The sequence below is a fragment of the Mustela nigripes genome, chromosome 14, assembly GCF_022355385.1.
Source record: "Mustela nigripes isolate SB6536 chromosome 14, MUSNIG.SB6536, whole genome shotgun sequence".
NCBI classification, from domain to species: Eukaryota; Metazoa; Chordata; class Mammalia; order Carnivora; family Mustelidae; genus Mustela; species Mustela nigripes.
The window spans coordinates 23,433,233-23,568,712 of record NC_081570.1 but is presented as its reverse complement, the minus strand read 5'-3'; the positions used below and the strand labels follow the sequence as shown (position 1 = coordinate 23,568,712).

Genomic DNA, 135,480 nt, shown 5'->3' with positions numbered 1-135,480 from the left:
GAATATGTATTTTTTGTTAGGAAAAGTCTTCTATATATGTACACGTCCTCTCTATGTACACGATGAAGTTTTTAAACTGTTTTTATCAGGGGCACGTGGGTGGCTCAGTCAGTTAAGCCTCTGCCTTGGGCTCAGGTCATGATCCCAGGGTCCTGGGATGAAGCCCCAGGTTGGGCTTCCTGCTCAGTGGGGAGCCTGTTTCTCCCTCTCCCTCCGCCCCTCCCCCGGTTGTGCACTCTTGTTCTCTTTCTCTGTCAAATAAATAAATAAAATAGCTTTTATCAAATCTTTTTAATCTTTACTATTTTGTCAGCCAGATTCATCAACAGGGAAGTATATTAACATTTCTTGCTATAATGGTGGATTTTTTTTCTTGCAGTTTTGTCACTTTTTGCTTTATATTTCTTGAGATTATGTTATTAGATGCTTATCGTTTAGAGATGTGATAGCTTCCTGGTGAAACTGCTTATCTTTATGTAGTGAGGTTTTTGCTCCTAGTTATTTTTTTCCTTGAAGTCTGTTTTGTCAGATATTAATATGGCTATGAAGCTTTATTTTGCTTGGTATTTGTATGTCCACATATTATTCTATTTTCTTCTTATACTCTTTTTTGCATTTTTTTAAAAGATTTTTATTTATTTAACAGACAGAGATCATAAGTAGGCAGAGAGGCAGGCAGAGAGAGGGGGAACCAGGGACCCTGCTGAGCAGAGAACCTGATGCGGGGCTCGATCCCAGGACTCTGGGATCATGACCCAAGCCGAAGGCAGAGGCTTTAACCCACTGAGCCATCCAGGCACCCTGCATTTTTGTATTTTAGAAGTGGGTCTTGGGGCGCCTGGGTGGCTCAGTGGATTAAGCTGCTGCCTTCGGCTCAGGTCATGATCTCAGGGTCCTGGGATCGAGCCCCGCATCGGGCTTTCTGCTCAGCAGGGAGCCTGCTTCCCCCTCTGTCTCTGCTTGCCTCTCTGCCTACTTGTGATCTTTCTCTCTGTCAAATAAAATAAATAAAAATTAAAAAAAAAAAAAAAAAAGATTTAAAAAAAAAAAAAAAAGATTTAAAAAAGAAGTGGGTCTTATAAGTATCCTTTAATTAGGTTTTTAAAAAATTTTTTTCAAAGACTTTATTTATTTATTTATTTGACAGACAGAGATCACAAGTAGGCAGAGAGGCAGGTAAAAGTGGGGGGGGCAGGCCCCCCACTGAGCAGGGAGCCAGGTGTAGGACTAGATCTCAGGACTCTGAGATCATGACCTGAGCTGAAGGCAGAGGCTTAGCCCACTGAGCCACCCAGGCGCCCCAGGTTTTCTTTTTTTTAAAGGCTTAATTTTTTGGTATTTATCTCAAGGATTGGCCCATTTTCATTTGTTGTAGCTACTCATTTATTTGAATCTATTCCTACTGTCTTATTTTGAGCTTTGCATATATACCCTGCCTTTTCTATACCTTTTTCCCTTTTATTGCCTCCTTTTAGATTGATTCTTTTTTTTTTTTTAAAGATTTTTATTTATCTGAGAGAAAGAGAAAGAGAGATTGAGAGAACAGATGGGATGAAGGGCAGAGGGAGACGCAGATTCCCTGCCAGAGCTGGGAGCGGATGCAGGACTCCATCTCAGGACTCTGGAATCATGACCTGAGCTTAAGGCAGATACTTAACTGACTGAGCCACCCAGGAGCCCTGATTATTTTTCCTTATTCCTTTTTTATCCCTCTAGTAGTTTGGAATTTTCTATGCCCTGTTTATGTTCTTTTGGTGGCAGTTCTGGAAATTTTAAAACCAATACCTAACTTGTCAAAGTTGAAAGGTAGTTACTACTATTACCTGCCTCTGAAATGACATAAGTACCTTGGGATGCTTTAATTAAGTCCAGTTAATTACATTTAATTGCTTTAAATGCACTTTCCCAATATATGTGCTATTATCCAGTAAATTGGCCCTATCTTATTTTTAATCCCCCAATTACACACTGTTAAGTTTCATATGATCAATGTTCATATAGATTTAACAACCTGCTTGTTATTTTCTTTGCTCAAAATTCCTCCTTGCATCTCGGCTTTTCTCTCAGGTATTATTTCCTTTTTTCTGCCTCAAGTTCATCCATTAACATTTTGTTTCTTGTGGGGCACCTGGGTGGCTCAGTCAGTTAAGTGTCCGCCTTTGGCTCAGGTCATGATCCCTGGGGTCCCTGGGGCCGCTGGAGTTGCCAGGATCAAGACCCCTGTCGGTCTCCCTGCTCAGCAGGGAGTCTGCTCTTGTCCCTCTCCCTCTGTCCCCCGCACCTCTGCGCTCTCTCCTTCTCACTCAATATATTAATTAATTTAAAAAACCATTTTCCTTTTTGAGAAAAATAAAATGATTAAGAATAACAATAATTCTCTTGGTTTTCACTAGGATATCTTTGTCTGGTCCTCATTCTCAAAAAATATGTTGTATGGGTCCCCAGTTGATAGTTATTTGCTTTAAGCACATTTGGAAATACTATTCTACTCTGTTTTGCCTTCCATTGTGACTATTGAGAAGTTAGTGGTTAGTCTAATTGCCGTTCCTTTGTAGCTAAAAATGTCCTGGTGAGAAGCCTTTATAGCATATGGTTAAAGGTGTGGCCTCTAGAATCAGACTGCCTGGATTTAAATCCCAGCTCTTTGCTCTGGTAGCTGTGAGATACTGAGCAAACTGATTAGCCTCTGAGTGCCTCTGTGTGCCTCAGTTTCCTCTTCTGTGAAAGGGGGACGATAATAGTAACAGTACCTAAGCTTATAGGGTTTTGGTGAGGATTAAATGAGCTAATGGAAAACATTCACAGGAGTGGGGGCACATTTTCAGTGCTATTAAAGTGTAAGCTGTCATTTTTTCTCTTTATGTTCTTAGGATCTCCTCCTCACTGGTGTTGGGCAATTTCACTACGTGGTACCAAGCTGTGGCTTTACTTTTTCTTCTCCTGTTTGAGATTCACTGAGCTTTTTGAATCTGTGAATTGTTGTCTTTTACCAATTCAGGAAAAGTCTAAGCCATATATCTTCACATACTGCCTCTGTCCGGCTCTCTCTCCTCTCTCCTTCTGGAACTTTAGTCAGATTTATCAGTCCTTTTCACTCGTTCACCGTGTTTTTGAGTCTCTGTGTTGTGAATACTCTGCATCATTTATTTATTTTTTAAAATATTTTATTTATTTATTTGACAAAGAGAGAGGGAACCCAAGCAGGGGGAGTGGGAGATGGAGAAGCAGGCTCTCTGCAGAGCAGGGAGCCCGATGTGGGGCTCCATCCCAGGATCCTTGGATCATGACCCCAGCCAAAGGCAGACGCCTAACGACTGAGCTGCCCAGGCAGCCCTACTCTGGACTATTTAAAATGTTTTCTAGTTCTCCAACGTATTCAGCTGTGTCTAATAGGCTATCAGACCTAGATATGGAGTCTTATATTTTCATGATTATCCCATTTTTACTTCCAGAAGTTGTGTTTGGTTCCCAACCAAATCTGCTTGGTTATTGTGTAATATCGTTTTGCCCTTCACTCACATGTTTGACTCCTTCTTTTGTTTTGTTAAACGTGTTACCCATATTTTGTATTTTAGTCTGATAAATCCAGCATCTAAAGTCTTTGTTGGTCAGATTCGGCTGCCTTTTGTCTTGGAGCCTTATAAAGCTGATGGACAGGCCCCCGAGACAGGGGCCAGTTAGAAAGTTTTAAGCCATGGAGGGCTGTTCTTAACATCTTTCCTGCTTTCCTTCCCAGATATCCCATTTTCTCCCCCATCCCTTTGCCTCAGTTTACTTTTTTGAAAGGCTGATTCATCCCCATGATTTAAAAAAAAAAAAAGTGAAAAGCCTCTTTTCCAGCTCCCTGTCCCTTTCCTACTGGCAGCCTCTGTTTTTAGGTTTATGGATACTTCCAGAGATATTTTATGCAGATTCAAGCAAATACAAATTTAAAAATTCTTTCTCTTTTAACGCAAATGGGAGCACACTACACACATTGTTCTAAACTTGTTTTTTAATTTTAAAAAATATGTTTCTGCTTATAAAAGAAATACATGCTCATTTTGAGTAACATAAGTACCCAAGTGTCTACAAGCGGAAACTGAAAGTCCCTCTGGAATTTCATTCCCCAGAGATAACCTGCCTTTTGCGTCTATAAATACATATTTACATAAATGGGCCTTATGCAACAATACTGCTCTGTAACCTATTTTTTTCCCTCCAAATAATACACCCTGACATCTTTCCATGAATCTTTCCGCATCTGTCAGTGCTGTCCACATAGCCCGCAGCTCAGTGCCTGGGCTTGAGTCAGACAGAAGTAGGCTCGAGCCCTAGCTCTGCTGCGTGGTAGCTTCGGGACTTTTCAGATCCTCTCTGACCCTCAGTTTCCCTCATCTGGAAAATGGGGGTAGAAATGGTACATACCATATGGTGTTGATCTGGGACCCGGAATAAGGTTTGTGTGATGTGTTTCCTTCAGGGCAGCTATGTTATAAGCCTCCGATGAATGATGTATTGATTTTATTATGACTCACTCTACTCGGTGGCCAGTTAGAATCCGCAGGATGATATCTGATGGTTTATTAATCATTCCCCCTTTGATGGACATTGGAGGGTACGCATTTATTTTTTTGTGGGGGCTTTTTGCCAATCCTGTGAACACTGAACTTCCTTTACCTTTGTGTGAGTGTCTTCTTGTGAACTCCCTCCAAAGGGGTCACTGGTCCTCTGAATCCTAACCTCTGCCTCCTTTCTCTCCAAGGAGGAAATGGAAATGCCCCATGGGGTGAAGCACGTGTGTTACGTAGGTTTTTGCTTTTACTTACTGCTCTTCTTCCTCCCTCTCCTCAGGTCTGGGGGGTTGGGAGGGGTCTTCCTAGAGGACCTAGAGTTAATCCTGCCCCCGCCCAACTCTCCTCCAGAGCATGGTAGCACTCCCCACCCCTGGTGGTGCTGAACCTCAGACTTCCAGTTTTCCCCGACCTTTGGAACCTGACCATTCATGAGAATTCAGCCAAAGATTAGATTTCAGACCCTACTTTCACAGTAGTTCCCTGTGGTTTGCAATAAATTATAAGAATCAAAACATACTTGAAACGGGATAAAAGCCTCAAGTTAGAGAAAAGGGGGAAGTGAAGGGGAAATCTTGGTATGACAACCTCTCACCCTCTGCCAATCCTGGAAAGGTATGACTGAGTGTTGGACTCTAAGTTAATGCTGAGCTTCCTGGCAGTCAGAGCAAAAAGGGGGAGCAGGAAAAGACCAAAAACCACTCTACCTTGAAATGCTCATAAGCGGCTGGAGTGAGCGGGGAAGGTGAGAGGCTGAGAATGAAGACCATCTCCTCTCCTGGCATGGAGACCCTTGCAGTCTGCGCATATTTCTTGAGTGCTACTTCGTGTCAGTCCTGTTCTAGGCATTGGGAATATAGTGGGACCAAGACATCCATGCTCTCTGTCCTCCTGCTGCTTACAGCACAGCGAGGAGAGAGACAGTAAGTGAGTGCAGAGCAAGTAAGCGCTCCAAATGGGCCTTCGATGATGCTGCTGCTCCTTGGTTCTTAGGTGCTTTCCTCCCCTCCCCCCCCCCCCCCCCCGCAGCTTGGTTCTGGGGCAGTGCTCCGCCTCCTGGGGGCCCTCCGCCGTGGCCAGGCAGGGGAGCCGCAGCCCCCAAAGCTGGAGGTGCTGGAGGACATGATGGAGGTCAGCTTAGCATCACCTGTCCAGAGACCCAGAAGGAAGGAAAGGCCCGTGGCCCAAGGCCCTGCCAGGTGCCAGGTACAGAGCAAGTTCTTCACATAGACAGTGTTCCATCATCCCTGCCCAGGGACGCTGTCACACCTGCCTCACAGAGATGTCACGGCCACCACACAGCTGTGACCTGCCCATGGTCACACTGAATGTGCTAGCCAGAGACGGGGTTAGACCCCCCCACTTGCCTGCTAGCGGGGTCTGTGTGCTCTTTGTCCAGCGCTCCTGAGCTTGACTGGAGCAAGGGAGGGGCCGAGCCTCCAGCGCATTTGGAGGGGGAGCAGTTGCTGACCTTTGTTCCTGGCTGACCAGCATGTTCTACCATCCGGAAGCCCTCTAGCCGCCTCCCTCTGAAGGGATGGCGTGGGCCCCTGGTGGCCTCTGACTTCGTCCGCTGTCGAAGCCATTCCTCTCTCTTTCAGGAGGGGACTCCTGTCTGTGAGGCCTGTGCTGAGTGTCCTGGCGTGAGTGCCTCTCTCCCCACTGCCCCCCTGCTGAAGCAGACAGAAGCTGGGGAGGTGATAATGGGGGGAGCAGTGCCCGCTGGGGCTGGGAGGCTACTCCCAGAGTCATGGCCTCAGTTCCTCTCCCCTTCCGGGCAGTGTGGCCCAGCGGAGGCTGAAGAGGAGGAGCCTGGTGAACAGGACGGGGGAGAGGACTCAGGTGAGATGCCAGGGAGAGAGTCCTCCCAGGAGCTGCTTCCAGCCCCTGCTAGGACTCTTCTCTCTCTCGCCCCATCCCCGAGTCCCACTGCCCGCTGTCCTTTCACAGAGGGATGGGGCTGCTAGCTGCCCAGGATTGGACCCAACGGCTCAGGTTCCTAAAGTTGGGAGCCCCCAACCTTGCCTACCTGAACCCTTCAGCATTGAGTCGCCCCTGCCCCTTGCTCCTCAGGCATCCCATGGGGGGTTTGTGACTCTTTCTCTCTCTTTCTCCCTCTCCCCCCATCCAGCTCAGCTTCGGCCCCAACAGGAGAAGCTGTCCCTGGATGTCGGGGTACGGGCTACGGTGGTCCATGCCTTACAGGAGGTGCTGCGGAATCGGTAAGGACTCGCTCCCCACTTCCCTGACCTCCCACGTCCTGAGAGCTGTCCTCGCCTCCCAGGCCCATGCTGCCATGTTCTCAGGGCTTCTGAGTGTGTGACGAACCCCATTTTGTAGCTGCGAGCTCATCTGCCTGTACAGCGAGCTGGTGGAGAGGTGACATTTGAACCTGGGTCTCTCTGGCTTCAAGGTCACGCCCTCCCCTTAAGCCACTGCTGCTGCTCCTGTCCTTGTGGTTGCCACCCACAGCAAATGATTTCAGACACAGTGAGACTGTGCATCTGAGAGCTCTGAGCCCAGAGCTCTCGTTTGCAATGGTGAGACCAAGGCTCAGAGAGGGTAGGACTTGGTAAAGGCCACACAGCAAGTCAGTGGCAGAGTCCGTGTTACACTGAGGGCCAGGGCTCAGTCCCCTGCCTGGCTGCTTCCTTCCCTTTTCCCCCAGGCTTCCTCCAACCCAGTTCCACTGGCCAAGGATAAAGCGTGGGCTGATCAGTCAGATCTTGCTTTGCCGCTTATCATGAGGCCTTGGGCAAGCACCTTATGTTCTCTGAGCCTTGCTCACCCCATCTGTAAATGGAGAATGAGAATATGGCTTGCTCACAGAGCTGGGGTGAGAATGAATGCGTATACATAGGGAGATGCACAGAATAGGACCCACAGTTGGTCCAGACCCTGCCCCATACTTTCCCTGTCTGGCGGAGGGCTTAGATCACTTCGCAGGCTCAGAGCCGTGGCTCCCGCAGCCTCCAGGACCTTCCAGATCTGGTGCTGAGTGAGGAGGCGGTGGAGGGCATCGCTGCTGGCATTGAGACAGCCCTCTTCGATCTGACACAAGCCACCAGCTGTCGCTACAAGACCAAGTACCGCAGCCTGCTGTTCAACCTGCGTGATCCCCGGAATCCGGTGCGTGGAGCTTGGGGGCAAGCCCAGACCCTCCCTTGGAGGCTCGAAGCCCAGGCAGGATATTGGGGTGGGGGATGCTTCTGGAGCAGTGTGGTGCAGCCCCCATGCCTACCTCTGCAGGACCTGTTTCTCAAAGTGGTTCGGGGAGATGTCACCCCCCACAACTTGGTGCGGATGAGCTCCACCCAGCTGGCCCCCCAAGAGCTGGCCCGCTGGCGGGACCAGGAAGAGAAGAGGGTGAGCTGTTGGGTTAAGTCAGGATAGTTGATGTGGGAGGGATCCAGGGAGGGGAGGGCCTGAGGGTGCAGCAGGGAGACAGAACAGAGGGGGAGGGGTGCAGTGAGATTTGGGGAGCACAAGACAGAGATAAAAAGGAGGAAATGGAAAGAAAGAGCAGGAAGACAAGGAGAGAGAGAGAGAGACAGAGAGAGAGACCTCTCTACAAAAAAAATGGACAAGAGGCAAAAGGAAAAGGCCTGGCGATGGAGAGCTTGGTGGAGTGGGGACCCTTGAGAGGTGGTATCTTCCATTTGCTTTTCTGCAGAGCTGGGCTGTGGGCAGGGGTGGGGTACTGGGTGTGATGGTCTGGGGTCTGGAGTCCAGGATTGTCATCCATCACTGATGGGGGTAGACTCCCCTGGGATGTCTCTGTTCCCACATCAGCATCAGAAGCCCCAGAGAAGTCTTCCTGGTGCCTCAGGCTGGGGGAGGGACCCCACAGACCTCATGCTTCACAGTCATGTCCTTATACAACCCATGTCCATGGGTCTCTTCCGTCTTGGGGATGGGTCGGGGACAGGGAAGGTATGGGCACTGAGCTAACTTTAGGGAATGCTTGCCGGGGCTCCCTGACAGAGAGGGGGCTGATCTCAGAGTAGGCTGGTGGGGCAGGGTGGGCTGCTGCAGCCTCCGTTCTGGAAGATACTAGGCTGATTAGATCCACCTGGAATCCACTAGGTGACTCTGTCCACTGTAGGCTGAGCTTCTGTCCAGGTACCTGTGGGGAACCAGGAGCAGGACCAGCTTACATATCTTGTGGGGGGCAGGGCCAAACAAAAATGTGTGGCCTTTTGCTCAAGAAGCAGTAAGAATTTCAAGATGGCAGCAACATGAAACAAGAGACCTTGTGAAGGGCCGTGGCCATGTAAGCGCGGGAGCCCTCAGCTGTGAGGCGAGCCCCGCCAGGGAGGACGGGACCTCCTCCAGGCTTCCAGGAAACATTTCAGATAAGATGACGTTGATCAACAATAAGAATGACAGGTAGCATTTACTGTGAGCCAGGCTCCAGCCAAGCATTCTACATTTGTCATTTAATTTAATGCCCTTAATTTAATTCCTCGAAAACAGATACATGGAGGCTCAGAGCAGTGAAGTGCTTGTCCAAAGCCACACTGCCTTGGGGGGTCTCTAGTCACGACCCAGCTGATGCTTCCGAGCCTACACTCTTCCCACTGCACCGTGTTCTTCCCAAGCCAGAGGGTGGGGCACAGTCAGAGGCAGAATTGACTTGTGGGAGAAGATGAAGTCCAAGAACGCTTGTTGGAGGAAGCAAGGCTCGAGTTTGGAGGGAGAATGAGTGAGCTCTGGAGCGGTAGGGCTGAGGGGGGAGGGCTTGTTAGGCATGGGGAAGGGTGGAAGCAGAAGTGTGAAGGGAGAGGAAGGGGTGGCCCAGGAGGGAGTCCGCAGGAGAGTGGCCTCCCCGGGGGAAAGTGAACACCGGGGTTCCTAGTAGACTGGGACCCCCTGATCTGGCTGAGTTGGGGCTACTTGCCACCCCCCCCAGGGCCTGGAGATCATTGAGCAGCAACAGAAGGAGTCATGCAGCCTCCCGGCCTTCAAACTGACCCACAAGGGTGAAGTGGAGATCCCGCGGGACGTGGACCAGACGCTGACCCTGGAGGACCTGGTGGTAAGCGGCTGCCTGACCTGGCACTGGGGGCGGGGAGGAGGGGTGGTCTGGTGCCCAGGGTCCCACTCCTCACCTTGGCAGCTGGGTGGCCTTGAGCCAAGTTGCTGGGCCACTGTGAGTGCCAGGGTTTTCACGGCGAACAAGGGGATGGTCGTTGCCATAGGGGTCCAGCCGAACAGGGGGCAGGACGGAACCCCTGGGACTGGCCTGTCCTCACCTTCTCGGTGGTCCCCTCCGTCCTGCCCAATGCCAAGTCATCCCATGGGAGTGAGAATGAGTCTTATCACTGCTGCTTTCTTCAGCCCCAATCGTTCTTGCCAGATCTCTGGTTGGGAAGAAGGAGGGTCACACTGTTTGAGTCAGCGACTGTTTTTGGATATGAGGAACAGAGACCTACTCTCTTTGGTAGCAGGACTTTGGGGTGCTGGGGGCGCAGAACCACCCAGAGCCCAGGGCTGTCACTATACTCCCCTTGCATCGCTGGGGATCTGCTCCTTCCTCCCTGTTGTGCACTGCCCCCCCCCCCCCCGCCTCCCTTGTCTTGCACGTGGCCTGTCACCGTGGCTCAGCAGTCCTCAAATCAATGAACTCATCACCAGCTCAGCCTCCCGCAGATGATCAGAACTCCCCCTCGGCTTATTTCAGTCACTTCCGGGAGGCTAGTCTGGTTTGGCTTAGGTGTTCGGTGGCTCAGATGCTCACCTGCCTCTAATAAGCTTTGTGTCCTGGGGTGGACAGTGTGGATGGACCCCGTGAGCCATGTGCTCTCAGTAAATGACAGTGAACGTGACAGACAAAAATCCCTGCTCCCTCCCGCTGCCTGCATGGAAGGAAGTTCCCAGCAAAACCAATCTGTATTCCCCAAATAAATGGCACCTAAGTGTAGAGGGAACTCGAAAACCCAGAAAGGAGCCCTCACCGGGGAGAGAATGGCAGAGAAGCGGAGAGGGGAGTAACATGTAATAACATCTTCACTCCTTATCCAGCCCCACTCTATGCCCCTTTGACAACAGTGCCTCGTTCAGAAGTCACAGTGACCTACGAGGTGGGTGATGCCAGTGTCCTGGATGAGGAACCCGAAGCCCTGTGCCCAGGGTCACTTAGTTGGTCCCAGAGGACCAACTGTGATTTGAGGTGTGTGCCTTGGTGCTACTCTGAAGGTGGTTTATGAGGCCAGAATGGAGCTTCTGAATCTTTCAAAACCTTCCTAAAGCTATGTTTGGTTTGTGTTTATTTTTTTTTTAAGATTGTATTTAATAGAGAGAGAGAGAGTGAGAGCATGCGCGCGCCTTAAGCAGCAGGGGGGAGGGGCAGAAGGAGAAGGAAGCTCCCCGCTGGTAGGGAGCCCCAGGTGGGGCTTGATCCCAGGACCCTGGGTTCTTGACCTGAGCTGAAGGCAGACCCTTAACTAACTGAGCCACCCAAGTGTCCCTGTTTTGTAGTTAAAGCTATTTCTGTTGTGAGGGAAAAAGGTGATTTGGCAATGAGCATCAAGTCTTAAAAATGTTCATTCTTGGGCTCCTGGGTAGCTCAGTTGGCTGAGCAACTGCCTTCGGCTCAGGTCATGATCCTGGAGTCCTGGGATCGAGTCCTGCATCGGGCTCCCTGCTCAGCAGGGGGTCTGCTTCTCCCTCTGACCTTCCTCCTCTCCTGCTCGCTGGCTCTCATTCTCTCTTTCAAATAAATAAATAAAATCTTTAAAAAAAAAATAAGATAAGATAAAAAAATGCTCATTCTCCCTGATTCTGCCATCTGCTTCTGAGAACTTGTCCCGAGGACAGAGATGAAAGCTTAGGAAAGTGCTCTCTGCATAAGGATGTCCTCAGTACTGTTTGTAATGATGAAACTCTGGGAATGACCCCACCATCCAGGAGTGGTGGCAATGCACATACGATGCCCCTCTCTACCCCCCCCATCTCCCCCCACCGCCCACTTACTCAGGTGCTGGGGAATACGACAGGCATCTCTGCTGTAATTCAGAGATGCGATGAGGAGACAGGCGGAATATATGATCCCAGCTTTTTTACTCAAAGGACCCCCGCACCCTGTGTGTAGGAAATCTGCTACAAGGACAAGTGTCTCTGAGTGCTGGGGCCAGGGGTGACTTTTCAGTGATTTTCAAATTTTCTGTATTTTCCAAATTTTCTCCACTACCTTTATCGTATCTCTGTAATAAAAAAATAAAAAACCTTATCCCCGAGGCTCCCTACGGATGGAGAGCTGCTGCCTTCTCTGGCACCTTGCCAGCCCACTGCTCTCTCCTCCTGTGCTTCCTAGGGACCCATGGTGTCCATAGATGACAGCCCACCAGCCCTGGCAGCCACGTCAAAGGCCACCACAGAGCAGGACGAGGACACCACGGGGCAGCACGAGCACCACTTCCTGGACCCCAGCTGCCGCATCTGCCTGGGTTGGTGGGAGACACGGGCTGGGGCAGGCTGGGGCTGAGTGGGGGCTCAGCAGCAACAGGGATCCATGGCCTGGGGAGAAGGTGGCAAGGTGGGCCTATCTGTGTCCCGGGTCACCTTGAAAGGAACCCAGTTCAAAGCCTGGCTCCAAAGCCCTAGGCTGGCTTCATCTAGCCGCCTGCCTATCAGCTTCTGCTGCTGTTCTTTGTAGACTGGAAGCCCTCGTGTGAGCTGCCAAGCTCTTTCAAAGCTACTACAAGGATAGGGGACAGTATCTTCGAGAGAGCTCCAAGCCCAGCCTTCCCATCCTCTCCAGAGACGCCCCAAGCTAGGGAGAAGCCTCCCACACAGCTCCAGGACAGGTGTGGGGCTGGGGCTGGGAGGGGTCAGTGGGGGCGGGGCACCCACCCGGGGGCAGAAGAAACAGTATGGCCTTTTCTTTCTTTGTGGCCTGGGGCAAGTCTTGCCTCTTCTGTGGGTCTCAGTTTCCCCATCTGTGCAGTAGAACCAGTCATCACCACCTGCTGGTTCCCCCAAGGCCATGCTCGGACTAGTGCTCCAGCACCCACATGGGGAACACAGGGCCTTCTCTGAAAAGTAGGGAGATGGTGACAAATGGCCTGATAACCTGCTCTGTCTGGGCCTCTCTGTCCCTCTCTCTAGGCTCCAGATGCCTGCTGGGCCCACAAAGGCTCTGCCAAGCCAGCCACCCTGGGAGGGAGCTTTGGACATGTTCTCCATCAAGCGGTTCAGGGCCAAGGCCCAGCTGGTGTCTGGAAACAGCTGTCGGCTCCTCACGGTACTCCGGCCCTGCTCTCCAGGGTCGTCCCCCTCACACACCGGGAGTCAGCTCCTCAAACTGCTTTCATTCTTTGATTCTCTTACTCCCTCGTTCTAGAACTAGGCATTGGGACCTCTCTGGGCCTGGCCCTGTGCTGGGCACGGGGCCAATGAGACACCAGCCCCACTCCTGCGGAGACACATGGGGGTCAAGGACTCCCTGTCACCGAAGGCATAATGCGAGAGGGCCCTGGGAGAGGAGTGTGGTGCCTCCCTGACCCCGGGGAAGGGGGGGTTTGGAGGGATGGTCAAGTGACTGAATGGTCAAGCTGAACTGAGGGATGGGAGTGGAAAGGTTAAGGAGGGAGGAAGGAGCTTCTGAGGAGCTGCAGGGGTGGGTCCAGGTAGGCTGTAGGCCTCCAGGGACAGTCAGGGCTTCTCAGGCTGCCACTGACCTTCCTGGGGTTCTGGTATACCATCCTTGTCACTGAAGGCTGTGGCTTTGCCTTGGCGGGTGTGGAGTGTGTGCTGAGTGAGTGGGAAGTTGGGGGCTGACTGGCTGTTCTCCCTGCCCCCAGACCCTGCCTGAGGTGATCCGTTCGGCAGGCTGCATCCCCTCTGGTACTGTCTGGGAACTTCTGGCCAGCGTCTGCCCGGCAGAGGCCAAGGTAACTGGCGTCCTCGGGCACCACCCTCTCCTCCTAGCAGGGGACCCCCAGCCCTGTGCTCCGTCTCTCTCCATGTCTGGAGCAGAGGCCCGGCTTAGGCTGTCTGGGTCTGGTTTCCCCTGTAATCATAGACACTCTGTGACCCTGGGCAAGTCCCTCACTTTCCTCCTCTGGAAAGGGGCACCTGCGTCCTCACAGGGTCGTCAGAGGTTTAGATGAGGGCGGGGTGTTCGCAGGAGGAAAGGATGGCTGCTCCAGAAGCCACCCTCCTTCCTGCAACTGCAGGACATCTGCGTGGTCAGACTGTGCCCGCACGGGGCTCGGGACACACAGAACTGCCGTCAGCTCTATTCCTACCTCAACAACAAACAGCGCCACGGCCTGGCAGCTGTGGAGCACGTGGGCATGGTCCTGCTGCCCCTGCCCGCCTTCCAGCCCCTGCCCCCCAGACTGCGCCCTCTTGGAGGCCCTGGTGAGTGCCCCAATGCGAGAACCAGACCCTGCCTCCCTTCCCCTGTGACCAGTGGGGAGGGCTGTTGAAGGTCACCCTGGTGTCCACGGAGGAGGCAAGCTCAGCTCAGCTCAGCAGGGAACTTCCTGACACTGGCACATGGAGGGACCATCATAGCTCTGTATTGCTTACTGGGTGCCAGGCAGTGTTCTAGAAGCTTCACTTCTATTAATTTATTGAGTCCTCGGAATAACCCCCATCAGAATGCTGATGTCATTTTCTCCATTTCACAGATGAGGAAACTGAGGTAGGGAGAAAGCTGGTGACTTGTCTGGGGTCACATGGCCAGTCAGAAGCGGGGCCAGGCCTCACAGCCGGGCGGCATGGCTGCAGAGACAGGGCTGCTGACCACCACACGGACTGCCTCTTCAACTAGGCATCCGGATTAGAAAGCCCTGGGGGGTCACAAGGAAGGCAGACACGGCGGGACAGAGGCAGGACCCACAGACAATCAAAAGCATCACCCAAGATGGGAAGGAGGGAGGTTTTCACTGCAGTGGTCCTAGGCCAAAGTTGGCCGTGGTGCACAGGGTGTGGCTCCAGCAAAGCCCCCGGGGGCGGGGGTGGGGGTGGGGGTCAGGGGGTTAGCTGCCTCCATTTCCAAGCAGAACACTTGGCCTTTCTGGGCTGCCGGTCCTGGGGACAATGTGGCAGACTGAACCCATATAGTCTTGAGGTCAAACCATCCATTGCCCTACCCTTCATCAGGGGAGTCCATTCCTGTGCCTGAGACAGGCTCACCGTCTTCTTACTATTCCCAGCATCTCATGGGCCCCCGTCTCACTGCTAGAAAGCTCTCCTTGGGGCCTCCTCTCCAGACCTGCTGCTGCCACAGTGCAGCTTCTGGGGACGGTATGCTCTCTCCTACCCTGCCCTTGGTCTCTCTGCTCCCTCTTTCCCCAGGCCTGGAAGCTGCTCATTCAAGCCTGGTCCTGGCTGTGCTGCTCCCCAAGGCAGGGCTTCGACACACAGCGGAGTCCAGCCCTTTGTGGGGGAAGGTTCAAAAGATGGTCTCCTTCAACAGAAAAGTGGAGAGGAGAAGCTATCAGCCAGAGGACAGGAGTCCCAGCATGGCCTTGAAGGGCTCCCCTTCCCCAAAGGGTGCTCCGCTGCCGAGCCAGGACGCGGGCAGCCTGGCTCCAAAGGGAATTTGTGCTTGGCACAGGCCTTCTCGAGGCAGGGAGAGACTGTGGGGAGAGCCAGAGGCCTGGCAGGGTCCTAGGCAAGGGCAGTGGCCCCCCAAACCAGGCTGGTGCCAGTCATGGCATCTCCATTCAGCAGCACCATCTGGCCCCAGCCAGCACCTCCACAGGGCCTCCTGTCCCCACCAGGCCCTGCTCCAGCATCTGGAATCCCTGGTGTCCATGAGCCACCAGCTCCAAGCCTCGCTGAGCTCCCCAGGCCAGGGGCTCTTTCCCCCAACCCCTGCCCAGCCCCCTGCAACCCCTGGAATTCTTGGCCTATTTTGCCAGCGCCCTGCATTTCCAGAGCCCCCTGGCCAGGCTCCTGACTCTTTGGGTCCTACAGATGGAGCTGGTTCTGAGTGTACCCTCCCCAGAGAGACCTGACCCTCATTGCCAACCAGAAGAGAGGCCTTGATTCCCTCCCCAGGACTGAATCTTGAGCTGTTTCCAGAGAGAGGGAGGGGCAGAGGAAGCAGGGGAGGGTCAGCTGTTTGAGTTGCTTGTTCTGCGGTCTGCTTGGTGTTGATTTTTGGTTCAATAAAGAGTTTGGCAAAGGTGAGGTTGCCTCTGTTGGCTAATCAGGAGAGATCCGGGGCGGGGCCAGGTGTGGATCGGGGTAGGTGTGTCTGTGACTTTCTGTACACAGATGTAGCAGAGCTGAAGTGCTGGGGATGGAGGGGGCAGCCCTGCCAGTTGCTTGCCTTGAGCTCCTGAACCATCACTGCACCCCAGGGCACATCTGTTGCTGTGGTGGGTTCTGGAAGCATTTCTGCAAGTATTCTGAACTAGGAGGAAGAAGCCATGGGAGAGAGGGCAGAACTAGGGTGGGGGAGACAGAAATGAGGCTTTTGCTGGGGCACAGACACCAAGAGATTATTAGGGAGAAAAAGGAGAGCAAGTTGCAATAATTTTTAATTTTTCAGTTACACCCCCCCATTGTTTTTCAGTTACCAGCAATTTTTTCATTTGGCTAGTTGGGTACCACCATATTTCCTCTGTGTCTCTGTGTCCATGTGGATCTGTGAGTGTCTCTGTACACATGGGCTTGTGAGCATGTGTGTGCCTCTGTGTGCATGGATGTCTGATAGTGTGTGTGTGTGTGTATGGGTGTCTGTTGAGTAAGTTAGGAGATCCATTTAGGATGATGCTTCTCTGCGTGTCTTGCCAGCTCCCAGAAACTGGTGCAGGGGAAAACCACGGGTCTTGGCCTGGGAAGGAGTGGATGGATATTCAGGGCAGGCTGGGAAGCTCGTCGTGTTAGGGCCAGATGGCTCTGCTTTGCCTGGGGCCTGGAGTGAGCTCCTAACAGCAGCTACAATTGTAAAGCTTTTCAGTATGGGGTGGACCCCACACGAACTGAGTCTGGGGACCCACCTGGAAACTAGCTGCCCCCTGGCTGCCTAACCCAGTGGGAAGAGGCAGGGCCCTGCTTAGAGGAAAGAACTTCTGGCTGACCCCTCCTCCCTCCTCACCCCGCCTCCCCGGTCCTAAAGGGGTGTATACCCCGTCCATCCCTCTGGAAGTCTATCTGTGCACCCGCCTCGCTCTGGAGCGTGCTGTACTGGGAAGGATGGGGCATTGGTTGTTTGGGGGAGCCCCTCTTCTCTGCCCCATGAGCTCTGCTGCTGCCCTACCCGCGGCCGACAGCAGAGGGGGCCCTCGGCCTAGGGATGGAGGTCGGGGCTAGCAGGACCAGAGGACGAACTGGGGGCGGGGAGAGGTATGGAATTTTAGCCGGAGGGACAGGAAGAGGGGCCCAGAGTGTGGTGCGGGGGCAGGAGGAGGACGCCGAGAGGGGACTGGACAAGTGAATCAGGATTGAGAAAGCGGGGTTCCTTCGGTAACTTTACCGACTCCGACGGGCTAGTGAGCGCCACAGCCTCCGTTCTGTATGTAAATGACACAAATTACTATGCAACCTGCAGCCTGATCTGAGTCGGCAACTTGGATCATTTACCTAACGCAGTTGGGGCAGGTCAAGGGGAAGACGGCTGCGCACCCCTTCTCCCCAGGCCCAGGGCTTCCTCTCAGGGAGACAGGAGAGCGTATGCTGCCTTCTCAGGGCACTCAGGGAAGAGCAGGCTCTGTACTCTCGGCCGGGCCTTCCTTTCGGAGCTTCAGTTCCCTCCCTCCCCCCTGCAAATGGGGGGGATGACTCGGCCTTCCAGCACCTCGCCCCGCGAAGAGGGCTAGAGGTGGACCGCGAAATCCTGCAGCGTGCTTGGAGGCTGGGGCTGGACAGTACGACCTCCACCCACGCTTTGGCCCTCGTCCACAAGCCTCTTCCCTCGCCTTTCTAGCAGCGGAGGAGGCCAGGAGCAAGGATTAGGCGAGCTGTTGCTAGGGGGCGTGACCGGAGGTTGCTGGGCTCGAGGGACGTTGCTAAGCAGCGCTGGGCGGGGCTCACGTTGCTAGGCCTGAGTAGGAGTCCCCGGGGACCGGAAAGGCCACCTAGCTCCCCTCGGCTTCAGAGCAAGGCGCGACATTCTCCGGGCCTCAGCTTCCCCCGGGCTGGACGCAGTTTCCGAGGGTCCTTCCGGTTCACACCCTCCGAGACTCCGTGATCCTCTGGGCTCTGGAGTGAGGAACCCTGGGTCTTTGGGCACGTGTCTCTGCGCTTGCTTGAGCGGTAGAGGGGGGAGGGGGGCTCGCATTTGGGTTTCCATAGCAACCGCTCCTGTATCGTCCCATTTCTCCCAAAGGTTTGAGCGGTAGCGTGTAGAAATTTGCATATATCTGCATGTCATTAACATAGAGGCGGGGCCGGAACTTGTTTGGGCAACCATCCCGGGACAGTTCCCTTTGCTTCTCTCTCATCCCGCCCGAGGGGCACGTGGGCCGCGCATGCGTGAGTGTTTCGCTTGTTAATGTTCCCAGAATTGGGGTGGGTGGGTGATCTGTAATAGTGACCTCCCGTTCTGGCCCTTTATTGAACCTTTAGCATGAATTCGTCCAAGTACCCTTGACCAGCACCCCCACACAATGCCAGGCCTGGTTGGGATCCCAATTCTGCCCTCGCCTGTCTGTGTGGCCTTGGGCAAGTTTAGTTCCCCTCTCTATGGCTCAGTTTCCTTCTTCGTAAATAGGGATATTAATCCTTAATTCACCAGATGATGTGAGGATTTGAAGAGATGTCACTTTTATATCCACTTATGCTGCTTCTGGCACACAGCAGGCCCTTAGTAATGGCTTCTACCCTCCCTTCTTAGAATCCAGCTCCTCTCAGGACCCAACCGAAGCAAATTAACTTCCTTTGCAGCGCCAGACTTGACAACTAAACGCCAGCAAGGACTTCCAGATGTCAGGATTCAAGGCACAGGATGAGGACTATTGGTTTGCCTGTTTGTCCTTGGAGGCTGGAGGCCAGGTTGGTGAAGCATGGACCCCCATCCCCCACCCATCACCACCCCCACACACTCATGCACGTCCTTACACCCCTTCCCCTCCAGCCTCCATTTGTTCTGTATAGCCTCTTCAAAACCTGGAACGTCCCTCCTGGGTCTGACTTCAGCCCTACCTGCTCTGGCCTTCTTGCCTTCCTTTTTCCCAGAGTCCCCGTAACCTTAGCCTTGACTGCTAGGGTCAGAGGGGAGGCAGAGGAGGTGGTAAAGGAGGAGAATCAGTTCCACTCTGTGTTGGTCCCTTCGTTCTCAATTAGGTTCACATAATTAAGATAAATGAGGTTGGCTCCTCTCCTGGGTAGATGAAGTTTGTTGGTGATGGAGAGAGAGGGTTGGAGCTGGATTCTGATTGGTTGATTGGCTTCGGGGAGGAGGTAGGAGTACATGGGGGCTATACCCTACAGTTGTCACTCTGACCGCTGGATGCAAGACTGCTGTCTGCCTGCGGATGGCAGTGAGCCAACTCCTTCCCTTGTAGCCACCTGTGTGCTCCACAGGTAAGGGTTCCAGGGACAGGCTGAGAGCCTGGCAGTGCCCGGCTGGCCCGCCTGTGTCCCACTCTGGGGGCCAATTAAGTCTCCATCCCTAGCCGCGCCGATTAACAGTTAATAAGGCAGCAAACACCTGCAGCTACAGAGGCGAATTAAGAGCAACAGTCGGCATAATACACAACCCGATAAGTGAGCAATTAACAACCAGAGAAAGATTAATAGAAGCAATTACGTCCTACTCGGAGTTCTGTAAATACGACTGTCAGTGGCTGAGGGATGCAGTCGAGTCCCACCCAGCCCCACCCCAGGCCACAGCCTCTGCAGGGATGGGAGCCAGCCCAGCCAGCCTGTGGACTCCAGACCCCAGACCCATATACACATGAGAAATGTACACATGTGCAAACACACACACAGACATATATAGACATACATTTGTAGCAAGACAGTCTACATGGTCTAGTCACACAATACACAAGTCCCCTACTGTCATCCACCCTCACAAAAAAATGTGTTCATGGAGATACATGGAAGTCCTGCCAGAAATACACATAGATCCAGAAAAATATCCAGTGTCACATAGAGACGCTTCCCTGTTTAACAGAGAGCTACAACCACACAGACTACAAGACATACAGTGGCACGTGCACAAATCTGGACATGTACACAGACGCAGCTGTGTTCCCAGGGGGTCCCATATGCACGTGGCACTTGCCCTCCTTTGATGCCTGTCTTGCAAAGGGTCATCCCTGGAGAGCTGCAGCGGGGTATCAGACTGAGAACTAGAACCAGGGTGGGAAGGGACAGAACACTTGGGAACACACACGCAAGCACGTCTGCATGCGTGTAACTCAAAGCATGCATGTCCTCGTGACTCACGGGCATGTGCTTGTGTGGAAACGCACATGCCTTCCATCTGTGTGCCTGTGTGAATGTTTGTTGTGCGGCAAGATGGGTGCATGGGTGTGTGTCCATGTGCCCGTGTTCAGTGGAGCTGTGACCACCATGTGGGTTTCTGGTTCATGTGTGAGGCTGTGCCACCCCTCATGACCGGCTAATTGGGTGACTACTTCCGAGTGGCTCTATGAGTGTCCTTTCTGTGTTGTGGCTGGTGAGGGGAGTCCCTACAGGAGCTCCCTGGAAAGCCTGGGGGGTACCAGGTGCCGCCTCTAGGGAACAGGGCTCTAGGGCTCCTGGGGCGATGTGGTTTCCTTCACAGGGACTTCCGGCCCCTCTAGGGGGACTTGGCACCACTGAGCCTCACCCAGGCCAAGGGAGAGAGATGAGAATCATCAAGAAATGGACATGGAGCTTAATTTCTCCCTACTGAAAGCTGAGAATAGGTCCCTGTCCCTCTCCCACCTGTGTCTGGGGCCTTTCCATGGAAAACCTGCAGAGCCAAGACCCAAGCACCTCACCTATGGTCTGTGACATAGGTCGTCATACACAGAAACCCCAGACCACAAGGATCCAGCCATGCGGACACACAAACGTGGACAGTCATGAATACAAACATAAAACTCCACTCACGGTCACACCCAGACCCAGCCATCCACGCGCAGTCTTGCCACACATGAAATCACGTGTACATGGGCATATGTGCAGCACTGCTCACACACACCTGCACTCCCACGTGCCCCTACGCCCGGCACTCTCTAAGACGAGACCAGTGCTAAGCCTGAGGGCCCAGAGGGGTGTCCTGGGACAGGTTCCCCCACCTCCCCCAACACCAGCCTGGCCAGATGGTGGAGGCTGCCAGGCCCCAGGAGAGCTCTCTATCACTGCTAACCCGCCAGCTGACAGGCGGGAGCACTGAGGCCTGGCTCTGCCAGAGGGGGACAGAGGTGGAAATAAGGAGGTAATGAAGCTCACCGACCCTGCTACACACACACACCAGGATGAGGCCTGCCCCAGGGCCTCTCATTGTTGAGCTGGGAGGGGCTTCGGAGCTGGGACACACAGACACAGAGATACAGGGGTTCATACAGAGCCATCCCCACATGCTTGGGCTTCCGCAGGACACAGAACGACCCAGACACAAGCAGATGCCCCATCCCCATCTCGCGCCCGCAGATACAGCTACTCCCCTCCCCAGGCATGAGCCACTCACCAAACCCTGGGCTGACTTTGCAGAAAGCCTGTCCAGACCCCTAAGCCCCCCTCTGCCGCCTACCATCTAATGAAAGCCAACAGGAAACAGATCCGTGGGCCTCCAAAGCCAAGATGTCTTCTATAGGTCTGTCCTTCTGTTAGTGATTCCAGCCTTCTGTATGACTTTTAGTCATTTAATTTTTGTTTTTCATTCATTCATTTGTTCACTCATTCATTCAACCAGTAAGGAGATTAAACAAGCCATTCTATCCTGTCCAATGACCTGAGTGTCCCAGTAGCCGGGCAGCCTGGCCTCAGGGGGTGGAGCTGGGGAGGCAAACAAAGCAGGGGCTGGGCTTGGAGGGATGAGGTAGAGGAGTGGAAGCGATGTCCCCATCCCTACTTCTTCCATCTCTCAAAGTGAAAGAGAAGGTGCTTCTTCTGCAGCTGGAGGGAAAAAAGCCAAATCCCAGGGTAATATAGACAATAATAGCGAACGCTTGCAAGCCCTTTCTCTGTGCCAGGCGCCGCTCTAAGTGCTTTACGTGAATTAAGTCAGTTCTTCCTCCTAACAACTGCATGAGGCAGGTACTATTATTAACCCCACTTGGGGGCACAGGGAGGTTAGGTAGGTTGCCCAAGATCAAACAACTTATTGGAACCACCCCAAATGTTTAAAAAGCCTAGGACAAGAATATAACAGGAGACCCCCTAGACCTCCCCCTAGACCTCTCTCTCCTCTTCACCCAGGGGGCTCTAGACAACAGTGCGAGGGGCTTCCTGTGCAGATCTGTGGATGCCCCACACTCCTGGAAAAGGCCACCCTCTGCCACCCATCAAGTCTGAGGAGAAGGGATGTGGGGAAGAGGACATCCGGGGCTTGGCTGTGGGCTTAGTGCTGCTGGGGCAGGGAATTCTGGGGTCCTGGGTTGGGGTGTGGTCTAGAAGGGGGTGGAGTTTCAGGTGGGCACAACCCTGTGGGCCTGTGGACCTTGAAATTCTTCATCCCATGCAGAAGAGGGCTGTCTGAAGTAGAGGCCCAGGGCAGCGGTGGCCGTTGCCCAGGGCTGAGATTATGGGGGCTGCTAAGTGACAGATCCAGGAGACCATCCCAAGAACTCTGGCTAGATCAGCTTTTAACTAGGTGGTGGGGGCTGAGGAAGCCTGGAGGCTGATGGGGCGTGGGGGGCGCAGAACTAGCCGAGTTGTCCTTCCCCACCCACCCTCAGTTCTGCTCTTACCAAATTCAGGCCATTTCCACCAAAGGGACTGCTCTGTGCCCAGGTCCACGTGGGAGCCCAGGGCTCTCAATCTTGTTGCCCCTCCATCCTCATTCCCATGGGGATTCACTGACATCCCCACCCCTCCTGCTCTGGTATTCGGGAAGAAATGGAGGCTTCTGGGATTGAATGGAGACCAGCAACCTCAGTGCGTCCAGCTCCCTGCCTCTGTTTCCCTGACCCCCAAATTACTGCTCTATCTCCAGAGGCTTTTTCACACAATTACTCAGGCTAGGAATTTCGATCTCTGGTGCCAGCCAGACCCTTGTTATGCAAATATAGGCAAATGAGATGCAAACAGAGCAGTCCCAGATTAACAGAGAAATCCCCAGCAGCTGGAGGAGTCACCATAAAGTCAGCTCACTGGAGCACGCTTCCCCCAACCCCCTCCTTTCCCAGTCTCGGTCCACCTGGATCTGTCTGGCCCCTCCCTGCCCAGGGCTACCACTCTTCCGCCTGATCAGGAGCTCGGTGCTCCGACACAGGGAGGGTCTGGCCAAGGGGGGACAGCAAGGCCCAGGCCCAAACATGATCTCCAGCTTGAGATCTCTGCCCTTCCCCCCCATTTTTAAGAGAGCCAGACAGGGGTAGAGATTAGGGGTAAGGGCGGCGAGGGGAGCTGGGGAAGAGGGAGAACTCTAGTTTACCCCCTGGAAGGGAGAATTCACACACACACACACACACACACACACACACACACACGAACACACACCTGCAGAGCTGATGTGAGTATCACCTCTAAGAGGCACACACATGCATACACACACAAACACACACACACTCTTTCAGACACAAGCATCATACCTACCACCTCACAAATCTGGCCAAAGTCCACCCTCCCCTTTTCCCCTCAACACACTGTAAATTAAACCACTGACATCAATAGCTCATAGTGGGGGGGTAGACTGTGTCCGTGATCCCTGGGGCCTGGAGGTTGACGGGCACTGCAGGGTGACGGGCACTGCAGGCGGGACCCCAGGTCTGTGTGAAGATAGAAGGGAGTAGAAGATACTACTCAGGGCGTGACCTGGGGAAGGAGGCTGGGGCCATGTGGGAGAAGACTGGCATGGGTAGTGCCCAGCGGAACCCCCCCAGCGGGGCTGAGGCTGGTGTCTGTGTCTTCAGGCACCACCCAAGGGAGCTGGGCCCGCTGGCCGGCCCAAGCAGCCCAGGCCCAACTTCTAAAAATAAGAGTCAAGAATCTAAGCTCCTGGTTGGTTCCGCAGGAGCCTGTTGCCTTGGCAACCCCTTCCTCCCGGCTGCCCCGTTTGGCTGTTGGTCCCTGTGCCAGTCCCCCGTGCTGGCCCCTCTGCCAGCCCTCTGCCTGTCCTTCTGGGGCGGGAAGAGCACCCGGGGGACCTGGAGGCTCCAGCAGAGCACAATGGCCTGAGTGTGAGACCTGTGTGGGGCTGTGTCGGTGGCTGTCTGGTGGTGGGTGTGTGACTGTGTGCACGATAGGCCTGTGTTGAACAGCTGCGTCAGGCTGTTTCTGTGTATGTCTCCGCCTGTGACTTGACTCTCAGAATCCCAGAGGGTGACTGGGCTCTCTCTTTGTGTATCCAAGTCCATGTGTGTGACGATGTGGAGTATCAGGTCCTGAGGAAAGATCTAGGGGTGGCCATTCCTGTCTGCTCCTGCCCATCCCCTCCCCCACTCCCTGTGGGCTTTCCCTTAACCCTGTCCCCCCCCACCGGGGATGCAGGCTGGGAGTAGGGGCACCCAGTTGAGCCAGAGGTCAAGTGTGGTGACCTGGCCAAGGTCAGCCTCTTCCAGGGTGGGCAGCTAAAGATCAAATAAGGTCCAAATCTGCCCCTTTGGGAGACGGGGTGGGGGAAGGCACTCCTGAAACTGTGTGATCTAAATTTCTGAGTGTGTGCCAGTGTGTGCTCTAGTGACGGTCAGAGGCAGAGCCTTCCCTCCCCCACCTGGCTTCCCCTCTCCAATCAATCACCAAGTCCTGTCAGATGTCCTCATCATCACTGCTCCGGCTGGCTCCTCCTCTCTTCTTCTCTGCCACCCTCACGAAGCCCAGGCCAACCCCTCCCTCACTCAGGCACTGCCACAGCCTCCCAGCACTCCCTGCCTTCCTGGCCAAGGTTGAGCCTCACCCTCCCTCTGGTGCCCCATTCCCTCCTCCATTCTGCAGCCCCGGGGATGGTCCTTCAAAAGCCCAACTTGGATCCTGGGAGGCCCCCTGCTTGGGACCATCCACTGACTGTGTTCTCTGGGCAAAGCACCAGCTCCTCAGCCTGGTCTTCTATGCCTTCCCCAATCTGGTCTCTGTTCACTGCCTGGGGGTTTACCTGTGCCCCCTTCACCCAGCCACACAAATGACTAAGAGTTTCCACAAGAGCTCAGGTTATCTCTTGCCTCTGTGCCTTTAAATGTGGTTTCCTAAGCTAGAACCAGTCCACCTTCCTTTGAGTAAGGCATTTGGAGAGTCAGCACGGACATCACCTCTACCAGGAAGTCTTCCCTGACTGGGCTTAGGAGTCTCTCTATGCTCCTGTGACATTCTCCCTCCCCCACCCCCCCACATTGCATGTATTTTTGACTTCTCTCCACAAATGTGGAGATTTAGAAGAAACAGAAAAGTACCGATTGAAACCAAAAAATTACCCACAATCCTCTCAGATTAACTCTCAGCTTATTTCCTTCCAGACTTTCTATAAATGAATGGATTAAATTTTTTTATAGAATTAAGAGCATCCTATATGTATAGATTCGTTTAACTTGTCATTACACAGTGAGCATTTTCCCAGGTTATTAAAAATTCTTCAAGAACACGACTTTTAATGGTTGCATAATATTCTTATATATGGATATATCATAATTTATTTAACCAACCCTCTACTGCTAGACATTTATGTTGGCTGTGATTTTTCACAGTTATAAATAATGGTAATAAGTATCCCTTTGCATGGTTCTTTTTCAGTATTCAGTTATTTCTTTGATAAAGCTCCTAAAAGCAGATTAACAGGTCTAAGAGGTCTATTTTGTTTTGTTTTGTTTTTAAGATTTTATTTACTTATTTGACACAGACAGAGAGACCACAAGTAGGCAGAGAGGCAGGCAGAGAGAGAGGGAGAAGCAAGTTCCCTCCTGAGAAGAGAGTTCGATGCAGGACTCAATCTGAGGGCCCTGAGATCATGATCTGAGCCAAAGGCAGAAGCTTAACCCACTGAGCCACACATGCGCCCCTTGTTTTTTTTTTTTTTTTAAGATTTTATTTATTTATTTGTCAGAGAGAGTGAGAGCACAAAAAAGGGGAGCTGCAGGTAGAGGGAGAAGCAGGCTCCCTATGATGCAGGGCTCAGTCCCAGAACCCTGAGATCATGACCTGAGCTGAAGGTAGATGCTTAACTGACTGAGCCACCCAGGCATCCCCAAGAGGTCTGTTTCTAAAATTCTTGACGGCACAGCCGGATGGCCTTCCAGAAAAGTTGTTTTTGGTGTATCTGGCTGGCTCAGTTGGTAGAGCATGCAACTCTTAATCTCAGGGTTGTGAGTTTGAACCCCACATTGGACATTGAGCTTACTTAAAGAAAATGTAAGAAAAGTTGTTCTAATTTACTTCTCTGTCAGCGGAGTCTGAGAGTGCCCCAGATTTCAGTTCACATCAACACTGGTGCTGTCTCTAAACAGACACACACACACACACACACACAACAGTATTAATTTCAGTAGGTAAAACTGCATTGTATTGTTGTTTTAATTTGCATGTCTTTGATTACTGGTGAGGATAAACCTTTTGTATTTTCTCTTTTGTGTCATGCACAGAACACACTGAGCTATAATTATATTTTTACATCCTGCCTCTCCCTCACCAACCTCAGCTCTTGAGGGCAGAGACTGTTTGGGTCCAATTCTCTGTATCAGGAGCAGAGACAGAGGACACATTCCCAGAGTGCTAGATGGATTGAATTGAAGACTCTGTCTTCAGCCTGAGCTTTGACATTGGGCAGAGCTGGGGTCAAGCTTAGCTCTGAGACGTGAACTTGGGTGAATCACTTTGCTTGTGTGGGTCTCAGTTTCCTATGTTAAGTGGGTTTGAGTGAGGATTAAGCAAATGAAGAGTGTGAAGAGGCGTGTAAAGCGTTGTGAGCAGTGGCTGTTGTTTGAGATCTGCTCATGTTTCGGATGTTGGCTTCGCTGAGGGAGGAAGGAATGTTTAGGAAGAGTTAACGCCCCACTCCCAGAGATGAGATGGTACCCAGAAGCCTGGTGGTTCAGAGGTGGGCAGGGAGCTCAGAGCAAAGTGTTTGGGCAAGACTGGGATGGGTCATGATAGCAGACAGGCCTAAGTTCAAGTTTGACTGAGACAAAAGCAGTTTGTGCTCTTGACTCTGAGATAGGAACTGCTGGGTTTATTTATACCTGGCAGATGCCCACTAAACAGAGAGGGAGAATACCTTTGGCCTGGCGGCCCAGCATCTCTTTCTGAGATTGGCTCTCTGCCACAGGGAACGTCTTGGAGACAAACCCTAGCTGGGGGTGCCCTCACCCACTCTGGCTCAGGACATGTTCCAAGACAGACACGCACAATTTCTCTGCACATTACAAGCCTAATGATACTGTCACTCGAGTCTGGAAATGAGGAGAAATCGGCTTTTTCTTGGTAATTAACGTGAGTGATGGGCCTTGAGATGGAGTGGCGGCCCCCCAAGAGAGAACCAAGCTCTCAGGGAAAGTCAGCCAGGTCATCCCCCTGCCTCCAGGAAGATCTGAATTCTGTCCCTGGCCTCTGCACGGTCTCCTTTGGAGAAGTCAACGCCCACCTCCCGCCGCTGTCCCTTCCCTGTTGCATATTTCTTTAGAGATCATTTTAGGGGCTGAACACTGATGGTCAGCAGCTCCCTCCTTGAGTCTGCCCATAAGCCTTCATGCTGCAGTTCTATTTGCTGTGCCATTGCCATCATGAGAGCCGCCTTTTTTTTTTTTTTAAGGGGGTAACCTTAGCTTCGTAGGGGTTTCCTCTATGTCATTTGCTGAAAGCAGAGGTGAAAACAGCTTGATAAGAATGGGTTGAAGAGGGTGCCTGGGTGGCTCAGTGGGTTAAGCCGCTGCTTTCGGCTCAGGTCATGATCTCAGGGTCCTGGGATCGAGTCCCACATCGGGCTCTCTGCTCAGCAGGGAGCCTGCTTCCTCCTCTCTCTCTCTCTCTCTGCCTGCCTCTCTGCCTACTTGTGATCTCTCTCTGTCAAATAAAAAAATAAAAACTTTAAAAAAAAAAAAATTCTAAAAAAAAAAAAAAAAAAAAAAAGAATGGGTTGAAGAGAGGTCATCCAAGATTTGGGTGGGTGTTCGGGAAGAAAACCCGGAGGGATGGGATCTGGGCTTGGCACTGATGAACAGGGGGCTGAAAGCAGACTCAGCTTTCCTTTCTAAGTGCAGCATCCACCTGATTCATGAATATTTCTCTGGGTCTCTGCCTCAGTTTTCCTGCTATCCTCGAGGGTAATTTTTTTTTTTTTTATCTCATCCCTTCGTCTTCTCTGTTCCTTTGCTTTCTGTGCTGGATGAAGGAGACGCAGAATAAATCAGCTCCAGGCCCTACCCGTGAGCAGCTCCAAGCCCGGTGGGACAGGCCAACGCTGATACCAACAGCTTTGATGCAGAGTGAACAGTGGCACAGAAGAAGGTGACAAAGGGAACCTGGAGGAGAGACGAGTTGGTCCTTCCTGGAGGAATCTGGGAGGCAGAGGTTGGGGGGCCTGGCAGGATGCATTTGGTAACAAAGAAGGGGTGTTGGGACAGCAATCCAGGCAGAGGGAACAGCAGAGTCAGAGGCTGGGAGATGGGAATGAAACGGGGTCTAGTTTCCAGGACACACCAGGTGGCTGTGGGGGCAGAAAGGGAGGGAGGGAGGCTGGATAGGAAAAGGCAGTGAATAGTGAGGTAGGGTGCTGAACTCATCCTGAGGGTACCGGGGAGCCATTGAGGGTTTAAGCAAGTGAGGAATCTGATTTGTTTTGTTCCTTAGGGTGATCACTTGGGGAAAAATACAGACAGGGGATGAGGGGCAGGACTGGCAGCTACAGCTACAGTCTCAGTGGTCCTGGACAAGGGCAGCGGGTTCCAGTGATGTTAAGAGGGGAGACTCGAGGGGGCCCCATGGCAGCTGTAGGTGGGATGAGTGGTTGCTGGTGGCCACAGATCAGGACACAGCACGAGTCTCTGCATAGTCCCCTCCTCTTCCCCTGAGCCCCCAGGCCTCCAGGAGCATGCTTCAATCAGCTGTGGCTGCAATGGCATTCCCTGTCTGGCCGTAATTACCCACCTCGGCAGCCTCCGCAGCCTCGGCACCCCCCACCCCCTGCATGAGCCTGTGCTCTGGCCTAAATGCTTTCTCCATTCGACCTGAGCTCAAATGACCTGCTCAAGCATCCAAGCCTTTAACCAGTGAATTCCTGTCTCCCATTGCTCCCCATCTCCTCAATGAAGGTGGTCTTGTCTGCTTCAGCTTCCCTCTCCTTACAAACCACTCTTCCTCCCCCTCCTCTCTACCCTACTCTTAGTAAAGGCCTGGGCAGACCATGTCATCAACATAAACAGAGCTTAAAGATCCTTAAAGGAGAACTGCAGACTTTGGCCCGGGTCTGGGGCTGAGAGCAGGCAGCTCCCCACCTCCAGGGGCTCCAGGAGGCCCAGGCTGGGTGAACAGTCTTGTGTGCAGTGATCTCCCCCCGCCCCCCACCCCGGCCACTGGAGCTGTCGTTATTGCTCCAAATTAGGCACCAATTTGCCCGTGTAATTGTTTGCTAATTGGCATGAAATCCTAATGTAATTAGTTGGACCCCTTATCGGGGAGCCTGGGGAGCCAGAGGCAGTGGGGGGCTGCTGGAGCAGGGAGGGTCTAGGAGGCTGGGGAAATGTTCTGAGAGAGGAGGCCCTGAGCTGCCATCAGTGCTAAGATAAGGAATGAGAGAAATGGCAGAATCTCACAGTTCAAAGGGCCTTTGGGGAGCCAGCGGTGGCTGCCTATCTCACAGATGGGGAGACTGAGGGGAAACCCCTGGGAGCTGGTGGCAGAGCTGGACCAGATATCCACGTCACCTGTCTATAATGACCACAGCCATAGCCTAGTTGCGGGTCGGTGGCACAGCACTCCCCCCCAAAAAAAGAGAAGAGAAGAAAAGAAAAAAGGCGGGCCCCCTCTGAGAAGGAGGCTGGAAAGTGGGTGAGGTTGTGGATACCAGTCCACCTTTTGTAGGAAATGCAATACGTAGACGCCTAGGAAGAATGTCACACGGTTGAAGTTTATGAGAGCCCGTTGTTAAATGTTTGGGAATTTGCCAGCCAGTGGACTTCACATCGGGGCTGTTTAAATTGACCCCAATGGGAGGATTTACACCATGGAAAGCGGCAAATGCTACAAATCAAGGCTGTGCCTCCCCTGTCCCTCCCCAGGGCCAGTTGTTTGACAGTTAACAATACACCACCAAAACCATCTGAAACGTGCTGAAGGAGCCTCAGAAATTCTGATCCAATTAGGTCCTGCTGGGGGCTGTCTCTCCAAACCACAACACGGGGAAATGGAGACTCAGAGGCCACCTGGGAAATCTGCAACCTTCCAGACTCTCAGTCCCAGCTCCCCGGCTCCCTGGGACTGATTCCTGCTGTGGGAGCTGCTGAAGTGAGAGGAAAGAAGCTCTGAAGGTAGACAGGTTGGCTCTGATGGTCAGGAAGGCGGCAGAGGGAGGCCAGAGGACTTCCTGGTGGAAACGGGCCTGCCTCCCTCCCAGGCAGCAGGGTAGACAGGCAAGTGAGGAGAGACTGTGGCCCCGAGGAGGATGGGAAGGAAGGGAAGCTAGAACCAGGACCATTGTGGGGGTGGGGATGCTATTTTGGCCATACGGTCCCCAACCCTGTTCCCCATCCCCAACAGCCATTCTCCCAGAAACTGACTCCACACCGTGGGCTCCTCCCCGTTCTCCTCCCTGTCTGCCATCTATCCTTAATCTCTCCTGCTGCAGCCACTCCCGCGCCTCCATTCTCCCTCATCTCTATCTTTACCCACATCTCTCCTGTTTCCTGGGCCCTGTCCCCGGATGTCCTGAAGGCACCTCAATGCAGTATGTCCAAAATAGAAATCATCGACTTCCCATAAGTCTTCCGTGTGTGAGGGAATGGCGCACTCCCCCTCAGGACCTTTGCACTTACCATTGCCACTATGCAGACTGCTCTTCCTCTGCATATCCCTCACCTCCTTCAGGTCTCTGCTCCCATGGTACCTTCTCAGGACAGCTTCCCTGACCACCTCACCTAGAATACCCCCACACACCCCATTCTCCTCTACCATTCTCCTCCCCTGCCTTCTTACTGGACACTATTTTCCTTCTTTGTACTCACCAACATTAACCTTCCGTGTAATTTACGCTTTTGTGTCTGCCTCTCCTCCCCCACTAGGCAGTGAACTCCACATAAACTCAGGAGTTAAGTGGTCAGGTTCTAGAAATTCCTTGAGGTTCTAACTTGTATCCATTTCACCCTTTCTATGCCAGACAGTTCTTGTTTTTTTTTTTGTTTTTTGTTTTTTGTTTTTTTTAAGTAGTCTCTATGCCCAATATGGGGCTTGAACTCACAGTCCAGAGATCAAGAGTCACATGCTTCACCAACTGAGCCAGCCGGGCACCCAAGGGCAGACACTTTTAGTAAGCTCTCAATAAATATTTGTTGAATGAATAAATGAATGAAAGAAAGAATGAACGAGCCTCTCACCATTCCTCTTCTCCAATCCTGGATTCCTCAAATCCACCTTCCAGCTGCCCAGCTGTTTCTCCTTAAACAAACTTGACTATGATGTTTCCTATCTGAAACCCTCCATAGAATTCAGTTGCTTTCAGAATTAAACCTACTTCTGGTTTAGCTTACAAGGCCCACAGGGATGTGTTTCCTGCCTCACCTCCAGCTTTCTGTGTCCTTCCTCACAACATAAACACACACGCGTACACACTCACACACACACACACACCCATGCAGAGAGCTTGGGTATACTATTTCTGCCTCTGTATAGTGCTCTTTCAGCCCTTAGGTGGTCCTCTACATTCTGACTCATTTCTTTCTCTTTCTTTTTTTATTGAGTTGATAGTGGTTTTGGAATGCCCTTGGTGCCAGGCCCCTTGCTGAGCATTCCTGGGAGGAGTCAGTGCGTACCCCTTCTCAAAAACGCTCCCAGTCCTGCAGAAAAGGAGGACCTGAAACTGGCATCCCTCCCTAGTTCTTAATTTGTTGTCCTCTGGGCATCCTGACAGCACCTGCCTGTTCCAGCCAGGACGCTGGGGTACCTCTCATGAGAAGGCAGTCCCTGGCTCCTGCCTGCCTCTGGCTGCAGGATGGCACCTTATAGGAATGACCAGGAATAACTGGATTCGGGTCTTTATGCCTGCCTCTCCACCCCTGGTTTCTGAGAGACTGGGTGCTGGGTGAGCGCGGTCAGGGCCCAACAGGCAGGGCCTGACAGAGTAAAGGGAAAACGAAGTGACTTCAGGCTGCCTCTTTTCCCTTCTGAGCTTCCGCCCTCTTCACCCCACAGGGTCCAAAACCCAGGGAGGGGTGAGTTTGTTCCTGTGAATAAGAGATGTGCCCATGAACTTGCCTGTATCTCTGGGTGTGTGTGTGTGTGTGCACGTGTGTGCACACAGCTCACTCACATGTGTGCCTTCCTGGCTTGCACCAGTGGGCCTGACCCTGGGGTCGGTGTCAGTGGCCTGGCCCACACTCCCGTGTGTGTTAAGTGTGCCCGAGAGCATGGTCTGGTAATGTACGAGTTAGGGTCTGTGTGTGCTGGTGCCTGTTAGATGGCAGCCCGGGGGTCCCTGGTGGCCCTGGCCTGAGTCAGCAGGGCAGCCACAGGACAGTGACGATCTTGCAGCGGCACAGGCTGGTGCCCAGCGACGACAGAGGAGCTGCCCCAAGCCCTGGGGGGGAGGGGGGAGAGAAAGCGTGAAACAGGCGCCACCGCTCCGCCCCCTCGGGCTCACGGCCCATCCTCTTTGGCCATTGCCTCCCTAGAGCCCATTGAGCGCCCGCGGGTCGGTGAGCGGGGCCGCTGCAGCGGCGGGTGCGCCGGGAAAGGCTGGGGCCGCCTTCGCATGCGGCTCTCGCAGCCCTCCCCGGCTCCCCCACCCCTGCCCCACGCCGGGCCGCTGCACACTCGCACAGACACGCATTCTCGTTCGCGCCAGCGCTGGGGGACCCACAGTGACACAGACCCCCCCGGCACACGGAGGCACGGACACCCTCGCAGCCTCATGCGGGGCTGGACGCGGTCATGCTCAGATGGACACGCGTTCCTATAGACAGACGCCCGCAAGGACTCACAGGTGCAAACGCGCGTCCACACGTGGGCACAGACACGCGGACACACCCTCACAGCCCTGCGGACGTCCACTCGGTGACACAGACAAGAGCGCCCAAACGCGTGGCCATGCTCGCAGCCACACGCAGGGCCTGGGGCACGGACACACACACACACACACACACACACACACACGGTCGTGCAGACTCGTCCTAAAAATACACACTCGCAGATGCAGCGCCGGCCCGCAAGCCCGCGCAGACACGCGGCTGTGGACGTTCACGGTGACAGAGCCCCCGGCCGCTCAGGCTCCCCGGCACTCGCACTCGCAGCCCACGCGGGGGCTGGCGCGCGCCCTTCAGAGGCACACTCACAAAACACGCTCACCCAGACACACACCACACACGCAGGCGCGGCTGGGCCGACACACCAGCCCGGCACACAGGAGATCGCACAACGCAGACGCACTTGGGCCCCAGCAGCCTTTGAAATTCAAATCCGCGCTCCCTCCCTCAGCCCCGCGACCCCGCGGCCCTGCACCTCGCCGCCGCCCTGCTGGCTCCAGCCTCATTACAGCCGCCCGCCTGGAGCGGAAATTAAAATTCATTTCAGGGGAGACCTGGGCGGCCTCGCCGGTAGGGGTCTTTGTGAGAGAGGAGGGGAGCGGGGCGCCCTAGCCCTAGGAGGAGGAGCCCCTGCGCTTCCTGCCGTGCGACCTTGACCTGTGGCCGGCAGTTTCTGGGTTCCCTTGCTCCCCCACCCCCAACCCCTGCTCCCCCTAAGGCAAGGGCAGAGCTGGCCAAGATGGCTGGGAGTGGAGAGCACCGCCAGAGGTCTCAGCCTTGGGGTAGGAGGAGGCTTCCTGGGAGACATTAGCTTACAAAGTGCCCGAAGTCAAGAACAACAGTGTCATCGGTACAGATCTGTAGATACACACTATGCACCTATCCACACCCTCATCTGGGCACCTAGAGAGGACACCCAGGGCCACAACCACCCAGAGCCACGCACTAAGTAATGCCATACACAGTGCTTACCCCGCACCCCACCTGTGCTTGCCAACACCCCCCAAATACACACAGGGAAACACCACAGGCTGGCACAGACACCTTCCAAACACTGACACACAGAGGTAGTCACACATAGACCAGCAAATGCCGTGTGCCCTGACTCATACCCCGCCAAAAGGCACAGACAACACGCCTGAAAACACTTCCTCCCAACCACAGGCTCAAGCACGGAATACAAAGAAATACTACATTCTGGTTGCACACACACTCCAACAACCCTAAACCCAGCCCTATCGACACACCCCACATTCACTAGACACCGAGCGGATACACAGACGCGGGTGTCCCGTGCCTGTATGCATTATATACCATACGTATACACAAACAGAAAAATTGTGCGTGAAACACCACACACCCTGCTTACAAAGGCAAAGACACACACACACACACACGCACACGCACACGCACACACAGAGCAGAGATCCCAGAGCCAGGCCCAGGCTTCTGACGTACGAGGCCTAAGCAGACACACACAAAACCTGCGCACAGGCACACCACAGACACACACACAGACTCTCTCCCCACGCATTGACGCACACAACCACCCACACGTGTACCCGAGCTCAGCCCCACTCACTCCCACTCTGACATGCAGAACACCGGCTGGCGATGCACCCCGGGGCCTCGCCCCTCCAACCACAACACTCAGAGCCTACCCCCCAACCCCCTGCCCCCTCCACAGGGCTGGCCCCCAAGCCGGGGACCCCCCCACAGAGATCAGAGTTGTGTCAGGTTTGGCAGTAAGAGCTAGAAGGCCCACCCTCTCACCCAGCGGTGACCACTTGACTGCCTGCATGAGGTGACGTATGTTCTAGCAAAGGAGATGTCCTCCTGGGGCGTGTCAGCAAGGAGCACGGCTGTGCTTGCCGGGGAGGTGTGTGCGTACCTGTCCACGGTCCTGTGAGATGTCCTTCCCAGCACCCTCAGCCACGCCGGTGGCCTCCCCCAAATCTGGGTGTCCTGTTTCAGCCTTTCCTTAGAGCGGGCAGGCCCTGGGAGTCAGAGCCCTCCAGATCTCTCATCCTGAGGGGGCTGGTTCTCCCCGGAAGATCAGCTCTAATCCTGAACTAAATTGTTTGCCACAGTCAGTGCTTAGTCTGTCCCCCCGGGGAGGGGGTGCCAGGGGGAAGAGAGAGAGGCAAAACTAAGGCAGGGCCGTTCTGAATGACTGGGGGGCTTGGGTTCTCCTGCTTCCTCCCTCTAAGCCATGTTTCTCATCTGGGAAATGGGGGTGACCATACCGGTAGAAGGGTTTGTTGTGACAATAAGTTAAAAGCAGCTGGCATGGCGTCAGGCCCACAGAGGGGCTCAGCAGTATGAGCTGGTCCCTCTAGACCTCTAGGTCACCCCCACCCTTGCCTGCTACGCTCAATGTGTCCTGCTTGGCATGAGCCCAATCCAGCTGGATCCAGGTGGCACAGAGCCCGGGGGAGAGAACATGGGGCATCCCAGATGGTGGGGACACACTGGCCCCCCACTGCCGGTGTGCCCCATGCCTGCCAAGTGGCCCAGACCCTCCTTGAGGGATTCCCCTTCCCTTTCCACCTGGGCAGGAAGCCGGAAGCAGCTCCTCTCAGGCACCTCCTTCCTCCACCGTCTGCCTGTCACCAGCGGTGGAGGGGGGGAGGAGGGGTATGGGTACAGGGGACCATGCTGTCATTTCTGGGTGTCCAGAGCGCTTGCGGGGGCTCCTTGTCCTTAAGGCCTACAGCAGGGGAGAGTGGAATTAGGTCTCAGGGAGAACTGACCAAGGGGGAGAGTGTAGGCTTCCACCTGGCAACCTGGAAGGGTCGCATCTAACCCTAGCCTAGAGCAGGAGGTGACATGGTGGATAGATGAGCCAGACAGGTTCTCAGTGGCCAGAAAAATGGAGGGGGGTGTGAGTCCTGGGGTTGTGTGTTTGTGTGTGCATGTGGTTATTTATACACCTGTGTTTCCCAGGCACATGTATATCTGGGGGTCAGTGACTGTGTAAGTGTGTGGATACAGGCTTGTCAGCACATGCATCCGTGTGCACGCGTGTGTTTACACAGACGGGGAAGGCAGGAGAGGAGGAGGGACTTCCAAATAAGGAGAGGAGGTGCTGCAGAGAAGTGGATTCAGACTCAGTTTCTCTGCGGGAATCCCACACTCGCACTGTCCCGGTTCACTCTGCTGGCTTCCTTCACAGCACTGATCTCAGCAGATAAGAACTCCTCGCTCCCTGGGTGGGAGGGAGGGGGCGCTGGGAAGGTCTCAAGGTCAGAGCCCCATTCTGAGTCATCTTCATGTCCTTAGAACCTGGAACAGCTGCAGCCCTCAGTAGGTCTCAAAAGGGGCCACATGCCTGCGGATGACCCCTCCCAGGGGCTGCCATGGTGTGAGGCCTTCATCTTTTACCATCTCTTGTGACTCACATCAGCTCTGCTAGTTTGGGACCATTATTTCCATTTTACGGAAGAGAAAACCGAGGTTTGGAGAGCGTATGTGACCTGTCCAAGGTCACACAACCAGGGAGAGATAGAGGCAGAAGTCCTTCCTCGTTTACCACATGGGAAAACACGAAACACTGTTTTATTGGACAAACATGGATCGAGGATCACAGACTGGAAGCTGGGTGAGGGCAGGATCTTTCCTTGCCTTTTGACCATTCTTTCCCTTGGCAAATACCTACCTTGTACTTGACATAATGCTGTGTGCCAGGGGATCCCTCTGTGAATGGAGGGACAAGGTCTCTGCCTTTACAGAACTCATAGTCCAGAGGGGGAAACAGATGACACATGTGTAAACAGACAACATATTTTCAAATAATGATGTTGTGACGGAAATGCAAGGCCATGGTTTGGAGGGGGGTGAGTGGGTAGGGTTGCTTTAGAAGTGTAATCCCAGAGGCCTCCTAGAGGAGGTGATGTTGGAACTAAAACCTTCCTGGTAAACTGGGGCAAGTGCCAGAGGGAGGAAAGATTTGGACTTTTTCAAGAAGACCCGTGTTACTCCCATATAGTGTGGAGATGGTGTGAAGATGGGTAGTGGAAATGGCTCTGGAGAGGCTGGTAAGGGCCAGATCACGTGGGGCTTGGAAGGTCATGGTGCTCAGTGCAGCAGGAAGACATTGGAGGATTTAGGAAGAGGTGCTCGGATTTACATGTTAAAAAGATGGCTCAGTGAGCTCCAGGAGAATGGACTGGGGCTGGGAGGGAGAAGTAGGGACATGGAGATTAAAGAAGGGAGATTCAGGCACCAGATGTTGGTGGCTTGGGTTCCCATGTTGGCAGTGGGGATGTGAAGAGTGAATAGATTTGGGATATTCTGGGAGGTAGAAGCAATGGAACTTGCTGATGGCCTGGATCCCAGGGCCTAGAACATAGTAAACACTCAATAAATATTTGTTGAATGTGCGAGCAAAGGTACCTTTTTGCGGCAGGCTCTTGTGTGCACCTTCCAGTGTAAGGCGAAGGACCCTGATGGTTTTCTTTGCCCCGTGCCCCCCGGGAACCAAAGAATGCAGGAACTGCCCAGAGGGCTGTATAGGAACCAAACTCTAAACTTCTGGGAGGATCTGGCTAGAGAGTAGCTAACACCCAGCCCGGGCTGCCTCAGGCTCCTAACCCATTTGGCATCTGCAGCAGGAAGGATGGAAACTGGACATGCAGGACTTCCCACAGGCAGAGAGGATCTGTCTGCTTTTTCCAGGATGCCGCTCCAGGATCCATGACATCTAGAGCAGTGAGGTATTTGTCACATGAACTCCAGGACAGACCCTGATAGACTGCCACATGGATTTGGGTGTCTTTGGGAACATGTTATGAGCTTCTGATCGGTATCGGGGATGGGGCTGGGGGACTAAAAGGGGACCTTGGTACTCAGAGTTCTGGGCTGCCAGTGGGTGCCTGACTGAGTGTCAGGGGAGGGTAGGGGTTGACTGAGGGACACTCCCAGGCCCCACCGACTGGAAGGAAACCTGACCAGGCTCTGGGCCAAATAAATCACTGGGAAGAGAAGAAGAACATTTTCTCATCTGTTTAAAGGGCAACGAAGCACAGCAGTGGCTGGCTCAGTGGGAGGCAGGGCTGAGGCCGGGGCGGGTGAGGCCAGGCCAGGGAGGCCAGGGTTGTGCCCCCCCCAGACCCACTACCCTCTCCTGAACCACCCCGCTGAGGGCTGGGCTGCCTACGGAATGGACCGCTGGTGGTTGTCATTGTTAACCAAAATACGAATTGATTGGTACTAAAACAATGACTTAAAAAGGCCCGTTTCAGGAATGCTGCTCTTGCTAATCGGTATCCGTTATCTCCCTGAAGCCCTGGTGAGATCATTTATACCATTTCACAGGTAAGCAAACAGAGGCTCAGAAAGCTGGAGGAATTTTCTCAAGGTCACCTAGGGAGGCAGCGTGAGAGCACGGTAGAGAGCTTGACTTCTTAGTTGCCCTTGGGGGATGGGTCCCCTACCTCCCATCAGAGGTTCCCAGAGGGAGCCCCAAATGAGGCTAAAAGGCTGGGGGTCATTGTCCTTTGCCCAGTCTTTGTGTTTCAGCAGGGTCGGGGGAGGGCGGTATCCCTATCTTCTGCCTAACCCCTCGGTGCTCAGGCTCTGGCTGGGGCCTGTTCCCTTGCCCAGTCTCTGCCCAAGGCTCCCTAGAGGCCCCTCCTGGGGCTTAGACTTGTTCTTCCCACCCCCGCCTGGGCTGTCAGAGAAGTAATTTCTCTTCAACCAGCTGGATTTGAATATGGAAACGATTTGTAATTACTCCAAGTCCTCCCGGGGCGGCATTATCACCAGAGTGAGTCTGGAAGGGCAGGGGCTCTTGGGAAAGGAGGTGGGGAAGCCCTCATGCAGGGAGGCACCTCCGGGAGAGCCTTCTAGAGGTTGGCCCTAATCTAGGCTGTTGCTGCACATCCCCTGGAGGTCTGTTCTCTCCACCCAGCTCCCACAGCCCTTGCTGCCTTGATGACCTCAACACAGCGCCCCGTGAGCCCCCAGGGACGGGGTACCATCTCTGTCAGTCCCTCACTCTGTCTGACCGCCTGTCTTTCCCCGGGCATACATTTTTGTGGCTGAAAGAGTGGGGCTGAGAAGTCAGAGGGCTACCGAGGAACACATAGACAAAATGCTGCTGTCTTTCCAGAGCCAGCCCCTCCCATTACCCCTGTACCCAGCTGGATCCTGGGGGGAGAGGGAGGGCCTCAAGGATCCAGCTGCATTACATCTGCGAGAGAGACCTGCCTGGGTTTCTCTGGGCTCTGGGTCTCTAGTATGCTAATGCAATGAATATTCATAAAGAAGGAGGCAGGCTCCCTGTGGGAGTGGAAGTGGCTGAAGCTCTCTGGAGTATTGGGTCCTGGAAGCTTCTGAGCACCTGTCCTTACATCCTTGTGCGTACCTCCTGTCCTGACCACTCTCCCCACCTTTGCCCACCTCCTTAAGGGCTGAACTCTAGCACACACACTCCCCCCACTGCCCTTTGCAATGCCCAAGGAAGGCAGCCTGGGATCTCCCACTGCCCATCTACACTCTGCCTTGGATTTCACAGTAGCGGCTGAGCCTCCAAACCCAGAGAACCGGGGTTTGCTTGAGATTGCCCAGCAGGAACCCAGGAGCCCTGCCTGCCAGTGACAGGCTTAAGGCACAGGCCTCCTTGGGCTCCCGCTGGGAAAGGAAAGGTGCCAGCCCTCCTCCCTGCCTTATACAGCCTCATAAATTCCCTTAAGGTGACGGGTGAGATTCCTTCATTGCCCCTTATTACCTCCTTCCATTAAAGTCGATAATCTCTCACAATCACTCACAACAAACGTCATCGAGACTACTGGGGGTGGGGGGGAGACAGAGGAAGTGAACAGGGGGCTTTTCTCTCTGCCTCTTCCTGGTACTGCTCCTGGGGGGACGCGGAATCTTCTCGTCCTCTCATGGTCTCCGGAGTGACAACTCAAGAGGCTTCAGTGGAGAGGTGGGCTTGGGGTTGGGTGGACTGGGGACTTCCTTGCTTCCCAGGCTTAGCCCCCTCCTGGCCATAGAACCTTCAAAAAGTAGGGTTCCGGAAACCATCCCAACCCTCGCTGCAAAGCTGCCCCCTGCTGGCTCCTCCTCTGACCAGAGTCATCCGATTAACCTACTTGTCTTTGGCCGAAGTGGTGTGTCCCTGGTCTGCCCACCTTCCTGGTGGCAACATGCCCCAGGCCACAAAACCACCGGACCAGGGCCCTGAGCCATAGGCATCTCCCTGGGAACCACCTCCACCATGTGGGCTCTGGCCCCACCCAACTGCACAGTGCCAGGCTGGGGAGGGGGCAGGTCCCTACATTCCGGCTGCTTCTACGCAAACAGATGCAACATGGGGGCGCCCCTGGCACAGGAAAAGGCACTTGTGGGACTAGACAGGCACTCAGGAAAACATGTAACACACTGCACACGTGTAGCATCCTCGTGCCTTGGGACATGCGACATTGCAGTTTACACTAGAGTTTCATGCACCAAGGGGACCACACTGCAGTGTCCATATGTGGCTCCTACATACAAGTGACCCAGAGCACTCTCAGCACATAGGTGGCACTTGTAAGCTTGTCCACATATAGCATCCCTACCCGCATGAACGGCCAACATACATTCAAGACCTGAACACATGTTAACACACCGTGTACGTGTGTAGCAATTACATGCACAGAGCCAGACAACATTGCAGTGCACACACAGGCACCTGTGTGCACAAGCATATGCAAAGTTCAGCGCACGGGAGTGGCACCTGCATGCACAGGGATATGCAATTTGCAAAGCACACGGGGGAGGGGGCGAATGTTTCAGCCCCCCGGGGCTCCGGAGACTCTGGTTGCTCGAGCTGCCTCCGGCCTGGGGTATCGCCGGAGGGGCGTCGCGGATCGCCGCATCCTGCGGTCCAGGAGGCCGCGGGCGGGGCGGGGGCTTACCCGGGGCTTCTCCCGCGCCGGCGCCTGGGGCCCAGGGCGGGGAGGAGGAGGGTGCGCTTGGCTCGGCTGGCGCTGCTCCCCCTTTAACAGGAGGCGGCGCGCGTCGCCCCCGCCCCCCGCCCCTTCTCCCGCGGCTCCTCGCGCCCGGCCTGGCGCGCGCCCCCTCCCGGGCCCAGCCCGCGCAGGCGCCGCGTCCCGCCTCGGCCGTCACTCGGCCCGGCGCGCGCTGCGGGCAGCGGCCGGAGCGGCCGGAGGAACCGGGTTTGGCGGCGGCAGCGGCGGCGGCGGCGCTCGGAGACCGAGGATGCGGCGCCGGCTTTTGGAGTCCGGGGCTGCGGCCGCCGCCCGCGAATAGGAGGCGGCGCGCGGCGCGGGCGGTGCTCAGGGCGGGGGAGCGGGGAGCGGGGTGGGGGGGGCGGCGCGGCGAGGAGGCGGCGGCAGGAGCCCGCGCCCGGCCCGGCGCCCGGCCCGGCGCCCGCCCGCCCCGCGCTGCTCCGCGGCGCCTTTTCTGCACCCGCCGCTCCGCGGAGCGGGAGCCTCGGCCCCTCCGCGCCGCTGCCGCGAGCTGCCCCGTGCCCGGCCAGGCCCCCGCCTTAGGGATGGCAAACTTGCGCCCCGTGGCTGCCTCCGCCAGCGCCGGCCCCCGCTCCTGCTGCTGACGGCGCCCAGGTGAGTGCTCGGTCCCAGACCTCGACGCGGCCCCGCACTGAGCCCTCCCGGCGCGGTCCCGAGTTTCCGCACCGGCCCGGACTCGGGGCGCTCCCCTGCCCCATCTCTGTTGAATCCTCCCCCTCCCGAACTGAGTTCTTTCTGCATCTACCCACTCCCATCTCTTTGGGAACTTCCAAGCCTGGGGCCGAGGCCCCTTTCATCTCTGGTAAGTCCCTTTTCCACCCTCTTCCCCTTACCCATTTCTGCTAAAGCCCTCCCCCACAATCCTGACCCAAACCTTACCCCCATTGCTGTCTGGAGTCCCTTCCTATCTTAGCCTGGATCCTGGCAGTGCGCCCCCCACCTTGATTAGAGCCCCTTTCTCCAACCTGCAGCTCGACTGTGTATTCCCCCTTAATTGCCCCTCCTCGTCTGGATGCCGGACCCTGCTCCTCCCCTCCACTTCATCTCTGCCCAGAGTCCTTCCTATTCCCATCCATGTCTGCCCATAGTTACTGCCTTTCCCCGCGCCAGTACCCCGACCATGCTTCCCTTCTTATTTCTGTCCCGATGCCTCCTCCCCCATATCTGCCTGGAGTCTCTCTATCCCTCGCCAGTCTCTGCTGCAGGTCTCCTCCCCCTCAGCCTGGACTTGGGGCCGTGTACCCCATGTCTGCTTCGAGCCCCCTCCTCCCCGGCCGGAATCTCGACTGGCCCTGCATCCCTGGCTCCCGTGTCCATCTTTGGTCGGAGTCTGTCCATCCCCCATTCTTCTCTTCCCACCCCTGGGGCATAGAGCCGGGCACCAAACGCACCCTCCCGCAGCCCCGGGGACTGGCATGATGGGGTGGGGGCCGGGGGGTTGTAGGTTGTGAAGTTGGCGGCCACTCCCGCAGTCAGCTCGGTCCGAGGGAAGTCCTCTGCGCCGCGGCCGGTGCAGAGCGGGTGAAGGGTCTGGTGCCCGCGGGGGGAGGGGCTCCCGGGCCAGAGATACTGTCCGCCTGCCCGCCTCGCCAGCTGCCGGCCGGGCCCCTGGGCGTTCTCTGGCGCCCCCTGCCCGCAGTCCTGGACCCGCCGCCCCTTTTCCTTCCGCGGGCAGCCCCAGGTTTCCGCAGCCGGAGCAGCAGTGGTGGCTGCGGGACTGGCTCTGGGAAGTCCCTGGGGAAGAAGAGGTTGGCGGGCAAGGCCGGGTGCCCCCTTGTGCTAGCCGTGTGGGAACAGTTCTGGTTGTCAGATCCTCTGCTCTGGGGATGGGGTGGGGTGAGGTGGGGGTGGGGGTGGGGTAGAAGGCTCATCCCAGCAGGAATTCAGGAGCCCTTTGAGCTAGCAGGGACAGACCAGCAGGACTGGGCGCTGGATTTGAGATGGTCTGGATGGGCTCTTTTGGGCTTGGGCAGGTGTCCCCAGGGAGCCTCTTTCTACCCCAAGGCAGTCCCCACTAGGTGGTGGGAGGGGGCAAAGGTGTTTGGGCATGGCAAAGGCGGTGGGGGAAGTCCACCTGGCCCTAAGAGCAGTCACCTGGGGACTGTCGCCCTGCTGCCATAGGGGTCAGTGGGGACTCTGGATGGATTATGCCTTGATGATGGTGGTGGTGAGGCTTGAGGGAGGGTCTTCCCTGGATTGAGATTGACAGACCCCCCCCCCCCTTCTTCTCTGCTTTCTCTTCTCCCCTCTTCTATCCCCCTTCCGCCATCACTCTTGAGAAAGGGAGAGGTCTAGCCTGGGGTGTGTGTGTGTGTGTGTGTGTGTGTGTGTGTGTGTTAGGCATTTCTGTAACCCCAAGTAAAGTCTCAGCCCTCTTCTCTCCCTCCCAACACCCAGGTAATGGAACTGAGTAAGTAGATAGTAAGTCAGCTTTTGACCAGATGACCTGGGTTCAAAAAGCTTTGTGACCTGGGCAGGCTGTGTAACATTTCTGAGCCTCAGGTGGCCCTCTATAAAATGGGTCAGTGATAAATGCCTCATAGAGTTGCTGGGAGAATGAAATTAGATTGTATAGAATGTCTGGCACCTAGTAATGCTCAACAACGATTGGTTTATTGGGCCGTCTTCAAGAGCAAGGTCAGGCACCTCTCCACACCATTCCTATTCCCAGAGGAAAAGTGCAGAACAGGTTCTAGTGACTTCACTCTAACCCCCAGGATCATAAAGCCAGAAACCACCCAGCTCCCAGAGAGGGTCCAGGGAGCCTGTGACTGTCAGCCTCTCCCCTCCCTCACCCATCCTTCACCATCCCATTGCACTGCTCTGGGATCAGCTCTGGCCACAGGCTCATCAGTGAAAGCCAGGCCAAGGCTTCTGAGGTTCTGGTTCAAGTGGTTCTGGTTCAAGTGTAGGGTCTGGGGAGGTAGGATAAATGCAAGGAAGAGACCCAAGACAAGGTCTCCAAAGGTAGGCTTGCTTGTTAGGGGGGGCCACGTGGGAAATCAGCTACAGAAGAGTACATGGTGCACAGAGGAACCTCTTACCTCTCCCCAGGGGGTCAGATGCCATCAGGAACTTTCCAGGACAGTTAATGCTCCAGGTCAGAGTTAGGGGGCGACCCGGCCTGAGGACCCCTAGAGTTCGAAGAAACCTGGCTTTGCCGGCAGGAAGGGCGGGTGAGGGGGAGAAAGAACGCTCGAATCCGTGGCGTTTGGCTGCTGGAAGCCCTCCGGGCAGTGTGGTTGGGTCTGGGTCCCACCGGGGAGTAGCAGCCTCCCAGCCTCCAGTCCGCCCGGGCAGCCCTGACATTGGGGAACAAAAGCTTTCGGTTCCTGTAGCAACGGTGGCTCCAGCTGCTGCAAAGTTCCGGGGAGGCGGGCGGAGGGCGGCTGAGTCACCGCCCCCTCCCCCCCCCCCCCCCCCCCCCCCGGGCCCCCCCCCCAGAAGTGTCGTGCGGAAGGGCCCCTCCCCCAGCCGAAAGACCCCAGAGCTAGAGGAGGAGTGGCCCTCTTTGCCCTGTGGAGAAGGCGGCGCTGCACTCGGAGAGCCCCCTCCCCTCGGTCCTGCCCACCAGCTCAAGAAACTGGATGGAGGTGTGTGCCTTCCTGGGTATCAGAGCTCCGGGAGACCCCCCAGGGTCTTAAGGACCCTGCCACCCGGCCGGTGCATGGGCAGGGGACCCGAAGGCCCTGAGTGGGGGGTCCCCGCCCGCGTGTCGGCCTGGGCTCGGCCCCGCAGCGAGTGCCTGGGAGGCGAGGGTGAGTGACTGGCCGGCGAATTGGAGCTGCCAGGTGGATAAACGCGACCGATGCGCGCACCGCCGCCCCTCCCCCGCCCGGGGCCCGGCCTCCCCGCGCTCGGCTGCCCAGCATTGCTGCTCTCAGCCCGCAGGGCGCAAGGGGGTCGATCCTGGGGATCCCAGAGTCCCAGCCCTTGCCCTGAGGTGCCCCCCGCCTCCAGTCTTGTCCCTGCCAGCTGCTGCGAAAAAGCCTCCGATTCCCTCTTGGGTACAGAAGGGGAAGCCCGAGGCCGGCGGCCTATCGGGTTGGGGAGGAACAGGGTCTCAGTGTGCTTGGGCAGAGGGTGGGATTCTCTGCTGATGGGCAACAGGCATGTGGTGGAAGTAGCCCAAGGGGGTAGCCCAAGTCTCCCAAGGGAGACTGACATTATGCCAACTGGCAGCTCACCCATCTCAGCCCACTGAAGTCCTGAGTGAGGGAGGAGGACTTCTGATTATCCTCTCCATTAACCTCCTGACCCAGGAAGTTCTTCCTCAGAGCTGAGCTCCATACCTGTCCTCTACAGCTCTTAGGCACGTTTGTGATCGTGCTGGACTTGGAGGTGGCAAAGTCATTTCCGTGTTTCAGCCCAAAGGGCCTTCCCAGAGATAGTGGTGGACCTCAGTAGGGAATCAGGGAGTTTGTGAGATTCTCAGAAGGAGGGAAGAAGGGGGGGCGCCTGGGTGTCTTAGTTGTAGGGCATCTGCCTTTGGCTGGAGTCCTGATCCCGGGGTCCTGAGTCCTGATCCCGGGGTCCTGGGATCGAGCCCCATGTTGGGCTCCTGGCTCTGTGGGAAGCCTGCTTCTCCTCCTCCCACTCCCTCTGCTTGTGTTCCCTCTCTTGCTGTGTCTCTATCAAATAAATAAATAAAATCTTAAAAAAAAAAAAAAAAGAAAAAGAAAAAGAAGGAGGGAAGAAGGGGAAGTGAGCACGTGAGTCCTCAGCCTGGGCCAGGCTTGGTGCTAGGAACTCACCGGGAGGCTGAATGAGAAAGGTGGCCCAGTCCTGAGGGCAGGGATCATGGTCTCCATTCCACAGAGGGGGAAACTGAGGCTCAGGGAGGGTGATCATGGCCCATAACCACCCGGGCTGCCTGTGACGTAAGGATTCTTCTAGGTCCCCTCCCAGGAGAGGCTCTCTCTGACTTAGCTTGGAATTGGGCTTTTTGCCTTTTTTTTAAATGGGTGGTGAATGATGTTAAAATAAAGGGCCCCCAGAGGTCTTATGTCACTGCAGGAACCACGAGGGTCATAGAGACCCCAGGTGAAATTTGTTTGAAGGAGACTGAGCGGAGGAGGGGGCTTAGGCAGGATTTCAAGGTGGCTCAGTTGTGCAGAAGCTGGGCTGCACCTCGGAGGGTCTAAACCTAGGACTTCTTGATGGGTCAGGGCTATGGAGGAGGGAGTGGCTGAGGCCCAGGAGGCAGGGTTGGGGGGCGGGGTCTGAGCCCCCAGCTTCAGGAACTGCACACAAAGGAAGGAGCTACAAGTCAGATCCTGCCTGACACTTAGCTGTCATGTGCTAAAGCCTCAAAGAACCAGCTACCTGGATGTGTTCACGTGAGCAGAGTACATTTGCCTCTCTGTGCAAGTGTTTAAGTGGTTGGCTCTTTAGGCCTTGTACATGTGGGTGCTTGTACCCTAGTGTGCATGTGAATTTACAGTGGCTTCACTGATCTGTATGCGTGTTTGTGTGCATGTGTATCTGTTCACATGCAGAATGCCTGTGAACACCTGTCTTTTCATTAGTCTGTGCATATGTGCCTTGGTGCACACGGCAAAGCAATGTTCAAGCTTGTGTGTGCGTGCATGTGCGTGTGTGTGTGTGTAGATTCCCTACCCTGCTTTAAGTGGGGGAGGCGAGGCCAGTTATAATGAGCCCCCACCTTCCCTCTGCTGAGCTGCAGCTATGGCCTGAATTTTGCAGCCTGCTTAAAAATAATTGGGGGCAGCGGGGGGGATCGGATGTCACTGGCTTTGCTGGTGCTGCAGCGGGCGGGGCGGGCTGCACGGTTTGGGACAGGCATGATGTGGGGCAGGGATGGCAGGGCTCCTGCGTCCCTTTGTCAGTTCTGGCGGGAGGAGTGGAGATGCAGCCTGTTCTGACTTATGCTGAATAACTCCACCCGGGTCTCTGGAAGAGGGTGGGGTGGCTCCTCCCCAGTAAATGAGCCTGCCTGATCTGGTCCCCTCCACTCCCCCCCTCCCATGACTGGGGAGGGGCAGGTGCGGGATCTGGGGCAGTGAGGCGTTCCTTGGATGCTGCACAGGGATTGGAATTCTAGGGTGCTAATTCCTGCCCGCCCACCCCTGCCCTGCCCGCCTCTGTTGAGGCTCCCAAAAAGCCAAGGGGAAATCTGTGCCTGAGGAGCCTCCGGGTCTTGGGGGAACATCTGGCCACACCTGTGAATTATCCTCTGTTTGTGACTCAAGCTCCCAGAGCTAATGGGTTGTCCTTCGGGCCTGAAGCCTGGGCAAGGAAGGGGATGGAGCAAGAGGTTGTTGGTGGACCAGAGGGAACGGCAGGCCAGAGGCTTCAGGTCCGGGCTTCTAGTCCCAGCTGGATCTCTCTTGTGTGATCTTGAGCAGGTCACCGCCCCTTTTGGAGCCTCATCTTTTCTCCTCTAATGTGGAGCAACCAGGCTCTAGGGGCCCATCCAGTGCTGTGAGCTATGCTGCTGGCACGGAGGAGGGAGGCAGCGTGGATCACCTCAGGAGCAGGGCTGGAAGCAGGACTGAGCCAGCCTAGGTGCCAGACTCTGTTTTCTGGACAGCTAGGGTGGAGGCTGGGTGGGCTGTGGGCAGTGGCTCTGGCCTGGCCTGGTGGGGTGGGAGGGTACCTGCAGGCGCCCTGCCTACCAGCTTTTGTCCACTTGGGCCTGGCCACCCTGCGTATCTGTCAGGGTGTGGCCTAGGTCCTGGTTGCCTGCCCACACCAGGAGTACATTCCACACCTGCTGGGCATTCAGCTCCATGCAGCACTTGGCTGGGAGGGAGAAATCGGTGAACTGTTGTCTCCACTCCTAGGAGATTGAAGACTCCTTGAGATGAAGGAGCTAGCCTTGGGGAGACAGCAGGGGATAGAGGTGATGACCGGGGCTATGGACTCACAGGCAAGGGCTATAGGAGCTGCAAGCTGGGAGATGGCTTCGTGGTCTCACTGGGAGTAGCGGCCCTGAGCCAGGCCTGGGAAGATAACCCCATGGCAGGAAGGGAAGAAAGGGTAAGGGGAAGAGTGCACCCATTTTGCAGATGCCTCCCCCCATTGTTTCCACCCCATAGGAAACCTACCCCATAGGTACTCATGACATTCATCCTTGCCATGATCCCCTCCATGGGCGTGGCTCAGGTTGTGCGCAGCCCCTGGCTTGCCAGTAACTCCTCCCCTTTCCCCACCCACTCAGTAAAGCAAGTGAGAATGACATTGTTCCGGGAATAACCTTGAATTGCTCTGATTTATAAAAAAACAAATTGTTGTGAAACATTGCTCCTTTGACAGTTGCCACTGGATTATGCGTGACACGCCTCACAGCTGATCACGATACACTGCGACTGAGAGCAAGGGTTCTGGAGAGTTCTGGTTGGGTGGCGGGGATGGGGCTAGATCCAAGAGTCAGGCCAGGTGCCTGTGGCTGGTGGGACTGACCGGACTGACCGAGGAATCACAGGGTGACAGAGACAACAGAGACAATCACAGAGACAACAACTGATGCGTTTTCTTAAGGACTGCCAGAGTCAGGCACTCTCCCAAAATGCTTTCATTTCACAGGTAAGGTGACTGAGGCTCCACGCAATGGAGTCCCCCCCATCTAAGACCACACAGGTGGACGTGGGTGACTTCAGAGTCGTCACCAGGAGGCCCCCTCCTGGCAGTGAGCCACAGGAGACTGAGAGAACATGCTGTCCGTGCCTGGGACCGCTGACCACCGTCTCTCTCCACAGGGCAAGGGACATAGGATGACCCCAGCCTGTCCCCTCTTACTATCTGTGATTCTGTCCCTGCGCCTGGCCGCCGCCTTCGACCCTGCCCCCAGCGCCTGCTCTGCTCTGGCCTCGGGCGTGCTCTACGGGGCCTTCTCACTGCAGGACCTCTTCCCCACCATCGCCTCGGGCTGCTCCTGGACCCTGGAGAACCCCGACCCCACCAAGTACTCCCTCTACCTGCGCTTCAACCGCCAGGAGCAGGTGTGCGCTCACTTCGCCCCCCGTCTGCTGCCCCTGGACCACTATCTGGTCAACTTCACCTGCCTGCGGCCTAGCCCTGAGGAGGCGGCTGCAGGGGCCCGGGCCGAGGCAGAGGCAGAGGCGGGGCGGCCAGAGGAGGAAGAGGAGGCGGCAGCGGGGCTGGAGCTGTGCGGCGGCTCGGGCCCCTTCACCTTCCTGCACTTCGACAAGAACTTCGTGCAGCTGTGCCTGTCGGCAGAGCCCTCGGAGGCCCCACGTCTGCTAGCGCCTGCCGCCCTGGCCTTCCGCTTCGTCGAGGTCTTGCTCATCAACAACAACAACTCCAGCCAGTTCACCTGCGGTGTCCTCTGCCGCTGGAGTGAGGAGTGTGGCCGCGCGGCCGGCCGGGCCTGTGGCTTTGCCCAGCCCGGCTGCAGCTGCCCTGGGGAGGCGGGGGCTGCTCCCGCCACCACCACCACGCCTCCAGGCCCTCCTGCTGCCCACACTCTGTCCAATGCCCTGGTGCCCGGGGGCCCGGCCCCACCCGCTGAGGCCGATTTGCATTCAGGGAGCAGCAATGACCTGTTTACCACCGAGATGAGATATGGTGAGTCTGAGCAGGGCCCTGGTGGGGTGGGTGTGTCAAGGCGGCTCAGGGGGCTCTCTGGTGCCTATCTGGACAGATCTCCCAGGCCATTCGTGTGGTCCTTCTCCCTCGTCCCCTCTGTGTCCGGCCTTGTTCCAATGTTAGGGTCCCTGAAATGAATTTGGGTTAGACCTTGTTCTCGAAGAGGTTCCAGTCTGGGCAGGGTGAATGGGGGGCAGAGATCGGCCAGTGTGGTGTGGTGAATCTGGGGAGAGGACTCTCCACACTGGGCAATCAAGGAAGGCTTCCTGAAGGAAGTGATACAGGAGCAGAGATCTGAAGGACGAGTGGAAGCCAGCCAAGCCAAAGAAGCGGTGAGGGCATTCCAGGCAGAGGGAGCGGTGCGAACAAAGGCACCAAGCTGAGCTTGAGCGTGGCAGGTTCTGGCACTGCAAGTTGACAAGTTTGCCTGGAGGCTGGAGAGTCAGCAGGGAGCAGGGACGTGTTCCTGTCCATAGGGGTCAGTGATTTTTGGCAGTGGCCCCAGGGTCAGGGCAGAGGGAGGTGCAGAAGAATGTGCCTGGGTGAAGAGGCCCGGTCTTCGAGGCTGCCTTGGAGGGCTGGACTGGCTCAGCTCCCAGCATCCCCTCTCTCCCCCTCTGGGCCCATGTCTTCTGGGACCGAGGCTGCCAGCTGCTAGAGCTTCCTGCTGACTGGGCAAAAGCTCTTCGAGCCCTCGAGTCCTGGCGGCTCCTGCTCCCACCGCAGCTCCCTCAGCACAGCCACCTTCAGCCCACCCTCCTTCCTGCAGCTTCAAGGACCCCCAGCCCCTCGTCTGGATCCCAGGGGGCCTGGCAGGGAGTGGGGTGGGAGGAAGGCAGATTGGGATCTGGTCCCCAGCTCTGGTACTTGAGGGAGTTCCCTCCCTCTCCGGGCCTCGGTTTCCCCATTTGGGGTAACAGGTCCTGGCCTACCAGTATGAGGATGTCATGCAGGGCTGGAAGTCAGAAGAAGCATCTAGATCTGCCTGCGAGTATTTACAGGGAGGCAAGGGGTCTTGTGTGAGGGCCACTAGGAATGTTGGAGTATGACCTGTCGCCACCCCTACTTTGGAGGCCAGAGCCCTGGAGTTGGGCACCACCTTAGACCGTCCCCTTCAGTGGATCCCATTTTTTGGCATCAGTTTCTTCATCTGTAAAATGGGGAGATATCTCTCTATTAGAGGGGCTAGTTATTGTGACCGTGCCTCTCCCAATGCGGTGGGGGGGGGGCTCCTCAGCCTCCCCCAGGAGACATCTGGCACCATGCCTATCCATGGCAAGTGCCCAGTGGCCTTTCTCTGGCCTCTCCCCGTGGCCAGCTTGGCCTTTAACATTGGTCGATGAAGCCGTCCGAGTGACAGCCAGGCCGTGGGCAGGTTACGGGCCCTGGAGGCCGGCCTGGGATTTAGTGCCTGCAGGAAGAAATTGAATTTCGCTTCTTTGTCGAACATCGGCGGAGAGTGCCAGGCGTATATCAGGAGGTTTATGGCTCTTCCTGCCTGGCGGTCACTGCCTAGGACTCTGTGGGGGCCTCCCCCATCATGCTCAGCAGAGGGCAGGCTCTTTTGTCTGGATCTCCCTGTGGTCCATTGGCCCAGTGGTCCGCAGTGGACGGAGCAAGGCTCTCCCCTCATGGGCTAGCAGCATCTGGGCAGGCTGCCATGTGGAGCCCGGAGCCAGGAGCAGCCAGCTGGGGTGGGGGAAGCCGGAAGCAGGAGTTGGTTGATAGTTGGGGTGTCTTTGGGGGTCAGAGAGGGCTGCTTATGGGAAGGCCACCGTGGTTGCCATCATCATCACAGCCTCTGCAGGGGCCTCTGGGACTGGGGATGCGTGGAGATTGGATGCTCCCTGTCCCTGGGCACGAGGCCTGGTATCATCTCTGAGCTCTGAGCCTCAGGCTCCCAGCTGTTCTACGCCTGACCTCAGCTCATGCTCCTTGTCCTGCTTGGCCTGTTTTCAGGATGATCCTTGGGTTGCCTGCAGGGAGGGCCCTTGGGGGGAGTTTCCAGGGCTGAGGTGGCGTCTGTCTTCCTAAGTGGGCTGGCACAGGACACTGCTGCCCAGACTTCCTTCCTCTCCTCGGCAGGCAGGCAGGAGACTTTCCCTCTCTGCCATCTCCTCCCTTCTGCTCAATCTCTTTGGGGCAAGAGACAATGGACATATGGCTTGGTTTGTTCCATGTGGCAGGGGGCGTCGGAGGGCCAGGACATCATCAGGGCTCAGGGCACTTTGGCCTGGTGGTAGCACCACCCCTTCCCCACCGGGCCAGCTGGACACACGTACCAGCCTGGGGAGAACCGGCTCGCACGTGGAACTGCCAGATTTGAGGACAAGATTGGTGGGGATGGTGGCGAGCAGGGAGAGTAAGACCCTTGGCCTGGCCCCTCTGCCAAGTACTGCAGCAGGGGAGCAGTGCTCCCTTTCCCTGGGAGACCCTGAGTGGAATGCATGGCAAGGCCAAGTAGAGTGGGGCAGGGGCGCTGGTGGGCAGCGCTGGAGCGGAGTGCCGGGGCCCGCCTCAGAGCTGAGTGCACTTGACAAGAGGGTACAGGCGCCTGTTAATTTCACGCAAACTGCCTTTGATAGATCTCTTGTTATTTTTGGTGAGTTGAGCCATAAATTTGTGCCATCTTGCTGCCGCAATCTGTTAAGTGGGGAGAGAGGAAGAAAGGGAAGGCAGGCAGGAAGGAGCTCAGCGGATGCCGGCTGAGGCCGGGGCAGGAATCGGGGGCGGGGTTGGGGGGTGGAAGAGAGAGCTGCCACCCTGCAGTTCCTGCCCGCAGACCCTCGTGACCTGAGGAGGCACAGGCCAGTGGGGAGGGCTGTGTGGAGTGATACCCGGGAGAAGATGTCTTTCCCTCTGGCAGCCCTCCCCCTCCTTTCTCACACACTCTGCCCTCCCCAGAGCCACTGTTCCATCCTTGGCTGGTTACCACTCACCCACCTCCCCATCATCCTGGCTCCATTCCTGCAGCAAAAGTTCACATCCCCACTCTGCCATTTCTGCAGGGTGGCTTGGACAAGGGGCTGCCCCTGGGGGCCTCAGGACCTCTCGTCCTCTGTGCATTGCTTCCCTAATCCAACCCCCTGACTCCCTGTCGCGTCCTAGACTCTTGAATCTGGCATTCTGGCCCCACCCCAGACCCCACTGTCCCCTGCTATTCAGCCTTCCTTCTGATTCTATCCTGCTCTTGACTGGGGCTCCTCACTGGCCCCTGAGTCCCTGCTTGCTGGACTCCCCACCTGTGCTTAGGCTGTTTCCTAGAATGCCCCTTGCCCTCAGTTATCCAGATCTTCCTCATTCTTCCCAAAGCTGCTCAAGCCCTGTTTCTTCTGGGAAGCTACTTCTACCTGCCCAACCCAGCCCTCGATTGTTTCTTTCTCCTCCCGGCGCTCCACGCCCTGCTGTCCTCTTTTGGCCAGGCTCGTTTGGTGGCAGGAAACGCAGCCTTCATTGCTTGTTTGGGGCTCAGACACTGGGGAGGCTGGGCCTCTCTCAGGGCAGGAGCGGGAAGGCAGGGAGACCTAGAGAAGGTCCTTCCAGTCCAGACCCACGCCGCTGGAGCTCTGTGTGCTCCGTTACAGGATGGTGGGGGACAGATTCCTGAGACATCTCAGCAGGGATCGAGTCCCAGCCTGTCCAACACTCACATCTTCATGTCTTTATCATATCAGAGTGGAGTGTGTGCCAGGCCTCGGGGCATCTCTGAGTGGATGAGATCCGAGATGAGCCAGACATACCTGCCCTCTGATGGGGGAGAGCCACCACTAGGGGACAGCAATCACAGGCTGAAGTTGCCCAGTCCCCCGTTCAGTTCCCAACCCCAACAAGCTGTGTGACTATGGGCCAGTTTCTTCACCTTCACTTTACCACCTGTAAAATGGGGCTAGTAGAGCCTATTCACGGAGTAACAGTGAAGATCAAGCAAGAGACTATGGATCAGTGCTTAGCCCAGTGTCTCACACATGGTAAATCCCTAGTAAATCGCCGCTTGGTGTCCTAATTTAGTTCAGTAGGTGTGATGTACATGGACCAGAGGTCAAGGGAGGAGAAAGTGAGGGATTCAACCACAAAGTGGGGGGAAGGCAGTCTAGAGAAGGTGATTTGGAGTTGGGTTTTGAGGACTGAATAGGAATCCACTAGCCCGTGAAATTTTTTTTTAATTGAATCACTTTTAAAATCAAATGTATTAGGAAGAAATTTCACATCATAACCAGAAAGGGAGTATCAGTTATTTGAAGGAGAAGATAACGGAAGAGACAACCGTAGTGAAAACAAAGCGACGATAGTAAATTCTAACTAGCTGCTTGTCTTTCCTCTCGATTTGTTAGAAAGAGAAATGAGCACGTGCTGGGGACTTTTATCTTGTGTGCGTTTGGAAGGATTAAAAGTAAAGCAACCCTATAATTTATCATTTAACTGGGACATTTCTGAGGTTTTAAAGTAGGGGAAGGGGTCCTATTCCTGGCATCAGGGCAGGCACAAAATACACCACCCCAGGCAGATTGGTAGGAAGTCACCCTAATTAAAAGAGACCCGGAAGGGGGAACTGCCTTAGTCCACGATCTAGCGTTGTTTAATGGAACATTTGCGAGCCACCCCAAGTCATTTCCTACTGCATGCTTTGGGGCAGCTCTGCAGGAGGAAGCAGCCCATGCGAGAACGTGGAGGGGTGGGCATGTGGGTCCCGGGGCCTAGTAGACTGGCGCTACTGGGCAGTAGCCTTGGAGGTATGGGAGATGGGGGCCAGGCTCTGACTGCCATCCCCAGACCCTGGGACCCTGCCCCGACTGGCCGAGGGTGGTAAGGCAGCAAGAAGTTGGGTGTCATGGGGGAGGCCAGGAGGCTGGATGAGGCTGGATGAGTCAGATGTGGTCCCTGCTCTCCAGGAGCCGCTGGCCACGTGGGGGAGGTGGCAGTGCCCCAGCTTGCTCTGGTGAGAGGCTGGGCAGACAGGCCCACAGCTCGGGGGAGGGAGTCATCGGCGGGGAGCTGGCATTGTGGCTGGGCATCTGCTCTCATGGGGATACCCAGTTGAATTGGACTGCAGAGGAAGAGCTTGGGGCTCTCAAAGCCATCTTCCAGTGCAACCTCCCTGCAGGGCTGGGAGGCACTGCTGGTGGTGGGAAGCCATGGAGGGACATGACAGAGCCCTGTTTCAAGGGGATCTGTTGGTGCCTACTCAGGGACCCAGGGCCAGCCTCAGGGAGGATGTAGAGAGCCCTGGGAGGGAGGACCGCTTTGTAAATCGCACTGCTCTCCCCGTGGAAGTGATGATTATCGTGGTTATTTTTAACACATTCATGACAAAGGAGGCTGAGGGGGCTGCACTGTGTGGGGTTTGGGGGCAGGGTCTGCAGAGCATGGGGGGAGCAGGTGTCTGCAGTCCTGCTCATGTGGCAGAGAGCCTGCACCCACCCTGCCTGCCAGCACCAGGGGGGAAACAAGAGCTGCTCCTGTATCACTGGGCTGGGGGAACACTCAGAGATATCTGGCCTGGGTTTCCCGAAGGCCTGTCTTCTGTTGAGTGGCTCAGAGCTAGGCCCTCAATGCGAGAGGAGCGAGGGAGATTGAGACCCTCCTGTAGAGCTCACAAGAGGCACAAGTCCAGGATACTCACAGCTGCAGGGGGCACCAATCTAGGGTCTCAGCCACAGAAGGGACCAGGGTAGCCAACCTCCTGTGTAGTCAACCTAGGAAGGCTTCCTGGAGGAGGCAGCATTTAACATGTAGAAAATGTTGGCAGATTGAGGTGGAGAGGCATCCCAAGGGGAGGAAACACCAATCGCAGAGAGGAAAGCATGTGGATGACAAGAAGGTGGCACTCCTTTTCCATGTAGCTCATGGAAAGGGCAGGCAGTCCATCTCTCTCTCTCTCTTTTTTTTTATTTTTTTAAAAGATTTTATTTATTTTTTGACAGAGATCACAAGAAGGCAGAGAGGCAGGTGTGGGGTGGGGGAAAGCAGGCTCCATGCTGAGCAGAGAGGGGAATGCAGGGCTCCATCCCAGGACGCTGGGATCATGATCTGAGCCTAAGGCAGAGGCTTTAACCCACTGAGCCACCCAGGCAGTCCATATTTCTTGTTTCTTTTAATTCTGAACTGTGATAGGATGTATCATTTCAATTTTCAGTCGAAGATGTTTAAGCTCAGAGAAGTGAGGCAACTTGCCCAAGGGCACACAGCAAGCCTCTGGGGTGAATTTGGGAATCAAATCTGCATCTGTCGGTCTGGCTCTTAAAGCTGTGTCCTTCACACTGGCCCACATGACCTTGCAGTGTGCTTGGCTGCCTGGTGGGGAGAGGAAAATAGGACTGGGCAGGTCAGCAGGGGCCAGCATGTGCCGGGCCCCGAGGTTTACGCTGGTAGCAGTACAGAGCCACAGAAGATTCCTTAGCGGTGGGGGTGGTTTGAGCTGGGCTCCCAGAGGATCACTTTGGAGGCTACAGAAGAGAATCAGGCTCGAAGGTGGGGAGTGGATGTGCAAAGGAACAATTAGAAGGTGGTGTGAAGACTGGATCACAGTAGCAAGTGTGAGGGCTTTGGGGAGCGAGCAGGTGGACAGAAGTGACTCGAGGTCCCTTGGGAATTAAGAAAGGCATCTCTGAAGAGGTCCCAGTTGGACTTCATTGTGTTAGAACCAGCATGGTTCAGAAGAAAGAGCGTGGCTGCCAGAGGAGTCAGGCGGGCCTGGGTTCGAATGGCACTCAGGCTCTCTGTGGCATGGGACCTCAGAGCCGCGGTCCTGGTCAATAACATGGGAGAACCCACGCTCGTGAGCATGAGATGAGGCGAGGGTCCACAGGTGCACAGCGACTGGCCGGGAGGGGTTGTGTAGTAAACGTTGCCTCATTCAGAACCAAACACAACAGTTAAGAGCCCATCAGGGGTTGAGTAGGGATGTGGGTTCTGGGCAGTAGGTCCCTCCTGCCCAGGGCGGGCTCCTGGATGACAAAGCTCACAGATTGCAGGACTGTGAGCATCTGAGCCCCGGATCCTCCAAGCTCGTGCTGCTCCATGGATGAGACACTTGGGAGTTCCGGGAGGGCACTCATACCTCCTCCTGGACCCCTTCTTGTGCTGTTGGCTCAGCGGCCTCTTAGATTCCCCCAGTGGTGGGCCCCGAGCCGGCTGGGCCTGCCCACGGTATAGGCTGAGTAAACACGGTTTGGGTAGTGACTTCTCTGGTCTTACCTGTGTTCCTCCCCTTCCGGTTAGAACTGCCTCTCACCTGTGGGGACATGAATTGCTGGCTTCCCTTCGGAGGGAAGTGGGGTGGGGATGCAAGGGAGGGCAATCCACGTAGGCCCCGTGGCCTTGGGGTTGTCCCCTCCCTTCTCTGGTCCAGCGCAGGAGGCCACAAGAGGGACTCAAGAGCTGGGCCTGGGACATGTTCTGATTGTCAAATCGGGTGCATTCTAGAAACCACCACTGTCACCTCTGGTTCTTTCTTGGGGCTGGCCAGCAAAGGGTTGGTGCCCGGTTTGTAGAGGCCGTGGAGACCCTGGACAGTGGTGGGGGTCCACAGCAAGCGGGTCAGACAGCTCTCTCATTGCGTCCGGGTTTGCTGGCCCCAGAGGGATGGTCTAGACGCCAAAGCAGGAGCTGAATGAGGGGATTCTCAGCTGGATTGGTGATAGGGTGGGCAGCATCTGCAGTATTTACTAGGACATGGGTGTCAGGTTGGGGGCTGGTCTAAGCAGAGGAGTGCTGGGCGGGGCTGATACTCAAGGCTTACAAGGGACCATTTCCAGCGACCCCTGTGGGGTTGGGGGGAGAAGCTGGGAGCAGCGTGTTCATTAGTATGCTTCTGGGCCTGCTCCGGGGCCAGCGTGCACTGTGCTCGGGGAGACGGCTTCCATGACCTTCCTTCAAAGGGGTCCACAGGCGCAGGGAGGTTCGGATAGTTGGAAGGCGAAATCCTCCATGGGGACAGGGCCCACAGTGGAGGGTTCAGCTGACGCTGCCCAGGGCTGGGGGATGAGGAAGGCTTCACATATGAGAGGCCGCATGAGCTGGGTTTTGAATCTCAGGTAGGAGCTTTCGAGGTGAAAAGGTGGGAAACCAGCAGGTAGATATTTGAGAAGAAACGGTGGTCCGATTCTGGATGGGCTGAATTGGAGGATCCCTCCTCAGGAGACCTGTTCAGGAGGCAGGAGGCAACAGGGGAGCGAAGCCCAGCGTGGGGGTGCTGCAGGGGTGCCCTGGGAGCAGCCACTCAGAGGGGCTAAGTCAAACCTGGGGGGTGCAGTGGAAACCCGACAAAGCATGGCTGCCCCATGTGGGAAGCAGCAGGAAGACAGAGCGGTCAGGGAGACTAGGACGGACGGAGGCCGGACAGGTAGGAGAGAACCAGGAGAGTCGGGGAAGAGGGGAGTGTTCCCAGGCAGGAAGAGTCGATGGGGCCCCATGCTGGCATGGGGTCAAGGACGAAGAGAGCGGCCATAGGACTGAGCAATAAGGAGGGCGCTGATGCCTTTGTCAGGAACAGTTTCAGCATAAAGATGTGGTCAGAAGCCAGACTGCGGTGGATTACCAGGCGAGGTGACATTTGCGCCAGCATGAGAGTGGCAGGTGAGAAACCAGAGTGCCAGCTGTGGAACACTTACGGATGGGGAGGAGGAATGGGGTGGGGGACAGTGGCTAGTAGAGGAAGGAGGGTTGAAGTGCGGCTCTCCCAGAATGGAGGTCCATTTGGGGGCTGCCGTGAGAAGCCCGCGCTGACCAAATGCTGAGCCAGAGGGTCACAGGTGGAGCCCTCCTGGACGGTGGGTGGGATGGGGTAGGAGCGGGGAATGCTGGGCCAGGCCAGGGTGGGGGGCTGGCCTTTGTAAGAGGGACTGCAGGGAATTTGGGAGTTGGAGGGGTAGGACAAAAAGTCAGGGCCCAGGGTTGGGAGAGGGGTTCCTAGGTCACAGCGCCTGCTTTCTCTGTAAAGGAACTCCTTGGAGAGAGCATGGGGGCAGAGATGAGCTCAAGGAGAGAGGTCAAGGTCTGGCACAGCTAAGGTGGGAAAGGGGAAGGCAGGGAGCTGGGGAGTGCTGCTGAGAAGCCCCAGGCGCCCGGGCGGATATGCAGCCCTGAATCTGTCCTGGTGCCAGTTGGCACAGCTGTGGATTTCTTCAGCAGCCTGGGGGTGGGCGTGGAGAAGGCGGCTTGTCACAAGGCTCCCGGGCTGGGGACTGGCTGAGCGGGTGTGGTGGAAGGGCTGGGTGAGGGAATTTGGGAGTGCGCAAGCATGGCACGGGCACCTTCTCTGTGGTCCCACTGGAGGCAGGGCGCAAAGTGAGGCCGGAAGGAGTCACAGATGCTGTTTGAAGGGAGGAGGCCCGGGGGCCGAAAGGGTGGCAAGCGAGGGTGCAGAAGAGAGGCAGGTCATGAGGGGAGGGAAGATGGTAAAAATAAGCCAGATGGGTCCTGCCTTCTGGAGTGCTCACCCCATGCCAAGCAGGGTGCTAAAGGCTTCATGGCCCCCTCTCAGGGAGTCCTCAAGTCAGCCTTCAAGGGAGGCGGTATTCCGAGAACTGTTCTAAGGAGGTGAAAACAGAGTCAGAGAGGCAAAGACACTTGCCCAAGGTCACACAGCAAGTCAGGGCCATGCCGCAGTTGGGATCCAGGATTGTCTGACTCCAGAGTTGTCCTGGGGGCCCAGGTTTCTGAGCTGGTGGAGAAGTTTTGGGGAAGGTGTAGATAGAGTTCTGGTACTTGTGGCTGAAATGGAGGTAGGGGCCCCGGAGCTGATGAGACCAGAAGCTGGGCTGAGTGGCACTTCAAGGCCCCCTGCCCAGTGGGTTTGCTCAATGTGGCCCTCTTCCTGCCTGGTTGGATATAGAGCTTTCTCTCAGACGCAGAGCCTGGACTGGGCAGCAGGGGGCAGGAAGAGAATAGCCCTCCTGGGTTTCTTCAGACACCAGGCCTTCTTGGTGCTGACCTGGCTTTGGGATATAGAGGAGGGTCTGGGGCTGGGGCCAGCAGTACCTTCTAGTCCAGTGACAGCTTGGGCTGAGTCTTATCCCAAATGCTGCTCCTTCCTGCTCAGTAGCCTCTACAGGGGCTGGGTCTTGCCCCTCTGTGTTTGTGTCAGCCCCCATCCGCGCTGCCTAGCCTGTGGGAGAGGGCCTAGATGAGCTCATGTCTGAGCAGGAGGGGCCAGCTTTGGAGAATGGGAGCTCCCGGCCCCTCCTCCGGCTTCCAAGGCCTAGACCAGACACATAAATCAGGGTGGTCAGCTGAGAGCCTGGTGAGGCTGGGGCCGAGTTGGCAGCAGCCTCCAAGAGCACCTGCTGTTCTCCCAACTGCAGGGGAAGTGGGGAGGAGGGTTTACTGGGGGTTGTAGGCCCCTGCCTGAGGCCCTGGGGTCTTGGCGGAGCAGCATTCTGACCTGGGCCTACGGGTCCCAGTCCAGGGCCGCATGGGAGAATAATCCAAGCCTAACACTCAGCCCCTGGCTTGGTATGAATCATGTCCCAGGGACTGGTGGCGGTGGGGGTGGGGTGGTGGCGGTGGTCTGTTTGTCAGCCTGAGGACTCCGAGGGGAAACCACCTGGGCCTCAGGCTCCGTCAGCTGTGTGCTCTTAGACAAGTCACGTCCCTTCTCTGGTCCTCAGTGTCCTCATCTTTAAACAGAGACGGTGGTCCCTGCGTCCCGGAGGAGGATTGGGGGAGCTAGGTGTGGGTAGCACATGGTCCTGAAGCCTCCTGGAGCCTGTTGATGTGAGCAGCCACTCCTCTCCGGTCTCCCTCAGTCCAGCTGAGGCGAGAGGAGGTGTAAGGCTGTGGGCGAGTCCCGCGTGGCCTTCTGAGCTGCCTTGTCTGTTAAATGGTGGGGGGGCAGGGCAGGGGCCATGACTTGCATCGCCTGTTGTCGGTTCCAGACCCTCGGGCTGAGGGCAAGCCAGGCCACCCTCTTTGCGCCTCTCTGGCAGGACAGAGCTCCCTTTGCTGAGCCCCTGCCACCCTCTCCGTGTTCCAGGTGAGGAGCCGGAAGAGGAACCCAAGGTGAAAACCCAGTGGCCAAGGTCTGCAGATGAGCCTGGGCTATACATGGCACAGACAGGTAACTCGGGCCCGCCTCCCTTCCTCTGCGGCGGGGGCCCGATGGTGTGGCGTCTGGTGGCATGTGTGCTTGGCGTGTGCCCGTCTGTGTCTGTGTCCTAGAGCTCAGTCACATCTCTGCCACGTGAGGCCTGTGGGTAGGGCTGGGCGGCCTCCTTATGAGCCTGTCCCCTGGGGTCAGGGCAGGAGGATCCCTAGGAGGCTGAGTGCTTGGGAGGTGCCCCCTGCCGCCGACGCTGTCCCTCTCTCGTAGGCGACCCGGCGGCCGAGGAGTGGTCCCCGTGGAGCGTGTGTTCTCTGACGTGTGGGCAGGGTCTGCAGGTGCGGACCCGCTCCTGTGTGTCTTCCCCCTATGGGACCCTGTGCAGCGGGCCCCTGCGGGAGACCCGGCCCTGCAACAATTCGGCCACCTGCCCAGGTATGCCCGTCCTCCCACCCGCTCGGCCTGCAGGGGTAGGTCCGGCCTGGGGCTCGGGCAGATTTATCTGCCAAAGATGGTGGGTCGCCTCCTTTTTTAATTCAGCAAACTTGATTGTCCCCCACACCATGCCCAGCCCTACACAGGGCACTGGGGACACAGGTAAATCAGACCAGGGCCCACACTGGTGGGCTCCATTCTGGGCCCCGCACTCTCCTGATGCCTGTGTCCCGGTAATCAAGGCTCATCTTTTTACCCTCATTGCCCTCTGTGTTCCCTGCGCTCTGGCCATACCAGTGCCTCTTGCACTCTCTGGTCTCCCAGCATTGGCTTATTCTCATCCTATCCCCACCTGGGCTGTTACAATTCAGCCTGCCCTTTAAGATCTAAGACAAATGCCACTTCTTCTTCTTCTTCTTTTTTTTTTTTTTCTAAATGAAACCTTGCCTGACCATCCCCTCTCTCCTCTGACTCCCCATCCCAGTCCCCAGGGAGCCTCCTCAGTCCAGCATGGAATACTGAGAATGTTGCATGTGCCTGCCTGCGACAGGTGGTCCGCCAGGGGGAGGTGGGGAACCGCTTCCGCCAGTCCTGTTCCTTGTTCCCCGAGGGAGCGCGGCGGTGCCTAGGCCATGACCAGCTCCTGGCCAGGGATTTAGAATAGGGCTATCTGGGAAGGGGTCTTGGCACCCGGGGTGTGGCAAGAGCTTGCGGAAGGCTGGGGCCAAGCTGTGTTCCAGAGTGTGAGCTCTCTGTGTCAGTGTCCGTGTAGAGGTTTGTGTCTCTTTGTGTGTCCATGCGCTTGGGTTCGGGAGGGGCACTACTCTTGCCCCAGGCCTGTCATGTTGGATTCTTGCTTTGGGTCTGGGGATCGGGAGGGCTGGGGTGGGATAGGCTGGGACGGATATGGAGACTTTTCCTGGGCTCTCCTGTGCCCCCAGGAGAGGAGGAGCCCCTGCTCCTCTCCTGGGTCAGTCCTAGTCTCCTAGTCGCAGGAGGTATCCTGTGTGAGTTGGGACTAGAAGCCTGAGTCTTTGACTCCCCTCCTCCAAGGGCGGAGTCCTGGGGCCCATTGTAGAGCCAATGAGGAGCTGTCGCAGAGCTGCCAGAGCTCCTGATTGGTGGGCGGATGGGCAGTGGGCGGATGGGCAGTGGGCGGGGCCAAGGTGCTGCCCAGCCACCGGCCACGTGCTTCCTTGCAGTGCACGGCGTGTGGGAGGAGTGGGGCTCCTGGAGCCTGTGCTCCCGCAGCTGCGGGCGGGGGTCCCGGAGCCGGATGCGGACCTGCGTGCCCCCCCAGCACGGCGGCAAGGCCTGCGAGGGTCCCGAGCTGCAGACTAAGCTCTGCAGTATGGCTGCCTGCCCGGGTCAGTAGCGCCCGTGGGCTGCCAGGCGGGCGCTGCCCAGCCGGGTGGGGGTCGGGAGACCGAGGGGAGGCAGTCAGGTCCAGTGCCCTGCCCCTAGGGGCCCATGAACTTGAACCAAGCATGGGGAGACTGGCGAAGTGTACTGGCCAGCGTGGGAGGTGATGTGGCCCGGCCCAGACTTGGAGTTGGCACACTGCAACTCCATGGAAAGAAGGCTGCCCCTTTCCCTAAGTCCCGGGATACCCTTGCTGTTCGTCACCCTTTGGTGCTCATGGCTAGCCTGGCTGTGAGGCGACACAAATCTGGGCTTAAGAGTGGGCAGAGATCCAGAGGTATCCCTGGGGCCCATTTCCCTAACCAGGAGAGGGCAGGTGCCACCTTGGTGCTGAGTGCAGAGGGATCCTGTGTTCCTGGAGCTGGTGACAGGCAGGCAGGCCCAGGCCCAGGCACCACCTATTCACTGCAGCCCCCCTGCATCCACCCCTCTCCCCTGGGTCTGGCCTGGTTCAAATTGGAATGCTTAGCAGGATCTGCCTCCTCCTTGCCCCCACTGTTCGCCACGCCCCTTGCTCAACGGCCACCCCTGCTTGTGTCTCCCCATGCAGTGGAAGGCCAGTGGCTAGAATGGGGTCCCTGGGGCCCATGCTCCACCTCCTGTGCCAATGGGACCCAGCAGCGCAGCCGGAAGTGCAGTGTGGCAGGCCCAGCCTGGGCCACGTGTACAGGGGCACTCACAGACACCCGCGAGTGCAGCAACCTCGAATGCCCGGGTGAGTGCTCACTGCCAGGGCCGGGGGCAGGTGGCAACCCCGCCTCCGGGGGGGCGACTGGGGCCACTCATGCCCCTCCTCCTCCCGCAGCCGCGGATGGCAAGTGGGGGCCGTGGAATGCATGGAGCCTGTGCTCCAAGACGTGCGACACGGGCTGGCAGCGCCGCTTTCGCATGTGCCAGGCCTCAGGTGCACAGGGCTACCCCTGTGAGGGCACTGGAGAGGAGGTGAAGCCTTGCAGCGAGAAGAGGTGTCCAGGTATTGGTCGCAGGCCCCCCGGGAGGCTGAGGGGCAAGCCTGTGGGCCTGGCTGAGCCCCTACACTGCCCCCACAGCCTTCCACGAGATGTGCAGGGACGAGTATGTGATGCTGATGACATGGAAGAAGGCAGCTGCTGGCGAGATCATTTACAACAAGTGCCCCCCCAACGCCTCAGGTGAGGGCTGCGGTGGCTCTCCCCAAAGCCCCCACCCCTGCCCTTCCTGCTCACCCCCTTTTGCTGCTCCCACCCCCTGCCCGTTTGAGCCTAGGTGCTCGGGTGTGGAGTGAAGTGGGTAGGAGTCCAGCCCCCATGCCCAACCCCGTGTCCCGTCTTATCCCCCCTGCAGGGTCTGCCAGCCGCCGCTGTCTCCTCAGTGCCCAAGGCGTGGCATACTGGGGTCTGCCCAGCTTCGCCCGCTGCATCTCCCACGAATACCGCTACCTGTACCTGTCTGTGAGTGTGCCCCGTGGGGCTGGGGGGGCACAGGATCTGTCCCAGGCTCAGGCTGGGGGTGGAGGGAGCTTGCCTCCTGCTCTGGCCCATGTGCCTTGGCAGACATATGCTGTCTGGCTGTACCTCTGCCTGGTTGTGCCCCTCCTTGCCCAGAACACTCCTACTCACATCTTAAGGCCCAACCATCAAGTGTCTTCCCTTGTTCCTGGCACCTCCTTCTGTGCTCCTCTGGTCCCCCGAGCCTCCTGGTCATGAGGTGTCGTGAATGTTCATCGAAGTGTCTGTGTCCCCTTAGACTGAGGGCTCCTTAAAGGCAGGCACAAAGTTGGATTTATTTTTGTGTCCCCAGTGCCCAGCCCAGGAGGGCCTGCTGGGGGGGTAAGAATGTGGATAGCGAATGTGGCCTCTGTGTTGCATGTGTCTGACTGTATTTGGTACCTGTGTGTTTGCACTCAGAGCTCGTGTTTGAGAGAGAGAGTGATAGTGAGGGTGCGTTACACTTGGGAGCATGCCTGACCCCTCTGAGATGGGGAGGTGCCTCATCCCTGTGCCATGCTTGTCATCTTTTCTGTGCACATCTGAGCACCTCCATTTTCTAGCTATTTCTATTTCTGTCTTTTTCAAGTATCTTTAGGTCTTTTTCTTGGACTCTGTCTCCTATGAGCCCCTTTGAGCAGCTCTCTCTGACCTTTTCCCCCTCTCTCTCCCTCTTGGATGCAAGCAGTGGGTGGACCTGAGTGGGATGGGCCCATGGCCGGTCCCAGCTCCTGACCCCCTGGTGACAGCAGCCTGCTTGTCCCCCGCAGCTTCGGGAGCACCTGGCCAAGGGGCAGCGCATGCTGGCGGGCGAGGGCATGTCACAGGTGGTGCGCAGCCTGCAGGAGCTGCTGGCCCGGCGCACTTACTACAGCGGGGACCTGCTCTTCTCCGTGGACATTCTCCGGAACGTCACGGACACCTTCAAGAGGGCCACCTATGTGCCCTCGGCAGACGACGTGCAGGTGCCACCCTGCCCCACCAAAAGAAAGGAGGGCACCCTAGACTGAAGTGGGGGGTTGGGACCCCATGGCAGAGTCTGTGTTTGGGGTGGCAGGTGAAGCCACTGTCCCTGAGGCTGGTACCTTCTGACTCCTGTGGCTTTTGCCCCCAGCGCTTCTTCCAGGTGGTGAGCTTCATGGTGGACGCAGAGAACAAGGAGAAGTGGGATGACGCTCAGCAGGTGAGGGGCGGGGCTTGCAGCCCCCCTTCCCCCGCCCCACCCAGGACCCACCCCTGCCTGGGACCCTTATATATTCTCTGTCTCCAGGTATCCCCTGGCTCTGTGCACCTGCTGCGTGTCGTGGAGGACTTCATTCACCTGGTGGGCGATGCCCTCAAGGCCTTCCAGAGCTCTCTGATTGTCACAGACAACCTGGGTACCAGGAGGCAGGCTAGGGAGCCCGGGCTGGAGAAGGCAGAACCCAGGCTGCTCTGGGGGAGGGATGGTTTCTGCGGGACTCTTGCTACTTTTCTGTCTCTCTGGGTCCTCTCTTTCCTTCATTTAACCCCTTCTTTGTATCTCTGTCCCTGTCTTTTCTCCCCTTCTCCCTACCCCGACCCGGTTGTTTCTCTGTGCGTGTGTCCCCCACCCGCGTGTTTGTACCAACCTTGGTGTCTGCGTCTGCCTTCCTGGCATCTGTCTCTCCCCTTTCTGTTTCTTCTCCTGTGACTCTCCCGGCCGCCTCTGTCCCTCCATCTCTGGTGCCGGTTGCAGTGATCAGCATTCAGCGTGAACCGGTCTCGGCAGTGTCCAGTGACATCACATTCCCCATGCGCGGCCGCAGGGGCATGAAGGACTGGGTGCGGCACTCGGAGGACCGCCTTTTCCTACCCAAGGAGGTGCTCAGCCTCTCCTCCCCGGGGAAGCCAGCTGCCTCTGGCCCAGCGGGCAGCCCTGGCAGGGGGAGGGGCCCAGGAACCGTGCCCCCTGGCCCCGGCCACTCCCACCAGCGCCTCCTGCCGGCAGACCCCGAGGAGTCGTCCTCCTACTTTGTGATCGGTGCTGTTCTCTACCGCACGCTCGGCCTCATCCTGCCTCCCCCGAGGTGAGTCCCCGGGGAAGGATGGCTGTGGCCTCGCAGGTGAGAGAAGGACTGAGCCTGTGCTGGCCACGGGGAGCTCCCTCCGAAGCCTCCTGGACCTTGGTCACTGTTGCCTGGCTAGGGACATAGGGGCTCCCAGCGGCTTTATGGGGACTGGGGCTGTTGGACTGAGCTCTAGAGCTCATATGAAGTCCCGGGCCCCACTGAACTCTAGGCCTTTCCCGGGCTATGGCTCCCTGGTGGCCCCCTGCCCCTGATCTAGAGCACCTCCGGGGTTTTTTGCCTGGGTCTGGGCCCCATCGGCACGAGCTGACCTCAGTACCTGTCCCCAGACCCCCACTAGCCGTCACATCCAGGGTGATGACAGTGACTGTGCGGCCACCCACCCAGCCACCAGCTGAGCCCCTAATCACAGTGGAGCTCTCCTACATCATCAACGTGAGTGGGGGTCCAGACAGTAACCTCGGGGTACCCCATCGCAGGTAGCCAAAGCCCTGTCCGATGGCAGGCTGAACCTCTGGCCTGTGGGGGGTCTGCTGTGGCAGGATGGGTAGTAGTCTGGGGGAGCTCCCCACCCCATGCTACACTCGTGACTTCTGCTCCCAGGGCACCACGGATCCCCACTGCGCCAGCTGGGACTACTCCAGAGCGTGAGTTGGGTGGGGGCTCTGCTGGGGTCGGGGGTGCAGCTCTGGCACCTCTCTGTCAGGGGGCTGTCTCACCTGGAAGGCAAGAGAGTTCGCTGGGGCTGTCTTTGGCTGGAGGGGTCCAGGGTTCATCCTGGGGCTCCCAGCCACTGGCCTCACCCTGGATTTCCTCTAGCTCCGGGGGTGGGGCTGCAGAATTGGGCTGGGTATCACTCCACCTCTCCCCTGACTCCAGAGATGCCAGCTCAGGGGACTGGGACACCGAGAGCTGCCAGACGCTGGAGACACAAGCAGCCCACACTCGCTGCCAGTGCCAGCACCTGTCCACCTTTGCTGTGTTGGCCCAGCCGCCCAAGGACCTGGTGAGCAGGAGGGAGTTGCCTGGGCTGGATGGGTGGCAGGGGATGCTCCCGGGTTGCCAGGAACCATATGTGGCGGTGTCGGCGGGGACCTGGGTGATCCTGCACATGGGTCCGAGCAGATGCACTTGGGGAACTTCACACATAAGTCCGTGCCACTGGGAGGGTGCTCACAGGGATGACATGTGCCTGGGGGCAACTTCATGTGTGTACACACATGTACATGTCTGGTTGTATGTAGTAGAGCGTGGGTGACCCAGCCTAAATGCATGTCCGCGTGTGTGACTGTGTCTGCCCGTACACACATAGATGCTGCGGGGAGTTCCATCCCGTGTGTGAGTGTGGGTGAAGGTGTAGGAGCCCGTTGGTGCCAGACAGGGTGTGGGGAGGGGGCGGGCCCCCCTGCAGCTGCCCAGCCCTGTGCCCTCATGGACCACCTACTCATCTTCCCTAGACCCTGGAGCTGGCAGGCTCCCCTTCAGTCCCCCTCGTGATCGGCTGTGCCGTGTCCTGCATGGCGCTGCTCACCCTCCTTGCCATCTACGCAGCCTTCTGGAGGTAGGTGGGACGCTGGGCGGGGTGAGGCGGTGGGGGGTGGCCAGCCCTGACTTGGGCGCGGTGGCTAGCTCCTCTGTCCCTGCCTGCTGTGCCCTCTCAGGTTCATAAAATCCGAGCGCTCCATCATCTTGCTGAACTTCTGCCTGTCCATCCTGGCTTCCAACATCCTGATCCTCGTGGGCCAGTCCCGGGTGCTGAGCAAGGCAGGTGCAGGTCACGGGTGCCAGGGTGAGGGAGGAGTGAAAGGGCTGAGGGCAGAGAGCGCTTGCTGGGGACAGTGTGTGGCAGCGGTTTGTGAACACCCAAGCCCTGTGCTGGGGGAGGGACTGAGTGGGAAGGAGTGTGTGTGAGTGCACGTGGGGCCATTGGAGAGGGGTATGTACCTGCAGGGTGACTGTCCCTGTGCCTCTGGGAGCACGTCTGTGAGCTGAGCTCCCGTGCTCATGCATTGAGCCGCCTTGGGTCTGCGGGAGCCCAAGCAGGGCTTTTCATGCCACCTGCCTGTGGGTGACCTTGGCTGGCTGTCCCCTCTGCCCCCTCGACCGGCTCTGCGAAGCACCAGGCGCAGGCCCGTCTGGCTGTGACGTGGCAGTGGCTCCTGTCTGTCCCCTCCCTGCCAGCCCTGTCTGCGTGTGGGTGGCCTGCCCGCCCGCCTCCCGGATGTCGAGTGCTGTGTGCATGTCACCAGGCCCGTGTCGTGCTGTGTGTGGGTGCAGAGAGGCGGGGGTGCCTGACAGGGCTCTGTGGGGGGGGGGGTGGAACTCGGGTGGGCGGCCATGGCAGCGCCCAGTGGTGGATGTGGGAAGCCGGGCACCTCCCGCCCTGGTGGCTGCTCAGGGCCACTCACTCCCTCCCGTCTCCCTGCAGGGTGTCTGCACCATGACTGCCGCCTTCTTGCACTTCTTCTTCCTCTCCTCCTTCTGCTGGGTGCTCACGGAGGCCTGGCAGTCCTACCTGGCTGTCATTGGACGGATGCGTACCCGCCTCGTTCGCAAGCGCTTCCTCTGCCTGGGCTGGGGTGAGCAGGGCCTGTGCCGGACTCTGTCTCTGGGCTTTGGGGGCAGGAGCAACGGGACGGGGTCAGCTTTGGCCCTGGCCCTGCTCTCTGGGCTCAGGGTCAGCTGTGTTGGGGCTGGGAGGCTGAGAGGACGCCGAGAACCCGCAGCCATCTCTCTGTGGCCCTCCCCTGCTCCTCCAGGTCTGCCGGCCCTGGTGGTGGCTGTGTCTGTCGGCTTTACCCGCACCAAAGGATACGGTACATCCAGCTAGTACGTGGGCCTCCTGCGGTGGGCAGCAGGGCGATGAGTGGACCTGTTTGCGCATCACACTGGGCGTGGGGTATACTCAGGCCGCGGTCCTAGCCCCTGCCTGCTGTGCCTGGGGCAAAATGTTGCCTCTGAGCCTCTGTATCCCTGACTGTAGAAGGATATGCTGGGATTGGGGATAATCGCTAAGAACTGTTTAGCTCAGGGGTCAGACCATGGTGGGCTCAGGGCTGGGTCTTTGTTAGAGCGGAAACAGGCTCAGCAGGAGCCCAAGGCTCACTGTCACCCAGCTGGAGGCTCTGCCCCACCGACAGCCCAGGGCCACTGAGCGGTGGTGTGTCTGACGCCCCCTCTTTTCCCTCCACCCCAGCTGCTGGCTCTCCCTGGAGGGCGGCCTGCTCTATGCCTTTGTGGGCCCTGCAGCTGTCATTGTCCTGGTATGTGCCCCGTTAGCATCCCGGGAAGGGTGTGGCCTTAGGGGCTCTACCTTCTCCCTGCACTCCAGCTCCCACCTGGGGGTTTCCCTACCAGGAGGGCACCTGGTGATCCCGTCTCTCCCCCCACCCCTCACTGGGCCCCCAGGTGAATATGCTCATTGGGATCATCGTCTTCAACAAACTCATGGCACGTGATGGCATCTCCGACAAGTCCAAGAAGCAGAGGGCCGGGTAAGGGGGCTGCGACTTGGCCTTGTGGGAAACGGTGCAGGGAGGGCAGGCCGGGCCTCTCGGAGACTCAGGGCTTGCCGATGCAGCCGGGGCTCCCTGACCTTGGTGCATCAAGGGTGCAGGCAAGGTGGGCACCTGGAGTGCTCCACTGCATCCCCTCGCCCACCCTAACCCACCTCTTTCTCTCTCGTCTGCCCTCCCCCTCCCACCCCACTTGGGGCTCATGCTGCCCCGTCTCCTCCCGCTTCCCATGTGTCTTCCCCCCTCTCCCGTGTCTGTGCCGCCCCCGAGGTCGGAGCGGTGCCCCTGGGCCAGCCTGCTCCTCCCCTGCTCAGCGTGTGGAGCGGTCCCCAGCCCCCTGCTCAGCTCAGCCTCGGCCAGGAACGCCATGTTAGTTGTGCCCCCCGGGGGGGAGGGGGTGGGGGCGGGCGGGGGCAAAAGAAATGGGGGGCAGTGCCCATGGTTGGGGGGAGGAGGGATATCAGCCCAGTGCCCTGAAAAGCTTGCCCTGCCCTGCCAACTGCCACACACTCTCAAGGGCTTGGCACTGATGCAGCAAAGGGCAACGGGGAATGAATGTCTGTGCCTCTTGGAAAATGCTGGGTTCCTGTGCCCACCCCTTGCTCCCACCCCTGCCCCCCACTCCCAGCTTATGTATTATCCAGGCACAGCTGCAGAGCCCTCCTTACACCCCCCCAACCTACAGAGGCTTTTAGAATCTTAGGCCCTTAGAATTCTTGAGCTCATAGAACCTTAGAATGATAGAATCTTAGAGTAAGACAATCAGAAGCTAAGAATGTTAGAATGAGTGAATCATAGTCTTATCATTTGTCACAGAATCTGAGGTTTAGAATTTTAGAGGCATTGAATCTCACAATCAGTTGGGGGGACAGAGAATCTAACAGACGGAGAACTATTTCACCAACATAACCCCCGGAGGCGGAGAATCCTAAAATCAGAGCCACTTAAGAGCAGAATGAGTGAATGAATGAATGAATCCACAGGGGCCTTGGGCCCAACCTCCTCCTACCCAGGGCCAGAAATCCATCGGAGCTTCCCTGACCAGTGGGGGTCCAGCCTTATCTTGCACATCTCCTGGGTCAGGGAAGCTCACGGCTTCTGGAAGCAGCTGGCACCATCTCTGGGAAGCTGTGCGTGGTAGAAAGCTCCCTCTCCCTCGGGCTTCCGTCTGCCTCCCTGACCCAGTCTCTCAGAACTAGCAGTTAAAAGTCTGGGCTTTGGAGGCGGCCAGGCTGGGTCTGCATTCCAGCTCTGTCTCTCTCTCCCAGTTGGGCACACTCCAGTTTCCTCATCTGTAAATTGGGATAATAATCCCCATGCCTGTTTACTGGCGTTGTTTTGATCACAGTGTGAACTAATGTATGTAAATTGTTCAGTGTAGGGCCTGGCAGAGGATTGGTGGTTAATCAATGGTAGCTCTTATGACTGTGATTAGGCCCTTTCTGAGTCTTGGCTGCGCCCCCGGGGGCTGTGGAGACCACTGTGCCCGCCCCCTGCCAGGCTGAATAGCCCCCAGCTTTTCTTCCTAGGACAGGTCTTGGCCCCCTGCCCATCTCTCTGCCTTGTCCGGGGCTGTTCCCACCCCTGCCTGACTCTCCTGCCGGGGTGTTCACGAGGCAGAGTAGGCTGGGCGTGGCACCTGGCCCAGTAGGGCAATCTTGCCCTGCTGTGCCCACGTGGGCCCTAGCTGGTGAGGGTGGGCTGGCTCTGGGGCAGGGATGCCAGGGCGCGTCTGCCTCTTTCCTTGGCCATCCCTGCTCAAGGAGTGGGGTGTGTGTGTGTGGGTTTGGTCATGACCCCAGCTTTTCCGGCCAGCCCCAGCTATGCACTTTCTGCCCAGGGCTCTGAGCACCCCCCCACCCCCACCCTAGAGCCCGGCACAGCCTCCTTGAGGGGGAAGAGGCTCTGCTGCCCCGGGCCTGGGCCCATCCCCAAAGATGTGTGCGCTCATGTCCTCCGTGCTCTGACTGCTGGATCTCTGTGTCGGCCTGTCTCATGCTCTCTCCCTCCTGCGTCTGCTGTCTCTCCGCGTCCGGCCCCCTCCCGCCTCTCCTGGAATCTCTGGGGGTGCATCCCAGGCCTGTGATTCCGCGCAGATTGGGGCTGAAAGTCAACAGCATCTGCATTTGCCTCCCTCCCGGTCTTTTCTCCCATCCAGCTTTGTCCACTTGCTCGGTCTCCATGCCCGGAGGCTGGCCCTGGCTCTGGCTGAGCCCGCCTTCTCCACCCCTCCCACCTCTCCTCCGACGCGCTCTGGCACCCGCTGCAGCCCTTCGCTCTGTCTCTGGTCTCTGTCTCTCTGCCGTGGGCTCCTGGCCTCTGTCTGCTTGGGGACATGGCTGAGGTCTTGGAGTTTGGCCCTCTGCCAATCTTGGGCGTTTTACGGGCCCCAGGCCGAGTGCGGACCTGGACTCAGCAGCCCCGTCCCCGGAGGGTCACTCTGATGGGCCCTCTGCTGCCGTTCTCAGGGCCTCGCTCTGGAGCTCCTGCGTGGTGCTGCCGCTGCTGGCGCTCACCTGGATGTCGGCCGTCCTGGCCATGACAGACCGGCGCTCCGTCCTCTTCCAGGCTCTCTTCGCGGTCTTCAACTCCGCGCAGGGTTTCGTCATCACTGCGGTGCACTGCTTCCTGCGCCGGGAGGTGGGGCTGGGCTTCTCCCCGCCCCTTCCCATCCGCCTCACCTGTGCGGACGGGGCGGAGCCAAGCCCCAAGGTTTGGGGAGGGGGTCGCTCCTAGCTGGGTGCGGAAGTCGGTTTCCTGAGGAGGTCTTGACCTTGGCCTTTGGGCCTTTGAGGCTCCTTCTCCCCTCTGACCTTCCCCTACCCTGGGTGTACTTCTTTTCTTCCACACCCACCTGGGTGCCTGGGGTGGGAGGCACAGCCAACTGTGGCCAGGGGGCCTGTGGTGGCCTGAAGCCCAGCGGGTGCCCGCTGCCCCCAGGTCCAGGACGTGGTGAAGTGCCAGATGGGCGTGTGCCGGGCGGATGAAAGTGAAGACTCCCCGGACTCCTGTAAGAACGGGCAGCTGCAGATCCTGGTGAGCGAGGAGGCCGAGCAAAGCAGGCTGTGGGTGGGATCTGAGGATGCTCCCCGCTCCTGTCCTCCTGCCCGGGGATGAGAGACAGGGAGGGAACAGAGACCCGGTCTGAGTCAGGCCCAGTCACTGACAGCTTGGTGGCATCGGGCAGGTCTTTTCCCCTCTCAGTTTTCCCACCTGTTGGGTGAGGCTGGAGAAGACCCTGTCTGGGGCCCCTCTGGGCTCTGTCAGGCAATGTGCCAAGGGCAGCCCCTCTGGGTGGCTGGGGAGGGGCGAGTCCCCTCTCCCCCCACCCTGATACATGGATCCTCTCTCCGCCCATCTGCTCTGTTCCTCTCTGCCTATAGTCAGACTTTGAAAAGGATGTGGATCTGGCCTGTCAGACAGGTGAGTCTGCCTGAGAACCGAGAATGGCCCCTGAGAGTGGGCAGGAAGGGAGGGCCTGTTAACGGTCTTGTTGTGGAGTTTAGTTAGAGAGCCTGAAGTTGGAGTCAAAGCTGTGAACACCACTTACTGTGTGACTTTGGGCAAAGGGCTTACTTCTTGGAGCCTTAACTGAATTAGGGGACATCAAATGCCCAGCAGGATGGTTGGTATGCAGTGGTTGTCACGTTGTATCATTTCCATGCTTCGTACCAGAATCCACTTTCCACTTCTGGCTCCTGGGGAGGAGCTACCAGGCCAAGGCAGGGAAAGGAGCAAGGCCATTTTGACAGTCTTGGGGCTATGGGGGTCAGAGGTCAGGACTTGCACTGGGAGCTGACCTGTGGGAGCTAGGTCTTGGCTTCATCCCTTGCCCTGCCTTGCTGTGGGGCCCTGGGCCGGTCTGACCCCTCTTCATAACCCATCTGGTATGTGAGAGAGCGCTTCCTGCCTAGCCATCTCTCCAGGACCCAGTTTCCTCTCCTTGGACTCAGTCCAAGCTCAGGGGCTTGGAACCCACTCAACCTGGGCCAGGGCATCGGGGACCCCTCCTCCTTAGGACTTACCTCTCTCCCACTCCTGCCCTCAGTTCTGTTCAAGGAGGTCAACACTTGCAACCCATCTACCATCACGGGCACACTCTCCCGCCTGTCCTTGGACGAGGATGAGGAGCCCAAGTCCTGCCTCGTGGGTCCTGAGGGCGGCCTCAGCTTCTCACCGCTTCCCGGGAATATCCTGGTGCCCATGGCGGCCTCGCCAGGGCTGGGGGAGCCCCCGCCCCCGCAGGAGGCCAACCCCGTGTACATGTGTGGTGAAGGTGGCCTGCGGCAGCTGGACCTCACATGGCTGCGGCCCGAGCCGGGCTCCGAGGGGGACTACATGGTGCTGCCCCGGCGGACTCTGAGCCTGCAGCCCGGCAGCGGGGGCGGAGCTGGCGAAGAACCCCCAAGGGCCCGGCCCGAGGGCACCCCTCGGCGCGCTGCCAAGACGCTGCCCCACCCTGAAGGCTACCCCAGCTTCCTGTCTGTGGACCACTCAGGCCTGGGGCTGGGCCCTGCCTATGGGTCCCTACAGAACCCCTACGGGATGACCTTCCAGCCACCCCCACCGACGCCCAGTGCCCGCCAAATACCTGAGCCAGGGGAGCGCAGCCGGACCATGCCCCGTACTGTGCCAGGCTCCACCATGAAGCTGGGCTCCTTGGAGGTGAGGGGCCGTAGGGCGTGGGGTGGGTTGGAGGAGGCCTGCCCCCATGTGCCCCAGATGACGTCTAAGTAGCAGGTAGCAGCCAGGGAGGGACAGCAGGCACTGCCCCCTGCCAAGCGGCTCCTTTGTACCAAGTGGCTGGGAGTGTGTACACCATGCCTTTCTTCCTCGGTGTGTGCTCCCACCGGTACAAGGGAATCCTGGCTTCTCTGGACTCAGATGGGCTGGGACTCCGTGTGCGGAGGGCGCACCTTTCATGCTTTCCTGATTGCTTCAGTTCCTCCTTTGGGGTGACCAATTAGGATGGGTCTTCCTTGGAGGGGTGCAGTGTTGGGTTGTTAGGGAAGCCACATCAGGGACTGGGAGCCCAGGTCGCTGAGTCTGGCAGGTTTGAGTTTGGATCCAGGCACTACCAATCAGCCGTGAGGTCCCGAGTGTCATCTCTCTCTGAGCCTCAGTCTCCTTATTTGTAAAGAGGGCAGCCTCTTTGTAGAGTTGTTCTGAGGACTAACTGAGTGGTATAAACGTTTGTCTCTGTGTGGAGCAAGTAGAAAGTGCTAGATAATTGGAAACTGATGCTGTTAACATCCCTGAAATCAGCCTCAGGCACTGGCCCTAGGCCTCTGGTCCTTGACCCTTCCTGAAAAAAGCCCCTGAGAAAAGCCTCTCTTCCTGAGAAAAGCCCCTTTGTCTCCCTGCCTGTGTGTTTTCTGTGGATGCCCCACCTTCCCTCCAGCTTCCTCAGGGAATTACTGGGAACAAGCAGGTGACAAGCAGTGAGCCACTGTAGAACTCTAGGACATTCTAGAACTCCGGAGGGATGATGGAAACACAGATAAGGACGGGCCGGAGTCACAGCTCAGACACCGTAGGCTGCTCGTGTTTGGCCTCCGACATCTCTCCTCATCCTCCGCACAAAGGAAATTAAGTTAGCAGCTAGAGGTTTGCAAGTTTAGTTTCTCTCCCAAAAATGTTTCTTGAACATTTGGTGCCTGCTCCTGCTGCAGATGGCAGAAACAGGAAGGCATAACAAAGACAATACGACACCAGAGCCAGGGAGGAGCTCGGTCGGCATCACGGCAGGTTTTGTTCTGTGGACACCTGCCCAGGGCTGGGCCACGGAGGAGGGGCCAGTTTTGGGCTCTGTGTGTGGGAGGTAGCAATAAATGTGGCGGTGTCTTGAGGGGTCAAGGATGACGTCCAGGATTCTGGTGCAGACAACTGCAGTGGAGTGGAGGCGGAGGAATGGGTTTAGGGTGGGGAATTTGGAGTTTTTTTAGTTGGGCACAGCTGTGTGTGTGGTGCCTGTGGGCAACAGGGGACAGGAAGAGATGTCCTGCTGCCTCCAGAAAGAGAGACGTGGCCAGAACGGGGAGGGCACACACGTGGTGGTGCTTGGTCAAGGTCACGAGAAGGTCTAGGGCTGAGCATGGAGGGCCTCATGCAGGGGAAGCCAGGGATGGTGGGAAGACCAGGAGGGCGTGGTGTCATGGAGGCCAGTAGCGATGATCATGTCTGCTGGGCCCAGGACTTAGGAAATCTTAGCTGGTGGTCTTAGCATCATCCCTGAGGGCCTTGGGGGAAGTCCCTTCCCTTCCCCAGACCCCAGTTTCCCCAGGGTAACCCGGGACAGTTTACCTACTCTCATGAGTACTCCTGGTGCCAACACTAAGACTCTAAGGCCTCATCCTTGAACAGCATTGTACACTGCATAGATCCATAGGGCCTTGAACGTGCTCTTGGGCAAGTGAGGGGCTGGAGGGGTGCAGAGGCCAGGGGGGTAAGACCTGGTTTGTCAGCAAGGCGGGGTCCAAGGAAGAACTGAATACTGAGTCCTTGTGTTCACGGGGCAAGTGGAAGGTTCCAAGAGTGGGGGTGCCTGCAGCTGGCAGAGAATGGGGCAAGATGGGGTGAAAGGTAGAGTCTGGGGCCCAGAGGAGGATGGTCTGCTTTGTGATCCCATGTAAAAATCCATGTCTCGGTGACACTGGGCTGGGGTGTCTGGGGTGTGTCTGCCTGCAGGTCTGGGTGTGTGCGGGCCTTGCAGGAGCGGTGGGAGTACGAGGCTGCGGTGGGGTCACACCTCAGCTCCTCATCCCCTAGGCCTCTGTCCTGTTGCTCTAGTCCCAAGGGCTCCCCGTAAGAGCTCCTGGCTCCTGGGCCCCGGGCTGGCAGGGGGGTGTGAGGGCAGATGTGGAGTACCAGGGCTCCTGCTCTAAAGCCCCCGCGTGCCGTTAAAACACTTTCTTCTCCTTCACTGTCTCCTTGTTGCTCCCTCCCAGCGAAAGAAGTTACGATATTCAGACCTGGACTTTGAGGTAAGTGGTGCATGTGTATGTGTGAGTGTGTGTGAGTGTGTGCATGTGAGTGTGTTGGGGGGCATCTGTCCATGGTGTCTGTCCCCAGAGGGTCCATTCCTAACATGAGCCAAAGTCTCACTGCAGAGCCTGACCCAAGGACCCCAAGCACATGGCTTCCGTGGGCATCTTCCTACCATCCCCCAATCCGAGCCCAAGCTCAGAGCTGAGAAGTTGAGGGAGAGCGGGGCCTTGTCCTAGGGGGCCAGCGGCAGGCAGAGATGTGGAGTGCCAGGATGCTGGGGAGCAGGGGTAGGGGCTAGTTCACCGTGCCGCCCGGTGCAGTCCCTTCCCCCTCCTCTGACCCCCTGTGGCTCCCAGAAGGTGATGCACACCCGGAAGCGGCACTCGGAACTCTACCACGAGCTCAACCAGAAATTCCACACTTTCGACCGTTACCGCAGCCAGTCCACAGCCAAGGTGAGGGCTCCTCCTGAGTGTTCCCTGTCCACAGCTCCGGGCCCATCCCGACACAGGGCCCCCCAGGGTCAGACCTGGACCCGTGGCCCCCGTTGCAGAGGGAGAAGCGGTGGAGTGCGTCCTCAGGTGGGACAGCCGAGTGGAGCATGTCTAGTATAAGTCCCCAGGCTGGGTCAGAGTCAGGGTCAGGCGGGCTCTGAGGAGCTTCTTCCCTCCCAGCCCTCCTCCCCTTCCTGGGCAACTTCAGCCCGCCCCACCAAGGGCCTACCCATGGCATAAGTGAAAGTTCTGGGGCTGCCTGGGCATGGGGAGCCTTGCTGGGGCTCCGGCAGGATCTCGAGGAGGATGGGAACACAGAAGACATGACCCTAGGGGCCTCTCAGTGCACAGGGCTCATTCCTCCAGCCCTGGAGCCAAGCAGATCTGGGTCGGAACTCTACTCAGGCGCCTGGATGCTGGGAAACTTTGGGCTTTTCTGGCCCTCTCTGGGCCTCCTCCACTTGTCCTGCCCAATGACGAGCGAGAGGGTATGGGCCCATCTCCAAGGGTCCTTCCCACTGCCTCTCACAGGAAAAGCCCAGTCCTGGGGAGCATCCCGGCCTGTCCCAACAGCGGAGACACCAGAGCTGGAGCACCTTCAAGTCGATGACGTTGGGCTCACTTCCCCCCAAGCCCCGAGAACGGCTGGGCCTGCACCGAGCAGCCGCCTGGGAGCCCGCAGAGCCACCTGATGGTGACTTCCAGACAGAGGTGTGAGTGCACACCGGACTGCCCACTGCGTATAAATATATATATCTCTCTATTTTCACACTCCACTTTGGAACCACCCAGGAGCCGGCGCCCCCTCCCCTCTCCCGAGGGCTGGGCAGGGAGGCGCAGTGGACTCAGCCAGGCTGGGGGAGCCAGACACGGCATGGCCTGGGGGGGGGCCAGGGCCCTTCCCTGTTTCTCAGAGGCCCCCCATCATCACCCCAGCTGTCTGTCCCTGTCCCGGGCTGGGGAGGGGGGAGGGAAACTTTGTCGGGAATAAACTTCACTCTGTGGATTTTGCTGCTGAGCTGTTTGCTTCCCGCGGCTGAAGGCCCAGCCCTGGGACCCCAATTTTATTCCCCTGTCTCCTTGGTTCACCTCACTGGGTCTTTTCAAATTGTATAATGGGGTCAGGCCTACCCTGACTGGGAGGGGGCACCTGGGCTCTGACTCTGTCTTTGCCCCTGACTCCCTGGGTGACCTTGGGCACATCCTGTCTCCTGTCAGGGCCTGGGTTGGGGTAAGCAGATTGGGAATGTGGGAGGGGGCCCCTGGCAGCTGGCCTTCCCCCTTGGCTGTGATGGTCATGGTTGCTATTCCCTGGGACTCACAGGCCAGACTGCCAGGGCTGGAGCCAAGACAGAGCTTAGTGACCTTGGTTTCTGTGAAATAGGGCTGGTAATAGTACCCACCTCACAGGGTTGTTGAGAGGATGAGGCATCTTAACCCGAGCAAAGCGCTGAGCGAGTGCCTGGCGTGGGAGACACTTCTAAAGGCTTTTATCTATTATCTCTTGGCACTTGGTCTCGAGCTGTGCTCTGTGCTAGGAGCTTCGGACACACAACCCCTGATCCCTCAGAATAACTGGAAGGTTTTAGGTCTGTGGGTGGGAATACGAGGTCAGAATTGGGAAGTGACTTGCTCAAGGCCACTATCAGAGTCAGAGCTGGGAGTTGCAGCCCAGGCTCGGTGGGCAGTGGAGCCGCCTGCCTCCATCTTTATCAGCCTCCCCCTGACAGGACAGGAAGCTAGAGCTCAGCTCCCTGGGACCTGAGCTTCCTGGCTGGGGGCGCGGCAGGGCGCTGGATGGCCATGGAGCCTCAGGGTCTAGGGCTCAGGGTGGGTGTAGAGGGGAGGGGCCCGAGGTCCGGGGTGGGAGGCTTGTGCTGGGGTGTATTCCTCTCACACCGGAGTGGATGGTGGCACCCAGGAAGAAGAGTTGTAGGATTGGCACATGGAAATGTCTTAGAGGGTGGGCATTGGTGCTCCGATGGTCAGGCAGCATTGTGAGCAGGGGCCGCAGGGGTGGCTGCTGGCCTGGTCATTCAGCAGCACAGGCACTCCTGGGCCACTCTCCAGGGACCCAGTCTCAGGATGGTTGACCCTTCAGAGGGAGGGGTTAGGTGCTGTGGGAGCCTAGGGGGAAGGGGGGGAGAAGGGGGAAGGGACTGGCTGCTGCGGCAGGGGTCACAGCTAAAAGCCTCTGGAGGAGGGGCTGGCCACAAGGTCCAGGCTCCCCCAGTCTTCTCTGAATCTTTCCTGCTGTGGGCCTGGTCAGAGGAGCAGCAGCAGAGCCCTCAGACCTGTGCCTCTAGGCCCTGGGCTTTTCCAGGCCTCCCTGCCACCCCCGCCCCCGGCAGCCCAGGCACGCACAGGGCACAAGGTTCTCTCAGGAACGACCTCATTTGAGACTTCAAGGTAGGTACCGTGACTCCCCCATTTGACAGATAAGAAAATCAGGGCTCAGAGAGGGGACATGACTTTCCCAAACATAGATCTTGTAAGTGACTATACTGGGGCCTGTGGCTGTGAGGGGCAGACTTTTGATCCCAGCCAGCCTGCATAAAAGGGAACTTTGTTCACTCAGGAGTTGCAAGCTGCAGGGAAGATAGCGGTGGGCATGTGTGGCTGTCCATAGGTCTTGGGACCCAGGGTGAGAGTGCTTCCAGATGTTCTGTCCCTTATAGCTGCTCTGTGTCAGCTTCATTCTTTTAGGCAAGCATCCTCACTGCCCCCAACTAGGCTTCCTAGCTCCCGTCACTGGCTTTGCCCCCAGAGAGGATGAAACTTTCTTTTAAATTCCAATCAGAATCTCCTCAAGGAAGGGCTGTGTATGGCCCAGGTAGAGGTTGGGGTGCTGTGATGGAAGCGGTTGGCATAAACAAAGGCCCTGGTCTTGACCTTGGACCAGCAGTGCCAAACACCACCCCCTGCCCACAGCCATGGGCCAGGCTTTCCTTTGAGCTACCACCTAGTGCCTTCTCAGTGTCTTTCCTATATTCCTATCTCCTTTCTTCCTGGCCCTGGGCTTCACTGGCCACCAGGGGTTTCTCTGGGGCTGAGCTGCCGTGCACTTTCCCCTCCCCTCGTGTGGTTTCTTGATGTGCATCTGGATTAAGGCAGCTTAGTATTCACCTTGTTGATTCTGCTCAAGCAGCAACCACAGCTGCAGCGAAGAAGCTCCTGAGGCAGGAGACTCACATCTGTGAGCTTTCCTGGGCTGAGGCTCTGTGCTTCTTGGCCCCACAGTCCTCACTCCCCCAGGCACTGCCTAGCAGCGGCAGGTGTGACCAGGCCCTACCAGCCTTGAGTTTCCTTATCTGTAGGCTGTTAGCCCTTCTTTTAGGGCTGATAGCAATCAACCTGTCGTTTCTTTCCTGTACTTGAATCTCTCTGCTCATCATCCTCCTTATTCTCTCTGCCTCCTGTCTCCAGGATTTTGTCCATCTGGCCTGCCCATTGCCCTGCCCAGAAGCCTCCTGGAGATCCTAGAATTAGCCTAGAATGCAAGGCTCTGGGTGATGTGACCCTTGTCTACCTCTCCTAACCTCTCACCTCTGTGCCTAGGCACAGAGAACTCCCTCCTGCTCGCACTGGCAAATCCCTTCACCCTTCTAGATCCAGCCCAAGTGGCCCATCTATGAAGCCATCCCTGATCTCCCCATCTCAGCCCTGGCACACACTTTCACTGTCACATTGCTCACAGAACTGGTGATATTTATGTTGATGTGGTTCGTGTTTGTGAGCTCAGTCGAGGGCTCCAGAGTAGGCATCAGCAGATCTTTACTGACTGAACAGAGGGAATGCATAAACCAGTGTTGGTTTCCTAATCTGCAGAATGGAGATATCGATAATCCCTACCCAGCCTTCCTCGCTGGTATTATTCCTGGGGAGCATTTGCCGGTGACATGTACACAGTACCAGGCCCAGAGGGGAGCCGGGGTGCTGTCCAGGGTGCTGAAAGGGACATGCCGCCTCCCAAGAGATAGAACAGCCCCAGAGGCTCAGCCAAGTTCAGCTGCAGCTTCCCTTGCCTTCTGGGCCATGGCAGGGTCATGGGTGAGCAGACCAGCCCTACCTTTGTAAGAACAGACCCTGGGACAATGTCCAACAAGAAAATGAAATTTACATATGCAATTGTAAATTTCAAATTCTCTAGTAGCCATTTTTAAAAAGAGAAAGGTGAGATATATTTTGTTTGTTTATTTGTTTTTAAAGATTTTATTACCTATTTGTCAAAGAGAGAGAGAGCACAAGCAAGGGGAGCATCAGGCAGAAGGAGAAGCAGGTTCCTTGCTGAGCAGGGAGCCTGATGGGGGACTCAGTCCCAGGACCCGGGGATCACGACCTGAGCCAAAGGGAGATGCTTAACAAACTAAGCCACCCAGGCACTCAAGATTTTTAAAAAATAATATATGTAGTCCAATATATAGAAAACATCATTTTTCAACACATACTCCATAAATTACCAACGACATACTTTATGTTCTTTTTCATACTTAAGTCTTTGAAATCTAGTGTTTGTTTCACACGAACAGCACATCTCAATTCAGCCTGGTGACATTCTGAGTCTTCAGTAACCATATGTGGCTAGTGGCTACCATACTGGATGGCACAGCTCTAGACAGAATAAAGACAGTGACCTTGGACAAGTCAGTTTAGTGTCATCTGTTGAAAGGAGGTCACAAGTACCACTTGCTTCACTGGGTCATGGTGAGGGTTCAAGAAGGTGACGCAGGGAAGAGTCTCAGCACAGTACCACAGTGAAGTGGGTCCTAAGTCAGTGTTCCTAGAATCTAGGTATTCAGGGAGGATAGATGGACAAGAAGGGGGCTGTCCCAAGGAGACCTTTCCCTCACCCCACAGCCTGTCTTCCTTCCTTCTACCTGCAGCCCCAGACCCTGGGAGAAGGGAGGCAGGTTAGGACTGGCACTTGAACAGACATAATAAAACTCAGTAGGGTTTAATTCGTTTCCATTAGGCACCAATTAAAAAGAAATTAGGTGACCAAGGAGGCCTGAGGGAGACCCTGGGTGCAGGATGCTGTGAACTTCTGCCTCTCTGGACTTAGTTCCCTCAAGGCTTCTTGCCTACCATGGCAGTTCACGGGGTCTCACAGTTGGGCTTTTTAGGGCCAGTCCCTAGCACCTCCTATTTTTCTTCCCTGCACTTCTCCAAGGCCACCAACCCCAGGAAGACCCCTATCCTCTCAGGCCCTCAACATATATCTTAATGTCCAGGACAGGGGAGCCTCCCACAAGGGCTTTGGCATGCAGGCTAGTGGGAAGTCAAGAAGGGTGTCGAGCCGGTGACTGGCACGATCTCGGATTTATTTATTAACAGGATTGCACTGAGTGGATGGGAAATGGATGGGGGTGGGTTATTAACGAAGAGTAAGGATGGATGCAGAGAGACCAGTGAGGGGACCATCCACGAAGGGAACTTAGAGTAGAGGGGGCATGGAATTTATATGTATGTAGTGGGTGGAGTTGTCGGCCCCTGATAAGGCAGTATGGGAAGGAGCCAAGGACAACTCATGGGCTTCTTTCTTATTATGGACAATTGTGCCATTAGATTTGGAGCACCAGAAGAGAACCAGCTTTGGGGGAGACACATTATGACTTTGGCTTTGAGTGTGTTAACCTGGAAATACCTTGGAGGTAGTTAAAGGGGAATTTCAAGTAGGAAGTAGGTGGTCAGACTCACGGAAGTGGAACCAGAGCTGTACTAGGGTCTTGGATGCGGCAAGAGGCCATATTGGAGTAGGCTGTAGAGTGAGCAGGAGGTAAAGAAATGAAGACGGTATAGACAACTCTTGCAGTCTTGCAGTGGGGCCACGAAAAGGGACAGGAAGCTTAGGGTCTGCTGTAGGGTGTGAAGGTAAATTAGCTGGCAAGGATGATAGACTATTTCCATACAATGAAGAGGTCATCCTTACCCTGTCCCCAAGTTCCTACATAATGACAGACCAAAAATAACCAGCTCTGCCATTCAGGAAGGCAGGGTCCTGAGACCTGGGAATGGATATCATCATGGAGATTGATTCTACTCATTTATTGGGCTGCAGGCCAGCGGCAAGTCCTGCAGAGCAGATGGAGGGTAGAGGTGGGTGTTCAACAAAACCTCAGCTCTAAGACCTCTGGGAGGAGGAAACTTTGGATTCCCGGGGAGTTCCCAGGGTACAAGATGGAGATACAGGCATGTGCCCAGGGCTCTCTGCAGCCCTCTCTGCCTGGTCAGGGAGAGCAGTGAGGAGCCCTTCCCCCAAGCCTCCCCACTGGGCTTGCTCCAGGCTGGTATGTCCCCATTCCCTGCGGTGCATGGCAGAGCCCCAGCCATCAATCCAGGCATCCCTAGAGTCAACCAGGAAAGTCAATATTTAATTTGGGCATCATGTTAATGCTATTGATCGCTGCCTCCCCTTCTCCGCTTCCTCAGGCTCATTTGTCACTTCCCACCCACTGGGGGTTGCGGGGGGTGGAGTGTGCTAGAGCCCAGTGGAGGCAGAGCTTATTCCGGGGTTGCCTTGGGGAAACTGGACTGCACGTGGGGGTGCTGCCCTGAGCCACCCGCCTTCCCATTCTCCCTGAGAATCTCTGATCTGCTTTGTTTGAGTTTCCAGAGCCCTGTCTCCAGGGAGCGCATTGAGGTGGGGAAGGGAGGTCAACCTTCCTCCCCCTCGGGGACTGAGTCTAATTCCCTACAGGGTCCATAAGCAGAGCAGGTGTGGTTGGCATTGAATGATGGATAGAAACTGTGAAGTCCGCCACTGTGGGAGTAAGTAAGAAGTGAGAGTGAATCCTGGGACCCAGAGCCCAAGCCCAGAGCTTCTGTTCAAGCTTTTGGAGCCCCTCTAGCTCTCTAGCACTGTGTCTATATAACGCTGTGGGACCCACATGGAGACCTGGAGACAAGGGTAAGCCCTGGGAATGGCTTAGGAGTGCTTTGAGGTTAGAGATCAGCTGGGCATCCAAAGAGGCTAAGCCCACCATAGAGCCTACCGCAAGGCTGAGCTGGGTTCAGCGTCACAGTTCATTCTTTTCATCTCTGGGAATCAGATCAAATAGGCTGTGCCTCTTGGTGCTCTTGCCTTGTCTGGCCCACCCAGAGGAGGAGGAGAATAAAGTCAGCTTGGGGGCCAGTCTCATGCTTAAATTGCAACTTGATCTCCACTTGCTGAGTGACTGCAAGTTAAACAACCTTTCTGAGCCCTAGATTCTTCCTCTGAGAAGTCTCTCGGTGCCTTGGTTACTTTGTACAGTTTTCAGAGGGCCAGAGATGGGCAGGGGCTTCAAAGCCTTGGTGGCCCAGGGGGTTGCATGGGTTCTTGCACTGAGCCCCTGCCACATCGGGCGCAGCCTTGAGGAACTGCCAACAGTGCTTCAGTGGGCCACTTGCTATCAGGCCTGGGCCACTGGGGCCACTTTGGCATTTGACGTTGTCCTGAGCTCAAAGCCAAGACCATATCACTGAGGGGACCATTGGGTCAGGCCTGTCTTCTAGCATGGTTGACCCAAGGGTCAGATAATCGAGCTTGGGGCACCTGCAAGCCGGCAGCAACACACACACACACACACACACACACACACACACACACACACACAGAAGAAATTCTGCTTCGATGAACTAATCCAGAATTTTGCAATTGAAAAATCCCCAAAAAGAAGTTGTTTCCATTTCAGCATGCTTGTAAGTATTATGCTTCACAGAATAGTATTATTTCTATTATGAATTATGTATGAAGAACACCAGATTCTTTTCAGTGGGCAGGGCACCTAAATATATTAATCTTGCTCAGATGACTCCCATCTGAGCTGCCGGAGGACTCCCCAGTGGCCCAGCTCATCTACTCTGAGCCACTCACTCATTCAAACCTTGAGCCAGGACAGCCTGAATCGGCCATTCATTCATTCATTCAGCCAACATTGTCTGATGCCAGCTCATGCCAAGCCCTGTGCTGGGAACCGATGATATGATGATGAGGAAGACATAGTCCTTAAGAAGGATACCAAGAGGGCGCCTAGGTGGCTCAGTCGCTAAGTGTCTGCCTTCGGCTCAGGTCATGATCCCAGAGTCCCCAGATTGAGTCCTGCATTGGGCTCCCTGCTCAGCGGGGAGCCTGCTTCTCCCTCTCCCTCTGCTGTTCCCCCTACTGTGCACTCTCTCTGTCAAATAATAAAATCTCTAAAAAAAAAAAAATTTAAAAAAAAAAAAAAAGGATACCAAGGAGAAGAGGCACAGAGAGAAGGGATAGATTTGGTTTCCCTGTGCCCAGAAACTTCTAGGGGCATTCCCTTGCTCTCAGAATAAAGTTAAGGCTCCCTACTGTGTCCAAAGCTCTGATGTGTCCCCTGCCAGTCTCTCCTCACTGATGGAGCTCCAGCTATGTGGCCTCCTTTCTGCTCCTCAAATACATTTCATGCTTTCTCCTACCCCAGGGCCTTTGCATGTGCTATACCCTCTGCTTGAAACATTCTTTCCTAGTTATCTGCTTTGCTGGCTCCTCATCTTTTGATTGAAGCCATCCCCTCAGAAAGGCCTTCCTTACATACACTTTGCTCCTCTGAGTCATTTTGTATCCCATCAGCCTAATCTTTCCTTAGTACTGCTTTTCTGAAACTACAGCACCTGTTTCCTGTTTGTTGTCTGTCTCCCCCACTAGACTGTGAACCTCTGAGCACAGGACAGGGTGATATTCACTGACATATATGCCACCGCCTGGCACATGATGTGAACTTAAGAGCCATGGATGAAGGAATGAATGTGGAGTTTAAGGTTCCCATAGGATGTCAAGTGGGGGACACCTGGAGCTAAATCTCTGGCTCTTTTTACCACAGGCTGGCCGTGTCTGTGTCTAGACCTGGGGGTGGAGGGAGGGTATTGCATGCGCAAGCCTGGGAAGGACAAAGCCCCATGGGACACCAGCCTCAGGCCATGCATATTGCAGGAGGCTCATTCCTTGCATATTAACTTGCTGCTGGACTGGCATCTCTGGCTCCTGCTGAATTTCTCACTGTCAGGGCCAGTGGTTGATTGGGGAGGAGGGGTTGGGTGGACAGAGAGCATCAACATCCAGAAGACCACGCACGCCTTTGCTCACGTGCCCCCATATAGGCAAGGACTTGCTCTCAGGTGGCCCTGCATGGGGAGATACAGGTGCAGCTACACACCTGAGCGAGCTCTGCCCTTGGCGGGCCTGCAGGGCACACAGGTGAATGGTCTTCTGTGCACCATCACTGCCCGCCCAGCTGAGAGAAAGAAGGGCCATGAGAGACCATTGAGTTCCACTCCCACCCCCATAGGGCAGTGAGGAAAAGCGAGGCCCACAGAGGGGAGAGGTCGCTCGAGATCACATCGTGAGTCCACGGAGGGTTAGGACTAAGGTTCAGTGAACAGTGAGCATTTCTGGAAAGCCTACAGTGTACGTGGCAGGGTATGGGGCACTAAAGAAACCACTACCTCGGAGCCAGGGCTAGGGGGAAGAGGGAGTCTGACCTGGATGTGAGCAGTTGGCTCCAAAGCCGGAGGGGTCTCCTCTGCCTTTGTGGGGAAGACATTAGGGAAGTCTTCTTTAAGGAAGCAAACACTTGTGCTCAGCTTTGAAGACTAATTGAAAACTTAGTAGGTGAAGAAAGGGGCAGGGGCCAGGTAACCAAAGGAGGCACGGGCCTGAAACAGGCTGGCAAGTCTGGGAAGCTATGAATCATGTGGTTTGGCTGAAGAGGACAGGAGAGTGCAGAGTAGGGGTGGAGTGAGGGGAGGAGATGGGCTGCCTTGACGAGGCTGTGAGGGGGGCGGGTTCTGATCACAGTGGGCCTTGCTGGACAGGATAGGAGTTTGGATTTTATTCTGAGGGTTGCAGGGGAATCACTGAAACAGACATAGGTTTTAGATCTCTGTAGCTACCAAGGAAAAGTGAATTCAGCATATGTATTCTGAGCACTTACTATGTGCCAGGCACCCCGCTAAGTCCCAACAATTCAGTTCAGGATGAGGCACAGTCCCAGCCCCATGGTGCAGATACAACAGACAGGTGCGCCAGGGAGAAATCTTGGTACAGAAACTCAAGAAAACACTCCATTTCTGTATTCTTGTTAAGTCAGCTCCAATCTGACCCACGCTAAGCCCTGTCCTACAAGTTGGCAGCAAATGCAATCTCAACCATCCCTGGAGTCCCCTTGCTACCTCCTCCAGAGTCTTGCACAAGGGCCTGTTGTCCCACTGGGGCTAAGCATGGAGGAGGCAGCACCTGTCTTCCGGCAACCTCGATCACAGAGATGCCCATTGTCTCAGTTCATGTGGTCGCTCAAGGTTCGAGGCTTGGCAACTCAGCTGTTCCTCTGCCACTTTGGAGCACTGAGGCTAGAACCCTAGTGCCTGGGCTCCTTCTCTGTGCCCTCTCCCTCCCCCCCCAACCCCGTGCTCCACTCTCTGTCCTCCACAGCTCCTGCCACCAGTCAGGGGTGGGGCTGCTGTGACACACATCCCTACCACTCCTAGGATTCCCCCTTCTGCCCACTCTGCAGCTAGCTGCTCTGCCTCCGTTCTCTGCCCTCACTGGCCCTTCTCTTCTCCCCATCCCTTGGGAATACCCAGCACAGTCACTTCCAGAAGGTTAGCTTTTTCCAAAGTCAGGATGAGCCATCAGACTTCAAACAACTTTTGTGTTCAGCCCTGCACACTTCCCTGAGGCTAGGAAAACCAAAGGGCTGGGCTATCAGCATGAAACTGGGAGGGGAGCAAAACAATGAACATCTCTATAAATTATCCTGTCACAGGAGTGCATAAGTGTTGAGACCCAGGCAGTGACTGCTCTGAGAGGGGCAGGGAGGCACCCAGGACTGTGGGAGCTCAGACAAGGGGCACCAAACTCATTCTGAGAGGGGGCCTGGAATGGCCTCCCAAGGAGCAGAGTTTCTGCCAGCCTGAGTCTTGAGAACAGCAAGGAAGAGTGTTCCAGGAGAAAGGAACAGCAGGTGGGAAGGCCTCTTGGTGAGCGCCAGCAGGGATGTGTGAAGAACTGACAGCTGGCCTGTGTGAAGGAGATGGGGTTAAGTGGTGAAAAGCCTTCTAAGTCCTCAGCCAAGGTCTGGCTGTTCATCTTGATCATAAAAAAAAAAAAAAAAAAATCTTTGAAAGATATTAATCAAGGAAGTGACAGGACCAGATTTCTGATTCAGAAACTCTAGTTGGCTAGCAGTAGAAGAAGGGAGGGGGAAAGGGGAAAGTTGGAGGCAAGGGCAGCAGTTGGCAGGAGCTGCAGAGATCTAGGCAAAAGAGGGCAGCTGCCTGAACCCCTGGGTGGTGGCCTCGCTGGACAGAAGGGGACACCATCCATATGGATAGGGGGAAAGGGGAGAACAGAGCTTCAAATGACTATCTGGGGCCAAACCCTGAGATGGAGCAGATTGGGTTGGGGAGGATGGTGGCGGTAGGGGCCAGCAGGACCGCTAGGGAGAGGAAGGTTTGGAAGTGCAAAGAACACCTCCCCCTCACCCCAACTCTGCATCCCCTCTGCGATTCCCAAACTTCCCACTAGATGGAGGGCTGGTGCTAAGAGACCAGCTTCCCCCTCCCCATTCTCTGCCCCTCCCCCTTCCCCCCACCTAGGGATTGGCTTTCATTTGGGCCTCTCCAAACCCTGAACTCGCCAAGAGAACTCAAGCATTTGGGGCCATCAGCTGCCCCCACTCCCCAGCACTCAACCTCTAGGGTCCAGTGGTGGGGGTATCAGTCCAGAGACATATGCCCCACGTGCCTCGGCATACCGCTCTGTACCAGCGAATACAGCAGTGTTTCTGTGTCCTCAGCCACTTGGGCCTCAAAAAGCGCCGGGCTCCCACAGATACGCCTTCAGCTTAGAGACCTCCTTGTCAATGGCGTTGTGGTTGACCGCCATCACCCCGCCCGACGCTCTCCTTTTCCCCGACCCCACGCTGGGGGAGGAGGCACCCATTCCTGTCTCTTCGGTCCCGGCCTCCAGAGGCAGGCCCAGGTCCAGTCCCAGGCCGTCAGACGCCTGGCATCTAGGCCTTTCTGGACCTTGGAGGCAGGATGCACGGTTGCCAGATGGGCCGGACGGAGCCAGATGGGAGGCGGGGCCTAGTGTGGAGTCCGCGAAGCCAGCGGCCGTGGGTGTAGCCTAGGGGGCGTGGCCAGAGTAGGCTGGAGGCGTGGCCGATGGCGGGATGTGAAGGGGATCCCCCAACTTGGAAGCCTCTTCTCCTCCTTCCCTAGCCACTTGGCTCTCGCCCTGGCCCCCAGTCCCATAGCCAGCCAGACCCGCCGTCGCGAGGCTCCTGGCCCTACTTAAGAGAGGTCATTTCTCTGGGGAGGCCGCGCCCAGCTCCTTGGAACTGCCAGGCCTTGCAGGGAGGCGGGTGGAGTGGGGGACGAGTGCATTCTCCAGCCTACACCTCACCCCCTGTAACTCTCCCCACCTGGTATTGTGTTTCCATTCTTTTCTAGATAGACAGCTGGAGGGCCTGGGGCTTGAGCCCTGAGCGGGAGGAGCTGGTCAAGCGCCTGCGCCCCTGTGAGCCCCCCCACGCCCGGCCCCCCCCCCGGCCCCCCCCCCCCGCCCCCCCCCCCCCCCCCCCGCTTTTTCCTGCCCCTCTGTGCTCAAGCCTGGAGCCTGCTCTAAAAATAGACACAGGCGCCAAAGGTGCCCACCCAGGAGGGGGTCTGGGATGCCTGAGTCATCCTGCACCCGAGGCCTCCCCTCATCTCTGGGAGTCGGGGCCAAGTTGATGGCCAGGCATCACTCTGGCTCTGTTGGCTAGACTCTGCGCTCTTGGCCGTGCCTTGTCCCCCTCCCAGGCCCCAGGAACTGGCCAGGCGACGGCAGGCCAGACTGGGCAGGCGTAGCGGTAGCAGCTACAGCCGGGAAGAATTAGAAGCTCCCGGCCCTGATTTATTTAGTTGTTTTTGTGAGTCTGGCGCGGGTGTCCCCCCTCCCCCACATCCCTGGCAGGACAATCAGGTCTACACCTGCCTTTCTCTCCGCCCAGGCCCACAGGGCTGTTGGAGGCGCGGACCTGGGCTCAGAGCAGCAAAGAAGTCCCAACTTGGATCTTACAGATTCTGGAGTTACCACCCCATTCCACAGAGGAGAAAACTGAGTCCCAAGGGAGGAAAGGGTCTATCACAGAGCCTGTAACAGCCCTCCATTTAAATCTAGCTCTGCCTCTGCAAGCCACTTCTTAGGGCCCGTTTCCTTACTGTAAAGTGCTCAAGTTGAGGATGATAGCCATTCACCTGTAAAATGAGAATCAGGAGAGACACTTAGGATTGCCCTAATGATTAAGATTACTTTTTATTTTTAAAAAAGATTTTATTTATTTATTTGAGAGAGAGAGAGAGAGGGAGTGAGAACACAAGAGCCAGGGAAGGAGCAGAAGGAGAGGGAGAGAGAGATCATCTCCAGCAGATTCTGGATTCTGTAACGAGTGCAGAGTCATATGTGGGGTTCGATCTCACGACCCCGAGATCATAACCTGAGCCAAAGCCAAGAGTCAGACACTTAACCCACTGAGCCACGCAGGCACCCTGAAAATTACTTTTTAGAAAGCAGCAGAGGAGTATTAAGAGTTTCTTGCTCCTGGGTTGGGTCCCAGTCCAGTAAGTTCACGACTATCTCTGGTACCTGTTTTTTCTCTCCTCCCCGTCAGAGCCACTCAGCGAAGGTGGTGTGGTGTGGTCACCGGGTCGCTGGGATGGGTGAGGATCACTTGACTCTGAGTGGGTGGGACGGGGGTGGGAGGGAGTTGAGGTGAGGGGGCATTGTGTCCTGCCTTTTGTCCAGGTCTGGCTCACCTGACCCTCTTTCCATTTCCAAGAAGAGGGCGTGTTTGGGTCATTACAGGTTTAAGACCTGCAGATGTGGGGGAATGGAAGGTGCTCAAGTGTCCCCAAAATTCAGCTTTACCTTGTTACCAAAGGGCAGGAACCTCCCCCTTCCCTGGCCCCCAAGCCAAACAGTACATCAAAGCAGACCCTGGCCTTGAACCCAGGTCCTCAGTCTTAGGCTCTTTCCCCCTACCTTCCAGCCACCTGTACTCTTTGTCAGGTCTTCTCTGAGTGGTCAAGGCTGACGACAACACTCCAGCTGATTTTATTTCTTTATGTATTATTTGTTATTTGGGCTTCTTCATGGAGGGAAAAAAACAACCACCTTGTCTTCTATCTGTCAGAAATGTCAGTGACCTCTCAAAGTGACATGAAATCAGCTATGTAAATAGTGAAGGGGACAGGGGGGACTGTCAGATATGAACGTGGGTGTGAGGTTTGGGGCCAGAGTCCCTGGTGAATTGCTAGCCCTCCCCAATAATAATAATAATGTTAATAATGAAGCTTTTTTGAGTGTTTATATGGGCTTGGCTTAGTTTCATGCATTATCTCGTTTCCTCCTCCCCCAAATTCCACGTGTGGCTTGGTGTTACCATTATCAACCCCTTTTTATAAATATGGAAACTGAGGGCTCAGAGACCTGAAGGAATTTGCCTAAAAGAACAAAGCCAGGAAGTAGCAGAGCCAGGATCAAACCTCTCCGACCTTTGATTTGCTTTTCTGCCTTGATGAAAAAGTTGCATTTTCACCCTCAACTTTCCCTTCCCCTGCCCACTCCCTGAAGTTCCCTTCCTAGCCCAGCTGTCAGGCCTCCCCAGCCCTGCCCCAGGGCAGGCGCTACTGGGAGGAGGTAGTGCTGGGTAACAGCAAAGCTTCTCTCCACCCAGAGATTCCAGGATTCAAAGAATTTACGATTCCAAGTGTCTGAGGCTTTTGCATGCAAAGAAAGAATCTGGGAGTCCCTGGATGCTCTCTTCCTAACCACACCAGCCAGAGGAGAGACTCTTTGGCCTTCCCTCCTGGGCGGGGAGTGTGTCTGTTACAGGACCTGGGCTCCTCTTTCATTCATGCAGCAAGGATTTGTAAGGCGCTTAGTCTCTGTCATAGGCTCTGGGGATAAAATGGCAGCAAAAGCAGCTCCTTGTATGGCTTACAGTCCAGCACGGCACAAAGACGCTCAGCTAAATCAGTGGGTGATAACTGATTGCACCCCTCGTTCTTCCAAGCCTCTGTTGAGATGTGCCTTTTCTGAGAGGCTGCTCCCCACCCCGTCCTGGGAAGGAAAATGAAGACAGTCTCAAACCCAAGGGTGTAGAGGGCAGGCGGCCAGGGGAGCCTCAAGAGATGGTGTGTGGTGGTGGTGAGGGTTATTCTCTTTCCTCGTTTGCACAGGATAGCTGCCTACTCTACTGAGTTCCAGGAGCCACGCTTAGCTCTTTCACTGTATCATCTCATGGACCCTTCACAGCGCCCTTGGGAGCTGCGAACAAGTCTGTTTTACCAACAAAGAAACAGAAGCTCCCCACTGTCCCGGGGGTGGGGCTGGGGTGATTTGCCAAAAGTCATCCAGCTTGTAAGTCAGGGGAAAGGTGGAGGGTGAACCCAGTTATCCTGGGGCTAGAGGCCCTACTCTTACCTTCAGTTCAGAGTTCTTGCTCAATTTTTCCATGAAGAAACTAAGACCCGAAAGGGATTAGAGGTTGGCTCAGAGTGGCACAGCATAGCAGGACTGAGCTGTGCTGATTGCTTGGCTATAAACTCTTCCACCAGGATCTCCGTGGGCCAACACTGGCCCCGAAAGGGATTACTGGAGGTGGGCAGGGCTTGGAGGAAGGCTGAGGGCCAGGTCTGCCTGGCGCTCCTCCATGCTGCTTATGCCCCTCCTCCCTGTCCTGCTCCAGGAGGCCCTGTGTTGTGGCTCAGAGGCCCCTTGGGGTGCCTTGATAAATGAGGGCTACATCCCACTGGCCCTTCTGTGCTTGTTCTGAGATACCATCTCTGTTCAAGCCCAGAGAGGTGGCCCGCAGACAGGAGAAGAGGAAGCATCTGTCCTTTGCCCTCTGGAAGCTTCCAGTCTGTCTGGGGAGGCGGGGAGTTTCCCGGCTAGAGGATTGTTATGCCAGCAAGCATTTCTGAGCATTGACAAGGTGCCAGCACCTTGAGAACAGCTTTCCCTTTGTCATTATCCCCTCAATCCTTCCAGCAAATTGAAGTGATAGATGTTACCATTATCTCTGTTTCTCAGAGGAAGAGGTTAAGTGACACCCCCCCACCCCCATACCTCATCCCTCTGTTACAGAGCCAGCAAAAGCCAGAGCCGGGATTTGAACCTAGGGACACACGATCTGACACCAGGTTCTATTGCAGGGGTTCTCCATGTGGTCCCTGGGCCAGCAGCATCCTCATGGCCTGGGAACTTACTCAAAAAGCAAGTTCTATTGACTCTGAAACCCTGGAGGGTGGGGCCGTGTGGGACCAGTTCTCCAAGCTTGAGGACCTCTGCTCTCCTGCTTTGTGGCACTTGGGCGACTGCAGGTGACCTGATTCAGAACCGAAGCCCTGGGGTCAGGCGGAGCTCAGTTCAGATCTCTGCTCCACCACTTCCCAGCCCTATGACCTGAGCCTTCAGTCTTGAATCCTTGCCTTTCTGGCCCGTAAAGAGGTAAGAATAATGTCTTATTTCCTAGAATTGCTGCTGGCTGTGTTACATGAGAGAGTAGATCCTATTTGACGGATGAAAACAAAAATAAAAACAAAAGCAAAAACACCCCAGGAGGCTCAGAGAGGCCAAAGGACTTGCCCAGGACCATGCTGTGTGGACTCTTTCCCAGACAGGACTCTGCCCTGTGGGTCTGTCCCAAAATGACCAGTTCAGATCTGGCTTTGTCCTTGCCAGCTGCGTGACCTTGAGCCGATGACTCGCTTCTCTCTGCCTGCATTCCCGCACTTGGAACGGGCATTGCGATTGTGCCCGGGCCTCCTGTGGCTGTTGCGAGACTCAAATGAGGTTCTCCATGTTTGGTGCCAGCCAGTGCTTTAGAAAGGCCCAATAAATCTTAGCTGCCGCTATTAAAGTCAGAGCCAGGATCACTGCTACTGTCTTCTAACGGCCCCCACCCCTGCTCAGAGTATGATGAAGACTTTACAGGCGGTCAGAGAGCGTGGGAATTCCAAGGAGTCGAATTTTTCCCTTGGGGTAGAGCAGAGTTTCTCCACCTTGCCGCTGCTGGCAGGTGGACCCAATAATTCTTTTATTGTGAGGGACTGTCCTATGCCTCACAGGAGGCGTCCATATCCTATCCTATCACGGATGTATAGCAGCACCCCTGGGCACTACCCCCCGGATGCCAGTAGGCACGTCCCCACGCTCTAACAGTCAAGAGTGTCCCCAGACGTTCCCCAGTGTCCCATGGGGAACAAAATTGCCTCGGTGGAGAACTACTGAGGGAGAATTGTCAGACAAGGGGCTGTGAGGTGTCCTAGCACACCAGGTGAAGTGGGTTCATGGGAGGAGTCTATAGTTTACCTTATGCCACGCTGGGGAGACGGGGGCCCAGGATCCCACAGTGGGTAAAGGTAGGACTGGAATCCAGGACTCTTGTGCCTGTCACCTCCCCATAGTTCCCTCAGAACAAGCAGGCCGAGCCCAGAGGGCAATCAAGTGGGGGCTCATAATGCCTACTGTGTTCTCCCTCCTAACACTGCCCCCCACCCCCGTGACCACCTGCCCTGCCATCACCGTACCTGCAGCAGCACCTGTCAGAGTCTGCACCTACCTCTCTGGGAGCTCCGGGGTGCCATGAGCTATTGAAATCTGCCCGTCTGGTTGGGCATCTGTAAATGTTGCCAGGGTCAAGGCTGTCTGTGTGGAGCTCCCTGTGGCCCTGCAGGGGAGGTGGGCATCGGAGAGGCAGAGTAGAGCGCCGGCCCACCCGCTGGGTCCATAAAGCTGCCGCTGGAGGTGAAAGATGGGTCTCCCCGCCACAGGAATGCGGACAGCCGTGGAGATGGGGCAGCGGGGCTGATTTAAGGCAAAGAGGTCGAGGGAGGACAAGAAACAGAGTCAGAGAGTCAGAGATACAGAGCCAGAAACAGAGACACAGGCAGAGACAGACAGGAGAGACAGAGTGAAGGAAGCAGAGAACAGAGCAGCTCGAAGATAAAGAGAGGCAGGAGACAGGGATATGGAGATACAGAAAGGGGGAGAAAAAGACAGAGACCAGAGAGACCCAGAGAGACAGAGATTTGGAGCTGGAGATGGAGGTCCCCAAACTGGCACACAGGAGAGTTGGAAGCAGAGAGGCAGAGGCGAGAGGGAGCTGCAGAGCGCCCAGCGGCACAGGGAAAAAGGCAGGCTAGAGAGTCCTAGAGTGACACAGACCCAGAGCAAAAAGGACAGAGACAGTGGGAGACAGCCAGAGTCATAAGGAGATGGGACAGAGACACCCAGAGCATCCAAAGGAAACGGAGCGTGACCTTCGTCCTCAGGTCTCAGCCTCTCCTCTGGAGCCCAGAAACTGTGCGCCTGTGGGTGTTTCTCACGTGTGTTCGCTCACGCCCATGCTGGCGTGTGATAACTCCTGCGGGGCGCGCATCTGTGCCTGGGGACTGGGACAGTGCCAGTGTGCATTTCCCCATGACCTCACCAGGGGACACCTCTGGGGTGCCAGGCTCAGCTGTGGGCTGGTGAGGACCAGCGGGTGGACCCAACCCCTCGTGGAGGCTCTTGCTTATTAGGAGAGAAAGACAGCACGTACACAGCACACACACACACACACACACACACACACACACACACACACACTGCAGCTATGCAGATTTAAAACAGATTCATGTGATCAGGAGCCACTTGAGATTCCTGTGGATCTGGTGGTCAAGGAGGGCCACTCGAGGAGGTAACTTTGAGAGGAGACCTATCAAAGAGCCAGTCCAGCAAAGATCGGGGCAAATCCTTCCAGGCAGAGGGAGGGGTTGGTACAAAAGCCCCCAGGGGAACATCCACTTGGCCAATACAGTACTGAGAATGGAAGCCAGTGGGGCCCCAGCTCCTGGAGCGAGGCTGTTGGATAGGAAGGTGGAGGCCAGATCATGATGGGCTTCGAGGAAGGCCAAGGAAAAGATCTGGGGTTTTATGAAATGAGAACTGGAAAATTGAAGCAGGACCGTGAACATAACAGCGACAGATTTGGAAAGGCCTTGCTGGCTGTTGGGTGGGAGGTAGGGGTTGGGGGTCTCCTGCAACAGTCCAGGCAGAAGTGGGTGTGGCTTGCGTGAGAGTGGCGGAGCAGTGGGGGGATGCAGGCTGTGTTTGGGGGGCAGAGTCAACAGGACTGGATGGGGGGCAGGGGAGGAACCAAGGATGACTCCTAGTTTTTTGGCCTGAGCATCTGAGTGAATTATGGTGGCATTTAGCAGAATGAGGAAGACAGGAGGAAGCAGATCTGTGGGGAATAATCAGGAGGTCTGTTTGGGCCATGTGGGATATGCGTGCATGCGTGCACAACTGTGTGCCCATATGCCGGGGGCCAGGTATCCACATGAGCCTGTGGGGCTCAGATCATCTCTGCTCAGCTGCATGGGAGCTCTCGGGCCTGTCCTGGGACAAGGTCCTGTCTTGGCTCTTTATTTTCCCCCAGCTTCCTGTGCTGCCTCTGCCAGATGGGGATTCCCCAGCGGCCAGCTGGGACAGTGGGGTGGGCAGCCCTTGGGCCCGGCTGACATCTGGGCATATGACCCTGGGCCCGGGAGGTCTTGGAGCCCCACCCGGCAGCGGCAGTCAGGCTCCAGGGCAGCTGGTGGCGATTAGCAGCACTGATTACCTCGTGGTGATACCATCTGGGGCCAGGGCACTGAGCCCAGCCCCACAGGAGACCCTGCTCGCTGGTGTGCGGGGCTTTCTGGGGCGGAAGTGTATAAACATGTGCACGTATGGTCAGTGTGGGAGTTGGGGGGGCGGTTCTGCGGGAGCCACCTGTGTCTGTGTGCACATGCGTGTACGCACTGTAGTTCTGTAGCTTTCTCTGCTCATGTATAGGAATAATTGCCCCTGTGGGCACGGGTGTGTGTTTGCACAGACATACTCTGTGTGTGCATATCCAAGTACGTGCAGCTCTGTACGCGTGTGTTCTGGGAATTAGGCACCTGTGTTGGAGTATGTCCAGGGATATATTTCTGTGGTTTCATATGTGCTCGCATGTGTCTCTGTGCGTCCGTTTACGCGGAGGACTAGCGTGTGCATGCGTGTGTCTGTGTAAAGATACTTGCTTGCCTGTGTGTGTGAAGTCTACACACGTGTTGTGAGAGACCCTATCTACATGCTCCTTGATGTGTGCACCCACGTGTCGGAGGGAGGAAGGCGCAGAGGTACCTTTCTAGACTGTGTCTGCATTGTATCCAGGCCCAGGGAGCACCCCAGGCTTGGCGGTTCGTGGGAGTACCCTTGCGATGCAGCGGGGAGCTATCTCTGTTCTCCCTTCTCAGGTCCTTCTTGCTTTGGCTGCTCTGGGTCCAGCCCTCTCCCCCTGCCTTGGAGAGCCGGGCATGAAAGGGGGAAGGGTAGGAGTTGCCCAGGATGGCACAGTAGTTAAGATTGTGCTGTGAGTGCAGGCTTCCTGGGCGTGGGAACCTGTCCCACCATCTCCTAGCCGTGTAAGTGTTGGGGTCTGTTATCAAAGGAATGAGACTAAGTGAAAGTTATGTGGAGCTTTATTCTATGCCAAGCATTAGAAGTCAGAGTGACCGGCCAGGGCCGCCTCCGAGGAGAGCGACCCTCTCCTGATCTCACAGGCTGGTTTTATAGGGCATAACCGCAGACCCAAAGTACGTGGCTTCAATTATTATGGCGTTTGCTCCCGGAATCGATACCCGGAATCATACCAGTAACTACCGGGGCATTTATTCCCGGAATGAAGTCCGTGGGTGTAAACAATATGGCTACCTAGGCAATATGGAGTTGCTCTGGCTAAGCAGGCCCTAATAGTTAAACAGGTTTTAACATTAAATTGGCCCTAACGGTGAGCTCAGGCAAGTTGCATCATTCTTGTGCTCCAAGTTTCTCCATCTGTAAAATGGGGATAAGACTGGAACTCTCCCTCCTGGGGTGGATGTGAAGAGTAAAGGAGTCAGCCTATGTGAAGTTCTTAGCACAGACCCTGACCTATATGCGCTGCCTATTGGTTCCCAAATGCCCACCTCTGGGACAGCACCTTTGGGCAGGCAGAGCCTGTGGCCCCGCCCCCTTCTCAGGCTGGAGTGCCCAGAAAGCCCCTCCTCTCTGCTTCCCGCCTGCTGAGCTCAGCGTTTCCCAGGCTCTACCACCGTCATAGCCACATCTGGGACAGCTTGGCTCCCCAGGGCCGGGACCACAGTGGGGCTCCTCTGTGGTCTTGGTTGGGGTTTCCGCTGACTCAGTGCCTTTGGCTTTTAAGGCGGGAAATCCCGGGCCTGCTCCCCCCCTCTCCCGGGTTAGATGGGGCCAGAGAGCTACAGTTCACCCATTTTGCTTCTACAGGAAGCCTCTCTTCACCAGGGCTCCCCAGTTGCGCCCCCTCCCCCCATCCATTCCTTCCATTTGTGGGCCTCTTGAACCCAGTTCTCCGTAGTTCCTTGGCCTCTGTGCCCAGAAATTTGTTTGCTGCCTTGGGCTGGGTACCCTTGGGAGTGTCACCTTGATTATCCCCTACCTCTGGATAGAACTGGGCACCGTACCTGCTCCTTTTTGCTCAGAAGTCCCATCGATGATGTATATGGTGGAATCCCAGGACCTCCACTCCCAACCCCCTACCTCCTGCCAGTGTTCATGTTAATAAAGATAATAATAATGAACATTTATTGAGCTCCTTTTTTAAAACATCATTTTTATTACTTGACAATCCTCGTTTCTTACAGCTCTTCTTTTTAGGGCTTTTTATAGCTCTCCTTGCATGTTTATTTTTTTAAGCAGACTTGACCCCCAAGGCGGGGCTCAAACTCTTGATTCCAAGATCAAGAGTCCCATGCTCCAGGGATGGAGCCAGCCAGGCGCCCCATAGGGAGCTCCTCTTTTGTACCAGACCCTGTATAAAGCCCTTTGATAGACTTCCACTCATTTCCTGCTCACAACAACCCTGTGAGGTATAGCGATCATTATCCCATCATACAGATGAAAAAGGGAGTCCGAGTTAAATAGTGAGTTCCAAGCCACAAAGCTAGAGCAGAGGACAGGGACAGGAGCCCTTCTAACCTCACGGAGTCAGAAAGAGGGGAACCTGCCGGGCTCCACTTCTCTGGGCACGAGGCTAGAGCAGAACGGGTTAATGCAGCGCCCACCCTGACTCTGGGACGACCTCCTCTCCCCATGCCCCAGTTCAGTTTAGACGGAGGAACAGACTAACTGGGAACATGAGGCTAAGAAACTGGAAAAAGCTGACTGAGGAGGCCTGGGCAGTAGCCACGTCACCGCTGCCACGAAACTGGGGAGGAGGGTCTGCAACCCCCCGCCCGCCCTCTCCAGCCTTCCGGAGCCCCAGCCAGGAGAGGGGAAAGGGGTGGCACCGGGGAGGCCCTTCACGCTCCGGCCGGGCCCTTAAAGGGCCGGCCTCCCCCACCCCGCGGCGGCCGCTGGCTGCAGAGCCCCCTGGGCAGGGCAGCTCCGGGCACGCAGGGGCCCGCCCCGCTCGCTGCAGAGCTCACCTGGCGGGGAAGCGGGCGGGGCGCGCGCGGGCGCGGGGCCAGGCCGGGAGCGGGACCGTGCGTCCCGCCGGCCGTCTCTGCCACCGCCGGAGCCCCCTCCCTGCCCTCCCTCCTGCCTCCCGCTCGGCGGGCGGGTCCAGCTGTGTTCCATTAGCGGCCCTGGCACGTCCCCAGCCCCCTGGAACCGCCCCTCTTCCCCCGCCCGGAGTGGCCGTCGGTCCCCGGCAGACAGGCGAGCGCTCGCTCGCGGGGCAGCATTCAGCCCCCGGAGCTAGCGACCTGGGAAGCCGGGTCTTCGCGGCCCGTCGGAAGTGATCGAGGACCTCGCCGCGGCCTCAGCCTCCCTGCTTCCCCTGGCTGGCTGCCCCCGGGCTACGTGGATTACTCAGTGAGGTGCGGGATCCCCAGCCACGGTAAGTGGGGGGTGGAGTGGGCTGCCTCGGGGCTCTGGGTGGAAGCACTTCTTCTGCCTCCAACTTGCTGTGTGACTGGGGCCAAGTGGCATCCCGCGCCTGGACCTCAGTTGCCTTCTCCGTAGGGGAGCTCTGAACTCCATCTCAGTTCTGCTCTCCCTGCCCCCAAATCCGCGCCTTTGTATTAGGATGGGATCACATCTTTGGAAGCTTCCCTCATATCCCTGCAGCCCCAGCTCTGGGGAGTGGAGGCTGGAGAGGAGGAGCAGGAAGGGGACAAGCCCACCGATACTCCCTGCTCCACATGTGATACTCCCTGCTCCACATGTGGTCACAGGCCTCCTGCAGCTGGCAGCTCTTCCACTGGCAGGACGGGGAGGCCAGTATAGGGTTTTGGGTGATGGGATGTGCCCACCCCTAGGAAGGAGAGCGAGCGGGGTGGAGAAACCATTCTGCCCCAGGAACAAGGGGATCGGGATTCTATCTCCAAATATATTGAGGGGAGGGATCCTTCTCGCACTCACTCCCTATTCAGGACTGAGGGAAGGGAAATAGAATTCCATAACAGCTGGGGGGAATGAGGTCAGACTTGCATAAGAACTTCCCGACAGGAGGGCCTACTGCAGGGGTAGTCATAGACTGGCTATGGGCATGTGTGTATGTACAAACTGGTATGTCTGGGTAGATCGGTGAACATGTGTCTCTGGGAGCAATCCTGTATGCAGGTAGGTCTGTATGCACGTGCTTGTGTATCTGTGTGTGTCACGCTGACATATGAATAACTCTGTGTGTGCACGTGCAAGTGCTGTCTGTCTCAGGGGAGGCCGGATGATGTATGGGTCTGCTGGCCGCTTGCTGAGCCTGCATTGATTTATCTGGGCCCATCCATCAGGGTTTAATAAAACTAAAAGACAAGCATCCATCAGCGGGGGAGGTTGGCAACAAGGTCCTGAGCCCGGTGACCCGCTTTCCCACCCACCGTACCCACTGGTGAAGCTTCCTTGGCCCACACACAACTCTGTGATACCTGCCAGGAGACGTAGCTCCTGACCTTGTGGGTGCCTGGCAGGACTGTCTGGCTGAGCCGGGTTCCACTAGCCAGGTGCCAGGCCAGTATATAGCAATACAGAGCTATATAGGTTGGTAAGATATTGAAATACTTCTAAGTGTCTTGTAGTCTCTGTCTTAAGCCCTCTCCCTCTCCCAGTTCACCTGGCCTTCTAGGACCTTCTAGATCTCTCCTTAATCCAGCAACTACCCACCAGCACCATCCAACACTGCTCGGACCCAGAATGCGCCAGCCAGCGTTCTGCTCTGGCTGATCCCTGTCCGTGCCATACCGGTGGTTAAATATTTTGAGTATTACCCTGGCCTAAATCCTAGCCCAGGGCCTGTGGTTGGGCCTCTGAGAGGGATGGATGCTTGTCCAGCCCTCCTGCCACCCCAGCACGAGGGCCTGCGCCCCACGGGCTGGCTGCTTCTTGCCTCTGGATCACGCCATGTGAGCTCAGGAATCCACCTCCACGGTCTCTGTGGTTTTCAGGAACTGGGGCTGTGGCCGACCTCTCCGGACCAGGATGCGAGCACCTTGGGTCCCTGGTTTGTGGCTGCTCAGTCTCTGGGCCGTGTGCAGCCGGGGGGCAGACACAGGTGAGGAGCCATATGAGGCTTGTGATTGGCTTCCTGATGTACAGGTGTGGCCATGTGCCTAGGTCACATGGGTGTTTATGGAGGGGGGGGTCAGAGGATGGGCTTGGGGTGGCCTGAGGCTTTGGTGTGGCATGAGTCAGTGTCTTTGTGCTTCTGTCTGTGTGTTTGTCCATCTCTGAGTCTTTCTGCGGCAAGAGCGGCTCTGTACATATTCCTGCGTCTCTGTGTGTGAGACAACAGCCCTCCTCCCTTCCTCCGATGACCCCCCACACCCCCACCTCTGGCACGTGAGCCTATCCTGCGTACATGCAGGCCCCTGACGTTCCTGCAGAAGGAAGCTGCATCTTGAAAGAGGCCCAGGCCCTTCCACTCCTTTTCATGGTGGAGAATCCATCCTCCAGCCCACGTGCTCCTCCTCCTCCACGGCTGGCCCTGGATCCCGAATAAACGGCCCGCCTCGAGGCCCAGACGCTGGATGGGACAGAGGGTGCAGCTTTCCAGGGACCAAAGCCAGAGGAAGTTGACCGGGCAACTTGCCCTGCCCTGCTGGGTGCCCTCTGGGTTTCGTAGCTTAGCTGCCTGGCTGAGCAGAAATAGAACTCCTTCCGAAACGAGCTGAGGGAGGCAGAAAAAGTGAGGTGCCGATGTGAGAGGGGTGTGCAGCCAGCACCCATGTGACTGCCTGCAGGTTGTGTGTGTACATATGTGTTTCTGCATGTATGCGTGTGTGCCTTGCTCTCTCCCTCACCGGGTCCCCTGGGGATGGGGCAGGGAATTTCAACATCTGTAAGGAATCTGGGCCTGTTGCCAAGGGGTGAGTCACCCATTGCTGCTGCCGATGCTGAAGACAGTGATAGTCCTTCTGGCCAGACCTGGGGGAGGAGGACTTCAGTGGGGTCACTGGGCCCAGGGATCGAGGAGTCTTTCTCCCAGCTAGGGCCAGGGAGTCCAATGCCCAGCTTCTTGGAGCTGTATCCGTTGTCTTGTCCCAGCTATCCCACCTGCAGTGATGAGAAGGCCTCTTCGAGTCTGGCCTTTTTCTCCTCTTGTAGCATCTTTCCTGACATTTTGCTCAGTCAGGAGGAGGCAGGCCCATGGCTGCCTGTCTGTCCCTTCAGGGTTCTGGAGACCATAATTAAGCTATTCTTCTCTAGGGGCCTTTACCTAGTTAATATATCCTCTATGGAGCCCTAAGGTGTGGGTGGTTCCCTTGAGCTTGTGGTCCCTTCAGGTCCTCGGTCTCTTCTCACTGTTTCGTAAGGTAGTTATCCAGGTGAAAAGTCATTCTGTTGGCTCAGACTTGTGTCTGGTCTGCTTTTCTGCTTTAGATGTAGGAAGTAAACTCCACCCACTGCTGAGAACATGTGTGCCGGCTGTACATGGCATCCCCAGGGGCACGGGCATCTGTAACTCATGCATGTGCAGACATGCTCGTGTGCTCCTATATAACACAAGCATGCATAATGTGATTTTCTTTACCCCCAGGTGCCCTTACCCCCTGCTTGGATGTATATGCAGGAGGAAGCACATGTTTATATCCAGCTCTCTACTGAGACTTGCTTTTGCTCCTTCTCTTGCTGACCTTTCCCCTGACTTGGAATCATGGGGGATTTGAGTTCCAGGAGTTCTGGTCCTGTTCTGCTGTGAACTCACTTTGTGGCCTTGGGCCCAGTCTCGGTCTCTGGACTTCAGTCTTCCCATCTGTATACTGGGGGTCCTCCTGGCTCCCAGAGCAATCAGTGTCAGAAGGCAAGAGGTAAAAGCTGCCCCAAGGCAGGCTCCCCGTTTTGGGGGAACAAAAACTTGCTTCTCTCCGGCTTCCCCAAGAGCCTGGACTCTTCAGCCAGAGTCCACTGAATGGCCAGCTGCCGATTCTCTTCCAGGCGAGCAATGCCCTCCTTCACAACAGGAAGGACTCAAGTTGGAGCCCAGAAGCCATTTATCGACCAATGTGACCGGTGAGTGTCCATCTCATTCAGCTGTCCCCCTCCCCCATCTTCCTGGAGTGGCTGTTACCCCTCCTCACCTGCCCAGCTGAGCTCTTCATCGGGTGTCTCCCCCAAAGGCTTTAATCTCATCCGACGACTCAACCTCATGAAAACATCTGCCATCAAGAAGATCCGCAACCCTAAGGGTCCCCTCATCCTTCGACTGGGGGCAGCCGCGCTCACCCAGCCAGTACGGTAAAGGCCCCAGTGCGACCACTGGGAATTAACACTCCCTAGCAACTCTGGACGTGGGACCAAAACCCAGGGGTGCCTGTGGGTCATTATAGCCTACCCCCTGCTGGGAGTCCGTCTGGTTCCTGCCCCTGGGGCTTGCAGGGTGGGCCCAGAGGAGATGCGTGGCAGACCCACCCTCTGTCCCGTCCCTTCCCTACCTCTGGCTAGTAGAGGTAGCCATCCTATGGGTGCTGGGAAGACCCTGGGATGGGGGTGGGAAGCTGGCAAGAGTCATGTTGTGTGTGTGTGTATGTATGTGTGTGTGAGAAAGAGAGAGCACTGCAGGCACATGTGCCTGTGGGTGAGGTTCAAACTCCTAGAAGTCCCCTGGGGGTCTGTCCCCTCCTTCCCTCTCTAGCCTCACCTTCCAAACTGTTCCTCTTTCTCGCCGGCTGCTCCCGTCACACTGAATGCTTCTTACCTTTTGTTAGTACCTCATCTCCCAGCCCAGTCCTTGCTGTCCTGGGTTCCAGGGCAGCCCGGATTCTGCGGAAGAACTCAACCACAATTGTCACGAAATAGTGACATCGTCATCCTGGGGATTCTTTGTCTAGGGTCCTACCTCTCCCCCCTGTAGCTCCCCCATCGGACTTGAAGGCTCCTCGAGGGCAAGCACCTTCTCTGTGTTTCCACCATTGCTACCCCCCAGCAGCTGGACTCACCTGGCACGTAGTAGGCTCAGGCGATGTCAGTAGAGGGAACGGACATGCTCGTGTGTGTGCGTGTGTGTGTGTCGGTTAGGAGGTGTGGGTCTGTGCGTGTGTCATTCAGGTTCGGCTGTCCTGAGGGCCCAGGGCTGGCCTCTCACCTGAGCCTCAGCGTCCCCTCCCTGCTCTGCCCCCAGACGAGTGTTCCCTCGGGGCCTCCCCGATGAGTTTGCCTTAGTGCTGACACTCTTGCTGAAGAAACACACCCACCAGAGCACGTGGTATTTATTCCAAGTGACCGATGGAGATGGGTACCCACAGGTGAGCTGGACGCCTCTGCCCCGTCCCCCCATGGCTCTGGAGGCATCTAGCAGTACCCATCCAGCCCGACCTCTGTCCCAGCTTGTGAATTCGGGGACCCCTCTGTCCCATCCCTAGCACCATCCCTAGCACCTACCCTGTGCCCGGCACTCCTGTCCCCTTCCTTCAGGGTGGATGGCTCTGTGGCCCTACCAGCTCTCCTGTCTTTCTGGGCTTCAGTTCTGCCTCCTGTGAAATGACTTTGAGAGCCCCACACTTTGCCAGACTGAGCCTGTGGGGGCTCTGAGTCTCTGCCCTCTTCCTTTCCCAATGCTGCACAGATTTCCCTGGAAGTCAACAGCCCAGAGCGGAGTCTGGAGCTCCGGGCCCGGGGCCAAGATGGTGACTTTGTGTCCTGCATCTTCCGGGTGCCCCAGCTCTTTGACCTGCGCTGGCACAAGCTGGTGCTGAGCATGTCTGAACGTGTGGCCTCCGTGCATGTGGACTGCATCTCAGCCTCCTCGAAGCCTCTGGGGCCCCGGCAACCCATGCGGCCCGTGGGCCACGTCTTTCTGGGCTTGGATGCTGAGCAGGGGAAGCCCGTCTCAGTGAGTACTAGGCCAGGCGCTGGCCTCTCTTCCTGCCTCCTGGGTTGCAGGAATGAGCTCCCTGGAATCTGTATCTGACCAGGTCCTTCCCTTGCTCAGAATCCTCTCTTGGTTCCCCATGGCCCTACACATAGTAACCTGGCATTCAAGGCCCTTCATGATCTGGTCCCTAGAAACGTCCATGGTTTATCTCCTTCCTTTATATCTCTCTGTATGGCTTACTCTAGTCAATTCCTCCCTAGTCAGCCATCTCATCTGCTACTTTCATGCCTGTTCACCTTTGCCTGTGCTGTCACATACCCATCCACAGGACATCTACTGGTCCTTCAAGGCCTTGCTGAACCTGAACCTCCTCTGGCTCTGTTCCTCTGGTCCAAAGCCAAAGCAAACTTCTCTTTCTCCTCTCCATCTTTCCTGCATGTACAGCTCTGTTTCGCTTTATTCCTGACGATCTCTCCAGGTGAGACTGGAAACCCTCTGAGGGCAAAGCCCGGGGTGGGGCCATCTCGGGCCTCAAGGGCAGCCAGGTCACTGAGCCGTTTGATCAAATGAAGTGGGAAACTGATTTGTATGTCTTATCCCCTGCAGTTCGACCTTCAGCAGGCACACATCTACTGTGACCCAGAGCTTGTGCTGGAGGAGGGATGCTGTGAGATTTTACCAGGCGGGGTGAGTGGCCCTGCTCTGGCCCAGCTGGGAAGGTCTGCGGCACAGTGTGCTGGAGAGGGGAGACCGGGACGGGGATGCCCTGAGAGCTTAGGATGAGTGGGGTTGGGGGGGCGGGTCTGCCTTCTGTACTGACCCAGCCCTTCCCCCACTCTGGACAGTGTCCCCCAGAGACCTCCAAGGCTCGCCGGGATACCCAGAGCAATGAGCTCATCGAGATTAATCCACAGACTGAAGGCAGGGTCTACACCCGCTGCTTCTGCCTGGAGGAGCCTCAAAACAGCAAGGTGGGTGGGCGGGACAGGTAGACATGAGCGCCGGTAGGTATAAGTGAGACCCGGGTCCAGCACAGGGCCAGTTGTGCCTGGGGTAGGGAGGGCACTGGAAACCCCGCCTGTCTATGGACCACCCCTATAGGATTCAGGGAGACAGAGAGCCCACTGTATGAAGCTATTTGCATGGAGAGACGTGCCTCTAGCTCTGGCACTACCCAGCCCTCACTGGTGTCACCCAGGACCCCTCTGGTGATGTCAGGACCAGGTTTGCACCCAAAGGCAGTATCTCCGGGACAGGGGTACCTGGGGTCAGAGCCCAGGCCACACTGCTTCCCTCCGGGCTTGCTTGCTTTCGCGGGCCCAGCCCCAGCCAATGGCAGGCTGGTCTTACGCCCAGCACCATGGCCAGCTGCCCTACCCACTCTCAGGTTCTTTAGGGTGGCAGGGAAGCCCAGTCCCTCCTTTTGCCCCACCCCCAGGCTGGGCAGCCTCCCTGCCCGCTGGGCATTGTGCCAGCCTTTGGCTGCAGGAACACAGGCTCCCATTGATTCATGGTCTTGTTTTCTCCGACATCACGTGGGTGGGGGGAGAAGGAGGAGGGCCTGGGGGAGTGCCAGGAGCCTGAGCAGGCTCTCTGTGCCTGGGGAGGTGCTAACTGAGGGGGCACCTGGGGCCATGCCCCCACCTGGGTGCCCCTTTCCAACATGGGTCCCTGCACTGCCCCATCTTCAAGAGTTCCTTTTTCATTCCGTCTGCCCAGGTGGACGCCCAACGGACAGGAAGCATCAGCCAGCAGGCAGAGAGGGGAACAAAGGTAGAGTTGGTAGGGGGAGGGCAGGGGATGGAGTCCGTCGTGCCCTCTGGCTGCTCTTTGTGCCCTCTGTAGACCCCTGGAATAAGCCACTGTACTCCCACTCACTTCCCCCTGCCCCCACTCCTGGACTGAGCTGAGGACGCACAGGAGGGATGAATCGGGGTGAGCCAGACAGTACCTGGCACAGCGTAGGGCACCCGCTCCTGATGGTTCTTGGGTAGGAGTATTGGACAGGGCCTCACAGCCTCTGCTTCCTGCCCACACCATACCCTCCCTCTTCCCAGGCCCGGCAGGAGACAGCAGCCGATGAGGTAAGCCTCCCATCTAGACTGGCAAAAAGAGTTTGGTTGAAGCGGTGCCAGCATGAACTCTTTGGACAGGCTCTGGGGCAGCAGATCTGGGCATGGGGGTTTGGGATGACAACGCAGCTTCCAGCATTCTTCTGGGGCTCAGTGCTGGGCCCGATCTACCTGCTGCCTCTCCTTGGGTGGGTGGAGATGGTGGTGTTTGGGGGGTAGTTAGTCCTGGACACTCCTGCTGAGTTGGCAGCAGATGGCCACGGGCATCATGGGAGGAATCCAGGCCTTGGCTGTGGGACCCCAGATCCTGGGCCTCACTCTGCCTCCATACACTGTGGAACCCAGATCCCACTGCTATTCCTCTCTGGGCTTCGGTTTTCTTGTGTGGGGAATGGCTTGGCTCTGTTTGGCTGGGAGTTGAGGGATGAGGCTTGTTGGGCAGGATTCCTTTCTTCCTGCCCCCTTGGACTTCACCCAGGACACACATGGTGTTCTGTGTGCTTGGTGTGTGCATGCGGGGGAATGGGGTGGGGAGGGCCGGCCTCAGGCTCTCCGACCTGACCTCCTGGCCCATTCTTCCCTTGCAGTGCCCACCCTGTGTCCATGGTGCCCGGGGAAGCAACGTGAGTGAATAGAGGGTGTGCAGGCTGCAGTGGGCGGGGACTGGGAGTGGGCTAGTTGGCTTCCTGGTTGAGGACAAGCAGGCCTTTGTGTTCTTATCGCACCCCCTCCCTGCACATGCCCCGGAGCCGGGCTTGACTCCCACCCCCATCCCCACCAAGGGCAGCATGGAAGGAAGCCTCCTGCCTTACGATCATGGCAATGTATTGGGATCCAGGGATGGAATGGGGACAGGGTGGGGACTGGTGGGACCAGAACCTTGCTTGCTGATCCTAGCTTTCCACTCCCCACAAGGACTCAGGGCTGCTGTGCTTGAAGGCCTTCCACATCACCTTGGAGGCCTCGAGAAGGGGAAGGCTCACTTGGGGTGACACAGCCTGGCACTGATCCCAAAACCCATGTTGGCTCAGCCCGTCCCCTCCTCTGCCTGTCTAGCTGGCTCTGGCCCAGTCTCCCTCTGGGGGTCCAGAAGGAGAAGGGAGAGGGCTTGGTGCGAGCATGGCTAGTACCCAAATATGCCTCTTCCGTGGACAGCCTAAGTCACTACTTTCCCACAGCCTGACATTCTCAATTGACAGGCCACGTAAGTCCATAAAGGGCACAGCCCCCCATGGCCCTCAGCTCCAAGCCCCCTGAATTTGGGGGACACAGGAAGTACCTCCTCTGCTGCCTGGCCCTCTTTCCATCTAACCCCCCACCAAATCTGGTGAGGCTGATGGTCCCCAGATATGCGGGAGTTACCATGGCAACTGAGCAGCCCTGTAAGCCTAACAACCAGGGGGCGGAGCTAGCTAAAACCAGGCAGTTTAGAGAAAGGAGATTAGACCCCCTCTGCAAGTCCAACAGCCTTAGGATATGAACTCAGCCTGCTGGGTGGCCTTGGAGACAGTGCTGGTGGTCCGCTGGGGGTCTTGGATTCAGGCTGTTGGTCTTGCCACAGTGCTGGGTGGCCCTGGCTTAGTTGCTCGCCTTCTCTGTGCCCCTGGTTTTCTCTCCATCTCTGACATATAATGCTCTCTTTGCCTCCTAGGTCACAGTCGGTCCCTCTGGACCCAAGGTGAGTTCAAGATGGAGAACAGGACCCTTTTGCCTTCTTTGGCAGTCCCAGCCTGTCCCACAACGTGTGGTCCCATGGTTGTGTGTTTCTATCTGGGCTACCCAGCCCTGTATGTGTGTGGGGTGCTTAGGGGGGTGTATGTGTGCTGGAGGGAGTTGGGGGTCCTGTGTGTCTAAGGAAGGGCGTTAAGGGCGCTCCTTTGCTGAGTCCTACTGTGCCTCCCAGTGTGGGCCTCAAGTTCCTTCCCGCCTCCCCCCCAAGCACTCTGGAGGGCTGCTACTACCATTTTACTTCGAAACACCCCAGACCCCACTGTGCCCCCTGTGTGGGACTGGGGGTATCAGAGGGATTGTGTGCGGGCGGGGGGGTGTTTCTGACTGTGCACCTCCTGGCTTACATGTTCACATATGTGTGCCCCCTGCGTTGGGGGGCGCTGAGCCCTTGTCCTGGTGGGCCTGACAGGACCACCGGGCCTGTGGGCACCGGGGCGGGCAGCGTGTGTGTCAGTGGGGAACTGTGCGCTCGTCCTTGCCCGAGGGAACGTAACCCAGCCCCTGGGGCTGCCTTCAGGTCCCATTTCTTCCTCTCCCCAGCCCCCTGAGGTCAGGGCTGATGGGAAGCCCATCTTATTGACAAAGAGGCTAAGTCTCAGAGAGGTGATGAGAGTCTCCCTGAGTCACGTGCTAGTCCGGGCGGGGCAGGATTTGAACTAAGGCAGTCTAGCACTCACCATCGCGGGTCCTGTCATCCCACATGTGTGCATCTGTGCACGTGTGTCCCTGTGCCCCTGGGTGAGCTGCGTGCGGGCTCGCGTGCTTCGGTAGGGGTGTGGGGAAAGTACCCTTTTTTGTGAGACTATAGATTTGCCAAATATAGCCTCTTGGGGTGGGAGGGCCATATGGAGGAAGGCATATGGAATCCATATGTCACTCTGTGTGCATGGTTGGGGATTGGGGCAGGCTGTGCTCATTTACACACCCGTGCGTAGGGGATGGGTAGAGAAGACAGCCTGAGGAGACCTTCCTTGGGTCTCCCCTGTGCTCCCCCGGGTCCCAGCTCCCCGCTTTGATCTCCACAGGGAGGGAAAGGTGAGCGAGGCCTGCCCGGCCCATCAGGCCCCAAGGGAGAGAAGGGAGCCCGGGTAAGTGCCCCAACTATGCCCACTGTGGGGCCCTGCTGGGCTGTGCCCCCGGGGAAGGGGCCTGGCGTGTGAACCATCCCATCTGCTCAGTCAAACCCCTGCAGCCTGGCCCATGTGGGGGAGGATGGGTAGTCTTTCTAGGAGTTAGTATATGGGAGCCTCTATTTTTTAGGGGTACCTAGAAGATGCCCAGTGGGACTGTGGGACTCTAAAGCCTGTCCCTCTCAAAACAGGGTCCTACCCTGCTCCCTCTTTCCCTCCCCTTAGGGCAATGACTGTGTCCGAATCTCCCCGGATGCCCCGCTTCAGGTAAGACCTGGAGGCAAGGCCTCCTTCAAGGTCATATGGGGCCAGCCCCCAGGGAAGGGGCTGTGCCCTTGGCAGCCCATGAGGTGACCCTGGGACCCTCTCAACACCTTCTCTCCCTGCTCAGTGTGCAGAAGGCCCGAAGGGAGAGAAGGGGGAGTCAGGAGCGTTGGTGAGTGTGGGACCGGGCTTGGGGCAGGTCAGTGGGGTCCTGGCCCAGCCTCTCCTTCCTTCCCTCACCCCTTCTTTTGTGTCCCCTGTTATCTCAGGGACCCTCAGGACTTCCGGGCTCTACAGGCCAGAAGGTAATGGGCCTGGATTTGGCGGGCCGGGTGCCCAGGAGGTCTCTGGGTCCTTCAGACTTGAGGAAGCAGAAGTCTAAAGTTTCCTTGGGGGATGGAGAGCACAGCCCCCACCGAAGACTCTGTGTCCCTCCCAGTCACACTGCTGGTCCCAGTTCCCACCGACCTAGAGGGAAATGCCACAGACTCGCTGAGAGTGGCCGGGCTGGGCTGGCTTGGAGGGTCCTTCTCTTGTCCACCTTTGTGGAGCGACAGAAGCCTTTCAGTCAGGGGAGGCAGAAAGTAGGGTCTAGAAGGCAATCTGGACAGAGCTGCTTTGGTTCTTCCAGCACTTTCTTTCAACCCCAGTCACGTTACCTTTTCCTTCCCCAGGGCCAGAAAGGCGAGAAGGGAGACGGAGGCATCAAGGGCTCGCCGGGAAAGCCAGGCCGTGATGTACGCTGCTGGGGACCCTTCCTCGCCACAGCCCCGTGGCCCTTGGTGCAAAGCTGGAATTGGCCAGCAGTGTCCAACCTGCTAGCCTTGCTCAGACAGAACAGAAACCCAGGGAAGGACAGGCAGGGCCCCAGGAAGCAGAGCAAGGAGGGGATGGAAAAAGATCCAAGTCCAGGCTCCCTGGCTCCTAGCCTGAGTCCGTGACCTCTAGTGCCGTGACACCAATGTCTGGTGATCTTGGCTTTGGGGAGGGGCACTGGCGGGGTGGGGGGCAATTGGCTGTTGCCCCAGGAAGGTGCCAGGCCTCAGGCTTTTCTTCCACCTTCCCCAACTCCACAGGGCCGGCCGGGGGAGATCTGCGTCATGGGGCCCAAGGGACAAAAGGTGAGTTGTGGCGTCTGTGGGACCGAGCGTAGGTGGTGGGGCTGAGGCGGAGGCTTTCTCACACCAACCTTATGTCTGTGCCAGGGAGACCCTGGCTTCGTGGGGCCTGAGGGGCTGGCAGGAGAGCCTGGGCGCCCCGGCCTCCCTGGGCCTCCTGGGATAGGACTTCCTGGGACCCCAGTGAGTACATCTAGCCCCTCCTGCTGTTCTCTCCTCAGAAGCCCTTCTCTTGCTTGGTGGGGGCTGGGGAGATAAGGCTTCTGGGGGTCCTGGTTGGGGGAAGGGGCTCAAGTAGGTCTCACTGTGATGTGGGGTCCCTGGGAAGCCTCTACCTGATGCTGTTTCTGCCCTCAGGGGGACCCAGGCGGCCCGGCAGGCCCTAAAGGAGACAAGGTAAGCATAGGCGGAGTATGAGCACCACTGCATGGTGGAGGGAGGCAGAAGGGGACCCAGGGCAGCAGGCATGCATGCGGGGAAGGAGCCAGACATTCAAGCTGAGGAGGCTGGCTCAGCTCAGCCAGGCCCCTCACTGAGGAGGGTCCGCATCCCAGCACTTGCTGAAAACATGGGAGCCCTGGCCTGGGTTCCAGTCATGGGGACAGAGAGGCTGAAGTCTAGTAATGACCAGAAAGGCCACACCTGGGTCTTATGCCTTGATGAGCAGAAAGTCCTGGAAAGGACTCTCTCTCTGTCTGCTCTGGTTCCTCTGGGGTCACCCAGATTCCCCTTGACCTGCTGCACTGAGGAAGGGATACACAGAGGCCTCGTATCCTTCCTTCTTTTGCAGCAGAAGGACTTGGGTTACACATGGAGAGGGACAGGCAGCAGGCAGGAAGTGCTTGCTGACCAAGCTGACCAGGAGGAGTTGGGAGATTTGACTGAGATCATGCTGCCAATTCAGAGAAGGGGCTGATGGGGATGGGGTGAATGGGCTGAGGTCGTGACCAGGAGCTTCCCCCTTAACCTTTCTTCTGACCCCAGGGCAGCTCGGGGGTGCCAGGAAAGGAAGGTCCTGGTGGGAAACCTGTAAGTAAGCCCAATCTGGAGGTGGAGGGGGGCTGCTGCCTACCATGCCCAGGGCTGCTCTACCAAGGCCTCCAGAGAGAGGGGGGCTGGGTCATTGGGGCCTCCCTTGGCATACCAGTCCCTCTGGCTGGCACTAACCACTAACATTCACCGCTTCTTCTCCAACAGGGGAAGCCAGGGGTGCCGGGGCTGAAGGGAGAGAAGGTGAGGTCCAGGCGGGGTGACACCGGATTGGGGTGGGAGTGGGAGGCCCTCTTTGAGCATGACACTGAGCCTCAGGGGTGCTGGACATTCTCTAGGGACCTGTTGTTTGTCCATTCACAGTCTCTCTCTTCTGCTAGGGTGACCCCTGTGAAGTGTGCCCAACGCTGCCTGAAGGCTTCCAGAACTTTGTGGGGCTCCCTGGAAAGCCAGGACCCAAGGGGGAGCCAGGCGATCCTGCACCAGCCAAGGTGAGTGCCCAGGTGGCCATTGAGGGGCCCCCCAAAAAACCTGGGAGTATGATCCTGGAGAGGAGTTCAGTGCTTGACAGAGAGGCTGGGTTCTCCTCTTAGCCATAGAGAGATTGTGGGCAGAGGGTCCCAGATCTAGATGGGAGCTGGGTTGAACCATAGAGTGGAGGGCTAGGCTAGAAGGTCATCCAGGTCTCCGTGGCTACCTTCTAGGGCTCTTGAAGGAGGCTCTAAGATGCCTTTTGGGCAGGCTGGGGTAGAGCCAGCCCTTATAGTGAGTGAGGCTGTGCCCTCCTTCTGGGACTGGGTGTTGGTTGGGGGGCAGGGCTGGGCTACAGTCCTGGGCTCGACTCCCCACCCCACTTTATTCCCTCCCAACACATTTTCTTTCAGGAGGGCCTGGGAGCTGTTGGATGGAAAGGTGATCGGGTAGGTACAGGAACTTTCCAGTAGGTTAGCTTAGACTGGCCTGATTTCCTCCATCTGTTACATGGGTTGATGAGCCCTGGCTCTGGGTGCTGATCTTGAACACCGTAGGACCCCTGGGTATTTGTAGGGTTTGTGGTGTGTAACACTGTGTTCCTCAGACATGGCTAGGAAGTTTGCGGGGCCCAACAGGCCCAGTCTCAGCCCATAAACCTTTTCTCCCTGTAGGGAGACCCTGGCATCCAAGGCCCCAAAGGAGAGAAGGTAAGGGAACATGGGTCTCCTAGCTGCCTCCCCGCCCCCCAACCTCTGGGGGCCTTTCCAATTCTTTTCTTCCTTCCCCAGGGGGACTCCTGCTTATCCTGCAGCTTAGCTGTAGGGTCCCAGCATCTTGGGCCCTCCACAGGGGCCAAAGGAGATACGGGCGCCCCTGGCTTCGGTTTGCCTGGCCTCCCGGTGAGTGACTAGCCACACTGGTGGCTTCCCTGGCTTTTTTGGCTCTGAGTCTCGAGGCAGAGACCAAGAAGGAGGCCCTGACGCGGGTGTCCCAGGCCTGCAGCCTCGCTTCCCCCTCCATCCCTACACTGTCCCAGGCTGCTTGCCCCTGGGGGCTCCCTCTTAGGACCTCCAAGTGCCCCGCTGCAGGACAGGAGTAACAGCCAGCTACCTGCAGAGTCGTGGCGTTCCTAATTCCAAGCTGGCCTTTCTCTTTCTGGGTAGACGCTGGGACCGTGGAAGTGGGAAGAGGCTCTAATTGTGACTTGATTGCTTTTCAGGGGAAAGTTGGGGCTCCAGGGCCAGCAGGGCTGAAAGGAGAGAAGGTGAGATCTGAGTTAGCTGTCAGGGACCCTGGGGCTTTCTTGGCAGGGAGGCCGGAAATAGGGACGATACAGACAAGAGATTGAATCCACGGTGAAAAAAAAAGTCATCGGTGTTTTGCAGACGGGAGTCTCCTTGTGAGAGCCCTCATGCTCTCCAAGAGAATTCCTTGTTGTATTTTTATTTTATTGATCATCAAAAACAATTAGGCACACGTAAGACTGTCCTTTAATAAAATAACCATATTTGATTATCCCTTACCATTTATCATGGGCCAGGCCCCGTTCCAAGCATTCGTACACGTGTTAACTTGTTTCCCCCTCCTAAAACGTGAATGGGAGCTACTCCATTCTTCTCGTTTTACGGATGAAGAATTGGAGGTTGGAGAAGGCCAAGTCAGTTCCCCAAGGCCACATGGCTGCTTGGGTGTAGAGCTGGGATCTGAGCCTGGGAATCTGGCTCCAGAGTCTGTAATCTTTGCCTCTCGGCTGGGCCACTCGATTCTGGTGCCCGTGTTCCCATCTGTACATTTGATTGTGGTGGAGACAGATGACAGCGCTCCCCACACGAGGGCTTCTGTGGGTGGATGAGTGCTCCAGGCTGACAAACACCGCACTATATGTTCAGACTCTGCTCTGTCGGGCAAACCACACCTGGCATTTCTCAGATGGAACTTCTGTCCCCCCACTTCTAGCGGCGGGGTCCTGGTCTCAGTAAATGGCAGGTCCCCACCTCCTCCGGCCCCAAACCTGCAGCCTCTTGGCTCCCCTGCCTGCCGCATGCCCTCACCTGCCTCTGAAAGTTCTGATAGCCGCCTCTCTGTTGGCACCCTCCCGCCCCGCTCCTGAGTCCCAGTGTGGCTCACCTGCCGGCGGCCACCACAGCCTGTTCACGGCCCATTTGTCGGCCGGCAGCTAACATGATGTGCCCTTGTAAAAAGAGCTCAGGTTTCATTATCTCCCTGCTTAAAATCCTTCATGACTGACTCTGTCTGTACCAAAGTCCTGCTATGCCTAGCAACACCCTGGGCAACCGGCCCCTGCCTGCTTTCCTGCCGGCTCTCCTCTCCTCGGTTCTAGGGTTCTAGGGCTCCTCTCCGGGCCCCATCAAGGCCTCTCTCACCTCTTAGATTCTGTACTGTGACTCCAGCTTTCTAGCACATTCTTCCTCTCTACGCTCCCCCACACTGCTTTCGCTGGCTGGCTTGATTCTTGTCTCTCTGATGATAATCGTGGTCAACACTTCGATGACCCCTTTCCAAAGCAGCCTCCCCCGTCTCATCTCCCTGCCTATTTCCTTTGCTGCGCTCATCACAAGTTACAGTTGCTGTGACTCCAAAAGTTCTGGTTTTTCCCCACAAGTATGTAAACTCCACGAGGTGCTTACGCACTGCTCCCTGCATTTCACCTGTGCCTCGGCCTTGCACACGGTGTTGGCGTCCAGCGAATAGCCATCAGATGAATGAATGAGTGGCCTTTGGGGGCTGGGATTCTGTGAAGTGAGGCTGGGGGCTGGAACTTGCCACAGACTCTCCTGGGAACCTTGGGAGCCATCCCCTTCCCTCTCTGGGCCTCAGTTTCCCTCACCAGGAAACGAGAGGGGTAGGTTAGTCTAGAAGTCCTCACTGGATATTTTTTGTGGTTTGTGGTTTGAGACTGACCTGGACCTGTCAGGCCACCTCACTTTGACCCTATGTTCTCTGCTTTGCTCCAGGGTAATTTTGGGGAGACGGGGCCAGCGGGCCGGCAGGTGAGTGTCCGCCGTGACAGCTCTGGGGGAGGAGGAAACAAGGGAGGTGGGCGTGTGGGGAAGACCCTGTGCTGGGGTGTGGCCCAGCATAGCACCGGCAGGTGACAGGCCTCACACATGGCTTCTTTTTTTAATCACACAGGGCCCACCAGGGCCAGTGGGAGCCACAGGCATCAAAGGGGAGAAGGTGAGTCTGGGGACATTCCCCACCTGCAGCCAGCGTCAACTTCCTCAGCGCACACTTGCTCTAATTCCAGCCTTTCGTCACTGCCCCCTGCAGGCTGTGGCAGGCAGTGCAGCCATCGCCCTGGTCAGAGATGGGCACAGCCAGGAGCCCTGAGCCAGGGCTGGCCAGGCCAGGAGGAGTGAGGATAGAACTGCCAGGCCAGTGCCTGAGGATAACCTCTTGCTCCTTAGCATGGCTTCTGAGACCTTGATGACCTTGACGATGTGGTCCCCACCTTCGTTTCTTACCTGTCCTCCCACAGTCTCTCCTAAGATACCCCTCTCCCCACAGAGATGCTGTCAGGCCCGGCTGGGTTCCCTAGGCCCCAGATCCCAAGCCTGACCTGGAATCCCCTTCACCACCCCCACCCCCGCCCCTGTGTCTTTACTTGGCAGGGGGAGCCTTGTGAGCCATGCCCAGCCCTGTCCAGACCTCAGGATGGGGACAGCTACACGGTGGCCTTGCCTGGCCCTCCTGGAGAGAAGGGAGAGACCGGGCCTCCAGGCTTCGGCTTACCAGGAAAACAGGTGAGTTCCTGGGTTGTTGCAGGCAAGGCTCAAAGCGGGGAGGGACCCCTGCCTGGGTCTCTTGGCTCCATGGACAGAGGGGAGTAGGTGGGAGGGTCTGGAAGCATCAACACTTCTGTCTCCAGAGGAGGCTGGCCTCAGGGGCCTCAGCCCTTCCTCCTGGGACGCAGCCTGGCAGAGCGTGCAGAGCACCAACCTGGGACCAGCCGGGCCTGGGTTCAAACTCTAGCTCTGCTTTTTACTCACTCTTCGACTTGAGCAAGTTAATCCTCTCCATGCCTCTGCTTCCTCTGCGTGGCGTTGTTGGAGAGCCTCGGGATGCTGTGTGTGAAGCACTTCACAGCTCACAACAGACATCCAAGAAGTGATGGCTACCACGGGGCCCATTACTATTGCGGCTTTACTGGGAGCAGCGAACGCTGGCACAGGGTACGTTCTGTGCCACACACTGCTTCCTACGTCCTGGCACGTCCAACCTCACAGGGACTCTACAGGATAGAGGCCAGAGCCATTTTTATCTTCCCCGTTGACAGATAAGGAAGCCGAGTCACAGAGAGGTTAAGTAACTTGCCCAGGGTCGCCCGGGCAGGAGTCTGGCTCGTTTATTCTCTGCATCTATACAGAATCACTTCCTCAGAACGGGAGTGGGGATTTTGTTCTGTTTTGTGTATGACTGTATTCCCCGTGTCTAACACAGTGCAGGACACTTAGTGGTGTCCACTGTGAGTGCATGGGTGCTAGAAATGCTTTCTCCCCAGGGCAAGGCTGGAGAGCGTGGACTGAAGGGGCAGAAGGTGAGAACCTCGTGGGCTTGGCCGGGCACCACCCATCTGATGAGCTTTCCACCTCCTTTTCCTGATTGTGCTGTGCTCCTTCTCTCCTCCCTGGACAGCCCCCAGCCCCAGTGAAGGGTCTCTGAGTGCCTTTAGTTCCCAAGAGGGCAGTCTGCCCCTGCTGGGTTGGCCCTCCTTGAACCCTGCTCCTTATAGGGTGATGCTGGGAATCCTGGAGATCCTGGAGTGCCAGGCACCACGGGGCAGCCGGGACTGTCGGGAGAGCCTGGGGTTCGGGGTCCCATGGGCCCGAAAGGAGAAAAGGTCAGTCGGGCAGGGGACATTGTGGTGCATGAACAAAAAGAAATCAGACTGAGAGCTAATGAGGTGAGGGATGGCAGAGTCAGGCTGTGAGCCTTACGGGATATCAGAGTCTCTGTGAAGATGCCTCAGCTCTTCTCCACGGCAGGGAGGAGAAGAGCAAAGAGTGCCAGGGGCTGTTTTGATTTCCCATACTGACATGGGGACACTGGAGGGGCAGAGCTCTTAGAGGGGCACCAGGACTCTCTTTGCCATGCCTCCTCCTGGCCTGGCCAGCCCTGGCTCAGGGCTCCTGGCTGTGCCCATCTCTGACCAGGGCGATGGCTGCACTGCCTGCCCCAGCCTGCAGGGGGCAGTGACGAACATGGCGGGACTGCCTGGGAAGCCAGGCCCCAAAGGAGAACCGGGGCCAGAAGGCATGGGCCGGCCTGGTAAACCGGTGAGTCCTGGCTGCCTGCCCCTTGGTCTTTCCCTGCCTGAGCTTTGCCTTCTTTCCCACCTGCACCTCTCCCCCTGTGGGACCAATGGGCCACCTGTATCTTTTAGGGCCAGCCTGGTCTACCTGGAGTTCAAGGGCCCCCAGGACTGAAGGGCATCCAGGTACGTGTGCGTCCGGGGAAAGCCCGGGCTGCAGGTGTATGTGGTGAGGGTAGATACACAGGTGAGGCAGATACATAGGTCCTTTGGGCCTGGAGTGGGGAAGGTGGTCTACAGAGGAGGGAGAAGCTAGAAAAAAGGAGGTTAAGGGGAAGAGGCTGGGGAAGGAGGTTTTAAAGGTGAGCAGGGAATCTCAAGCCAAGGATTGTCCTATTGCCTCTTTAGGGAGAGCCTGGGCTTCCAGGAAAGGGAGTCCAAGGGCCCCAGGTGAGTGTTTAGCCTTACTTTTGCCTCCCTGCCCCCCAATGCCTCTAACAGGCCAGCTGCTCACTCCTGTACATCCCCCAAACTACAGAGCTCTGTCTGCCCTCGGATGCTTAAGGGCACAGCTCTGGCATAGGGAACCAGTCAGCAGCCCTGCAACAGTGGCTGGCCTGCTATTACTGCTGCGGAGGACCTTGGCTTGGTCCTCTTGACTCTTACCCTCACAGTCTTTCCGTGGAGCTCTCTGGACTTTGGGCTGGTAGATGCCCCAGCCCAGACCAGCTGTGCCAGGGAGACAGGTTGGCCTGGACAGCTGTGGCCCAGTCTGTGGTTTCTGACTTGCAGGGGGAACCTGGAGTACAGGGTTTGCCTGGTATTCAGGTACGTCCGCTTCGGGGCCCAGATGATACTGGGGGCCGGGGATGGGAAGGGAAAGGAACCCTTTAGAACAAGGGTTAACTTCTGTCTGCAGGGACTTCCAGGACCTCGGGGACCACCTGGACCTGCTGGGGAGAAGGGTGCCAAGGTGAGCCTCTGCCTCATAGGGTGCTAGCCCTGTGGTGCTTTGGAGTGTCTTGGCTGAGGGGACAGGGGACCAGTGACATGCCCAATGCAGGGCCACCCAAGACCTGATCTAATGCATCTCACCTGCTTGATTGCTCCTGTTAGCCTCCGTGTCCTCTTTTCCACAGGGGTCTCCAGGACTGAAAGGGGCTGCTGGGCCTATGGGGCCCCCCGGTGCCAGCATCTCTGGGCCTCCGGTAAGGGTCCTCTCTGCACTCTGTGCTGGACGCTTGCTGGGGCCAAGGCACTTACTGCTGAGAAGAGGGCACAGGGTTGACCCCGCTGGGGGATGGCAGCATGGGGGACAGGAGGAGGGAAGCCCAGCCTCCAAGAAGGAAGACCACCCCGTCTGGATAGGGGCATCTGACTACTGATGTTACTGATCCCCGTCTTCTTACCGATCCCCATCATTTTGGGAGCAGTGGCTGCTAAGCCTGCTACTAAGCTCTAGACCTGGGATCTGCTTAAACCTCCCTGAAAGGGAATGGCTGTTACTGTCCCTGTTTCCTAGATGAGAAAGCTGAAGGTCAGAGGGCGAGGGAGCCGAGGCAGGACTTGAACCCTGGCCTGTCTGACTCAAAGCACCTATGGGGACTCACTCCCCCCCCACTTCAAACCTTGGGCCTTGGGGGGATCTTCTAACTGAGTGCTGCCCCATCGAACTATCCATAGTGATGGAAATGTTCTATTCTCCTCTGCCCGAGGCACATATGGTCATCAAGCACTTGAACTGTGGCCAGCTTAACTCAGGAGCTAAGTTGTAAATTTCATTTAATTTAAATTAATTTAAATTTAAATAAGCACATGTGGCTATCGGCTTCCCGACTGGACAGGCCAGATCTTTCTCCACTCAAAATACTTCCAACCTCATTACCTTCTTAAGGATTTTTTTTTTTTTAAAGATTTTATTTATTTATCAGAGAGAGAGTGGGAGAGAGCGAGCACAGGCAGACAGAATGGCAGGCAGAGGCAGAGGGAGAAGCAGGCTCCCTGCCGAGCAAGGAGCCCGATGTGGGACTCGATCCCAGGACGCTGGGATCATGACCTGAGCCAAAGGCAGCTGCTTAACCAACTGAGCCACCCAGGCGACCCAACCTCATTACCTTCTAAGACCTCTCTTTATCCCACCAGCAAGTCCCCTCTTTACGACTGTCCCACCAGTGAGTCCCCTGCTTTAAAAGATGTGTCTATTGAACAAACTGCAGAGTTTAAGTAATAATAAGTACATTTCCTCATTTTCATTCATCAAAGACCTGCATAATAGTCAGCTTCTGTTCCATACGAATCTACTAGAATTTTACAAGATGGTATAATTCTAGCCTAAATCAAAGAAATGCTACCTTTCAGCCAGCCTGTGCCATGCTGGGTCGTGGGCAAATGTGCTTTTTCTTCTTGGGCTTTTGGTCATGGGGAAAATAGCCTGGCGAAAGATACCTTTTCTATCTTTACGGGTCCCTAGAGAAATTCCAGTTCTGGTTTGGCAATCACTGATAAGAGTCCTGCCGAGGGTGCTTGGAAGCCCAGAGGAGCCCGCACCCTGCCCATGTCCATGGCCACTCCCAGGGAGCCCCAGGGGAAAGGCAGAGGTTAAAGGCAAAGGTGGTCCTGGTCCTCAAAGAGTTGTGAGTCCCTAGCGTGAAGGTGGCAGAGCCCACAGAAAGGCAGACTTCTCCAAACCTCCTCCTCTCAGGCCAAACCCCACCCGGGAGGCTTTCCAATCTCAGCCCCCAACACAGTCCTAGTTGTGTGACCACAGGCAAGCGACAGCCTTTCAGAGTCTCCAAATCCTTGGTGATAAAATAAGAACAGAAATTTCTACTTCCTGCTAAGTCCTCGGAGATAACCTTTGTGATAGAACGAGTGTCGAGCATGAAAGGGAGGGACAGGGAGAGGGCAGGGGCCCCGGGCCGCCTGGAGCAGGGGGCAGTCGTGCTGGGGGCGGGGGGGGGGAGGGTCTCTTACAAAATTTCTTTTAAGCCTGAGTTCCCTCACCAGTCAGACAGAACCGTGCCATCCTACGGAGCTGGGGGTGGGGGGGTGGTCCCACTCAGCGTCGTCTGACAGGCGCTTGGCCCAGGGTCTGGCTCCCAGAAGGCACTCAGGAAATGCCAGTCTTCCTGCTTCCTCCACTCCCTGTCTCCTGTGCCAGAGTCCCCTCCTTGAGGACAGGGGCACTAGGACACAGGCTTCTGCTAGTCCTATCTGCCCTGTGGGTGGGCCGTGCGGCTTGGCTGCCATCCAGGCTCAACGCTGACCCTGGACTCTCTCCCCTCAGGGCCCAGATGGGCAGCAAGGACAAACTGGACTTCCTGGAGCCAGAGGGATGCCGGTGAGCACAGAGTCTCAGAACAGCGGGAAGCTGTGGCGTTGTGCCTTCACACCCTTCCCTACTCACCTCGCTGTGTTTTTTCCCTGCAGGGTGAAAAGGGACCTCAGGGAGAGAAGGTAAGTCCCAAGGCCCTGTGGTCAATACTGTGGGGAAATTAACCACCCCTAGAGTCCCACCCTCAAGGGAACCTTTACACATGGTGATAGCTCTAGACTGGAGGACAGAGGCCGAGGAGTCGTCCCAGTCTCCTTGCTACTGCCAGCTCCCTGGTTCTAGGAAGCCGGGGCCCCAAACATTTCTCACTTCACTTGGTTGCTGGCCCAGGGCACAACTAGGATCCCAGGAGACCCAGAGAGCTCTAAAGGCCCCATGGGGGCAGCTGCACTGGCAGATGGGGCCTGAGTCACAGGCCAGAGCAGGCACTTAGCTGGGGAGGACCAGTGGTGAGAGGGCAGAGAGGCAGGGGCCGGGGCCCGGCCAAGGGGAGTGGGAGGGGAGGGAGTGGGAGTGGGAGGTCAAGCCGCAAGTGTCCCAGAGGCAGAACACCTGTGTAACTGCAGATGCTGGATGCCAACTGACAGCACGGGCAGTAGCACCCAGCCGCCGGGGGCCTCAGGCCTCCCCGTGTGGCAGGAGCTCCGTGTACGTCCATCCCTGCCATCCTCTTGACCGTCTGTGCATTTGGTGCCATCACCCTCGTTTTACAGATAAGGTGACTGTGACTCGAGAGGTTGAAGAGCTTGCCTAAGGGCACAGCCGTCAAGAGGCAGATCCTGGAGGATCTCTCCAGGCCTCTCCATCCTAGAGCCCGTGCTGCCTCCTAGATCCTGGTTTCCAGAAGGTCCTCTATCCTCGCCCCACCCCCACCGACAAAAGCTCTTGTCTTTTCAGGGCGAGCCTGGGGAGTGTTCCTGCCCCTCTCGGGGGGACCCCATCTTCTCTGGCATGCCGGTGAGTGGCACTGAGAGCCCTCCCCCCCAGCTGGGGGAGAGGCCTGGCTTCCTGTGTTGGCTCAACATGCGAGCCCTCCCCCGCGCCCCCCCCCCCCAGGGCTTTGCGCCCCAGCCAGCTGCCTCCCCACGCAGCCCTGCGCTTGGTGTGGACGTTGCCTATAACCTCTCCCTTCTTTTGCGACCCCCACTCCCACCCAGGGTGCTCCGGGACTTTGGATGGGCAGCTCCTGGCAGCCGGGCCCGCAGGTGTGTGTCGCTTGTCTCCTCTGTCTCTCCATTTGTCCGCCAGCGCCCCGTGGCTTGCCCATCCTGATGCTGACACCCCCAGCGGTGGGGCAGAACTTTCTCTGGGGTCTGACGACTTCTCCTCTCCCTCAGGGTCCCCCAGGGGTTCCCGGACCACCTGGCCCTCCTGGAATGCCCGGGCTACAGGTAAAGGGGGAGAAGAGAATGGGAGTCTGGGAGGCAGGGAGCCAGGGTGGCCATGCTGGGGCTCTGTGCTGGCCTTCACTCAACACTTACGTGTGCCATCCTCACGGGGGTCCCTGCTCTGCAGAGCAGCATGGGGGCCGCCCCTGATCCTTTAGGGCAGGCTAGGGACAGTCTCAGCCCTTTCTTGAGGAACACCCTGCTATGTGCTCGCCTGGGCACCCTACTGACCCCCAGGCCAAACTCAGGCCTCGGTCAGCTGTTAGGAACCCACGATCTGGATCAAACAGTTCCTTACACCGGCCTGGCGCGCCCTTGGTTTGGAGCAGTGTGCAACATTCATTCACGCGAGGAGGGAGGGAGGAAGACGAATTAGGGTGTGGGGTCAGAAAGTGGCAGGAGGGCAGGAAGACGTTGGAGAAGAGTGTTGGAAAGAATCCAGACTCAGGAAATGAGTGAGTAAGCCCATGAGGGAGAGCATTCCTGACAGCGAAAGCGGCAGGTGCAAAGGTTCGGGGGCGTGACTGTGCCTGACAGTTGGGAGAATAGCAGGGAGGCCGCTGACGGTGAGGGGAGAGCAGTGGGAGTGGAGATCCGTGCGGCACTCTGCTGAGGGAGCGCACTCCAGAGCCTGTCTGTCAGCCTGACTCTGAATCCCAGCCCCGCCAGGTGCTAGCGGTGCGATGCCCGGCAAGTTACCTACCCTCTCTGTGTCTCGGTTCCTTCATCTGTTAAGTGGAGATCATTACAGCACAGACCTCATGGGGCTTTTGTGAATTTTAAACAAGTTGACGCATGTGAGATGTGTAGAACCACGCCTGGCACACAGTAAGCGGTTAGACGGCATTAGCCGACATTAGGCCGGTGCCCATGATCATTTTATATCCGTTCCCTCATTCGCTGGAGTCTCACGTCAACTCCGGTAGGCAGATGGCATTCTCCCTAAGTCTCAGCTGGGCGAACGGGCTCCGAGGGGTGAAGTGTCTTGTCTGAGGTCATCCGGCTCGGAATTGGCAGCGCTGGACTGGGCTTCCCCAGCGCCCAGCATTTTCTCTTCCCTGCCAATGCCCTGCGGGACAGCTCCCCAGCGGCTTGCACACCAGGCGCCATTCTCTGAAGGTCCCAGGAGGGACAGACAGTGGCTTCTGCATGTCTGGCTCCCAGCGCCCGAAGAAGCAGAGCAGAGTCCCATGGGAGCTTTTCACAAACTACTCCCCCCTTCCCCCCCGCCCCGCCCCGGAGATTTGCCACATTTCCCCCCGCTGCCACCCCCGGGGTGAGAATCTGTTCTGGTGAGTCCCCACGGCTGATGGGAGTCTCTGCCGGGATCCAATTCGCTCATCAAGAGCTCAGAACGATCAGAACGAGAGCCAGCTCTCCGTTCCCCCACGGGCCAACTGCACATTTACCAAGCGTCCCCACCTCCTGCTGCACCACCAGGAAGCAGGAATCTGTCTGCGGGGGGGGGGGGGGGGGGGGGGGGGGGGGGGGTGGGGGGGGGGGGGGGGGGGGGGGTCTTGCAGTTTGCTTGGGGAAGCATGAGAGTCATTTCAAAGTGACCCATTAACACGCTGATGGAGTGTGAACCCTGCCAAGACATGCTGAGGGAACAAGGCAGAAAAGAGTGATTGCAGAGTCTGGTCCCAGGCACCGGAGTCCTCGCCTGGTGCCAGTGCGGGAGACCAAGCCAAGGCTGCCACTAATAGGCACCTGCCCCGTATCAGGCAAGATACAGCTCTTCCTTGCCAGGTCAGCCCTGCAGTCCTTCCAAGGAAGGGAGGGCCTGGCAGTTGCTCCCCCCCACCCACCGTCTTCAGGCTCAGAAATGGGCCCAGAGATACACAGCGTTTATTTGCCTAAGGAATGAAATCTCCTGTCATCCTCCATCCATGCCCCAGAAGGGGAAACTGAGGCATGGAGGCCGAGCCACATGCCTGAGGCTATACAGTTAGCAGCCAGTGAGTGGGTAGCTCTTGGCTTCCAGGGCAGAACAACAGGTAGGACCTTTAGTTCCAAGAAGGCAGGGGAAGAAAATCACCAAATATCAGGCTTGAAGTCACACACACCGGCAATGGCAAGTGGAGAGGGGCGGGGGCATAATTTAGGTGCATAGGGATAAAGACCAGGTTCAAGGCGTTTTCCAGGCACCGGACACTGTCCTGAGTACATTACCCTGTGAACTCACTCGGGCCGCAGAAGGACTGGCACAGGACCTTGCTGGAGGGAGGCTGCCCTGGGCCTTGGTAGAGCCTGGCCTGGAACGGGGAGGGCTGGGGCAGGGGGACGGCAGGGGGAAGGTGGCCGTGTTCTGTCGCTGGGAGCTGGGACTTGAAGGGAGGCCAGATCTCAGAAGGGGCCAAGGAAGAGCAGGGTGTGCAGCCATGCGCTCCCTCCAGCGTCTAATGTATGCTTCCTCTGTGTCGGTAGCTGGGGACTGAGAAGGCAACACACTCCTGGCCCTCCGCGGGGAGTATTTCATATGCAAATATGCACCGTGAGCCTGCATGGGCCACAGGGAGTCTGGGTGGCAAACAGGTCCCAGGAGTTCCTCATCACTGCATGCTCTCCTTTATGCCTCGCCACAGAGGATCGCTGTTTCACAGATAAGGAAACTGAGGCATAGAGATTTTTTTTTCCCCCCAAGTAAGCTGCTGGAGGTTACCCAGGTAGCTGGGGTTCCCACCTGCCTAGGTCTGGCTATGTACACGAGTGTTGTGGGGAACGTCTTTTGAGGAAGGTTCTGGAATCCTGGTTAAGAGAGGGTTTGGAGCCAGTGGTCCTGACTCTGAATCTCACCCCTGCACTTTGCTCATCTCGTGACCTCGAGAAAGTTACTTAGCTTCTCAGAATTCTTCTTCACCATCTTCTTCTTCTTCTTTTTAAGATTTTATTTATTTATTTGACAGAGAGAGCGGGAACACAAGCAGGGCGAGTGGGAGAGGAAGAAGCAGTCTCCCCACAGAGCAGGGAGCCTGATGCGGGACTCCATCCCAGGACCCTGGGATCATGACCTGAGCCGAAGGCAGACATTTAACGACTGAGCCACCCAGGCACCCCCTCCCACTTTTAAAGATTTTATTTATTTATTTGACAGAGAGAGAGAGAGAGAGAGCACAAGTAGGCAGAGCGGCAGGCAGAGGGAGAGGGGGAAGCAGACTTCGGCTGTGCGTGGAGCCCGATGTTGGGCTTGATCACTGGGATCATGACCTGAGCCAAAGGCAGAGAGGCTTAATGCCTGAACCCCCCAGGCGTCCCCTCTCAGAATTTTTTGTTCCTGCTTTAAGTTGGGTGTGATACCGCCTAGCTCACCAAGAGCTCTGTGATTCAGTGAGATCAGATAGGAAATGGACACAGCACAGAAAGGGTCGTATTTACTATGTAGAAGCCTCTTTTGCCTGGTTTCTGATGTTCCTCTAACATGTAGGAAAAACTTCCTGTTGGGCTGCTCCTGGGGGTCCCCCTCCTGGGCCTCCTCCACGTTCCCCACAAACAGTCTGGAGATTCTGAGCTGAGCATGGATGCCAGCCTTGCAACCGCCAGGCTCTCAGCGCTGCAGGAAGGGAAGGGGCAGGGGGCATGGAGGGCATGAAGCAGGGCGGCCTTCGGGCTCAAGAGGAGTCCATTCACTCGTGTCTCTTCTTGGCTACAGGGAGTGCCTGGAAACACCGGTTTGCCTGGACAGCCCGGGCTAACTGCGGAACTGGTAGGTACCAGTCAGGGTCCCCGTGCAGCCCCCTCCCTGCCCTTCCCAGGATGGAGCTGGCCAGGCCAGCCCTTTTAGCTGCAGCGCCGGCCCTCGTCCCTCCCTCCTGCGAGGCAGGGAGAAGCCAGGGTGGCCTGTGTCTTCCCAAGACCCCACCTGATCCCGTAAGTCTCCGCCCCCTTTCCTGCTCACTTGCCTGGGCCCTCCTGTCTTGTCTCCTGCAGGGCTCCTTACCAATTGAACAGCACCTCCTTAAGGTAAGAGGGTAAGAGGGGAGGAGGGATGGGCAGAGTGGTCTCCTCAGGGGATTATTGCAGGAAGTGCTCAGCATCACACAGGGAGAGCAAGGGAAATGTCCCTTCTCCAAGCAGCTGTCTCAGAGGGCCTAGCACAGTGCCTGGCGTGTAACAGCGCCTCAGTCTTCCTTGCTGAATGAGTGTTTGGAGGAATCCTGCCAAGGTAGCCCCATGGTGGATTTTATGGGCAGTTCCTGCTCCAAAACCTGCCCACGGGAGCCACCAATGAGGCCCTGTACGACCCTGGTCCCACCAAGGCAGGGTCCAGCAGCTTCTAGAGCAGGGCGGGAGGGCTAGAGTTAGAGTTGTGGGGTCACCCAGCAGGGAGATGTGGAGGTTATTTATGTTCTTGGACGGGACTGGTCTGGGAGCCTGGAAGAAGGACAGATTGACCAGAGGACCATCCAGAAAGAATCCAGGGAGGAAACAGGATTTCAGGAGCAGTTCTGGGGGTACAGGAGAGGGGGATCTGAAGTCCTGGTGGGGTCGGCCCGTGCCAGCGCTGCCAATGGCGTCAAGACCACCCTGAGGGCTCTGGCCGGGTCTGGCCTCCCAACCTGGGCACCAAGGCTGACATGGACTTCCCTTGCTTCGACACCTCTGGAGACAAGACCCGGATCCTCCTCTCCTCCAGCTCGGCATCCTCTGGGGTCCCTCCAGAGGCCCCCTGTCCTGGCCACCCCCTTCTAGTACCGGCTGGCCAGTACCCTGGACCTCCCACTTCCCCCGTGGGTCCTGGTCAGGCCAGAGCATGGGCACTGCCTTCCCTGTCCCCGCTCTGGACAGCAGATGTCTCCAGAAGAAGCCTGTAATCGGGTTCACCTCCTGACAGCAGTTACAGGTTGGATCATGTGAAGTGTGGCAAGGAAACCCCAGTTCTTCTCCCTGAGGATCCTGGCAAGCTGGGGATCCCCCAAGTCCTGCCCCCGGGCACGGGATCGCATGACCCCAAATGCAGGATTTGGCATGTTTCTGTGTCCCATGTCATCTGAACGGCCTTGTGGAGGACCCCAAACTGGAATGGAGCATGGTCTGAGCGAGGGGTCAGACGGCACCCCAGAGGAAGCCTGCGCCTGTGGATCAAGTGCCAGCTCTGGCCTCAGCAGAGCAGGGTCCAGCACGGGCCCCCACTTACTGGAGATGAGTCGCACTGTGTCTCCGAGCATCGGCTTTCTCATCTCCAGAATGACTACAAGATTACACTGTGGGGAGTGAATGCGATCAGGGGCAAAGGTCCATTACAGTGGCTGGCATCATGGGTGCTGAGCCCATGCTGACCATTATCCCCAGGCTGGGCAGAGAGCAGTGAATGTGAACTGAGAGCTCCTGGGGCCCAGGGACACCCCGCCATGGATGGGCAAACCGGCGAGCCCGTGACAGTCAGCAGCCGCCGGGACAGGAGGGCCAGCCCCATCCCGGAGGGTGTCTGCAAAAGGCCTGGCTCGGCCCGCGGCTGCCCCGTTGCTCCCTTGGGCAGAGAAGCGGGTGTGCGGGAGCCGGCCTTCCCAGCCCGAATCCTGGTGGCGTGTCCTCACAGCGGGGGCCGGTTGCAGGAACAGCCGGGACAGATGGTCCCTCCGCGGGCCCCTCCGCCTCCTCCCACACGCCTGTCTGGAAAGTGGCTTTGGCTTGGCCCCACAGAGCTGCTTCCTGGAGGCAACTCAAAGCCAGTGTTGGGATCGGGTCCCCTGAGGATGGAGCAAAGCTGCCGCAGGGATGTGGCTGGGGGGAGAGAGAGAATGTGGGCAGGCAGGGTGCCCTGGCTGAGTGTGGGGTGAGGTTCCCCCATTCGGCCCGCCCTGGCCTTCTGGGACCCATGCCCTGCTGCCCTCTCCTCTCTCTGGTCAGAGCATCTGTGGGGACTGTGTCCAGGGGCAAACAGCCCGCCCCGTGGCGTTCCTGGAAAAAGGAGAGAAGGGAGACCAAGGTGTCCCCGGGGTGCCAGGCCTGGACAGCTGTGCCCGGGTAAGGAGGCTGGGCTGTGGGGTGGCCTGGGGCGGGGGGAGCGCCCGGCTGCCTCACCTGACGGAGGGCCTCCTCTTGTCCCCCCCAGTGCTTTGCAGAGCGGGAACGCCCAAGAGCTGAGGAGGCCCGGGTGAGTGGACCCGTGCCTGGTCCTCCTCGCCTGTGCCCCGGGCCCCACAGGGAGGGCCCCGGCTGCTCAGCTCACCCTCCCCGTCCCACTCCAGGGAGACAACGGTGAGGGGGACCTAGACTGTGCTGGGAGCCCTGGGCTGCCCGGTCCTCCAGGACTGCCTGGCCAGAGAGGAGAAGAGGTAAGACCAGTCCCAGGCCTCGTCTGGGCAGGGCAAGGGGGCTGCGGTCTCCTGCCCTCAGTTCCTCGGGGGCAGTTTCATTCCTGCCAAACGACCTCCAAGTCTCAGGTCACCTGGCACCTCTCATGGCTCGGTGTCTCTCACTCCGCTGGTACCCTGGCTGCTCTCGGCCCGGGGGGACGCCCTCCTGCCCCCCCAGGCTGCTCCCTCTGCCCGCAGCTCCTTCCCTCCTTCCACTCTTTGCTCAGAGATCACCTTCTCAGGGAGACCCTCCCTGACTTCTTAGACACTCCCCCAACACCAGCCTTAGAACCCCTGGTCCCCCCACGCAGTGCACATGTCCCCCTCTGAAGACCGTGTATTTCATTCATCGAAGAACATTCCACATGCATCTACTGGGCGCCACGTGCCGGCCCGGGTGTGTTTGCTACTGCCCCCCTCTCCCCTAGAGCATCAGTCCACACTGCAGGGATTTTTACGTTTGGTTTATGGCTCTGTCCCCAGCACCTGGACTAGTGCCTGGGGCATAATAGCTGCTCAGTAAATGTTTGTTGGATGATTGAATGAACTGAACGAAAGGTTTAACATCAGCTAAAACGGCCCTGCTTTGCCATCCACTGCCCGCTGTGGGCGCTGGGAGGAAGGCCGCAGAGACCCCCGGGCTCTGTGGAGCCTGAGCTGCTTCCTCCGTTTCCCTCTGCAGGGTCCGCCTGGCATGAGGGGCTCCCCGGGTCCTCCAGGCCCTATTGTAAGTATCCGTGCTTTCCTGGCCCACTTGAGAAGCTCTTGAAGGGGTCATAATGCCCAGACTCCATTCTGCTGCCTTGTATCCGGGAAGCTGGACAGGGCAGAAGGAGGGAAGTCCTACTGCCCGCCCGTGTCCCTCATCGAAGCATCTGTGGGGACTGTGGACTCCCACTACCCCACCCAAGCCCCTGGTACTGGCCTGCTCCATCCCGCTCTATTGGGGGTCCTGCTTCGGGGAGGCCCTCTGGGGCACACCCTGGTCTCCCCATCCCCAACCCTACGGTGTCCTGCACGGGGGACCCAGGATCCTCCGGTGGGAGGGCCTGTGCTTCTGGTTTGTGGTCCCAGCTGCCAGGAATGTGTGCGGCACCCGGACCAGATCTCTGCACGCCTCCATGTCACCAGTCGCTACGGGGGTCAGGGGTTAGGATGGAACAGCCCTGCGTCACTCTGTAGGGCCATCTCTGGGACGCGTCGCCAAAGGCCAGGCCAGGGATGTCTGCCCTGGAGTTCTTCGTGGCCTTGCTATGGTGGGGAGCTAGAAGTGACCAGGAAAGACTGGAAGAACCGAAAATGCTTTCCTTGGAGAAGAGGTGGCTGGTGGGAGCCACCTTAGAAGCAGGGAGCCACCCAGCTGGAGGCGTCTGGAGGTCAGGCGGCAGGCGCGATGGGCTGGCGCCTGAGCGAGGGTGTCCGGCTGGACTCGGGAGGACTCGGCCAGGGCCCTTGACTCTGGGGGCTGTTTCTCATCTCCGCTGATGCCGGAGCCATTCTTCCCGGAGCCAAGGGGGAGGGGCAGATGCCTTCAATGAGTCTCTTTTCCAGCCGCCTTGGAAATATTCCTGTGACCTCCTCTCCCCCTGACCCTCTGCCCCAGACGATGCCCAGGGTTACTATACCTATGAGTTGTGACCTGCCTGTTTCTCCCACCAGGGCCCCCCAGGTTTTCCTGGTGCTGTTGGCTCCCCCGGATTGCCTGTAAGAACCTAGCGTTGCTTGACCTCCCCTCCCCAGCCCCCTGACCAGCCAGGTCTCTGTGGCGTTTGCTTGTCTCCCTCCTTGTGGAGCCCTCGCCCCCCCCCCCTCCATGTTTGTCTTTGTCCCCCTGCAGGCACATAACGACACGGGTTCCCTGCGGCCCCAGCGGCTTGGACATCTTCCAAGTCTCTGACTTCTTTCCCTTTTCCCTTCTTTTCCCTCTGCTCCGGCTTCTTTCATCTTCTCTCTCCCCACCCCACCTACGAGCTCCTTTCTCTCTCCCCCAATGCCACGTCACTCCCCCACCAACCTCGCCCACTACCCCTCGCACCCCCCCACCCCGCCTTGGAGCTGTTTTACCTTCTTATATGAAGCTGGTGCCTCCAGGGGCCTCTTGGTCCCTCCCTTCTCACTTCTGCCTCCTGCTTCTCCCACCTTGGCTGTTGACTGAAGATTTGCTGGAAGTAGTTCTTGGGGCCCTGCCAGGCACCTGGCACAGAGCCCGGCAGAGATGCCAAAGCTTCAGGGCCCCACATTGCGGGCTGGCACAGGTTGCTGCCCCAGTGCTTGGCAGGGCCGTCCCGAGGCACCCCAGGGATCCGAAGGTAGCCACGCTCGCTCCTTTCCCATTGTCCTAGAGGAACCCCGCCGCTTCCTCCTCCGCCTCTCCTCTTCCTCGGCTCCGGCCCCGTCTGCTGCCCCGAGGCTGGGTGTGTGATGCCAGCCAGCGGGGTTCCTGGGTGTCACGGGGCCCGGCGCCTGGGTGCCGGGCACCGTGGCCTGCTTCTTCCGCCAGGTGTCGTTAATTGCTCTGCCTTCGTCGTCGTCGTCGTCACAAGTGTGTTTAAATCATCCCTGTCCTCACTGTTGCTCCCTCCCGGGTCACGGAAACTAACCTCGTTTGTCGGATTTGGTGTTCCTGGGGCCTGGTTCCGCTCCTCCCAGGCCCGGCGATGGAGGCTCAGGGAGCAGGGCCCCTCCTTGTCGCGGCTCCATCTGTCCCCACGTCCTCATCCTGGCCGGACCTTGTCTGTTTCTGCTTGCTTGGGTGAAGGGGCCATCTGTCCGTCTAGCCATCTGTCTTGTGTTGTGGAAAGGTTTGGGCACCATCTCTTGAGGGCACAAGGGAGAAGGGGCAGACCCAGCCCCTTAATGCTGGGGCAGATCCACAAGGGTCAGGGTGAGGACTTCGGGATGGGGGTTCTGGCTTCGATTGAAAGTCCTCTCCCTTTCCACCCCACAAAGTGATAGGGACGGCTCCGGAGGGAGCAGTCTGTTCTGGGGGCCTGCCTGAGTGTCTCCCCTGCATCCCTAAAAGGAGGTCATTTGGGGCTAGGAGTGGGGGAGGAGGGTACAGGTAAGTGTTGGCTCTCCAGCGACACATTTTGGTGGAGGAACATCATTGTAGGGATTCCGCTCTTTGCAGTTGTCCCCCAGGGGAACACATACGTGTCAGACTCCTGAAGGTACAGCCCCGCCACTTACGGAAGTAGGGCACACCAGTGACCGTCACCCGCCCGAGAGGCACCCTCTGAGGGTCCCCTACCTGGAGGGGGGCATATCTTCATAGTTACCTGTCTTGGGGGCGTGCTCTCGAGAGGTGCCCTGATGTGGGACTCTAAACCTCTCAAAGTTACCCTTCTGGGGTATAACCTGTGGTCACCTTGCTGGGGACCCTAAGTGGGGGGGCAATCAGCAATGTCCAGCTCTGCCGGGACGGGGACAGCAGGCTGCAGGGCAGGCAAAAGGAGCTGGGGGCTGGGTGGGAACAGCCCCTCCCTGCAGGTTCTCATGATTTTTCTCTCCAAGGGTCTTCAAGGAGAACGAGGCCTCAGGGGCCCGACAGGAGAGAAGGGGGAACCGGTAAGAGGGGGCCAGCAGGGAAGGTGACAGATGAGGTGTCCTGGGGGGCAAAGTTGGGGCTCCCAGGGATGGCTGCTGAGTGGAAGATGGGAAGGGGACTCCTTTTGCAATTCGCTGCCCCTGGTCCCTCAGATCGGGGATTTTATACCCCCTTGGGATCAAAGGAGGCTCATCTCTGTGAGCCCTGACCCTCTGGAAGGAGCAAACAGCCTGACTTCCACCCTGGGCTCAGCTCCCAGGGTCCTGGCTGGGCTGGCACTTGTCACCCAGCCCCAGGCTCATGGTGGTGGTCTCCGTCAGAGGAACCTGGGCCTTTGGGAGCTGGCCCAAGGTGGTGGCTGTCCTGGGATGGGCGTGGGCCTACTCAGTTGGCAGCTCGGGCATCCTGGCTACCGCTACTCTTTTTGCCCAAGGTAGGGGGGGGAATCAGAAATGTTGAGGGGGGGGTGCTGGTCCATAATGCCTCTCTTTCTTTGTAGGGTCCTCCAGGGCAACCTGGTTACCCAGGTGCCATGGGTCCCCCAGGACTGCCAGTGAGTAAGGGGATGCTGGCTCTGAGCCTGGTGGTGGGGGGTGAGGAGAGGGCGAGGCTGATGCATCCCCCACGAGGCTCCCTCCCTTCCAAGCATTTCAGCCTGTGCTTCTGCCAGGCCGTCTGTCCATCCGTCTGTCTGTGCAGGGCTCCCCAAAGCTGCTGTGGCAGGGCAGCATGGCCCTGTCTTTCCACTGGGGAAGTTGACTGTGGCCACTGCATCCAGACCCCAGAACTGAACGCTGCCTCCTGGAGTCGGTGGGGGGCAAGGAGACTCTGGGAAGCCTACCCTCCACCCAGGGCTGGAGGCTGCTGGGTGGGCGTGTCCCCGCGTTCCCCGGAGGGCGCCATGGCAGCCAGTGGGGAGCAGCACCCCCCTGTTCCCCCAGCCGCCGTCCTCGGTGCCATCTGCCTGGAAGTGCCAGCTTTTGCCAGCTGCAGTCTCCACTCCCCGTATTAGCACCGTGAGGCAGGCCACGGGGCTAATTCAGCTCTCTCTCTCCTGCTTGTCAGGGCATCAAGGGGGAGCGGGGCTATGTCGGGCCCGCAGGAGAGAAGGGAGAATCGGTGAGTCTGAGTTGCTGCTGCTGCTCCTCCGCTGTCCCTGCCCCGCCTCCACGGCCACCAGGACCTTCCCAGCAGCCTGTGAAGGGAGAGACCTGCCTGCCCCCTGCTTCCCTGCCCCATGAGTCACTCCAGCTGCAGCGCAGGCGGAGCGGGAGGCTAGAAGGAGGATCCCAGCAGGTTTCCTGGAGATGGGCCGGCCACGGCTGCCAAGGGACAGGGGGCCTGGAGGCAGCCGGCAGGAGAGCCTCCTCCTCCCCTGCAAAGGCGCGGGCCAGCAGGGCAGGCTGGGGACCCCAGACCCTGCGTGGTACCTGGTGTGACCCCACAAACCCAGAGACCCCCTTCCAGGCTGAGTGCAGGGGCAGGGGCTGTTTTCAGGGGAGGACGTCACATCAGTGAGGTTCTCCCTGAGTCTCAGGAGGCGATGGGGCTTACCCAGCAAGGTGAGTGAGTGAGGGCAGAGGCTGGACTCACATCCGAGTCCGTCTGTGACCAACCTGCCAAGCCTTAGCCTTACCTTCCCCTCTCATGTCAGTGAGGCCCAGGTGGGATGTAGCAGACCCCGTGGGCATTTATCCAATAACAGACATTCCTCAGGGGCCTTCTGGGTGCCAGCCTGTTCAGGGGGTGCCGCCGTGAACAAAACAGGCACCTGTGTGACCCTTGACTTCAGGAGCTCACATCCCAGCGAGGGAGGATGAATAAGTCAATGCTTATAAATGATGAGAAAGCAATGGAGAAAAGAGAGCAGGGTAAGGGGCTGGCTGGTGCACAGGGTGCTATTTGACAGAGGATCAGGAGGCCTCTCTGAGGAGGCGCTGTTGGGCCTGAGCCCCGCATAGAGTGAGGGGTGGGGGAGGGCACATGGTTATCTATCCTGGGGAATTCCCAAGGGAGAGGCCATGGATGGGGGCACCTTAGGAAGAAATTGGAGCCAATGAATCCCTTGGTAAGATTTTAAGAACCCCAGAAAGGGTGGGGGAACAGTAGGCATTCTAGGGAGAGGGGGCAGACGTGCAAAGGGCCAGGGGTACGAATGTAGAGTATGTTCAGAGAATAGCAGTCTGACCAAGCAAGGCAAAAGATAAGATGGGGAGAGGAGTGAAGCCGAAAAGGGGGGATGGTACCAGATCACAGGATGCCTCAAAACCCAGCACTGGAGGAAAGTGTGTACCTCATTCAGTTGGACAGAGGGGAGACATGGAAGGCTTTGGAGCAAGAAGGGGTTAGAGTCAGAGCTATGTTGGAAAAGAGGAGAGGGCAGCCAGTTGCTGGCTGGACCGAAGTGAGCCAGGAGGTGGCAGGACCAGTTAAGAGGCTAGTTCAATAGTTCAGGCTAAGAGAAGGGAAGCTGGAGCTAACCAGGGAGGAGTCCTGCCGGCTTAGTCTCCCGCCACGTCTCCAGCTACTTTCTACCCCTGTTGCCTGCCCCATCTCCTCATCTCCCGCCTCGCCCAGCCTGGGTGGCTGATTCTGCTCCTTTGTGTCCTCAGGGCCCGCCAGGATCTGAAGGCCTCCCAGGTCCCCCAGGCCCAGCGGTGAGTGGAGGAGGAGACAGGAGACAGTAGACATGGGGACTCCTGGTCCCCGTCTAGCCCTGGGGTCTAAGGGAAGATTGACTAGGTTCCAGATGCCTTGTTGTCTCTGGTGACAGGGTCCCCGAGGAGAGCGAGGACCCCAAGGGAACTCGGG

General features: G+C 57.0%; 3 protein-coding genes and 1 long non-coding RNA gene across 15 annotated transcripts in view; all 4 read left to right on the top strand.

Moving 5' to 3' along the window:
* Nucleotides 1-6,690: 6,690 nt before the first annotated feature.
* Nucleotides 6,691-15,668, top strand: SPOCD1 (SPOC domain containing 1). 2 transcript variants are annotated; one of them, XM_059376191.1, is made up of 10 exons: nt 6,691-6,775; nt 7,523-7,682; nt 7,803-7,919; nt 9,466-9,591; nt 11,869-12,001; nt 12,211-12,362; nt 12,649-12,798; nt 13,358-13,447; nt 13,733-13,919; nt 14,862-15,668. In XM_059376191.1, the coding sequence occupies exons 3-10, from the start codon at nt 7,857-7,859 to the stop codon at nt 15,524-15,526; spliced, it is 1,566 nt and encodes a 521-aa protein (XP_059232174.1). In that variant the 5' UTR covers nt 6,691-6,775; nt 7,523-7,682; nt 7,803-7,856; the 3' UTR covers nt 15,527-15,668. The 2 variants fall into 2 exon arrangements, with proteins under 2 accessions (XP_059232174.1, XP_059232175.1); XM_059376192.1 differs by lacking the exon at nt 6,691-6,775 and having other exon boundaries at nt 7,502-7,682; nt 12,211-12,361; nt 12,663-12,798.
* A 2,746-nt stretch (nt 15,669-18,414) lies between these two features.
* On the top strand, nt 18,415-29,917 carry LOC132001216 (uncharacterized). Its single transcript, XR_009399557.1, has 3 exons — nt 18,415-18,509; nt 27,928-28,043; nt 29,813-29,917. It is a non-coding gene; the product is annotated as an uncharacterized LOC132001216 (long non-coding RNA).
* An 11,210-nt stretch (nt 29,918-41,127) lies between these two features.
* On the top strand, nt 41,128-77,732 carry ADGRB2 (adhesion G protein-coupled receptor B2). 10 transcript variants are annotated; one of them, XM_059376982.1, is made up of 30 exons: nt 41,130-41,340; nt 48,468-49,296; nt 60,290-60,373; nt 60,626-60,790; nt 61,993-62,157; nt 62,763-62,927; nt 63,018-63,185; nt 63,262-63,363; nt 63,536-63,642; nt 64,449-64,643; nt 64,793-64,861; nt 64,949-65,057; nt 65,396-65,726; nt 66,056-66,161; nt 66,330-66,373; nt 66,606-66,732; nt 67,184-67,287; nt 67,388-67,490; nt 68,155-68,305; nt 68,486-68,555; nt 68,923-68,989; nt 69,135-69,220; nt 69,512-69,610; nt 71,710-71,881; nt 72,182-72,277; nt 72,625-72,664; nt 73,290-73,906; nt 76,189-76,224; nt 76,588-76,683; nt 77,254-77,732. In XM_059376982.1, exons 2-30 carry the CDS (start codon nt 48,483-48,485, stop codon nt 77,437-77,439), a joined length of 4,674 nt encoding a protein of 1,557 aa, XP_059232965.1. In that variant the 5' UTR covers nt 41,130-41,340; nt 48,468-48,482; the 3' UTR covers nt 77,440-77,732. The 10 variants fall into 10 exon arrangements, with proteins under 10 accessions (XP_059232974.1, XP_059232965.1, XP_059232964.1 ...); XM_059376981.1 differs by having other exon boundaries at nt 76,585-76,683; XM_059376985.1 differs by lacking the exon at nt 60,626-60,790 and having other exon boundaries at nt 76,585-76,683.
* A 21,508-nt stretch (nt 77,733-99,240) lies between these two features.
* COL16A1 (collagen type XVI alpha 1 chain) overlaps nt 99,241-135,480 on the top strand; it is a 50,042-nt gene continuing 13,802 nt past the window's right edge. Inside the window, exons 1-55 of one of the 2 annotated variants that reach the window (XM_059376979.1) lie at nt 99,241-99,644; nt 101,188-101,294; nt 103,178-103,252; nt 103,360-103,477; nt 104,361-104,484; nt 104,805-105,071; nt 105,660-105,740; nt 105,899-106,024; nt 106,773-106,826; nt 107,111-107,137; nt 107,713-107,748; nt 108,777-108,803; nt 109,882-109,944; nt 110,212-110,253; nt 110,378-110,422; nt 110,520-110,555; nt 110,925-110,987; nt 111,327-111,371; nt 111,456-111,551; nt 111,726-111,764; nt 112,353-112,397; nt 112,566-112,601; nt 112,739-112,849; nt 113,243-113,278; nt 113,504-113,539; nt 113,621-113,731; nt 114,052-114,096; nt 115,808-115,843; nt 115,986-116,030; nt 116,465-116,596; nt 117,355-117,390; nt 117,586-117,693; nt 118,007-118,129; nt 118,237-118,290; nt 118,513-118,554; nt 118,897-118,932; nt 119,024-119,077; nt 119,244-119,312; nt 121,391-121,444; nt 121,534-121,560; nt 122,336-122,395; nt 122,596-122,643; nt 122,776-122,829; nt 126,476-126,529; nt 126,754-126,786; nt 128,674-128,790; nt 128,879-128,920; nt 129,015-129,101; nt 129,805-129,849; nt 130,782-130,826; nt 132,636-132,689; nt 133,169-133,222; nt 133,735-133,788; nt 135,282-135,326; nt 135,443-135,480. The exon at nt 135,443-135,480 is cut by the window's right edge and continues 16 nt beyond it. In XM_059376979.1, coding sequence (XP_059232962.1) covers nt 101,222-101,294; nt 103,178-103,252; nt 103,360-103,477; nt 104,361-104,484; nt 104,805-105,071; nt 105,660-105,740; nt 105,899-106,024; nt 106,773-106,826; nt 107,111-107,137; nt 107,713-107,748; nt 108,777-108,803; nt 109,882-109,944; nt 110,212-110,253; nt 110,378-110,422; nt 110,520-110,555; nt 110,925-110,987; nt 111,327-111,371; nt 111,456-111,551; nt 111,726-111,764; nt 112,353-112,397; nt 112,566-112,601; nt 112,739-112,849; nt 113,243-113,278; nt 113,504-113,539; nt 113,621-113,731; nt 114,052-114,096; nt 115,808-115,843; nt 115,986-116,030; nt 116,465-116,596; nt 117,355-117,390; nt 117,586-117,693; nt 118,007-118,129; nt 118,237-118,290; nt 118,513-118,554; nt 118,897-118,932; nt 119,024-119,077; nt 119,244-119,312; nt 121,391-121,444; nt 121,534-121,560; nt 122,336-122,395; nt 122,596-122,643; nt 122,776-122,829; nt 126,476-126,529; nt 126,754-126,786; nt 128,674-128,790; nt 128,879-128,920; nt 129,015-129,101; nt 129,805-129,849; nt 130,782-130,826; nt 132,636-132,689; nt 133,169-133,222; nt 133,735-133,788; nt 135,282-135,326; nt 135,443-135,480 — 3,503 coding nt within the window. In that variant the 5' untranslated portion in view covers nt 99,241-99,644; nt 101,188-101,221. The remainder of the gene's footprint in view (nt 99,645-101,187; nt 101,295-103,177; nt 103,253-103,359; nt 103,478-104,360; nt 104,485-104,804; nt 105,072-105,659; nt 105,741-105,898; nt 106,025-106,772; nt 106,827-107,110; nt 107,138-107,712; nt 107,749-108,776; nt 108,804-109,881; nt 109,945-110,211; nt 110,254-110,377; nt 110,423-110,519; nt 110,556-110,924; nt 110,988-111,326; nt 111,372-111,455; nt 111,552-111,725; nt 111,765-112,352; nt 112,398-112,565; nt 112,602-112,738; nt 112,850-113,242; nt 113,279-113,503; nt 113,540-113,620; nt 113,732-114,051; nt 114,097-115,807; nt 115,844-115,985; nt 116,031-116,464; nt 116,597-117,354; nt 117,391-117,585; nt 117,694-118,006; nt 118,130-118,236; nt 118,291-118,512; nt 118,555-118,896; nt 118,933-119,023; nt 119,078-119,243; nt 119,313-121,390; nt 121,445-121,533; nt 121,561-122,335; nt 122,396-122,595; nt 122,644-122,775; nt 122,830-126,475; nt 126,530-126,753; nt 126,787-128,673; nt 128,791-128,878; nt 128,921-129,014; nt 129,102-129,804; nt 129,850-130,781; nt 130,827-132,635; nt 132,690-133,168; nt 133,223-133,734; nt 133,789-135,281; nt 135,327-135,442) is intronic. The other variant, XM_059376980.1, reaches the window with a different exon arrangement.

What these genes read in the sequence shown, in the direction of transcription:
- SPOCD1 (XM_059376191.1), top strand. Translation starts at nt 7,857, where the DNA reads ATGAGCTCCACCCAGCTGGCCCCCCAAGAGCTGGCCCGCTGGCGGGAC. An exon ending in ACAGCTGTCGGCTCCTCACG is followed by an intron (nt 12,799 to 13,357) that starts GTACTCCGGCCC and finishes CCCTGCCCCCAG; the next exon opens with ACCCTGCCTGAGGTGATCCG. An exon ending in GCGCCCTCTTGGAGGCCCTG is followed by an intron (nt 13,920 to 14,861) that starts GTGAGTGCCCCA and finishes CTCTTTCCCCAG; the next exon opens with GCCTGGAAGCTGCTCATTCA.
- ADGRB2 (XM_059376981.1), top strand. Translation starts at nt 48,483, where the DNA reads ATGACCCCAGCCTGTCCCCTCTTACTATCTGTGATTCTGTCCCTGCGC. An exon ending in GATTGTCACAGACAACCTGG is followed by an intron (nt 65,058 to 65,395) that starts GTACCAGGAGGC and finishes TGCCGGTTGCAG; the next exon opens with TGATCAGCATTCAGCGTGAA. An exon ending in AGCTCTCCTACATCATCAAC is followed by an intron (nt 66,162 to 66,329) that starts GTGAGTGGGGGT and finishes TTCTGCTCCCAG; the next exon opens with GGCACCACGGATCCCCACTG.